The sequence below is a fragment of the Balaenoptera acutorostrata genome, chromosome 5, assembly GCF_949987535.1.
Source record: "Balaenoptera acutorostrata chromosome 5, mBalAcu1.1, whole genome shotgun sequence".
In the NCBI taxonomy this organism is placed as follows: Eukaryota; Metazoa; Chordata; class Mammalia; order Artiodactyla; family Balaenopteridae; genus Balaenoptera; species Balaenoptera acutorostrata.
The window spans coordinates 116,262,979-116,407,157 of NC_080068.1; the positions used below are offsets into that span (position 1 = coordinate 116,262,979).

The 144,179-nt window shown below is 37.1% G+C and overlaps 2 protein-coding genes across 11 annotated transcripts; one reads left to right on the forward strand and one right to left on the reverse strand.

Moving 5' to 3' along the window:
* Positions 1–511: 511 nt before the first annotated feature.
* Positions 512–79,603, reverse strand: ZGRF1 (zinc finger GRF-type containing 1). 9 transcript variants are annotated; one of them, XM_057546997.1, is made up of 30 exons: positions 79,543–79,603; positions 75,827–75,916; positions 74,602–74,682; positions 67,967–68,026; positions 66,159–66,344; positions 63,641–65,849; positions 50,028–50,101; positions 48,100–48,150; positions 46,456–46,539; positions 44,151–44,336; positions 31,268–31,370; positions 31,076–31,173; positions 27,289–27,412; positions 24,819–25,474; positions 23,955–24,093; positions 23,276–23,460; positions 21,804–22,000; positions 20,139–20,278; positions 17,494–17,637; positions 16,103–16,217; positions 14,389–14,651; positions 12,526–12,685; positions 8,671–8,748; positions 8,317–8,464; positions 6,557–6,684; positions 4,923–5,046; positions 2,311–2,487; positions 2,038–2,172; positions 1,055–1,316; positions 512–879 (listed from the first exon to the last, which is right to left on the reverse strand). In XM_057546997.1, exons 2-30 carry the CDS (start codon positions 75,845–75,847, stop codon positions 722–724), a joined length of 6,486 nt encoding a protein of 2,161 aa, XP_057402980.1. In that variant the 5' UTR covers positions 75,848–75,916; positions 79,543–79,603; the 3' UTR covers positions 512–721. The 9 variants fall into 9 exon arrangements, 8 of the variants coding, with proteins under 8 accessions (XP_057402980.1, XP_057402981.1, XP_057402985.1 ...); XM_057546998.1 differs by having other exon boundaries at positions 79,421–79,587; XM_057547002.1 differs by having other exon boundaries at positions 25,422–25,474; positions 79,369–79,587.
* Positions 79,604–79,783: 180 nt separating this feature from the next.
* On the forward strand, positions 79,784–99,751 carry LARP7 (La ribonucleoprotein 7, transcriptional regulator). Of its 2 annotated transcripts, none has more exons than XM_007191050.3 (13): positions 79,784–79,938; positions 86,468–86,671; positions 87,164–87,264; positions 87,347–87,430; positions 87,560–87,724; positions 87,803–87,896; positions 87,973–88,323; positions 88,411–88,555; positions 90,446–90,597; positions 91,396–91,514; positions 94,886–95,045; positions 95,296–95,387; positions 99,383–99,751. In XM_007191050.3, exons 2-13 carry the CDS (start codon positions 86,470–86,472, stop codon positions 99,461–99,463), a joined length of 1,746 nt encoding a protein of 581 aa, XP_007191112.1. In that variant the 5' UTR covers positions 79,784–79,938; positions 86,468–86,469; the 3' UTR covers positions 99,464–99,751. The 2 variants fall into 2 exon arrangements, with proteins under 2 accessions (XP_007191112.1, XP_007191113.1); XM_007191051.3 differs by having other exon boundaries at positions 87,976–88,323.
* Positions 99,752–144,179: the final 44,428 nt, after the last annotated feature.

The following is a 144,179-nucleotide window of genomic DNA, read 5'->3' on the forward strand; positions in this document are numbered from 1 at the left end:
ATGTATTCTTTTTATAATATTTTAAAATCCATTATATACTATATATACCAATAACTACTATGCAAATAAATGCACAGGAAAGAGACTATAGAATGAAATGAGCCAAAGGGAGTGTTTCATCCATCCATTCATTCATTCATTCATTCATCCAACAGATGATACTTACTGAGCACCTACTATACCAGGGTCATGGCCAGTTTTGAGCAGTGCTGTCTTCAGGAATGAACTTTTAGTTCATTTTTCGTCTTTCTTTTGTACTGCTTAAAAGTTTTATTGTGAATATGTTTTTACTTACTTATGAAATGACAGGGCATTATATTTATTTTTAAAAGATTCAGCTAGAGCTGTAGTTCAGAAAGGAGCGTGTTGGTATAACTGTGTAGACATGTTTTAACAGATGAGCTTTTGAGATATTCACTTATTTTTGAAGTAACATTGGTATTCCCCATAAAGGCTTTTTCCTGCTCCTTGTAAAATTCATTTCTTTAGCAAACAGAAGCCATAATTTTTAGAAAAAATTATTTTTATTAGTGAGAGTTTATATTACTTTCAACATCTGCCTATCTATCTTAATATAAGTAACTATACTTTTTCTGAAGAGCAAAATTTTACATATGTTTATTTACTTTTGTTTAAATATCTTATTTCAATAATGGGTTTGGGGTAATAAAAATATACAAGTGTATAGTGTAAAATGAATTTGAAATTATATAAATACAAACTATATCATGTCTTTTTGCGAATAAGATTTATCTTTAGATTTATCTTTTTCACTCTTTTTCTTCTGTTTTTCTTCTGCTTGTTTTTCAAAATAATCTTTAAGGAGATGGTTCAGCTGTGGTTCATACTGGCTTGCGTGTTGCAATCCATCTTCCCTCCCTTAGAAAGATACAAAACATGAGACAACTATATTTTACAGTAGTTTCCATATTATCATTTCACTCATCTCCCATAGTGGCAAATTCAGAGCTGTTCCTACCTGAACCACCCCAAGCACTAACCCAAAAGTCAGTTTTAGTTCAAAATGCTTGAATTAAATACATTTTTATTTTACCTTCACAGTGTTGGATCACACGCCCCCATAGTCGATTTTTCCTCAGACAGGCTAAATTTCCTACAATCAACAAATGCCTCCTTCCTCTGGTCAATGCAACATTCATTCTTTTCTCTGAATCAATAAATCCTACTTGTCTGGTCCTTACGCAGGACAGAATAATGATCTCCTTTTCAGCTCCCTGAAAAGCATCTACTGTGGACACCTGCACAGCTTTCATATCAGGATGGTCAAAGTCCACGGCACTGAGTAAATGACAGAGCTGTGGAGGAAAGAAGACAAGGCTCATGTGGTGCAGACGTCATGAAGAACCTACGCCTCTCAACCTACCCACAGCAGCTGTCATCATTTAACTAATAGTGGGTAATTTTCTTTTTCTTTTTTATTACTCACAGAGATTTGGCTAATTTCTGAAATGATAAATAACTAATGATAATGTAAGTTATGAAACAAAATCAAAGTGATGATTTATCTTTTGCTAGGAAACTTATTTAGATATGCTAATTTAGAGCTGATTAAACTAAATGAAACAGATGAAAAATACTAAAAATAAATAAATATAAATGAAGACTAGTTAGAAGTAACTGGCTTGTGTGTAGATTAATATCTGGTATCTATCTTTGATTTACTGATAAAATGTAATAATAATGAAAGAACATTTTGGAAAACAGATTCAATCCCATCTGTCCCAAAACACAAAGCATATACCATATTTCCTTCTAATTTGTTTATTTGCATTTTTGCCCCAACAGCTGTAAACTGAATTTAATTAAACCTTGTTAGGTTTACATTTAATTACACAGAAAAAAAGCCAGACTAGACAAAAGTCTGAATGCTGCTTTTTTAATATATTAACTACAGTCCCCAAAGTTTTTCTAGCACCAAACCAACACAAACCAAACTACTACAAATGTGGTATCAAATATTATAATATGAAATTATAATATTTAATAACGATAAATATCATAATAGGTAATACAAACCTTGTACATTTGGGATTTGTATAATGTTATCACCCCAATCATAGAGCCCGCTATTCCACTTGCAATCAGTGATTGGATCAGCTTGAGTGTAAAAGCAGCTTCTGCCACATTATGAAAGCTGTTATCTCTTTCAATCTGGAATAAGAAACAGAACCTAAATTACATTTCCCAGAAACACTACAGAAAGACCAAGAAAAGCATGCAAACAAGAACAATAAAATTAAAACAGGAAACTAAACTGTGTAGACTCTTATGAACACTAATGTCATTTACCTGTTCCAGTCCTTTAACGTTATAGAAACACAGGGTTGGGAGCCATTCCAGTAAAGGGCTCCTCTCTGTTTCTGAAACACCATTCATGAGGTTTCCTTCATAAAACAGATCATTAGCAATAGCACTGATTGTAGGGTGACAACGGTACTGGGTTCTCAATAGAACTGGTTTGTGACCCTAAGAAATTTAAGTGCAGAAAAATAAGGAATTAAAACAGTGGGAAAAAAATCCACAATAATATTTTAAAGTTTAAAAATACTGCCATATTGTGCTCTTAGTAAATTAATTACAACCATGATAAAATGAATAAAAAGGATTTTTTTGAATTTACTAAAAACATTTTTATAGTAAACTTTTTATACCAGAAAATTGTAAAATATAAACAAATCTTAGAGTATCTAATAAGTATGGTACCTAACATCATGCTTTCATAATCTATATGGAATTGGCCTAACACTAAATTGAAAATAAATCTTTTAAAAAATTAGAAACTGTTGTTGATAACTTATTAACTATCCTCCTTAGGTACAAGCCATTTTTCATTCTGAATCTTCAAAGAAGTTTCCGATTTTCTTAATACATCATAAACCAACTCCCATCTACTTCAGGGCTTTCCTTGAGTATGTTCTTTATTTGCAAAATGTTCTGTAATATTGTTTGAACATTTTGAATAGTTACAAGGCACTCTAATAATATGTAATAAAATGCAGGATTAGTGATCACATGGACAAAGGATCTTCTATGGGGGAGAAATATGTGAGGAAAAAAATCAATTCCGAATACTCTTTTAGGGCATAAATATGTGAAAAGACAACCCACCAAATGGAAGAAAATATTTGCAAATCATATATCTGATAAGGGATTACTATCCAAAATATATAAAGAACTCCTACAACTCAACAACACAACAAACAACCCAATTCAAAAATAGGCAAAGGGCTTGATTAGGCATTTTTCCAAAGATAAGTGCATGAAAAGATGCTCAACATGATTAGACGTTAGGGAAACCACAATGAGATACCACTTTATACCCATTAAGATAGCTGTTATTTTTAAAGATGAAAAATAACAAGTGTTGGTGAAGATGTGGAGAAATTAGAACCCTTGTACATTGCTGCTGGGAATGTAAAGTGGAGCAGCTGCTATGGAAAAGAGTTTGGCAGTTTCTCAAAAGTTAAACACAGAATTACCATCAGATCCAGCAGTTGCACTTCTGGGTGTATACTCAAAAAAACTGAAAGCAGAGACTTGAACAGATAATTGATACCAATTTTCCTAACAGCATTATTCACAATAGCTGAAGGGCGGAAACAACCCCAATGTCCATCAACAGATGAGTGGATAAATAAAATGTGGTGTACACATAAAACGATGGACTATTATTTAGCCTTAACAAGGAATAAAATTGTGACACATACTAAAACATGGACAAACTGTGAAAACGTTATGCTCAATAAATAAAGCCAGACACAGAAGGGAAAATATTGTATGATTCTACTTATATGAAGCACCTGTAATAGGCAAATATAGAGACCAAAAGTAGAATAGGGGTCACCAGGGGCTCAGGGGAGAAGGGAATGAGGAATTATTGTTTAATAGGTACAAAGTTTCTGTTGGGTTGATGAAAAAGTTCTGGAAAAGGATAGGGTAATGGTTGCACTACATGGTAAATGTACTTAAAAAAAAGTAAAAGTACTGTTATATGCCGCCAGTGTGGATAAACCTCAAAACTGTCATGCTAAGTGAAAGAAGCCAGACACAAAAGGTCACATATTGTATGATTTCAAGCTGTATGATACGAAAATTGTAAGACTGTATGATATGAAATACAGAAAAGATAAATCCATACAGACTGAAAGCAGACTGGTGCTTGCCAGGGGCTGGAGGGAGGGAATAGAGAGTAACTGCTAAATGGGTACAGTTTTATTTTGGGGGGATGAAAATGTTTTGGAACTAGACAGAGGTAGTGGTTGCACAGCACTGTGGATGTACTAAAATGCCACTGAATTATTCATTTAAAATGGTTAATTTTGGGGGGGGGATGATTTGACAGATTCATAAAATTTATTGTTGGTTATGATTGCTTTCCACATTTAAATAAATATTCACTTTTGAATTTTAATTTTTGCATCATTGAAAGTGAACTCCCAAAATGCATAAACCCAGGCCCCCAAATCTGCATCCATCCCAGTGAAAAAAAATGGAAGAATGAGCCTCCAAATGACAGTAATTATAAAATGGTTAATTTTACATTACGTGAATGTCACCTCAACTTAAGACTATATTAATAATTTTTAAATTAAAAAAAAAGTGAAGTAGAGCTCTACAACAGCTCTGCAATAGGGGACATGGATAACAGAGGCATTATAGATTTTTTTACTTTACAGCAAAATCAATATACTTACTACCCACTATGAAAGTACACAGGGAAAAGATTCATTTCATTCTTAAATTATGAGGGCCAACTTATCTTTAAGATGAGTACTTTCTAAACAACTCCAATTAAAATAATTTTAGGGCAAGGACTTGGTCTTCTAATATTTTCACTTTCTATCAACCTGCACAGTGTATAATCAATAAATGATAGTTCTGTATGAATTTAGCAGTAGTACCATTAAGCAAAGTCGATCAAAAAGAGTTTGTTCCAATCCATTTTCATGAGCTGCCTCAGAACCCTGAATAGTAGGAGGGAGCTGTTTGGGATCTCCAACAAGAATCAGCTTTTCACACTCAAACCTAAAAGCAGAATTCTAAAAATTAATCTAAGCAATGAGAGAAACATGCATTAACATCATTTACTGCACTATTTTCTAAAATGTATTTCAAAGAATTTGAATACCATGACACATTCTCAGAACTACCAAGGCTTAACAGTGCTAATGAGTGTATTAAAAGGCTTTAAAAAGTTGTGCAGTAAAGAATCCTTTACATAACTTTACTTTTTTCCACATAAAACCTACTAAGTGTCCCCTTCCTCTGCAAGGACTTAGTATTTCACAGAACTTTGAGAAACAATGATTTTTAGAATCTGTAAACTTAGAAACTTTCTTAGAAGTCATCTGGCTTAAACTCTTGTTTTAGAGATGAAGCATATTAGGCTTTCAGGGGTAAAATGTCTTTCTAAATAGGAATAGAATATAGTGGGAAAAAGTCCAAGTTTTGAAGAAAAACCTATATCCAAATTTTAGCTCTGTTATACTGTGTGGACACAGCAAGTTATTTAATCTCTACAGCTTCACTATTCTTACCAGTAACCTTGATATAATAATACCGTGCATGGCTGTTGTAAGGACTTAATAAAGTATGTAATGTGTTTAGTAGACAGTAGATGCTCCACAGTATTAACCCTCCACCATCCCATGCAGGGCCTTACTTTCTCCATCTCTGGCTCCTGAGTAGGGTGACCAACTCATTCTGGTTTGCCCAGGACTGTCCCAGTTTAAACACTGAAGACCCCACGATGCCGGTTATGACGTGTGGAGATTTATTGCCATATATATTGAATCAACATATATTAACATAAAAGTATTTGTGAAGTAAAATCTTTCTTGTGCATTTTCAACACTTACAAACTGGAAATCAGAAGATTAAATATTTACTATAAACAAGAAAGAAAATGAAACAACAAGGGGGACAGAACAAGGCCTAGGACTGAAGCCTACTGAGTCTGGTCTAGTACTCCTTCCACTACCTTTAGGATTCCTCAATAAGAGATGCTTTGAAAGCACAGTGTTTCAATTGGCTGAGACAGCTTAGAAGATTTAATAGTTTCCTAAATTTCAGTAGACAAATTTTCATTTTCAACTTATTTTTCTTTATATACTTTATCTACTTTCATAATCTAAAAAATATTTTCAGAACCTAAACACTGGAATTATATCAAGGTAAGGAACTAAAGAACATTCTTCAGTAGAGTTAGGTTCTTAAACTATGACTAAAGAGGCACCTTTAGTCTGGCTGAGAAGTCTGCAACGTTCTAGTAGAATCCTAGCACTAGAACTTTCAAGGCTTTAAGAATGTCTAAACTGTGATCCAAGTACGTGATCCAATTGCCTCAACTGTGATCTAACAAAATTTTGATACATTAACCCCTCCCTCAAATTTCCCTCTGGATTCTTTCAAAAAATCATTTAGTACTTGGCGTTGCTAGCAATTTTCACAAAGGTTTGGGAAGAGTTTGAACTGAGGAAATGTTTGAAATAATTGTAACATCTGAGCATCTTTGGAAAAGAACCTTTTAGGTTACCTTGCAATGGGAAGGAGGGAAGCCGGTTCTGTGATTTGACTACACTCATCCAGGACAGCCACAGGAAATTTAAGATCATTCATGCACGGGAATGGGCAGGCTGCACAGGTAACTCCAACTACTCGGACCTTTATTACAGTAAGAATGTTATTCATTAACAACTATTAAACAAATTAAGAGAATATATTTACCAAAGAACTTACAGGCTAAAATCAGAAATGAGCATGTCCTAATTTAATCACTGGCAATCAGAAATCATAGGCCACTTTACCTCTGTATTTTCATTATTCCCACATAAGAAATGGAAATTCCTCTAAGAGTTTTATTTATGAACAGGTGATACCAATGAGCAATAGTTTATAGTAACCAGGCTTTCACTTAGAAAGGCATCAAAGAAACCATTAACAATTATTCTTACATATCAATATGCTGGATAAGGATATAAAATGGTAAGTAGTTTACATAAATGACTAATTTGCATTAATTGAATGTAGTCAAACTAAGCCCCTCTGGATTTGGTTGGGGAGAAGGGAGGAAAGGTAAGTCTATAACTCAGATAATAAAAAGCTGGTCTGAAGGCTTCCGAGGACTTCTAGAACCCAAACTTGTTGTAGATTGATTATTATTTCCAATTCTCCCTCCTTCCGCGTGACAGTATTACTCATCCACACCCTTTGCTGTGTGCCTCTGCAGTGCCTCCCACCAGAGAAGTAGGTGGAGTATACCTCCCTGCCCGCTGATGTCGGGCTTGGCCATATGACCTGTTATAGCAATGGAATGTTAGCTGACATGCTGTGAACAGAAGCTTTACACGTATCTGTATGATCTTGCCTGCCCTCTTGCACTTCTGCTGTCTGTCAGGAGAGGGGCATCATGCCACAGACAACTGTTCTCAGAATGAGAAGCTTGACCCACACCAACTGACCTGTAGAGTCGTTAAGTTTGTTGTCTTAAATTACTGAGATTTTGTTTGTTAAGCAAAATTATTTCAGCAATAGCCGACCAAAACAGGGTCCCAAACAGGTTGACTGTCCCAAATCTCTCGCAGAAAAAGTGGACCCATGTCCACATTGTCCAACAAGCCAACAACCCTCTTTTTCTCCACTCCCTTTTCCTTCCCCCAGGCTCTCCTTTCACAGGAGAAAGCTACTAAATGACTTCTTCCTCTCCTCGCAGCTGGCGCCCAGACTGGCCTGGATCAGAACCTGATGAAGGAGATGCTGCTACTTGTTGCAGCCGGAGACCCTGTGTGTCCAGTGCTGGTTCCCAATACCTGGGATCAAGTGCCTGAGCCTCCTAGATTCTTAGGACAGATTTCAGACAGACCCTGAAAGGATTGGTTTTCTAGGAAAGCACGAAAGATAAAAATGAACTTGGATATTTTGCCCAGTGTCAGACCTTCTCTTCCTCTGTTTCTCCTAGAAAAAAGCCAAGTTTCGTTTAACTTCCCAGGAATCTATTCCCACCTCTTCACTTTCCCCTTAAGCCTATAAAAAGATATACATATAGGGAGAAAGAGAAAAGATGACTCTGTCATGGAGAGTTGGATGTGTTCACAAATTTGAAGAACGTTTTGCAATAAAATAAAACATGCACTGGATAGACAGGCACACTTCAGTTGAATCTGAGCTATCACAGTCATTTGTTTTATTTAAGGGAAATAATAGGAATAATATTCCTATCAACAGGAATAAAAGGGATCTGAATCGTATATATAAATTAAATGAATAAACAGACAAACTGAAGCTGTTTCCCCTCACCTGCTTCAGCAGGGTTTTATTGGTCCCCAGTTTATGCTGCTCAATACTTTTCCTCACATAGACTTTTTCTACAGGAGTCAGGTCTTCCTTCATGAGTGCATGTAGTTCTTTTAATTGTTCATTTTCATTTTCTGAGCCAGCATGCAAACTTAAAAAAGAATTACATAAAAGAATACCCTTTGATTCCATTTTCACAGCATCACAAAAAAGTAAAATACAGATTTCCTAAATTAACACCAAGAAAAAGATAAAGCTTTCTCTAGTCTTCTTCAGAAACCAGATTTAAGGTAAGATTTACTTATATAAAATTATACTTCTGAACATTCTGTGACTTTTGGAATTTAGCATTCTTACCTGTAAGGTAAAACTGGCTTGGCAATCTTCCTGACACTCCCAACCCTGACAAACTTTTCAAATCCAAGACTAAGAAGCCTTTAAAGAAAACAGGGTAAAATAGATTCTGATTATTTAGAAAATGGAATCTAAAAGTTTCACATAATATTTACATTATTAAAATTAACTTTGCATAACAGTATATTTTATATTATGTAGTTCAATGTGAAATGCCTAAACTCAAAGTAAATATAATGTAGTTGAAAGACTTTTTTATAAAATGTGTTTCAGAGAATTTAAAAAATATGTATTATCGGGCTTCCCTGGTGGCGCAGTGGTTGAGAATCTGCCTGCCAATGCAGGGGACATGGGACGAGCCCTGGTCTGGGAAGATCCCACATGCTGCGGAGCAACTAGGCCTGTGAGCCACAACTACTGAGCCTGCACGTCTGGAGCCTGTGCTCCACAACAAGAGAGGCCGTGACAGTGAGAGGCCTGCGCACCGCGATGAAGAGTGGCCCCCGCTTGCCGCAACTAGAGAAAGCCCTCGCACAGAAACAAAGACCCAACACAGCCAAAAAATAAATAATAAATAATTTTAAAAAATAAAAAAAATAAAAATAAAGAAAAGAAATATGTATTATCTTTTTTTTTAAAGCATGCCTTCATTTTCTTTTATTTTAACTTTATTTATTTATTTATTTTTGGCTGCACTGGGTCTTCGTTGCTGCGCACGGGCCCTCCCCAGCTGCGGCTAGCAGGGGCCACTCCTCGCCGCAGTGTGCGGGCCTCTCACTGTGGTGGCCTCGCCCGTAGCGGAACACGGGCTCTAGGCGTGCGGGCTTCAGCAGTTGTGGCACGTGGGCTCAGTAGTTGTGGCTCATGGGATCTAGAGCACCAGCTCAGTAGTTGTGGCCCATGGGCCCATTTGCTCCGCAGCATGTAGGATCTTCCCGGACCAGGGCTCAAACCTGTATCCCCTGTATTGGCAGGTGGATTCCTAACCACTGCACCACCAGGGAAGCCCAAAAATATGTATTATCTTATGTTGAGGGCTCATGAAACGTTCATAAAATATTTATGTTAGAATTTATCACAAGTAAAATTGCCCTGGGAATTCCCTGGTGGTCCTGTGATTAGGACTTGGCTCACCGCCGTGGCCCAGGTTCAATCCCTGGTCAGGGAACTAAGATCCCAAAAGCCGCGCGGCCAAAAAAAAGAAAAACAAAAACTACAGAAAAACAAAGTTGCCCCTAAAGACATAATAATATGGAAAGCAATAGCTACCATATATTTAGCATCAAGATTTGGTAGGAAGAGTGTTAGCCTCTTAACATACCTTATCTTGTTTAATACTCATTACAGCTCTGCACAATATCTCATCTTAGAGATGAGGAACTGAAACTCAAGTCAGGTATTTTGCTGAGGCCACATAGCTAATAAGTAGAGTCAACCATGATTCAAACCTAGGCAAGTCTGTCTACCTCCAAAGGCTATCAATGACTGTTCTTCTACATACACTACCCCTCAGTGAGGGCTTTGTGAGGAAGCGGCCCTCACCTACCCTTCCCACTCATATATCTTATAGCTCTAGCTCTATGCTAGGAACAGAGCAGGAGCTCACTGAACATCCAGACTGCTAAAACATCTACCACCTCAAATGGGAAATAAAGAGCTGGAAAACTAAAGAAACTATAGCTCTCCAAACACAGTTTTCCTAAATAATTTTGAAGCAGTTTATTTAATGTCAGTACATGAATAGACTTCAATTTTTGCATTTTTTCATAGTTTTCATCTTGGAGAATAGTCAGCTATTTTTCAGCCTGAAAAACTAGTTTACATTTTTTTTTCAATGTAAGTTTGCATTAATTCTATAATAGAGAGTATAGTATCCTCATACCATGGGGCAAAAATATTTTATTTCTTCTTAAGAAACTCTTTGTCCTATTCTGTCCATTGCCATTGAAATGCATTATCCAAGTGCACAGCTAACTGTCAGTTCAGTGTAAAGAAATGTATGGGTCCAGCTTACATGCAGTTGAGGTATAGATCCTAAATGCAGATTCACATTCCTCAGGTCCTCATCAGAGGCTTAAGCACTAAAGAATCTCTTCTACGTGTTTTCTGTTACTTTTCAGTAGTTAGTACTTACTCTTCTAGCTTCTTGATTTTTCTTTTCTAACAGTCTACAGTTAAATTTTAATCTTAGGCTAAGCAATCTAAAGTTCTTTGCTGTTTAGTCTCCAGGTAACTTGTCATTATCTTGAATCAGAAAATGTCCTCAGCCACTGTTTTAGATTACTCAGAAGAAAGAGTACACACAGGTAGAACCTTCCTGGAGGGCAATCTTGCAAAGTATATTAAGAAGCTTAAAAATGTTCATATCTTTTATTCTAGGCCTAGGACTTTTTCTTCAGGAAAGAATCAGAAATGGAGACCAAGATTTATGTTTAAGGAACTTGGCTGCAATATTATTTATAATGGCAAAAATCTGGTAAGAACTTACTGATCAAAAATTGCTTATTGTATAAGAAAATCATTGCATTTAATAGAGCTATGAAAAATTTTGGTTTCTAAGCTTTAATACCATAGAGAAATAATCACTGAGTAAAAAAAAGCAGGACACAAAACAATATATACTGTTGAATACTAAGTTTGGAAAACAAAATGAGTGTGTGTATATGTATTAAAAGTCTGTAAAGAAATATAATAAAATATCTGTATTGTCTGCATATTTTCTGCCATAAGCATTAACTTATGTAATTATAAAAGTTAATTTTAAAAAGTCTACACTTATAAATAACGGATTATTTCTCCTAATCAAACTTTATCATTTATGTGATATTCAAATCATTAAACATTGGAATATTGGTAAAACATTACGTAATACTTTCTTTGCTTTTTTTTTTGGCCGCGCTGCGGCATGAAGAATCTTAGTTCCCCAACCAGGGATCGAACCCGTGCCCCATGCAGTGGAAGCGCCGAGTCTTAACCACTGGACTGCCAGGGAAGTCCCAATTTTTAATAAAATTTACACAAAAATTTTACACCTGTAAAACAGACTGTGCTATTGCTTTCCATGAAACAGCAACAGGCTAACTTATTAGTCTGTAAGTAGGATAAAATCAAATACAAAACCGGACAATTTTGGTACAGGGATGGGATAAAGGTAAAACTAAAGGTAGATCCCTCTTCTTGAAACCAAAAACATAATCTAATCAAACTGTTCAGCTATTTTACTATTATTTGTTCATATAGGCAGGTGGATAAGAGGATAACCCACGACTTGGTTTTGCGGTTTTAGCCTACTTCCAAGGTAACCACCCGAAGCTCCTGGGTCAGAGACAAAGGACTTTTACTTATGGCACAGAAGCAGCATAGGCACCAACACATCTACTGTGGCTCCCCTTGGTCCCCATGTCCTGTGAGGAGACACAGAGAATCCAGATGGGTGCCTGCACTGCAGTGGACTGAGCTGTAGGAAAGGAACACTGAGCTTGGGAATCCACTACTTTTATAACAAGCAGTAAGTAACCCTGCTCTTTGTCCTGGAGGGAGATACTACCTCATCAGTCAAGGTTGCTCACTGCAAACACAACCCTAAGAAATGTGCTGAGTAAGAGTGGTCAGGGCCTTGCACGGTAGATTCCTCCCCCAACAATACACGTTCTGGGCTGGACTCAAATTTTTCCACGAGCAACTGATAAGTTAGCCTGTTACTGTTTCATGGATGCTGGTTCTTGAGTCAGAGATAAAGGCCTTGCATGTCTGGCATACCCAGCAAAAATGCGCATGGACACTCAGGGCCTATGGTGATCTACCTCTCTCAACAATAACCTAAAACATTAGGTACTGAAATACACCTGTGATACCTACCCAAGAAGTACTCTGTCAACAGCTACATTAGTAGAAGAAGAAATCAAAAGTTTCCATGGTCTTGCATTTCCAACTGTAAGAGCGTCACTCTTTTCAAATAGCTGCACAAAAAACAAAATCACCACTGCCAGCAAATAACTCTTTCCTGCTCCGAAAACACCTAATTATTTTGAAAGGGAAAAAAATAAAGGCAATGTCATAAATAAATTTCTGAAAAGCACAAGAAATATTTCATCCATTTCCCTCTCTCCTTCATTTAAGTAATTTATTAAAAAATATTAACTGAGTGCTCACTATGTGCTTAATTAGGACAAGGGATAAATACATAGATAACTATTCAGAAGACCTCCATATTTAATGAGACCATAGTCTACTTAGGAAGATAGACAAGCAAAGAACAATGATAAAACAATATGGTAAGTAACATTGTTGGTATCAGAGAAAGAAATATCTCTCTTTGCTTTGGTGGAGATGGGAATGCTTCCTAAAAATAAAAAGAGTAGCACAACTAAATCTTCCAGGATAAGATATCCTGTTAAAGAGAGGGTCATTCTAGGCAGAGGCATGACAAAGCACATAGCTGACAAGTATTTCCACACAGCCTACAGCAAACAGGCAAGACATGAGGCTGTCTGACAAGGTAGGCAAGGGGATAAATCACAAGAGTTCTGCTTGCTATGGCTAAAAGTTTGAATTTTATCTTAAAGACCAGGGGAAATCAACGAAGGACTTTAAGTAATGGAACTAAATCATATTTTTTTTTAGAAAAACTACTTGAGTGAAAATATGAAGAAAGGTAAAACTAAAGGTAGATCAATTAGAAAGCTGTGTGAGATGATCATAACAATAATACGTGCTAACTTTACTAAGTGCCTCCCATGTGCCAGACACCACTCTAAGCCCTTTATTTATGTTAACTCATTTAATCCTCCAAACCTATGAGACAGATGCTATTATCAAATCCCATTTTACAGAGTAGTCTCACCAACTAGGCTATATGGAGGCATGATGAAGGTTTGGATTGAGGAGGTGCTAATGAGTTGGCGAGGAGAGAATCAATATGAAAAGTAGGTACAAACTAGAAGGGACATCTCAGTGACTGATCTGATGAGGGGAGAGAAACAGTAAGAGAGATGGAGGAGGATTAAGAGAAAGTCACTTAATCTAGGGAGAAAAATAATCTAGGATGACTTCCAAGTGTCTAACTTGGTCAACAGAGTGGATGTGAAGCAAATCCTCAAAATAGGACGAAAAGTAGGATCAGCTTCAGGGAAAAGGTCTGTGAGAGGAAATGAGTTAAAGAGGGAACAGATTCCAGATAAAAGTAGTAGCTCTGAAGAGGAGAAAGTAAAGCTCCTTCTCTGAGACAGAACTAGAAGAGTAAGAATAGGTCCATACTTAGGTAAGTTGGAAAAGGAAGGCAGGACATTGAAAGGAGTTTCTGTTATGACCTCCATTTCCTATTTTAGAAGCAAAATCAATTTCAGAGAGAAAGAGTGGGGCAGGGACAAGGATGGGATTATGAGAAGGATGAAGGTTTGGAATAGCTACTATGAAGGATGAAGGGTGAGCTGACTAGGAATTAATTAATAGAGAACAACACGTAGATGTCTAGATCAAATCTGGATACTTTGATAACGAGAGTATAATGCTACCCATTCATCACATATGCTGCCTATTCTCCCTTTTAGGGTGGTCAGTTCTGCTCTCATCTAATAGTTTACTAAAATGGGTCCAGATTTGAAAAATGTAGAGTTATTCTGGAATCTTGTCTGACTAGGAAATTACAAGTGAGCAGACTGAGTTACAAAAGCTTATATGACAATGTAGTTACTAGAACCGTTTTCTTTTCTTGCTTCTTACCATGTATGATCGTGATAGGGAGGGTATGAATTCCCAGTTCCTTCACTTCTTCAACACTTTCACGTGATGCCATCATTTGAGCTATCTGAATTAGAGCTGTACCTTGATCCTTGTTTAACTTGTGTGCCTGAATTAACTCACTAGCTAGCTGCAATGTTGCTCCTGTACTGAGTAGTTCAAATTTTGTGTTGATATTCGAGAAGGCTGGTGGGATAAATTTTCTCTTATTGACTCTCTTGTTGCTCACTGTAGTTGATGAAGACCTAAGCAAATGAAAATGTTTTTAAATGAGGGGCTTTTGAAATAGGTGAGCAGACCTAGTCATAACTTAGCCTTCACTTTATAAGCATCACAGCGGACATTTTTTTGGAGACACAAATGAACATATACCCCAATTTGGAGGAGGGTGGAAGAGAACTAACATTTGTTGAAAACCTACTATGTGCTGGCATTATACTAAGCATTTTACATGTTACTTGATGCAATCTTCACAACAATACTAAGTAGTTAATTATCCCAAATAGAGGTACAGAAATATTAACATTTTTCCCCCAAAGCACATAGCTAATAAGTTGTATACTGACTTAAAGCCCATGTTCTATTAAACAAAACTGACTTAGGTAATTAATATAGCCTCCATTTAAGGTAAAACTGCAATAAACTGGTTTAATTTCTATTTCTATTAAGACTGAATTCCTGGGCTTCGCTGGTGGCGCGGTGGTTAAGAATCCACCTGCCAATGCAGGGGACAAGGGTTCGAGCCCTGGTATGGGAAGATCCCACATGCCGCGGAGCAACTAAGCCCGTGCACCACAACTACTGAGCCTGCGCTCTAGAGCCCGTGAGCCACAACCACTGAGCCCGTAAGCCACAACCACTGAAGCCCGCGTGCCTAGAGCCTATGCTCTGCAAAAAGAGAAGCCACCACAATGAGAAGCCTGCACACCGCAACAAAGAGTAGCCCCCACTCACACAACTAGAGAAAGCCCGCGCACAGCAATAAAGACCCAAAGCAGCCAAAAATAAAATAAATAAAACAAATAAATTAAAAAAAAAAAAAGACTGCATTCCTTTCAAAGGAGATAAATGACATAATGGATAAGGATATTTATTTTTCTTACCTAGGACTTTATTATGGTGAAAAAAATGAAAATACCACAAGTTAGATCATAATATTACAAATTACAAACTAGACTTTTTCTATCATTTTAGTGAATTCAATATAATGTCGCTCCCAATTTTTAAAAAAGGGGCATGGTGCTTGAGAAATTAAAAATGAGATATAGGTTATGTCAAGAATAAAATTAGTATCAATATATATACTGGATTCAAGCTGTAAAATGTTACATAATTTTAAATGTTTTAAATGTTAAATAATTTGTAGCATAAAAGTACAGATAAATAAATAAATAAAAACACTCAAAAGATCCTTAGGAAATTATTCCTTGACAAAGGAAAAAAATTTGCAGTAACCCTTACTAGACTCTACCACAATAAATAAATAAACAGATAGATGAATGGGTGGATTGTTGGGAAATGATGTGTATTCCCCTTTCTCTTTTGAACCACTGACAAACAGTAACCTCATAATCCCTGAAAGAAAATTAACACTTTGTTGGCAAAAATTTATGTAATGTACTTTTACTACATTTTCATATTTACAATTAGTCATCATTTTTTAATACCAATGACCCAAAGGTAAATAAGGACTTACATTGTTAACAGGTACTGTGTTAGAGGTAGAGTAGCTGGATTAAAGTTGTCCTGAATATTTTTCAAAGTGGTCAGCTCTGTGCTAGCATTACAAACCAATAATGCATGGACCACTGCTGTAGACAGAATGCAGAAAATTAACATTAATGTAAGTGAAATGAACCATTAAAAAAATCTATTAAATGTACACATAACTCAGAGTTCAGCTACTGAATTAATCACACAACATAAAATAAATGCTTAAGTACATGAAGAGGTCCTTTTATCCATTAAACTACTATACTACCTGCTCATTCATACTTTATAAATTGCATAACTTACACCAAATTTGGACTTCCATATGTCAGTTAATGAATAAGAATAACTGTTCTGAGTTAGGGTGTGGTGACACTGCTTAACAGCCAGTTCGATTTAGTCAGCATACATTGTATAGTAGTGTTTGTGGAATTTTTTAACATTTTCTTGCATTTCTTCCTCAATTACTTTATAGGAATATATGGAAAGCAGAAAATTAGAATGCTGTTATTGGTGAGGAAACAACTGCAACAAATATGAAACTATGCATTCAAAAAATGACAAATGTTCACTTAATTAGGCTCTTATTGAACTCAAGCTGGTTGACTAGGTTTATTCAGTTCTAAAAGAAAAAAAATCAAGTTAAAAATGTCTATGAAATATTTGAAATGGGTCGTTAAATGCTGTGTCTTAATTAGATATGGACCGAATTCGACCATCAGAAATTACTCCAGAGATCAAAATGTATAGAGAAGTATACAGATTCATAGAACTGGATAGGGTTCAGCTTACTAAAGCTTCCTTTATTAAAAGAAAAGTAAGGCTCATAGCCTACTGTCTTATTAAGAATTTCTCAAGGCAGATGATAAAATAGCCTCAAATGAAACTCATACCCTCCTGCTCAACTGCTCACGAAATCTCTTGCAAAATCTACAAGACTTCTCAATGTAAAAATAAATGATCTGTTTACTAAATGTACACTACTAGAATAATAAACCAAGAGGATTAAATAAATCAAGAACTGGAACTTGATGTAAGAAATTATTTAAGAAAATTCTTATTTATATGTTTAATATTTATATTTTTAGAAATCGGGTATGTAACATGTAAAATTCAACTTTAACAAAATACTTAAGTGAGGGGTCAAGATTTTATGATATTGTTAGCCCTCTAGGACTTGAGCTGCAGAAATATTTAGATGTTCAACTTTCATACACATTTCAAGAATACTGTACACAATAATAGGAAGTAGAGGTGGATGCTTTTTGTTGGCTTTAATCAAACAATTCCACACAAAGTTAGCATTCCAGCTCACAGTGCATCACATGTCTTTCATTCTTTTTTAATACAAATTAATATGGGCATAATAATACTTACTGTTAGTGGGCCAATTCGAAGGGAAATAACCTTTCAAAGGTAGTAGCTCTACCTCATTGATAGATGATGGACCAAAGAAAGTACTACATGCAATAAAAGTATCCAATTCAAAGTCTAGGGTTTTTGAAACCACCCAAAGATCATCTGAAAAGACAAACACTTTTAAAGGATTCAGAACTATGCTCCATCCAAAGCTACCTTGGATTTCTTTGATGCTTAGTCCTATATTATTTCTCAAAAAACCAAACTTGGTTATTATCACCAACAAGATTCCACCCAGACACCCAAACACATAACATTTCATTTCCATGTTTTTAACTCAATTAGTTTAATGTTTTTAAAGTTACTTTATAATTTTTTTTTAAAAAAACACTGTAAATGGTTTCTGGTAACTGACTGTACTGCTGAACTGAATGAATAAGCATTTTCAGAACTCTAGTGAAAAACTGATGAACTCATAAAAGTGCTAACAAAAGATCAAGATGAAAAAAAAAATTAATTACATGGGACTGAGTGAACTGATGAGGATGAGTATAATTTTTGTGACTTTCTGTCAGAATTAAAAAAAAAAAAATCCCACAAGGACTCAGAGGCAAAGAATATACAAATCAATTTTCACTGCAAAGTAAAGCAGCTGTTACAGTGGAGGATTACTGGACTGAATGTCAATATTATGACATAGTATGAGTGTGTTTCATGTTTGGTAATTGCAATCATTGTTGCTTTTGTTGTGGTCATCCATGTACAATGCTTGGTGTCAGTCTACTTATCTCCTGTAAAAATAAAATACAGTGTGTGTGTGTGAAAAAAAAAAAACAAAAACAAACAAACAAAAAAAAAACCCTAAGTCAATGTATCTTGCTACCATTTTTGTTCTTGTGGTAATGGTGTCTTTTCAATTATTAGATGTGTGTAAAATGAGAATTCATACTCTTGGGAAACCACTGATGTTTGTGAAATTAAAATACAAAAAAATAGTTGATATTTTCTTTTAAGAGGTAAATGATTAATTCTGGGTTTTTAAGGTGGAAGATATTAGTAAAAAAAAAAAAACACTGTAAATAAAGCAAAGACAACATCTAACTCACTTTTATCTTATAGCTACATTTGATTTTCCCAAGGTAGAATATTAGTCTTAAAAAGATGCTCCACCATGTAAAGGTTTCTATGCTCAAATAAAGTTGGCAATCCGTGGATAGAATAAAGTTCTCTTAACTGACTTCTACTTAACATATGTTCCAGATTAATTAACGTTCTCCTTTCTTCTCCATAGTACACTGAGCACTCATAGCTAGTAGGCTGCTTTCCAGAATATCTATGCACTACTTCTACCATCAGTGGAGTTTACACTTACAAAGAGTCAACTGCATTTGTTCTAAAACTTATTTATACTAGTTGTATTTGCTATTATAATTATATAACTTAATCACATATTATTTGACCCATTATGAGTATGAAGGAAAAAACTTGTTGTTTAAAGAAAACTACATTCCGGGCTTCCCTGGTGGCACAGTGGCTAAGAATCCACCTGCCAATGCAGGGGACACAGGTTCGAGTCCTGGTCCAGGAAGATCCCATATGCTGCAGAGCAACTAAGCCCGTTTGCCACAACTACTGAGCCCATGAGCCTAGAGCCCGTGCTCCGCAACAAGAGAAGCCACCACAGTGAGAAGCCCGCGCACTGCAACTAAGACCCAACGCAGCCAAAAATAAATAAATAAATAAATGTATTAAAAAAAAAAATGTAGGTAGCTATAAGGTACTAGATTTAGCTTTGCTTTGTTGATTCAAAGTTTCTTATATCATTTAAAATAACTAATCAAATAACAAAAGCAAGTTAGGTTAGGATCAATGACAAGAGTAGGTCATGAAAGCAAAGATAAAAATTAACCCAACTTAGGGACTTCTCTGGTGGCATGGTGGTTAAGAATCCGCCTGCCAGTGCAGGGGACAAGGGTTCGAGCCCCAGTCCGGGAAGATCCCACATGCCGCGGAGCAACTAAGCCCGAGCGCCACAACTACTGAGCCTGCGCTCTAGAGACCGTGAGCCACAACTACTGAGCCCGCGCACCTAGAGCCCATGCTCTGCAACAAGAGAAGCCACCGCAATGAGAAGCCTGCACACTGCAATGAAGAGTAGCCCCCACTCGCTGCAACTACAGAAAGCCCGTGCGCAGCAACAAAGACCCAACGCAGCCAAAAAAAGAAAAAAATTTTTAAGGATTTTATTTCCAAATATACAAAATTTGGGGTCCAATGTTGTCATATTGTGCAGCAATGACAGAAGTATCACTAAACTCATTACATTTTCAGCTTATTTTTTATATTAGGTTCAGGGTACAGTTCATTCAGTATACTTATGATGCCAAGAACTTGGTGTGACTCTTTAACCAAAATTAAACAGTTTTTGGTAGCCTATAATAAAGCTTTTAAAAAAACTAAAATTTAAAATATGCTTTTTAGGGGTGGGGGGAATAAAATAAAATATGCTTTTTAGAAATGGTCTAATTTATTATACAATAATTCACAATATGTACTATGAAACTGTACTCTTAAAAATCTCTTTAATATAAAGAATTTACAGGGCTGTTATGTAACTGAGATACAAGGCTAGACTCAGCCACAACATAATCAGATCAACTTACCTTTGCTGTAAGTCGAAGAACTTTCCTTCCGACTCAGCTTAAGATAAAGTTTGCTCTTAGGTTCATTATAAAATTCAGGATCTACAGTAGTAAACTTCTTTAGTTTACCATACTTTTTTCTTTGAAAATCAAACCCTTTTCTGCAAAATGAGTAAAAGACAAAAGTGAATTTGAATATTAAGGTATGATTTCTTTTTTAATTGAGATATAACTGACATATAGCATTATATTAGTTTCAGGTGTACAACATAATGATTTGATATATGTATATACTGTGAAATTATCAGCATAAGTCTGGTTAACATCCATTGCCACACAAAGTTTTTTCTTGTGAAGAAAATGGGTGAACTGTTTTTATTTTTAAATAAATTGAATTTTTTAAAAAAGCACTGAAGGGGCTTCCCTCGTGGCGTAGTGGTTGAGAGTCTGCCTGCCAATGCAGGGGACACGGGTTCGAGACCTGGTCTGGGAGGATCCCATATGCCACGGAGCAACTAGGCCCGTGAGCCACAATTGCTGAGCCTGCGCGTCTGGAGCCTGTGCTCCGCAACAAGAGAGGCCGCTATAGTGAGAGGCCCGCGCACTGCGATGAAGGGTGGCCCCTGCTTGCTGCAACTGGAGGGGGCCCTCGCACAGAAACGAAGACACAACACAGCCATAAATAAATAAATAAATAAATAAATAAAATTTAAAAAAAAAAAAAAGCACTGAAGAACTCATTGCGTGTATAAAATTTTTTTCAAATAAAAATTTTTTCTTGTAATGAGCTCTTACTCTCTCACCAATTTTCAAATATACAGTAAAGTAATATTAACTATAGTCACCATGCTATACATTACATCTGCAGGACTTATTAATTTTAAACTGGAAGTTTGAAGGTACAAATTTTTTTTTTAAATCTTTAAAATACAGTATGAAGAGGAAAGAACCAGGGAATGTGTATGTTTATATACTTTCATACATATATACACAATAAAAATACACTGTATCAAAGGAAGAAAATAGCAAGCCTCACAGAAACATCATTAGTTTTAAAAGAGATTGAGATAGGAATAGTATCTAAAAGACAGGGTACTTCAGTTTCTATAACTGTAAAAATAGAATAATAAATTATCATATTACCATTTCTTATAAATTATGATGATTAAATGAAATAATACATGCAAAGTGCTTAGAAGAGTGCCTGGCATGTACAAGCTCCCAATAAATGCTGTTATTATTAAATTACCATGCAAATGCTCATTATATTTACTTTTCGGGTAATCCAACTTTTGTAAGACATGTTTCGAAAAAGTAGCATTCTATCATCCTATAAACTATGTAGTTCAGGCTTGTGAATGACCAATATGTATTATCCTGTGCTGATAAAAATTATTCTTGTGATTTGTTTGATAGGGTTTCCCTTAGAATTATGATTATATGTAAAAATGGTTAGAAAAATGGCATTCCCGCCAGTAATCCTGATATTGCTGGCACTGCTCAATGTTTAGAGGGGGCCAAAAATAGCTTTAGGGAATTATTCCCATTTTATAGTCACAAAAAATGAGGTACTCTATCTTTTAGATATTCTTCCTATCTCAATCTCTTTGAAAACTGATCATAATTCTGTGAGGTTACTATTTTCTGATATAATTAGAGGCAATTACTTGGCACCATAAAACATACCTCACCAAAAGCTGGCATTCCTCATAGAGGGGTATCTTTTGACTTCTTAAGTACAAGCCAATACTTTTTATATCATTTAAAACCATGCTAGGTAGAGATTTTTCCTGTGTTAAATATCCTGGGGTCACTTCTTCAAGCCACTTGAAAAATTTACATCGGTCAGCTCTGGGTCCATCGCAGGTATAAAAGAGACGACCCTAAGGGGAAAAAGATATTGAAACTTTAGTGAGAAAAATAATGTTTTTATTTATTTATTTTTTTACTGTTTTTGTACTATGTTTGTCAAGACTTTTATAAAGGCTGCTTGGCATTAATGTACTCTAATAAATTAGCCGCTATACAACTTAATCTTTTTATTAATTTAAACAATAAATTAAAACTTAAAACCACCTACTTTTCATTTTTTACTTTTTATCAAAAATTACACTATTCTGAAAATTCAATCTTATTTGAAAAATAATATTTATTGATCTCTGACTTAACATGTTCACTATAGAAAACCTGAAAGCTGCCCCAAAACAACTATAGGGGACATCTCGTGCATTTCTTTCCAGACTTTTTTCTCACTCACGTAAGTGCAAGCATGCACACACACACACAAGGATACACACATGTATACTGTTTTAATAAAACTCAGATAACAATACATTTTCTAGTCTATAACCTAACCCTTACACCCAACAACATACTATGAGCATGACAACCATGTCATCAAATAATCTTAAAAAGAAAAAAAAAAGACTTTTAGTGGCTCTATAATATTTTATTCTATGGTTATAATATTTTTATGAATTCTTGCTTTTGAAAACTAAATTTAAAACCAAATTTACATACTCAACTAATGATGAAGTGGAATATGCAAGCAATGGGGGAAAGTTGTATTATTATGAGTGAAAGCACAGTCTTATGAGTACAAACCATCGGTCAATATTACAAACATTTTACTAACTTAACTTCTTCCATAATAATGTTATCAGCAGTATAAATTAAATCAATATGCTTTTCTATTCCCCTGGCCTTATCAGTTACGTTACTTGTACTAGGGATCACATAGTAGACCAGTTTTAACCTTTACTTCCTTCAGGCTCATCTCTGCATTCTCTAAGCCCTCAGGTTAGGACATATTCCCTTCTCAGTGCTCTCACTGTAATTTGGGCATATCCCTCCTACTTTATCAATTACAGTATTATATAAAATTTCCTTTTATATATCTCATCTCTCTCCATCCACTACTGTGCAACAAGTTCCTAAGCAACTCGAAGGTTGATTTTAACTCATATTTTTGTAGCGTCGAATGCAAATCATCTTTCAGGAAAAATGTATTGAGAGTTTACTATATGTTAGTTACTAATGTCTCAAGCAGAAGGCTCCCAGTCAAGACTTACTCCTTAAACTTGTTGTAAAGCAATAGGTACCTAAGCCTTTTATGACACTTACTTGTCTCGTAAAAGGAGGGGAAGAGGGAACAATACCTTATTTGGACCTTCCTTTTTAACCATGACAAGTTTTGCAGGCTGACGATGATGGCAGGATGGCACGTTATTTTCTACATTTTTCAGTTTGTCTCTGTTTGATGATGTGTAAAATGATATGTCAACTTTTGAAAGAGCTCTGTGCAACCTTTGTGCCAACCCAAACAGCAATATATTTAAATGTTCTACAAAAAAATTTTTAAAGATAATTTTTAAAAATATATAGGTACAGATGAAAATTAAATACAAAATAATTTCACGTTTGTATCAGATATGTATTAGCTAAATTTGAAAATAGCCTTTTGACAAACTATAACCTAATACTAACATCCATTTTTTAAAAGTCTAGTTTTACTCTTGAACAAAACAAACTATGCACCATACTTAAAATTTCCTACTTAATTTAACAAAACCATCTGTAACACTTCCAGTTTAAAAAAATTTTTTTAACTACATCTTGAAAAAGATAATGCTGTCATTTCCCACTCAAAACTCAATTTCGATCTGAAATTAAAATACAACTTGCTGTCAATAACTGGATTAAATATATAGAAAATAACAAATCTCAAGTAGACAATTTAATGAAAAAATTCATAAAAGATACTACACTTTCTTACAGCTAAACTATTTACATTAAGCAGCAATCAATCATAATAAAATAAAAAGATAACAGTCATACCTATGAGACAAGATGTAAAAATCTGCTTATAATGAGCAGGAGACTGAAAAACAGCTGGTATGTAAATTTGCCTTTGGGGAAGATATGCAGATTTTATTTTCTGCCCACTTGGGAAGCATAGCTCGGAGTCATTTATCTCCTGAAATGGAATAATTCAAGTTATTATAACAACTCCAGAAAAATACTGTTTACTAATAAGCAAATTCCATAGATATGTTAAAGGAAATAAACAAATTTTTCTTTTGATTTCCAGAATCCATGAAAACCATTTTCTAATTTTAAATGAGAAACTAAGTACAGCAAGAAAGGCTATGACATGGCACTTTTAATGATAAATAAGACTAACTTTTCTTGTCTGCCCCTTAATAAGTTTTTTAATATTTTTGCTAGGAAAAACTTAACTGATGTGAGTGAATCATTATGTATCTCTATTTCTGGTTACAACTATAGTAAGAATTGTTCGTAACCAATGTATAATAAGATGTATCTTTACCCTAATAATGATCTGATCAGCAAAACTGAGCTGACAGTGAAAAATGAAAACAATCATAGTAACAGTAGTAGTGGAAGTGATGGTAGAAACAGAGCTATAATTTATTAAGTACCTATTATGTGCCAGATACTGCACCAGACACTTTCAAATATATAATTTCATTTAATGTTCACAAACTCTAGGAAAGATCTTAAGTCAAAGAAAATGTGAGTGTAGCAAGAGTTTTAGAAAACTCTTAAAAAAAAACAAAAACAAAGCCATTGGCTCTGAGACTAAAATCATTGCACCTATATGATTTTGGTAATTCTTTTGTTGAAATTCAGATAATAACTACTGGAAAAAAGATGCAAAACACTGGTACATTTCCTCACCTGAAAATCTCCTGTTACACTGCAGTTGTAGCAGGCATACTCTCTTAACACATTTTGAATTTCCTCAGTCTTAGAAGTCTGCTTTAAATTCAAAGAAAATGCCTTCTTTCTGGAAACCAAATCTTGACTGCTAAAATCCTGCTGCTGTTGCTGAAGCATGTGTTTCATCATTTGCAAATGCACAGAGTCTACAGAACTTTCATTCACAGCACCACTCTGTCTTTCACCCGTGTCACTAAAATGCATCCCAGAAATAGCCTCAGCAAAGAAGCCATCTGTTACTTTCTGATCAACTCTGTTTGGAGTAGTCAAGTTGCACTGGAGTATGTTTTGATATTTCAGCCACTTGCTTTGAGTAGATATATTATCAAAAAGTGAAACGTCCCTTGGAGTCACTTCCTTAGATTCTTTAGAGAAAGAAGTTTCGCTCTGGTCCTCTGACCCAAAGCTAAAAGAAGGAACTGCTGACTCTTCACAAAAGTTGAATATGGGAGAACCAGAAGACTCTTGCCTGTCAGAGTCGATCACATATGAACAAGAATCTACATCAGGTGGCCCACTGGCAGGTGGCAAAGTAATAAGTGGAACTCGGGTTCTACTTACTAATGAAAGCCTTTGAAGGTTCTTATCCTCCAGAGAACTCGATTTTTTCATTACTAAAAAGAAAAGCTAGTTAAATAAAAATGTATTACGGACATCACCCAATCTCTAGAAAACAGTGGGTATCCATACAAAAAAGCAAAAAGTACCAACATGCCTTGTACCAAAACAAACAAAAAAATCATATTTCCTTTTAAAAACTTTAATGGTTTTAGGCTCCAAAAAATAAAGAAACTTTTTCAAGGTTGATAGACTTGAAATCCTTCTTTTTCTTTTGCCTCTTAGCTAAGGATTTCCACTCACCACCGCCCCACCAATTACTACATTATATTTACATAACACTGAAGTTTTCAAAGTATTTTACAGCTGAGAAGGGATTCATCATTCTCATCTTATAGATAAGATTGCCAACAAGGCCTAGAGGTAACATGACTACCGATTGGCAGAGCTAAGACAAGAACCCAGAACTAGTTTTTTGTTCTCAGCTTTATATTCTCCAGAGACTGAAGTTCAAGGTTTACTTATCGATGTGTTGTAACTTCCTTTATATATTTATTACATTCACAGACTAATATGTTGACCTTCACGGTAAAGAAGACTTTTAGCTTTATTTTGATATATTGTTATGTGATAAGAGTTCAACTCTGGTAAACTCATGGCAGATTTTGGCTGAGTTTTATAATTCCTTCTGTCAGCATTGTTAGTAATTGATATATTCCAGAAAATGTAAAAAGCAGTAATATTTGTTGAATAAATAAAGAATGAATAATACTGCATGGGAACTATATAAGCTTAAAGTTTTTCTCTGAAATGCTATGGTTTCCTATTTTATAATAATGTACCTTCTTGATAGAGTTTCTATTTTGTTGGGAATAAACTCTGGAGGTCACTTGGGAAGGTAGTAGAACAGCAGGTAAGTCAATGATATTCTTTTATAAACTGTTACCTTGTAATTCTAACAAGCTGATCAAGCAACACTGACAGAAAAGTTAAAACCTCATTAAATAGTAAAAGATTCATGGTATAACTGTGTAAATCATCTATATGCCATTGTCACCTCACTTGTTTTAGATACTCACAGCTCCCATACTGACTCTTTCCTACCTTGTTTCGTCTATCAACCACACCTACTAAACCTTCTTCAACCCAGCTACCCAGACACATTAGTTTTTATTTTTATATCATCCACCCATGACCAAAACATTATCTACAACTTCACCCCTCACCCAACATAACTTCAGAATCAAGGGAAGATACATTGGTGAGATTACAAGAAAAGAGCGAGAAAAAGAAAAGTTAGCGAAAGGGATCCTACAGAATGTATTATACTTATCAAGAAGCAGGAAATTACTCACATGGAAGAGTCAAAATGTATGAAAACACAGAGGCCTGAGAATGCAATTGAGGTAGCAGCAACTGAAGAGTTCCCTGATATTGCCAGGATCCCAAAGCAAAAGAGGGGAACTAAGAGGTTATGCTAAGGTCAACCATGACCAGACATTCACAATGAATCCTTTCCCTGGGAGGGGAAGGGACTATAGCGGGGCCGGGCTCTGGACTTACAGCTGTGAGAAGTGTTGGCAATGGTAGAAGACACTTTTAGAGGTCTGTGATGAGAAGATGAGAGAAGAAATAAGAAGGAACTAGAAAGCTGGAAGGGATTGTATTTGGAAATAAGAGCCATCTCCAATAGAAAAAGTCAAAAGGGAGAGAGGGTGTGGGAAGGCTTGAGGGCATAATACATTGAATCTGGTTTCAAGATTATTTTTAGTTTAGTAACAATCTCTCAAATAAAAAACTTCACTTTACATGGACAGACAGATTAGAGCCATATGGTAGCAACTGTCTAAGTTGAGAAAGTGAAAATCACCAGGTAAAGTTCTTGCTTTCAGGGACTCCTCAGAGAATTCCAGTATGAAGTCTTCATCTCTTGAGTTCAAAGATAAAGTAGAAACAGGGTTTAATGTTGAGATCTTTTGTTCTGGTGACATCACCTATCCAGAAAAAAGAGACAAAACTACAGATCAAAATCTTTTTCCCTATAGTTTGAATGAATTCTAGTAACTATTGTAAAAATAATGCTTTCAAGCACACTGTGTAGAGCTATAGTGGGGCAAAGCTTCTTCCAAAAGGGGCAGGATAGAATAAACTCACGAAAATAAACAAGAATAATAGAAAGTGAAATAGAGAACATAAAACCTGTTGGATTTATTTGAAATGGGTCAGATTCTGATTTGGATTGATCTGGGTTACGGGGATTTGGTTGTGAAGATCAGTTTCCAGTCTAAGAGGCTCAGGCTTAATCAGATCTTATGTTTGGAGCTGTGAAGGTAAAACTTCCTGAAAACCCAAGGACAGCTTTCTCTTAGGTCCTCAGGTCTAGGATACACCTACAGTTGATCTAAACTTCAAAATATTGCTCCTTTTAAAATAAACTTTTTTGATATATTCCGCATTTGAACAGTCATATTATTCTCTATGTTATTCTCCTTAGAACAGTATTTTTTTTTTTTTAGAGCAGGTCTCTCTCTCTTTTTTTTTAATTAATTAATTAATTTATTTATTTATTTTTGGCTGTGTTGGGTCTTTGCTGCTGCACGCAGGCTTTCTTTTTTTTTTTTTTTAATTAATTAATTTATCTATTTATTTATTTATTTTTGGCTGTGTTGGGTCTTAGTTTCCGTGCGAGGGCCTTCCCTAGCCGTGGCAAGCGGGGGCCACTCTTCATCGCGGTGCGCGGGCCTCTCACTATCGCGGCCTCTCTTGTTGCGGAGCACAGGCTCCAGACGCGCAGGCTCAGTAGTTGTGGCTCACGGGCCCAATTGCTCCGCGGCATGTGGGATCCTCCCAGACCAGGGCTCGAACCCGTGTCCCCTGCATTAGCAGGCAGACTCCCAACCACTGCACCACCAGGGAAGCCCACGTAGGCTTTCTTTAGTTGCGGTGAGCGGGGGCTACTCTTTGTTGTGGTGTGCAGGCTTCTCATTGTTGTGGCTTCTCTTGTTGTGCAGCACGGGCTCTAGGCATGCAGGCTTCAGTAGTTGTGGCACGTGGGCTCAGTAGTTGTGCCTTGTGGGCTCTAGAGCTCAGGCTCAGTAGTTGTGGCACACGGGCTTAGTTGCTCTGCGGCATGTGGGATCTTCCCAGGCCAGGGCTCGAACCCGTGTCCCTTGCATTGGCAGGCGGATTCTTAACCACTGCGCCACCAGGGAAGCCCAGAACAGTATTTAATTTTGTTGCTGCTTCCAGAAATTAATCACCCTAAAAATCTAATACTAACTGAACAGACAAAACTGGGGCTTGGGCCTCAAAACCAGCTGGAATCAGGGCTTCCACTGCTGTCACTAACTCCGTCTCTTTCTCTGAAAGTCTGCTTCTCTCTCTTTCCCTGTAGACCAGATTCCTCCACATGGCAGGAAGCACAGCCCACTGAAAACTTCCTAAACTTTCCACCATTAACCACTGTAGCAGACGCTGTTGCTGTCCTGGCTGTGTCTCCTCAGCCCATCTATGAGGTCATCTACAGTTGGGGAATTGCTCCCCTACCTGTTGCAGGCTTCCTACCTCTAGCATCTGCATCATTCTGCCTGAGGACAGCGGCTGGGGGAGCGGGCTGGGACAGCAGGTAGGGCAGGCCAGAAGTGCCAGTTGGTTAATATGCCCAGGAGTAATCTTCAGCCAAAGAGGGGTGGGAATTGGTGCACAAATACCTTACTTTCCTCATTCTTTGGGAGGACAATTCTGAGTTTTGTTTTATAGGTCTCTTAGAGGGTTCCCAGCAGGACTCAACACCTTTTATTATTGCTTTCTTCCTTTCCCTGTCCCCCAGTGTGACTGTATTTGGAGACAGGGCCTTTAAGAGGTAATAAAGGCTAAATGAGGTCATAAGAGTGGTGCCCTGATTTGACAGAATTAGCGTCCTTATAACAAGAGAGTTCTCACTCGCTGTGCTCTCTCTTGCTCTCTCTCTCTCCATGTGCACATACCAAGGAAGGACATGTGAGGACATAGTGAGAAGTAGCCATCTGTAAGTCAGGAATAGAGTTCTTAGCAGAAATTTGATCTTGAACTTCTACCTTTCAGAACTGTTACAAAATAAATTTCTGCTGTTTAAGCCACTTATCCTGTGGTATTTTGTTACAGCAACCCTAGCCAACTAATAGAGTCCTGCATCTTACTCCACTCAGTAAAGCCCACCTCAGTCCACGTTGTTAAATCAAAAAGCCAGGAGTCTTTCTCCTCCCCTTCCTTCACCCTACTCTCTACGTCCAATCCAGCAACATCCATGCTTCTAACTCCAAAATTTATCTTAAATCTATTTATCAACTGCTCTATACTTTCACTGCCACAATCTCTACTTCAAGTCACTATCATCTACGGCTCCTCTTGACTGGTTTCCTGGCTTCCACCACAGTGCCCATCAAATGCATCTTCCACACGGCAGCCAGCAAAATCTCTTAAAAATGTAAATGTAAATGTAACGGGTGTTCTGCTGAAAACCCTTCAGTGATTTCCCCGGGGAACACAGAGCAATATCAAAGTTCTTAACCTGACCTGCAAGGCTTTGTATGTCTGGTCCTGCTCCCTGTCCCAATTTCATTTAACTACCACTTTCCCTGTCACTTTCCACAATCCAGCTACTTTGGTCTCCTTTCACATTCTTGAACCCACCCAACTCTTTTCAATCGCAGGGTATTTACACTTGCTGTTTCTGTACATGGTATGTTCTTCCCCCTACTGCTGCCACAGCTGGAGAAGCCTTCCTAATCATCCATAAAGTAGATTCCCCCTATAATTTCAGAGTATCTTCACAACTTTTCTGTATAGCAATTATCTCAGTTTGTTTGTTCTCTTGAGTAACATCTCTCTCCCCTGCTGGCCTTTAAAATCAGAGATCATTCCTGTTTTGTCCAACACTCTATATCCAAGTCTTACAAGTTCCTGACCTACAGAAGGCATTCAGTAAACACTGCTGAATTCCTATTTATTCATAAATTTTATATTTCACAGTAAAATTTCATTGCTCATTTCACACATTTCCAATTAAGATCATGCCTAGGCACTTCATTGTATATCATTTGTTACTACTCTTGGGACTCTTTTTCTGCTATATTTTCTACTTAGTTTAAGAAAGCTATTAACTTTTCAAGTTTATCTTATCTTCAGCTCCTTTACAAAATTCTTCTTAAACATCTCATTTTTAATTGATTCATCTAATTCTATTTCTTCCTTTCTAATTATGTATGCCTCTCATTTCATGTCACATTGCAAAAAATAAAACATCTGAATAACAAAGAAGATAGCAGTCACCCACATTTTGTTATTTATTCTAACAGAAATTATTCTGTGCTGTTTCATTACTAAAATAATCATGGTTGGTTGTTCATAAACTTTCTTGATCATGTTAAAAAAATCATCTAGTCTTAAGATTTTTATCTTTTTAGTTTTTAGTAGAGTCATTTCTTATAAGACTACCAAAATTTTTTACTCACAACTGTTAAAATTTTGTTTAGGGAATTCCCTGGTGGGCCAATGGTTAGGACTCGGCACTTTCACTGCTGGGGTCTGGGCTCAATCCCTGGTCAGGGAACGAAGATACCATGAGCCGCAGGGTGCGGGCAAAAAAACCAACATAAAAAACTTTGTTTACATTATACCTTATTTGCTTCCCACGAAGTCCTCTCTGTTGATTTAAAATTATAATCCAAATAATTATATAACTGTTCTGAATCTTTAGGAGGGAAATCTAAAATTGCTGTGGGGGGAAAAAAAAGCATGGATCTTTACATAATAGTTTGTTCAATGTCAAATAACTTCTTAATGTTACATTTTATTTATAATTTACTTACAATCATTTTCAACTGAGTCCTTATTAGACTCAGCTGTCACTTGAAAATCCTCTTCAATATTAAAGCTAGTACCTCCTTTTGGAAAATTTTCTTCATCTGGGAACTAGAAAACAGAGATCCATTTATCAGTTTAGAAAAAATGTGTGCGCATATCCATATCTTTACCTATCTCTATCTACACATATAGTTTATAGTTATAACTTGAGACACAGACAAACAGAAAGAAATATGTTATAAAGCCAATTCCATTCGGGGAAAGCAGGGTACATTATATTTCATCAATTCTTATGACTCACGTTTCTTACATCTTAACATCTTTGAAATAGGGATGCACCCCAAAAATGACATTTTTACATCTCTATAGCACAGGCAACATCTGTGACATAGTTGTCTTCACCTGTGCAAGTGCAACTATATGCAAAGTAGTCATACTATTCAAATAATGATCACTTAAATATGACTTTGTGCACTGTTAACATTAGACATATTAAGCAATTCTGCTGTTTAAATGTCTTCAAAAAGATCACACTAGGATTTAGCATTGAAAAAAAAGTACTGTGGGGACTTCCCTGGTGGTGCAGTGGTTAGGAATCCACCTGCCAACACAGGGGACATGGGTTTGAGCCCTGGTCTGGGAAGATCACACATGCCGTGGAGCAACTAAGCCCGTGCGCCACAACTACTGAGCCTGCGCTCTAGAGCCCACGAGCCACAACTGTTGAAGCCCACGAGCCACAACTATGGAGCCTGTGTGCACAACTACTGAAGCCTGGCACCTAGAGCCCGTGCTCTGCAACAAGAGAAGCCACCACAATGAGAAGCCTGCGCACCACAATGAAGAGTAGCCCCCACTCACCGCAACTAGAGAAAACCCACGTGCACCAAGGAAGACCCAATAAAGCCAAAAATAAAGATTAATAAAGAGCAGAAACTAACACAACATTGTAAAGCAACTATACTCCAATTAAAAAAAACAAAGGTATTCATTGATAGCTTCTATTTGTCAGGCACAGAGCGAGGAACTGGAAATACAACAAACAAACAGCCACTGACGGTGCCTTCACAAAGCAGATACTTTTGGTGGGAGAAAATTAAGGAAGAAGCGAAATTTGTGGCCCTGAACCAAGATGGCGGAGTAGAAGGAGGCGCTCTCACTCCCTCTTGCGAGAACACCAGAATCACAACTAGTTGCCGGACAATCATCGACAGGAAGACACTGGAACTCACCAAAAAAGATACCCCACATCCAAAGACAAAGGAGATGCCACAATGAGACGGTAGGAGGGGCACAATCACAGTAAAATCAAATCCCATAACTGATGGGTGGGTGACTCACAAACTGGAGAACACTTATACCACAGAAGTTCACCCACTGGAGTGAAGGTTGTGAGGCCCACGTCAGGCTTCCCAACCTGGGGGTCCGGCAATGGGAGGAGGAATTCCTAGAGAATCAGACTTTGAAGGCTAGTGGGATTTGATTGAAGGACTTCGACAGGACTGGGGGAAATGGAGACTCCACTCTTGGAGGGCACACACAAAGTAGTGTGCACATCAGGACCCCGGGGAAGGAGCAGTGATCCCAGGGGAGACTGAAACAGACCTACCAGCTAGTGTTGGAGGGTCTCCTGCAGAGGCAGGGGGTGGCTGTGGCTCACCGTGGAGACAAGGACACTGGCAGCAGAAGTTCTGGGAAGTACTCCTTGGCGTGAGCCCTCCCAGAGTCTGCCATTAGCCCCACCAAAGAGCCCGGGTAGGCTCCAGTGTTGGGTTGCCTCAGGCCAAACAACCAACAGGGAGGGAACCCAGCCCCACCCATCAGCAGTCAAGCGGAATAAAGTTTTACTGAGCTCTGCCCACCAGGGAAACAGTCAGCTCTACCCACCACCAGTCCCTCCCATCAGGAAACTTGCACAAGTCTCTTAGTTAGCCTCATCCACCAGAGGGCAGACAGCAGAAGAAAGAACTACAATCCTGCAGCCTGTGCAATGAAAACCACATTCACAGAAAGACAGACAAGATGAAAACGCAGAGGGTTATGTACCACATGAAGGAACAAGATAAAACCCCAGAAAAACAAATAAATGAAGTAGAGATAGGCAACCTTCCAGGAAAAAGAATTAAGAATAATGATAGTGAAGATGATGCAGGACCTCGGAAAAAGAACAGAGGCAAATATCGAGAAGATGAAAGAAATGTTTAACAAAGACCTAGAAGAATTAAAGAACAAACAAACAGAGATGAACAATACAATAACTGAAATGAAAACTACACTAGAAGGAATCAATAGCAGAATAACTGAGGCAGAAGAACGGATAAGTGACCTGGAAGACAGAATAGTGGAATTCACTGCTGCAGAACACAATAAAAAAGGAATGAAAAGAAATGAAGACAGCCTAAGACACCTCTGGGACAACATTAAACGCAACAACATTCGCATTGTAGGGGTCCCAGAAGGAGAAGAGAGAGAGAAAGAACCAGAGAAAATATTTGAAGAGATTATGTAGTCGAAAACTTCCCTAACATGGGAAAGGAAATAGCCACCCAAGTCTAGGAAGCGCAGCGAGTCCAATACAGGATAAACCCAAGGAGAAACACGCGGAAACACATAGTAATCAAATTGGCAAAAATTAAAGACAAAGAAAAATTCTTGAAAGCAGCAAGGGAAAAACGACAGATAACATACAAGGGAACTCCCATAAGGTTAACAGCTGATTTCTCAGCAGAAACTCTACAAGCCAGAAGGGAGTGGCATAATATACTTAAAGTGATGAAAGGGAAGAACCTACAACCAAGATTACTCTACCCGGCAAGGATCTCATTCAGATTCCACGGAGAAATCAAAAGCTTTACAGATAAGCAAAAGCTAAGAGAATTCAGCACCACCAAACCAGGTGTACAACAAATGCTAAAGGAAGTTCTCTAAGTAGGAAACACAAGAGAACAAAAGGACCTACAAAAACAAATCCAAGGGCTTCCCTGGTGGCTCAGTGGTTGAGAATCTGCCTGCCAATGCAGGGGACACAGGTTTGAGCCCTGGTCTGGGAAGATCCCACATGCCGCGGAGCAACTAAGCCCATGAGCCACAATTACTGAGCCTGCGCGTCTGAGCCTGTGCTTCGCAACAAGAGAGACCGCAATAGTGAGAGGCGCAATAGTGAGAGGCCGCAATAGTGAGAGGCCCGCGCATCGCAATGAAGAGTGGCCCCCGCTTGCCGCAACTAGAGAAAGCCCTCGCACAGAAACGAAGACCCAACACAGCCATAAATAAATAAATAAATAAAATTAAAAAAAAAAAAAAAAAAAACAAATCCAAAACAATTAAGAAAATTGTAATAGGAACATACATATCGATAATTACCTTAAACGTGAATGGATTAAGTGCTCCAACCAAAAGACACAGGCTTGCTGAATGGATACAAAAACAAGACCCATATATATGCTGTTTACAAGAGACCCACATCAGACCTAGGGACACATACAGACTGAACGTGAGGGGATAGAAAAAGATATTCCATGCAAATGGAAATCAAAAGAAAGCTGGAGTAGCAATACTCATATCAGATAAAATAGACTTTAAAATAAAGAGTGTTACAAGAGACAAGGAAGGACACTACACAGTGATCAAGGGATCAATCCAAGAAGAAGATATAACAGTTATAAATACATATGTACCCAACATAGGAGCACCTCAATACATAAGGCAACTGCTAACAGCGCTAAAAGAGGAAATTGACAGTAACACAATAATAGTGGGGGACTTTAACACCTCACTTACACCAATGGACGGGTCATCCAAACAGAAAATTAATAAGGAAACACAAGCTTTAAATGACACAATCGACCAGAGAGACTTTATTGATATTTATAGGACATTCCATCCAAAAACAGCAGATTACACTTTCTTCTCAAGTGTGCACGGAACATTCTCCAGGATAGATCACATCTTGGGTCATAAATCAAGCCTCAGTAAAATTAAGAAAACTGAAATCATATCAAGCATCTTTTCTGACCACAACACTGTGAGATTAGAAATGAATTACAGGGAAAAAAACGTAACAGACACAAACACATGGAGGCTAAACAATACGTGACTAAATAACCAAGAGATCACTGAAGAAATCAAAGAGGAAATCAAAAAATACCTAGAGACAAATGACAATGAAAACACGACGATCCAAAACCTATGGGATGCACCAAAAGCAGTTCTAAGAGGGAAGTTTAAAGCTATACAAGCCTACCTCAAGAAACAAGAAAAATCCCAAATAAACAATCTAACCTTACACCTAAAGGAACTAGAGAAATAAGAACAAACAAAACCCAAAGTTAGCAGAAGGAAAGAAATCATAAAGATCAGAGCATAAATAAATGAAATAGAAACAAAGAAAACAATAGCAAAGATCAATAAAACTAAAAGCTGGTTCTTTGAGAAGAGAAACAAAATTGATAAACCATTAGCCAGACTCATCAAGAAAAAGAGGGAGAGGACTCAAATCAATAAAATTAGAAATGAAAAAGGAGAAGTTACAACAGACACCACAGAAATACAAAGCATCCTAAGAGACTACTACAAGCAACTCTATGCCAGTAAAATGGACAACCTGGAAGAAATGGACAAATTCTTAGAAAGGTATAACCTTCCAAGACTGAACCAGGAAGAAATAGAAAATATGAAAAGACCAATCACAAGGAATGAAGTTGAAACTGTGATTAAAAATCTTTCAACAAACAAAAGTCCAGGACCAGATGGCTTCACAGGTGAATTCTATCAAACATTTAGAGAAGAATTAACACCTATCCTTCTCAAACTCTTTCAAAAAATTGCAGAGGAAGGAACACTCCCAAACTCATTCTACGAGGCCACCATCACCCTGATACCAAAACCAGACAAAGATACTACAAAAAAAGAAAATTACACACCAATATCACTGATGAATATAGATGCAAAAATCCTCAACAAAATAATAGCAAACAGAATCCAACAGCACATTAAAAGGATCATACACCATGATCAAGTGGGATTTATCTCAGGGATGCGAGGATTCTTCAATATATGTAAATCAATCAATGTGATACACTATATTAACAAATTGAAGAATAAAAACCAGATGACCAACTCAATAGATGCAGAAAAAGCTTTTGACAAAATTCAACACCCATTTATGATAAAAACTCTCCAGAAAATGGGCATAGAGGGAACCTACCTCAACATAATAAAGGCCATATATGACAAACCCACAGCAAACATCATTCTCAATGGTGAAAAACTGAAAGCATTTCCTCTAAGATCAGGAACAAGACAAGGATGTCCACTCTCACCACTGTTATTCAACATAGTTTTGGAAGTCCTAGCCACGGCAATCAGAGAAGAAAAAGAAATAAAAGGAATACAAATTGGAAAAGAAGAAGTAAAACTGTCACTCTTTGCAGATGACATGATACTCTACATAGAGAATCCTAAAGATGCCATCAGAAAATGACTAGAGCTAATCAATGAATTTGGTAAAGTTGCAAGACACAAAATTAATGCACAGAAATCTCTTGCATTGCTATACACTAATCATGAAAAATCTGAAAGAGAAATGAAGGAAACACTCCCATTTACCATTGCAACAAAAAGAATAAAGTACCTAGGAATAAACCTACCTAGGGAGACAAAAGACCTGTATGCAGAAAACTGTAAGACACTGATGAAAGAAATTAAAGGTGATACCAACAGATAGAGAGATATACCATGTTCTTGGATTGGAAGAATCAATATTGTGAAAATGACTATACTACTCAAAGCAATCTACAGATTCAATGCAATCCCTATCAAATTACCAATGGTATTTTTTATGGAACTAGAACAAAAAATCTTAAAATTTGTATGGAGACACAAAAGACTCCAAAGTGCCAAAGCAGTCTTGAGGGAAAAAAACGGAGCTGGAGGAATCAGACTCCCTGACTTCAGACTATACTACAAAGCTACAGTAATCAAGACAATATGGTACTGGCACAAAAACAGAAACATAGATCAATGGAACAAGATAGAAAGCCCAGAGATCAACCCACGCACCTATGGTCAACTAATCTATGACAAAGGAGGCAAGGATATACAATGGAGAAAAGACAGTCTCTTCAATAAGTGGTACTGAGAAAACTGGACAGCTACATGTAAAAGAATGAAATTAGAACACTCCCTAACACCATACACAAAAATAAACTCAAAATGGATTCGAGACCTAAATGTAAGACCAGGCACTATAAAACTCTTAGAGGAAAACATAGGAAGAACACTCTTTGACATAAATCACAGCAAGATCTTTTTTGATCCACCTCCTAGAGTAATGGAAATAAAAACAAAAATAAACAAATGGGACCTAATGAAACTTCAAAGCTTTTGCACAGCAAAGAAAACCATAAACAAGATGAAAAGACAACCTTTAGAATGGGAGAAAATATTTGAAAACTAATCAACAGACAAAGGATTAATCTCCAAAATATATAAACAGTTCATGCAGCTCATTAAAAAAACAACCCGGGCTTCCCTGGTGGCGCAGTGGTTGAGAATCTGCCTGCTAATGCAGGGGACACGGGTTCGAGCCCTGGTCTGGGAAGATCCCACATGCCGCGGAGCAGCTGGGCCCGTGAGCCACAATTGCTGAGCCTGCGCGTCTGGAGCCTGTGCCCCACGACGGGAGGGGCCGCGATAGAGAAAGGCCCGCGCACCGCGATGAAGAGCGAAGAGCGGTCCCCGCACCGCGATGAAGAGTGGCCCCCGCTTGCCGCAACTGGAGAAAGCCCTCGCACGAACCGAAGACCCAACACAGCCAAAAATAAATAAATAAATAAATAAGAAAATCCTTTAAAAAAAAAAAAAAAAAAAAACAACCCAATCAAAAAATGGGCAGAAGACCTAAATAGACATTTCTCCAAAGAAGACATACAGATGGCCAAGAAGCACATGAAAAGCTGCTCAACATCACTAATTATTAGAGAAATACAAATCAAAACTACAATGAGGTATCACCTCACACCAGTTAGAATGGGCAACATCAGAACATCTACAAACAACAAATGCTGGAGAGGGTGTGGAGAAAAGGGAACGCTCTTGCACTGTTGGTGGGAATGTAAATTGATACAGCCACTATGGAGAACAGTATGGAAGTTCCTTAAAAATCTAAAAATAGAATTACCATATGATCCAGCAATCCCACTACTGGGCATATATCCAGAGAAAACCATAGTTTAAAAAGACACATGCACCCCAATGTTCATTGCAGAACTATTTACAATAGCCAGGACACGGAAGCAACCTAAATGCCCATCGACCGATGAATGGATAAAGAAGATGTGGTACATATATACAATGGAATATTACTGAGCCATAAAAAGGAACAAAATTGGGTCATTTGTTGAGATGTGGATGGATTTAGAGACTGTCATACAGAGTGAAGTAAGTCAGAAAGAGAAAAACAAATATCGTGTATTAACGCATATATGTGGAACCTAGAAAAATGGTACAGATGAACCGGTTTGCAGGGCAGAAGTTGAGACACAGATGTAGAGAACAAACGTATGGACACCAAGGGGGGAAAGTCGTGGGTGGGTGGTGGTGGGATGAATTGGGTGATTGGGATTGACATGTATACACTGATGTGTATAAAATTGATGACTAATAAGAACCTGCTGTATAAAAAATAAAATTAAATTAAAAAATTAAAAAAAGATTAATAAAAAGTATTGTGTTCACAGAAAGACAAGAAAACAAAGCAGTGTGATATACAATAAAACACTGTGCTCAAATAAATCTAAAAGAATCTTCCACTAAATATAACATTAAAAATCCAAGTGAAGGTGAAAAGGTTCTGGAGATCTGTTTCATAACACTGTAAATATACTTCCCATTACCAAAGTGTACACATAAAAATGGTTAAGACTGTAAATCTTATGATATAAGTACATATGATACATGTTTTTTACCACGTTAAAAAAAAAGACTTTTTTAAATAAAAAAGGCAGTGAAAAACATTGTGTAGTGCTAATTGACCGGTCTTTCTTAGTGGTATATATTACAATGGTGCTTCTTACAATCAGATAGTATCTTAGGATTTGATGAAATACAAGATTGTTTTAAAGTTCAGAGACCACTGTGTGCAAGCAATCTGTCACACTTATTTCAAAAAGCTCTTATCTGTGTTGGTAAGTCTAGGCATTTTGCCTTAGAACATTTTTTATAAACTCAGGATATAAAACATGACCATACTGATGTATGTGAAAATAACTAAAAATAAAACAAATGGATATAAATTTCTTTTTCAGTATGAAGTACTCTAATTTATTCTCCTCTCAAAAAGAAAAACAGGAAATGTGAAACAAAAACACCTCTTACCTTTAATGAAACTAAGAAATAATGGTAACCCTGAATTACAATATATTAAGAGGATGGGGAAAGAGTATAGGCTTAGCAATATAGAAGAAAGTCAAACCAAAGTTTGACTACAAGACAGACCAATAAGAAATAAACTGATTAACCCCAATAACCATGGAAACACTTAGAAACTGGAGTCCACAGGGACTGCTGAAAAATGATACAATGGGCTGAAAACGTTTAACAGAAGTTCTAAAAGAGAAAACTAAGAAAACAGTGGGAAGAAAATTACCAAAGAAATGAATTTTTTTTTTTAATTTTTTATGTGACTGGTAAACTTGTACCTGCAGGATGAAAAGACTCACTGAATACAGTATATGGTATTAATAACCTGAAAGAAGGCATATCACAGTGAAATTTCATAACACCAGGAATAAAGAAAAGATGTTAAAAACTTCTAGAAGGAGAAAGCACAATTAAATTTAAATTTAGAAAGAAAAAAGCAGATTATATCCAAATTCTATACTCAGCCGAACTATCAATCAAGTAATGAGAACAGAATAAAAACATTTTCAACATGCCAAGTCCCCCAAACCTCCCATGCTCTCTTCAAGGTGTGCTCTAGAAAAACAAGAAAAAAAGACAATGTGTTCAAGATATTGACAAACCAAGCTAGCAAAGAGGCAAAGGGCTTTTGTAAGATGGTGCAGATTATAGTGGACAGATGGAAGACCTAGAAAATAAATGCAACTAACACAGATTATCTGATGAATTTGTGTGGATTCCTGTATTGAAGAGCATTTTGTAAAATTCTGAGGGATGTGGGAAAATCTTTATCCCAATATTTGAAGAACACTAAGCAAATTTTTTTAAAATTATAAACTAAGAAAAAAACTCAAAAATTATAAAAGAAAGAAAATGTATACAAATTGGCTCAGCAGTGAAAATATTAAAACATTTATAATAATGAAAATGTTGACTATCTATTTATCTAAAAATTATGATATAGCTATACTAGGAGTCTGGAAGAATATAGAGGGGGAATTCAGAAATAACTTATTTTACTTAACATAGCCACTCTATAATTAGCTCTTGCTAAAGATAGTGTAAAACCACAACAAGAGCTAATAAAAGTGTCAAGATTTATTTTTAAAAAAGCATTAAATGAAGACTGAGTTCTGGGCTTGGGCTTCCCTGGTGGCACAGTAGTTAAGAATCCGCCTGCCAATGCAGGGGACATGGGTTCGAGCCCTGATCCAAGAAGATCCCACATGCTGCGGAGCAACTAAGCCCGCGAGCCACAACTACTGAGCCCATGCACCACAACTACTGAAGCCCACGTGTCTAGAGCCCATGCCCTGCAACAAGAGAAGCCACGGCAATGAGACGCCTGTACACCACAACAAAGAGTAGCCCCACTCACTGCAACTAGAGAAAGCCTGCCCAGCAATGAAGACCCAACACAGCCAAAAATAAATTAATTAAATAAATTAAAAAAAAAAAAAGAGTTCTGGGCTCCAGGGACTTCCCTGGCGGTCCAGTGGTTAGGACTCCGTTGTTCCACTGCAGGGGGTACGGGTTTGATCCCTGGTCAGGGAACTAAGATCCCGCATGCCACAAAGCACGGCCTAAAAGAAAAAAAAGTTCTGGGCTCCAGAAACCATAAAAGAAAACACTGAAAGATCTGATTATATAAATATTAAAAATGAATTTCTGGAAAAAATCATAAATACAGTCAAAACACTAATAAATTAGGAAAAATGACAAAGGGTTAATTTTCTTAACATAGAAAGAGTTCCTGCAAATCAAACATACAAATAACATATAGAGAACCTCTATACCAAAAGTGTAAAAGATTATTTGGAGAAATTAAAGATTGAAATAGAGAGATACATTATTACAATATTGAAAATAAATCAATTTTTGCAAAATCAATTATTGCAAAAATATTGATTCTCCTCAGGATCTGTGTACACAATGAAATTCCAATCAAATTCCTAACATGTTTATGCGTACATATGGAAACCATTAAGCTAATTCTAAAATGTTATATGAAAATGCAAAAAGCTAAGAAGAACAAGAAGATTTAAAATGCATGAAAACACATACTTAGTAAGACATAAAGACCTCTAAAACTCCAGACCAATGAATCAGAATAGCAACCAAAAACAGACCCAAAACATATGGACATCTGATTTATGGCACAGGGAGAAGTGTGAAGGAATGGAGAAAAGACAGTCTTTTCAATAAATGGTGCTGGAGCAACTGGATGTCCATATGGAAAAAAATATGAAACTTTATCTGTACCTCAATACATAAAAATCAATTATAGGTGAATTACAGATCAAAATGTGAAAAGCAAAACAATAAAGCTTCTACAAGGTAACATGAGAGAATATCTTTATGACCTTAAGCTAGAGAAAGACTTCTAAAATAAGACAAAAAAGCAATAATCAGAAAGGAAACAACAGATAAATTGTATTGTATTGAAAATTATAAACTTCCATTCATCAAAGGCATCATTAAGAATGAAAGATAAGTCAGAGTCAGGGAAGATAAGCACACCAATTAAAAACTGAGGAAGAAAGCTTAACAAACACTTCATGAGAGAGGATAGAAAGAAGGCTAATAATATACAAAAAGATCCTAACCTCATTATTAGGCAGGAAAATGCAAATTAAAACCACAATGAAATAGCACTACATACCCACCAGAATAGCTAAAATTCAAAACAAGAAACTGTCAGGACCAAGTGTTAATGAAGATGTAGACTGATGGGGACTCTCATACATTCCTGATAGAAAATATAAACTCTAATAACCATTTTGGAAAGCAGTTTGGCATTATCTACTCAAAGTAAAGACATCCATAACTAGTGACTCAATAATCACACTTCTAGGTAGTGTAACTAACAGAAGCATGTCATGTGAGCAGGATTATCTGTAATAACCTCCAAATGCAAACAACCCAAACAACTGAAGAATGTATTGGGGTGTATTTACACAATGGAATACTACACCAGCAATGAAAATGAATAAACTACAGCCACAAGCAACAACATGGATGAATTTCAAAACTGCAATGTTGAACAAAAGAAGGCAGACACAAAAAAAACACTGTGTATTACTCTATTTAAAGTTTTAAAAGCAAAACTAATATATGGTATTATAAGTCAAAATGGTAATTATCTTTGGGGAGAATGGAAGGGGTAGTGACTGAAAGGGGGCAGAAGGGGTACTTCTGAGATGCTGGTAATGCTCTATTTCGTAAGGGTGGAGGTTACACGGGTGTGTTCACTTTGTGGTAATTACTGGGCTGAGCACTTACGGTCTGTGCACTTATTTTGTATGTGCATTATGCTTTAATAAAAAGGGGAAAAGTTTTAAAAAAGTCTCTTTAACAGATACTGTTTCAAATACATGCATACATCCTTTCTCCATAACCTTTTCTATTTGGGTAGCAATGAGAGGTATTTGGTGTCATATTTAGTGGGGAGAGGGGTGGATATTAGAAGGAAAAAAAAAAATCTGCTAGCTGTTAAATATATTTTCTATATGTAATCTGCCTAACTGCTCGTGTCATAAATTTCTACTATTCTCTGAAGTGAAAAGTAATCCTTTAAATTCCTGATCCTAAAACGGCAGTAAATCTTTCAAATATTTTTGTCTTATTTAGTTTGATTTAAGATATGATAGGGCTTCCCTGATGGCGCAGTGGTTGAGAATCTGCCTGCTAATGCAGGAGACACGGGTTCGAGCCCTGGTCTCGGAGGATCCCACATGCCGCGGAGCGGCTGGGCCCGTGAGCCAAAATTACTGAGCCTGCGCGTCTGGAGCCTGTGCCCCGCAACGGGAGGGGCCGCGATAGTGAAAGGCCCGCACACCGCGATGAAGAGCGGTCCCCGCACCGCGATGAAGAGTGGCCCCCACTTGCCGCAACTGGAGAAAGCCCTCGCACGAACCGAAGACCCAGCACATCCAAAAATAAAAATAAATAAATAAGATATGATATTTCTTGTCAATTTACTAAACTTTTTTTTAACTTACAACTGTACAAAGATTTAAATATACTCTCTTTACAAAATTTAGTATTGACATAAAGAAAATGATTTGGCAAGATGCAGCTATAAAAATATTTTTAAGGGCTTCCCTGGTGGTGCAGTGGTTGAGAATCCACCTGCCAATGCAGGGGACACAGGTTCGAGCCCTGGTCCGGGAAGATCCCACATGCCATGGAGCAACTAAGCCCGTGCGCCACAACTACTGAGCCTGCGCTCTAGAGCCCGCGAGTCACAGCTACTGAGCCGACGTGCCACAACTACTGAAGCCCGCTCGCCTAGAGCTCATGCTCCGCCACAAGGGAAGCCACCACAATGAGAAGCCCGCACACCGCAACGAACAGTAGCCCCCGCTCGCTGCAACTAGAGAAAGCCCATGCGTAGCAACTGAAGACCCAATGCAGCCAAAAATAAATAAATTAATTAATTAAAAAAAAATATATATATATATATTTTTTTTTTTTTTTTTTTTTTACCTGAAAGAAGTCAATCTGCATACAAGTGCTAGGCAACGCTGGTGTCAAAAAACAACTGTTTGTCGTGCAGTTTTCATACACAATGCTATCTGGAAACTGACTGCATTCAAGCTGTGAGCTGTGTCCTCTCACCATCACAGCACTAGCAGCTGATCCTTTCACTTGATGCCCTTGAAATTCAACAGGCTATAGTAAATTATTAAAAATGAGTATTACATAAGTATACATATTTACAGTATACATATACAAAGAAAATAATGCATAATTTGGCTTTCTATTGAATGTTAGTTAATGTAAATAATTACTAAGAGACTAATACTGAAAACCAGGAAATATTCCTATTATCTTAAAATATGTTAAGGGTACACTAATTTAAAGTGCAGTGATTGGGGCTTCTCTGGTGGCACAGTGGTTAAGAATCCACCTGCCAATGCAGAGGACATGGGTTTGAGTCCTGGTCCGGGAAAATCCCACATGCCATGGAGCAACTAAGCCCGTGTGCCACAACTACTGAGCCTGCACTCTAAAGACCACGAGCCACAACTACTGAGCCCGTATGCCACAACTACAGAAGCCCACGCGCCTAGAGCCCATGCTCTGCAACAAGAGAAGCCACCGCAATGAGAAGCCAGAGCACCGCAGCGAAAAGCAACCCCTGTGGCAACTAGAAGAAAGCCCGCACACAGCAACACAGCCAAAGATAAATAAATAAAAATAAATAAAACATTAAAAAATAAATAAAGTGCAGTGATTTAACTGCATTCAAGGTCAACATTAATAAGTATGATTTTTTTTTTTTTTTTTTTTTTTACAAACACAAGGAGTATAATGATAATGGGTTGATTAAGCCAGAAAGACACAGGTGCTCCTTCCTCTATGCTTCCACTATACATTACACAACTTTTTTGGTTTTTTATTTTTGTTTTGGCCACACTGCATGGCTTGTGGGGTCTTAGTTCCCTGACCAGGGATCAAACGCGGGCCCTTCGCAGTGAAAGCGTGGAGTCCTAACCACTGGACTGCCAGGGAATTCCCCACAACTTTCCATTATAGACATCACATTACACTACAATGAAGTTTCTTCTTATCTGTATACTAACTGTACTGCAAGCTCCTTGAGGGCAAAGACTCTTCTGCTTCATCAGGATATCACTTGCATTTAATACCATGCTTGGAATACAGGAGGCAATCAATAAACACATGATAATAGGAGGGGAAGAGAGAAGGAACAGAAGAAGCATTTTCCTTTAAGGGTTTTGTAAACTATCAGGCTATTAGCAAGAGGGTTGCTGGGTTCCCAGCTTCCCAGAGGATCTGATCCTATAGCTCTGAGAACAAAGGCCTAAGAGTACCAACACAGACATGTACCTCAGAGGGGTGCTTTCACCCCCTCAGAGACTTGGTCTGCTTTCAGACTTCAGATGGCTTTCTCTGCTGCCCCTTTGAGGGTTCTAGGATTTTTACTCTGCACAGGGTGACAAAGCCTACCCAGAACGTGGAAAAATAAGAGTGCATAGAGACAAAGGAATGTACATAAAGAATGAATTTATTTCTAACTGATAAATTAACAGAATGACAAAAATACATAATCTGAATATTCTCTTATTTAAAAATGAAGATTCTAAATCACACATTTGAAAGGAACTAAATTGCCTCTGAAACAAGAGTTTTGTTGAAAACATTATTCTGAATTTTAAAACATAACATATATCAATAAAAAAAAGTCTAAACCTTTAAAGACTGTGTATTTCTGCTTTGTTTGATGTGGAATACAAATTCTCTACAAGCAAACAGATGCCTTGCTTTCTTTGATGCTATGTAGATCTTTTCCAGAGATCTGTTGAGTTTTAAGAATAGAATCACTATTTACAAAACCCAACCATTTATATGCTGTTGTCTCTATCAATTTTTGCTGTGGAGTGGGTAGCATTACTTAGAGCTTGGGCTATATATACTTCTATCCCTTCAGCCTGAAGTAAAAGTGGTGGAGTAAACTATAATGAATTAAAAGTTATAAACATCTTCACTTTGTTCTACACAGAACATTCATTAACTGTACTTTACATATCTTTGTGCCCAATCCCTAGGATATCCTATGCATACATAATGCATTATTAGTTCATTAGTAACAGAGAGAGGGCTCAAGACCAAAAAAAGGGGTAGGAGTCATTAGTGTCTCTTGTTCTTAAAACCAGGTTAATTCATTTTGCTCACTAACCTTCTGACTATGAAAACTCTGATAGTTGTGTAAAAAGACAGCAGGAAAACATTGTGGCTTAGAAAATCAATTCTTCACAAATTTTACCTTGGGGTCACAGGTTTCTCTGTCCATTTGTTTAGGAATAACATCTAGAAAAGCAGTCTCTTCTTCACTGCCCAAGGAAAAGAACTAGGATAAAATATCAATAAGTACGTTAGCTATAATAGTTTTGTAGGTGTTTATGAGTTTGATGGGAAAATATTCCTCAAACTTAAAGTTAAGTCTGTCCTTTGAAAATGATGATACTTGTCATCTCCATACTGCTTCTCTATATACATACATACAATAAGCTACCCCCGGCAAAGGCGTGCTCTAGCAGAAAAAGTATTATACTAGTTAATTTAAAAACTCAGCATATTAGAAAATTGGAATTCTAAACTTTTAATTGAATTCTTTTTTAACATTGCTGGGTATGTTATAAATCCCATACTAATATTTATGTTAATGCAGATTATTTAATTCAAAAATTAGTGTAAAATTAAAGAAGTGTAATAGTTTATTTAAAGAGTGAATCATCTTCTAGCAACCATAAAACACAAGATACAGACAACAGCAACTAGTCATTTTTAGTTCATCAAGTAACTATATAAAATAGCCATAATTTCTAATATGAACTACAGACTCAGAAAATGAGCTCAACTGTACAAGTAATTTCTTTATGTTTAATAAAAATGGAGAAAATATTTGTCACTAAAAGAGGTAAAATAGTGTATTTATTCAAATAATAGTCACTTTCCTTTTATAACAATATACATAAGCACAACTGCCAATCAGGTAGCTCTTAAAAACATTCAACTCATATTTTAGAACTAGCATTTTTGAATATAGTGAGTTTAAAAAATTAGTTAGCATATAGTATCTTCTAGCTCCTTTGCTTTGTGTGACTAATCACACTTACAGAAATAAGGTGAAGGTGGCATTAAGTATTAAGAGCACCCTAACTTTAAGTTTTGAAAGTTCCTTCTATCACTAGTGTGCATGAAGAGTTTGATTCAGAGAGTTGTAGCAAGAAAGCTATTATAAAAACACAAATGTACTTTGATATTAATGCTAAAAAGATTTAAATTATTTTTTTTTGCAAAAGATTCTAAGACCTTTTTCATTATTGTGAGATTATAAAATATTTTGCTTTAAAAATATACGACATTTATTTAAATGGCAACTCATCCTGGAGGGAAAAACAGTGATAGTGTTAATTTGCAATTTATACTTTGTGATAATTATCCTTGAAAAAGTTTAAACTGTATTTTTTTCAAGTGAAAAAAACCCAGTAAGAATGTGATCATTTGTAAGCAGCTGCTGACTGTTCATTATTTTATACACTTGATCTTGTAATATAAGGGTGAAAAATGATTGAGTCACCACAATGGATTTTGTTTTATTTTGTACTGTTCTAGGCAACAGAGCCTGCAGATGTAGTTGTAATTGTCAATGACAATTCTTGGATTAGGTAATGCTTGCAAGTTTGAAAAATTAGCTTTATGATAAAAGATTTGTTATTTACCCAAATTCTACTGACTACGCAGGACACTTATACAAGACAGTAGGCTCATCTAAATGAGTATAAAAGGGTAACTAATTACAAATAAATTTGAAAACTGGCAATATAGAATACAAACATAATTACATGCCATACCTATATATACGAATACAATTTCTGGCTATGTTACATTTTAAAAGTTAACTCACCTGCAAAGACTGAAGTGATTCACTTGGTTCAACTTCATTTTCTTTTATCATCTTAGGAATAGAACATTAATATAAGATAAGCCAAAAGGTAATAGTAAGTTAGAAAATAAAATATAGATTTTTTTAGACATAAGAAACATAAGGACACCATTACTAATAATCAAAGAAATAAAAACTAAGTGTTGATTAAATACTATTTCACTTAGGAAGAATTTTAAAAGATCTCAGTACTGGTAAATATGAAATGAAACAAATATTCATATTGTAAAACATTAAGATATTTTGATTTCACTTATATCAACAATCTAAGAAAGTTGTTCTTGGCCTTTCAAATTATCAGTTCCACTTCTAAGAATCAAATCTAAGGAAATAACTAAACGTAAACAATAATTTATGTGCAAAAACATCTACTAAAGTTTTATTTACAAAAGCAAAATGCTGGAAATAATCTAAATGTCCAAAATAGGGAACTGTTTGTCCAAAGCATAGGATATCCACGAGATGGAATGATAAGTAACCTTTAAAAGGTATGTGTAAGAGTTCTTAATAATGTGAGAAAATATAATATGATATTAAGGAGAAAGGATATAAAACTATTTGTACCCATCAATCTAACTATATTTTTAAAATTAGGCCAAAAATGGTGGAAATGTTAATAGTAATTATCTCCAGGTGGTATGGTAAGTTTTATTTTTTCTTTACCTTTTTCCGCATTTAAAAAAAAGGAGGAAAAAATTGATATTATTAAAAAAACAGTAACATGGAAAATAGAATATGATACAAACTGGGGGTAAATGAAACAAGGAAAGAACTGTCTCTTCAAAAGTACTAAAAGCATCTTCACTGAGAAACACTAATCTAGATAACTTATTCTAGAATTTCATTTCATCCTATTTAGTACTATTATTTTTTATATTATTTCCATGGTTCCCAAACTGGTGTAACAAGGTACTTTGGGGTGCCACAGTGAACTCAACAGAGGCTCCAAAGATATTTTAAATTTGAGGGAAACACAGTGTCATTAGACATCTGTCAGAAACTGAACAAACTGCAAACTCAAGGTAGCTCAGTTTCAACATCAGATTTCACGTCATTTCTGTCATTGACATCATATCTTTGTGAAGCTGGGTTTTAGGAAATTGCTATGATAAAAGTCAATTGCCGGGGCTTCCCTGGTGGTGCAGTGGTTGAGAATCTGCCTGCCAATGCAGGGGACACGGGTTCGAGCCCTGGCCTGGGAAGATCCCACATGCCGCAGAGCAACTCGGCCCGTGAGCCACAATTACTGAGCCTGCGCGTCTGGAGCCTGTGCTCCGCAACAAGAGAGGCCGCGATAGTGAGAGGCCCGCGCACCGCGATGAAGAGTGGCCCCCGCTTGCCACAACTGGAGAAAGCCCTCGCACAGAAACGAAGACCCAACACAGCCATAAATAAATAAATAAATAAAATTAAAAAAAAAAAAAAAAAAAAAGTCAATTGCCATACAAAAATCAATGTGGACCTAGAAACTGAATCTATTCCAAGCTTTGAGAAGTTGGACAGTGCCCAACAAGTGCATGCATTCCATTAGTAACTGTGTTTATTTAAAAATAAAATGCTTATCGTAACCATTTCACAATATATGCATATATCAAATCATTATGTTGTACATCTTAAACTAATACAATGTTATATTGTCAATTATATCTCAATAACACTGGAAAAAAAAGACAAAATGCTTACCAAATTACTAAGTTTTTAATACTACTAACTAAATAAATGGAACTGCTAGGTTTCTTTTGGCCAAGCGATGCAATAAAAAAATCACTAAGATACAGGAGAGGTCGTGAACCAACATAGCTTCAGACCCCTGTATTTCTACAGTATCATTACAAATTATAGAACATTCTATATCAAAATAATAAATATACTGACAGAAATAAATGTACCTGTTGAGGATCCTGGTTCAGATGAGGAGACTTTGGTATAGCTTGTGAAACTACTGCAGTCAATGGTTTCCTAGCTAGAATGCACAAAATCCAATGATCTTATTCATCATAAATATAGTAGTGCTCTAAAATTTTTAAAAACTTATTTCTAAAACTGAGTGAAACAAGGAATGTAACAATTGTTTCCAAACTACAGTATGCCAGGCACTGGGGAAACAGCAGTGAACAAAACAAACAAGATCCCTTGAAAAGAAAGGGACACAGAAGTTAAATAAATTCAGATTGTGATACAAAAGGGTCTCATAACACAGGGTGATATGAGAGAGAGTAACGTTAGCAGGATGATCTGAAGAGATCTCTCACAGGAAGTAACATTTATATTGAAACCTGAAGACAAGAAAAAACCAGCTATGCAGGCGTAAAGGTGTTCAGGCGAAAGGCAGAACAAGTGTAAAGACTCTGAGACAGAAAAAGCTGGCAAGCCTGCAGAATGGAAAGGAGGATGGGGGGAACTCAGCCAGCTTGAGAACCAAGAAGAGAGTTCTGAGAAAGGCCTGAGAAAATACTTGGAGATTAGTCAAAAACTTCCCTAACATGGGAAAGGAAATAGTCAATCAAGTTCGGGAAGCAGAGTACCACCCACAGGATACACCCAAAGAGAAACACACCGAGACACATATTAATGAAACTATCAAAAATTAACGACAAAGAAAAAATATTAAAAGCAGCAAGGGAAAAGCAACAAATAACATACAAGGGAATCCCCATAAGGTTAACAGCTGATTTTTCAGCAGAAACTCTACAAGCCAGAAGGGAGTGGCAGGACATATTTAAAGTGATGAAAGGAAAAAACCTAAAACCAAGATTACTCTACCAGCCAGGGTCTCATTCAGATTCGATGGAGAAATTAAAACCTTTACACATAAGCAAAAGTTAAGAGGGTTCAGCACCACCAAACCAGCTTTACAACAAATGCTAAAGGAACTTCTCTAGGCAGGAAATACAAGAGAAGGAAAAGATCTACAAAAACAAACCCAAAACAATTAAGAAAATGGTAATAGGAACATACATATCAATAATTACCTTAAATGTAAATGGATTAAATGCTCCAACCAAAAGACACAGACTGGCTGAATGGATACAAAAACAAGACCTGTATATATGCTGTCTACAAGAGACCCACTTCAGACCTAGGGACACATACAGACTGAAAGTGAGGGGATGGAAAAAGATATTCCATGTAAATGGAAATCAAAAGAAAGCTGGAGTAGCAATACTCATATCAGACAAAATGGACTTTAAAATAAAGACTCTTACAAGAGACAAAGAAGGGCACTACATAACGATCAAGGGATCAATCCAAGAAGAAGATATAACAATTGTAAATATTTATGCACCCAACATAGGAGCATCTCAATAGATAAGGCAAATGCTAACAGCCATAAAAGGGGAAATTGACTGTGACACAATAATAGTAGGGGACTTTAACACCTCACTTTCACCAATGGACAGATCATCCAAAATGAAAATAAATAAGGAAACACAAGCTTTAAATAACACATTAAACAAGATGGACGTAATTGATATTTATAGGACATTCCACCCAAAAACAACAGAATACACTTTCTTCTCAAGTGCTCATGGAACATTCTCCAGGATAGACCATATTCTGGGTCACAAATCAAGCCTCAGTAAATTTAAGAAAATTGAAATCATATCAAGTATCTTTTCCGACCACAACACTATGAGACTAGATATCAATTACAGGAAAAAAAACTGTAAAAAATACAAACACATAGAGGCTAAACAATACACTACTAAATAACCAAGAGATCACTGAATAAATCAAAGAGGAAATCAAAAAATACCTAGAAACAAATGACAATGAAAACACAACAACCCAAAACCTATGATATGCAGCAAAAGCAGTTCTAAGACGGAAGTTTATAGCAATACAATCCTACCTCAAGAAACAAGAAAAATCTCAAATAAACAACCTAACCTTATACCTAACGCAATTACAGAAAGAACAAAAAAACCCCAAAGTTAGCGGAAGGAAAGAAATCATAAAGATCAGATCAGAAACAGATGAAAAAGTAATGAAGGAAACAACAGCAAAGATCAATACAACTAAAAGCTTGTTCTTTGAGAAGATAAACAAAATTGATAAACCCTTAGCCAGACTCATCAAGAAAAAAAGGGAGAAGACTCAAATCAATAGTATTAAAAATGAAAAAGGAGAAGTAACAACTGACACTGCAGAAATACAAAGGATCGTGAGAGATTACACAAGCAACTATATGCCAATAAAATGGACAACCTGGAAGAAATGGACAAATTCTTAGAAAAGCACAACCTTCCAAGACTGAACCAGGAAGAAACAGAATATATGAACAGACCAATCACAAGCACTGAAATTGAAACTGTGATTAAAAATCTTCCAACAAACAAAAGTCCAGGACCAAATGGCTTCACAGGTGAATTCTATCAAACATTTAGAGAAGAGCTAACACCTATCCTTCTCAAACTCTTCCAAAAAATTGCAGAGGAAGGATCACTCCCAAACTCATTCTATGAGGCCACCATCACCATGATACCAAAACCAGACAAAGACACTACAAAAAAAGAAAATTACAGACCAATATCACTGATGAATATAGATGCAAAAATCCTCAACAAAATACTAGCAAACAGAATCCAACAACACATTAAAAGGATCATACACCACGATCAAGTGGGATTTATCCCAGGGATGCAAGGATTCTTCAATATACGCAAATCAAACAATGTGATACACCATATTAACAAATTGAAAAAAAAAAACCATATGATCATCTCAATAGATGCAGAAAAAGCTTTTGACAAAATTCAACACCCATTTATGATAAAAACTCTCCAGAAAGTGGGCATAGAGGGAACCTACCTCAACATAATAAAGGCCATATATGAGAAACCCACAGGAAACATCATTCTCAATGGTGAAAAACTGAAAGCATTTCCTCTAAGATCAGGAACGAGACAAGGATGTCCACTCTCACCACTATTATTCAACATAGTTCTGGAAGTCCTAGCCACGGCAATCAGAGAAGAAAAAGAAATAAAAGGAATACAAATTGGAAAAGAAGAAGTAAAACTGTCACTGTTTGCGGATGACATGATACTATACATAGAGAATCCTAAAACTGCCACCAGAAAACTGCTAGAGCTAATTAATGAATATGGTAAAGTTGCAGGATACAAAATTAATGCACAGAAATCTCTTGCATTCCTATACACTAATGATGAAAAATCTGAAAGAGAAATTATGGAAGCACTCCCATTTACCATTGCAACAAAAAGAGTAAAATACCTAGGAATAAACCTACCTAGGGAGACAAAAGACCTGTATGCAGAAAACTATAAGACACTGATGAAAGAAATTAAAGATGATACCAACAGATGGAGAGATATACCATGTTCTTGGATTGGAAGAATCAACATTGTGAAAATGAGTATACTACCCAAAGCAATCTACAGATTCAATGCAATCCCTATCAAATTACCAATGGCATTTTTTACGGAGCTAGAACAAATCATCTTAAAATTTGTATGGAGACACAAAAGACCCCGAATAGCCAAAGCAGTCTTGAGGCAAAATAATGGAGCTGGAGGAATCAGACTCCCTGACTTCAGACTCTACTACAAAGCTACAGTAATCAAGACAATATGGTACTGGCACAAAAACAGAAACATAGATCAATGGAACAAGATAGAAAGCCCAGAGATTAACCCACGCACCTATGGTCAACTAATCTATGACAAAGGAGGCAAAGATATACAATGGAGAAAAGACAGTCTCTTCAATAAGTGGTGCTGGGAAAACTGGACAGCTACATGTAAAAGAATGAAATTAGAATACTCCCTAACACCATACACAAAAATAAACTCAAAATGGATTAGAGACCTAAATATAAGACTGGACACTATAAAACTCTTAGAGGCAAACATAGGAAGAACACTCTTTGACATAAATCACAGCAAGATCTTTTTTGATCCACCTCCTAGAGCAATGGAAATAAAAACAAAAATAAACAAATGGCACCTAATGAAACTTCAAAGCTTTTGCACAGCAAAGGAAACCATAAACAAGACGAAAAGACAACCCTCAGAATGGGAGAAAATATTTGCAAACGAATCAACGGACAAAGGATTAATCTCCAAAATATATAAACAGCTCATTCAGCTCAATATTAAAGAAACAAACACCCCAATCCAAAAATGGGCAGAAGACCTAAATAGACATTTCTCCAAAGAAGACATACAGGCGGCTACGAAGCACATGAAAAGATGCTCAACATCACTAATTATTAGAGAAATGCAAATCAAAACTACAATGAGGTATCACCTCACTCCTGTTAGAATGGGCATCATCAGAAAATCAACAAACAACAAATGCTGGAGAGGGTGTGGAGAAAAGGGAACCCTCTTGCACTGTTGGTGGGAATGTAAATTGATACAGCCACTATGGAGAACAATATGGAGGTTCCTTAAAAAACTAAAAATAGAATTACCATATGACCCAGCAATCCCACTACTGGGCATATACCCAGAGAAAACCGTAATTCAAAAAGACACATGCGGGCTTCCCTGGTGGCGCAGTGGTTGAGAGTCTGCCTGCCAATGCAGGGGACGCGGGTTCGGGCCCTGGTCTGGGAGGATCCCACATGCCGCGGAGCAACTAGGCCCGTGAGCCACAATTACTGAGCCTGCGCATCTGGAGCCTGTGCTCTGCAACAAGAGAGGCCACGATAGCGAGAGGCCTGCGCACCGCGATGAAGAGTGGCCCCCACTTGCCGCAACTAGAGAAAGCCCTAGCACAGAAACAAAGACCCACCACAGCCATAAATAAATAAATTAATTAATTAATTAAAAAAAAAAAAAAAGACACATGCACCCAAATGTTCATTGCAGCACTATTTACAATAGCCAGGTCATGGAAGCAACCTAAATGCCCATCAACAGACGAATGGATAAAGAAGTTGTGGTACATATATACAATGGAATATTACTCAGCCATAAAAAGGAACGAAATTGAGTCATTTGTTGAGAAGTGGATGGATCTAGAGACTGTCATACAGAGTGAAGTAAGTCAGAAAGAGAAAAACAAATATCGTATATTAATGCATGTATGTGGAACCTAGAAAAATGGTACAGATGAGCCAGTTTGCAGGGCAGAAGTTGAGACACAGATGTAGAGAATGGACATATGGACACCAAGGGGGGAAAACTGCGGTGAGGTGGGGATGGTGGTGTGCTGAATTGGGCGATTGGGATTGACATGTATACACTGATGTGTATAAAATTGATGCCTAATAAGAACCTGCAGTATAAAACAACAAACAAACCAACTAATACTAAACTTTCATTGGGTTATTTGTATGGAAATATGTTAATATAAAGGTTTCAGACATTACATGAAATTTCTAAAAATCTTATATTTGTATTTGTATGGAAATATGTATGGAAATATGTTAATATAAAGGTTTCAGACATTATATGAAATTTCTAAAAATCTTATATTTGTATTTGTATGGAAATATGTATGGAAATATGTTAATATAAATGTTTCAGACATTACATGAAATTTCTAAAAATCTTATATGTTCTGGTATACTGTTATAAGTAATAATCCTAGTTATTACTTTAAAATGTATATCTCAGAAATAACTAATTTTCTTGTCAACTGCATTATTATGAACTTTCATCAAATCTTTAACAGTGGTCATTTTTAAGTCTTTTGTCATTTACAGACAGTTCTGGGTGTACTCTGATGCTTTTGCAAATATGTTCCTATAAAAGGCTTTCATCTTCAAGAAATTCATGGAAAAGACTCTGACAAGTACAGGTTTCTGGTAACTGACTGTACTGCTGAACTGAATGAATAAGCATTTTCAGAACTCTAATGAAAAACTGATGAACTCATAAAAGTGCTAACAAAAGATCAAGATGAAAAAAAAAATTAATTACATGGGACTGAGTGAACTGATGAGGATGAGTATAATTTTTGTGACTTTCTGTCTGAATTAAAAAAAAAAATCCCACAAGGACTCAGAGGCAAAGAATATACAAATCAATTTTCACTGCAAAGTAAAGGAGCTGTTACAGTGGAGGATTACTGGACTGAATGTCAATATTATGACATAGTATGAGTGTGTTTCATGTTTGGTAATTGCAATCATTGTTGCTTTTGTTGTGGTCATCCATGTACAATGCTTGGTGTCAGTCTACTTATCTCTTGTAAAAATAAAATACAGTGTGTGTGTGTGAAAAAAATATGCAATGTACAGTACAGGGTATATAGTCAGTATATTGTAGCACCTTTTTTTGGAGTCTAGTCTATAAAAATATCTAATCACTATGTTGTATACCTGAAACTAATATAATATAGTAAGTCAACTGTATGTCATTAAAAAAGCCAAAAAATTAAATTTATATACAAATTCAAAGGAAAAAAAAATAGTATTAAAAATGAAAAAGGAGAAGTAACAACTGACACTGCAGAAATACAAAGGATCGTGAGAGATTACACAAGCAACTATATGCCAATAAAATGGACAACCTGGAAGAAACGGACAAATTCTTAGAAAAGCACAACCTTCCAAGACTGAACCAGGAAGAAATTCAAAATATAAATAGACCAATCACAAGCACTGAAATTGAAACTGTGATTAAAAATCTTCCAACAAACAAAAGCCCAGGACCAGATGGCTTCACAGGCGAATTCTATCAAACATTTAGAGAAGAGCTAATCCTTCTCAAACTCTTCCAAAATATGGCAGAGGGAGGAACACTCTCAAACTCATTCTACTAGGCCACCATCACCCTGATAGCAAAACCAGACAAAAATGTCACAAAAAAAGAAAACTACAGGCCAATATCTCTGATGAACATAGATGCAAAAATCCTCAACAAAATATTAGCAAACAGACTCCAACAGCACATTAAAAGGATCGTACACCATGATCAAATGGGGTTTATCCCAGGAATGCAAGGATTCTTCAATATATGCAAATCAATCAATGTGATATACTATATTTACAAAATAAAGGATAAAAACCATATGATCATCTCAATAGATGCAGAAAAAGCTTTTGACAAAATTCAACACCCATTTATGATAAAAACTCTCCAGAAACTAGGCACAGAGGGAACCTACCTCAACATAATAAAGGCCATATATGACAAACCCACAGCCAACATCGTTCTCAATGGTGAATAACTGAAACCATTTCCTCTAAGATCAGGAACAAGACAAGGTTGCCCACTCTCACCATCATTATTCAACATAGTTTTGGAAGTTTTAGCCACAGCAATCAGTGAAGAAAAATAAAAGGAATCCAGTTCGGAAAAGAAGAAGTAAACTGTCACTGTTGCAGATGACATGATACTATACATAGAGAATCCTAAAGATGCTACCAGAAAAGTACTAGAGCTAATCAATGAATTTGGTAAAGTTGCAGGATACAAAATTAGTGTACAGAAATCTTTTGCATTCCTATACACTAATGATGAAAAATCTGAAAGAGAAATTAAGGAAGCACTTCCATTTACCATTGCAACAAAAAGAATAAAATACCTAGGAATAAACCTACCCAAGGATACAAAAGACCTGTATGCAGAAAACTATAAGATACTGATGTAAGAAATTAAAGATGATACAAACAGATGGAGAGATATACCATGTTCTTGGATTGGAAGAATCAACATTGTGAAAATGACTATACTACCCAAAGCAATCTATATATTCAATGCAATCCCTATCAAACTACCAATGGCATTTTTTACAGAACTAGAACAAAAAAATTTCACAATTTTTATGGAAACACAAAAGACCCCGAATAGCCAAAGCAATCTTAAGAAAAACGGAGCTGGAGGAATTAGGCTCCCAGACTTCAGACTATACTACAAAGCTACAGTAATCAAGGCAGTATGGTACTGACACAAAACAGAAATAGAGATCAATGGAACAGGATAGAAAGCCCAGAGATAAACCCACACACATATGGTCACCTTATCTTTGATAAAGGAGGCAAGAGTATACAATGGAGGAAAGACTGCCTCTTCAATAAGTTGTGCTGGGAAAACTGGACAGCTACATGTAAAAGAATGAAATTAGAACACTCCTTAACACCATACACAAAAATAAACTCAAAATGGATTAAAGACCTAAATGTAAGGCCAGACCCTATAAAACTCTTAGAGGAAAATGTAGGCAGAACACTCTATGACATAAAACATAACAGGATCCTTTTTGACCCACCTCCTAGAGAAATGGAAATAAAAACAAAAATAAACAAATGGGACCTAATGAAACTTAAAAGCTTTTGCTCAGAAAGTAAAACATAAAGAAGACGAAGACAACCCTCAGAATGGGAGAAAATATTTGCAAATGAAGCAACTGACAAAGGATTAATCTCCAAAATGTACAAGCACCTCATGCAGCTCAATATCAGAAACACAAACAACCCAATCCAAAAATGGGCAAAAGACCTAAATAGACATTTCTCCAAAGAAGATATAGATTGCCAACAAACACATGAAAGGATGCTCAACATCACTAATCACTAGAGAAATGCACATCAAAACTACAGTGAGGTAACACCTCACACCAGTCAGAATGGCAATCATCAAAAAATCTACAAACAATAAATGCTGGAGAGGGTGTGGAGAAAAGGGAACCCTCCTGCACTGTTGGTGGGAATGTAAATTGATGGAGCCACTAAGGAGAACAGTATGGAGGTTCCTTAAAAAACTAAAAACAGAACTACCATATGACCCAGCAATCCCACTACTGGGCATATATCCTAAGAAAACCATAATTCAAAAAGAGTCATGTACCAGAATATTCATTGCAGCACTATTTACAACAGCCTGGACATGGAAGCAACCTAAGTGTCCATCAACTGATGAATGGATAAAGAAGATGTGGCACATATATACAATGGAATGTTACTCAGCCATAATAAAAAGAAGCAAAATTGAGTTACTTGTAGTGAGGTGGATGGACCTAGAGTCGGTCAAACAGAGTGAAGTAAGTCAGAAAGGGAAAAACAAATATGGTATGTGAACGCATATATATGGAATCTAGAAAAAAAAAATGGTTCTGATGAACCTAGGGGCAGGACAGGAATAAAGATGCAGATGTAGAGAATGGACTTGAGGACACGGGGAGGGGGAAGGGTAAGCTGGGACGAAGTGAGAGAGTAACAATGACATATATACACTACCAAATGTAAAATAGATAGCTAGTGGGAAGCAGCCACATAGCACAGGGAGATCAGCTCGGTGCTGTGTGACCACCTAGAGGGATGGGATAGGGAGGGTGGGAGGGAGACGCAAGAGGGAAGGGATATGGGGATATATGTATGCATATAGCTGATTCACTCTGTTATATAGCAGAAGCTAACACAACATTGTAAAGCAATTATACTCCAATAAAGATGTTAAAGGAAAACAGGAAAAAAAAAGAAAGAAAGGAAAGTGCATAAAGGAACAAAAAAAGGAGGACAGGGTGGCTAGGCCAAACCACCTTATTAGCTATCTGTTTAAAATGGGATTTTTCCCTTAAAAGAAATTCAATAATCTCAGTTTCTGGGCTTCCCTGGTGGCGCAGTGGTTGGGAGTCTGCCTGCTAATGCAGGGGACACGGGTTCGAGCCCTGGTCTGGGAAGATCCCACATGCCACGGAGCAGCTGGGCCCGTGAGCCACAATTGCTGAGCCTGCGCGTCTGGAGCCTGTGCCCCGCGACGGGAGGGGCCGCGATAGAGAAAGGCCCGCGCACCGCGATGAAGAGCGGTCCCCGCACCGCGATGAAGAGTGGCCCCCGCTTGCCGCAACTGGAGAAAGCCCTCGCACGAACCGAAGACCCAACACAGCCAAAAATAAATAAATAAAAAAAAAAAAAAAAATAATAATAATAATCTCAGTTTCTTGCAAAGTCACCAATAAGACTATAATTTCAGTGATAACTACTGTTAAAAAAAATAGCCATATCCAGTGCAAACTTCACTTTTTGCCAATTGTTACTTTTGGTTTCATTATTTTCCTGTAAACATTCAGACTATACTAAATGAAACAAAAATAAGTGGATTTTGGAACTTGAGGTTATTTATAAAAGGAATTTTAAAAAGGCACTGGATGAAAATTATTTTTCCCTTTACTGCCTTCACTCAAGAATAAAATTCTAAATTAACATTTCTAAAATATATCCAGTCATCTCACAAAAACTTGAAGATACTGGAGAAAATGTTTTTTTAACACTCTCACACATTCTAAAATGGTGGTAAAACAGATTCTTCTCTAATTCTGTATTAAAATCCATGAAGTGATTTGCTATATTCCAATAAAAACAAATTCCAATTCTCAAATTGTCTCAAGAAAACCAACTTAATCATTTCTAGAGAAATATATTTATGTCAGAAAATACAGTCAATCCTCATTATTCACAGATTCCGCCTACTTGCTAAAATTTATTTGTAACCCCCAAATCAATACTGTGTTTCTGAGGTCATCTGCAGACATGCAGAGCTACAAAAAATGAGTTGCTTGACATGCACATTCCCAGCTGAGGTAGAACAAGGCGACATGCACATTCCCAGCTGAGGTAGAACAAGGGGACATTCTGCCTTCTAATTCCAGCCCTCACGCTACAAACAAGTGTCCTTTTTGTGATCTATTTAGTACATTTTTCATATTTGGGGGCTTTTTATTGGTGACCTTGCTATTTAAAATGTTCCCTAAGCGTAGTGCTGCGTAGTGTTCCTAAGTGCAAGAAGGCTGTGATGTCCCTCATGTAGAAAACATGTGGTAAGTTTCATTCAGGCATGAGTTAGTTACAGTGCTATTGGTCATAAGTTCAGTGTTAATCAATCACCAATATATATTAAATAAAGCATCTTTAAATGAAAACACACATAAAACAAGGTTTTGTACTGATCAGTTGATGAAAATGTTCTGACCAGAGGTTTGAGGGAACCTAACCCTGCATTTCTCCAAAAAGCAATGGCCTATTTTTCACTAATCCACTGTTTGGTAACTTTATAGAACATAACCACCACAAATAATGAGAATCAACTGTAATCCTCTTCTCCAACTTGCTAAGAAAAAAGAATAAATTCCCCAAAACTAAATTCTGTAATTTCTAAACCTTCGTATTAGGAATTTATGTCCTTATATGACATTGCATAACTACATCTACCCATATTTATTTTTCAGTAGGTTTCTTCTTATTTTTAATTTTTTAGAAAATAAACTGTAGGGACTTCCTGGTGGCACAGTGGTTAAGAATCCGCCTGCCAATGCAGGGGACACAGGTTCCAGCCCCAGTCCGGGAAAATCCCACATGCCGCAGAACAACTAAGCCCATGCGTCACAACTACTGAGCCTGTGCTCTAGAGCCCATGATTCACAACTACCAAGCCCGCATGCCACAACTACTGAAACCTGCATGCCTAGAACCCGTGCTCTGCAACAGAGGAAACCACCACAATGAGAAGCCCGCGCACCACAACGATGAGTAGCCCCCCGCTTGCCACAGCTAGAGAAAGCCCACAAGCAGCAACGAAGACCCAATGCAGCCAAAAATAAATAAATAAATTTATTTTTTAAAAAAAGAAAATAAACTGTAATAATAGTCATCATATTTAACTACATTTGAAAGAAACATTTTACTAGGTACAATAATTTACTCCTATTTTTCTCAGGGATTCCTTGAGATATTCAAAGAAGAGTTCAATTTTAACTTTTGAGTACACTGTTCATTCACATTCATGTGTATATAACATTTATGTCCTATAATATTATTTTTCTTAAAAAAAAATGCTATTGGCAACGTACCACAAGTCAAGTCAAAAGAACAATCAATGACATACTGAAAGAAAATATCTGCAACATAGATAAAGGGCTGCTATTTCTAATATATAAAGAGCTCTTCCAAGTAAAAGAGAATAAAAGACCAACAACCATTAAAAGACTGAACAAAAGAGTAGAGCAGACAATTCATGAAAAAAGACATACAAATGATGCTTAAACATATGAAAAGCTCAATTTCCCTTGTAGTGATAGAAATACAAATCTAAAATACACTCTCATTTCTCATCTATTAGATTGGTAAAAATTCAAAAGCGTCGCAAAATACTCTACTGGCAATGCTATGGAGAAACAGGCACTCTCATACATTATTGGTGGGAATGAGAAATGGTATGATTCCTTTGAGAGAATTTTGAAGTATCTAACAAAGACACACCTTTACCCAACAACCTTACTGCTAGGAATTTGCCCTGAAGACACACCTGCAGTAACATGCAAAAAGTCCATATAGTTATATAGATACAGATATATGAAGTTACTTATTGTCACATTATTTGCAATAGCAAAATACTGGAGACTGGTTGCAAAAATGATGGTTCATCCACACAGTAAAATATTATACAGCTATAAACAAATAAAATGAGGATGAGTCCTATGAAGTGATATATAGTGATTTCCAGGATATATTATTAAGTGAAAAGAAGCAAGGTGCTAAAAAATACAGAGCACAGTATCTTATGTTGAATAAGGGGAAACAAGAATTTATACAGGGAGGTGTTTATTTTTGCAAAAAGTAAAAAATAAAAACCAGACCACAAGTATGATATATTGGTTACCTACAGCAGGTAGGAATAGGATGGAAGGCATAAGGAAGGAATCTAGTATATGTTTATATACAGGTTTGATTTTTGTACTCAGTTAATATTTTACATAGTCAGAAAAAAAATTTTTTTAAAGAATAAATCAACTATATCCTCATATGAAATATAGACGATGAACTTAACTATATTTATATCAAATGATAACATAATCACGGTAAAGAAAAGAAAGCACCCAATAACTTTGGAACATAATACTCCAACTCTATACTCTCAGGATATTCTCTAAACACAAACAAAGAAACAAAACACAACCAGTTTAAAAAAAAAAAATGCAAACAAAGAAAAACTCCAAGGAATTTGTAAGCTTTACAAATTTACAAATTTTTTTGCCAGTAGTGATATTGGTTTAACAATTTGGAAACCATTTGGTGTGCACCATAGAATTGAGGAAGTAAATATACTGATGTTGCTGGGCACCAGGACCCTTTCCACTCTGAGAATAAAGAAACACAATTATGGAATGAAGGGAAGAAAGGAAGAACCCTGTGGTTTAGAACTGGAGTTAGAGATATCAATATGAGCTCATGACTTTTTTCTTAAAAAAGTATCTCCTAGCACATGACCAAAAATGTATAACGACAGGAATGGATTATAACACACACACATATTTGCTTATATGTGCCTATATATGCTTATATACGCATAACATATTTTTGAAAGGATACTCTGGAAGAAGATTGCTAATTCTGAGGAGTGGACTGAAGGGCTATGGTAGGAAGGAGACTTACTTTTCACTATATTATCTTCTATTAGAGTTGATTTTACCAAGTACATGTATTACCTATTTAAATACCATGTAATTCTTAATGTAGCCTCCAGAGCAAATATCTTCTCATCCTCAGAACTATAAAGAGAACAATCCAAAACAGACATGACATTCTAACCTTCAGGATTGCTATCTGGCTCATCTGTCTGACGAGTTCCTTGTTGTTTAAAAGCGGTATTCCTCTTTTTCAATACTTCCAAGCCTTCCAAAGCCGTAGTGTGTTCAGACAATGATTTTAATAGGGAAATGCTATTTACTAATCTGGAAAGTTCTGAAGAATGTCTAGGATTATTCCAGTATTGTTTGCTTTCTCCAGCAGTTTCTACATCAATATGGTCCTGGGGTAAACTTCTAGTCCTTCCCAAGTCTTCAGATTCAGGAATATGTGATTCTGTGTCTTTGGAAATAGGATGTTTTTTTCCCAAAGGGTAAAGCAAAGAATTGGAAACTTGGGTATGTGATTTATCAAGTGCAATACATTCTTCAGAGTGAATCTGACTGGCATGTAATAGCTGGATACTGTTGTCACTGCTAGAGGTTAATGGTAAAACCTGTTTGGTATTTTTGTCCAAGTCACTTCCCATAATAAAAGGCTGAGGCGGAGCGTGTTCTGTAAATGGGTTTTTTTCAGTATTCTGATGAGTGGCTATGTTTAAAAAATGAGGAACATGTAAATTTGTGTTTATAATTTCAGATTTATTTGGGAATGAAGCACTAATAGATTTATTACTGCCTTCATTATTTTCTGCATATACATCATCAGTCCACTCTAAAGATGAGTCAAAGTTGCTTAATGTGTCACTCCACTCCTCTATTTCTTTTCCAGTGTTTCCAGCTTTCCAACGTCCTCTGTCAAAACCTACACAAGTTTTATCACAAAACTGTGATGGCAGAATCTCCTTCATGGGAAATGTCTCTGATAGTTTGCCCCCAGTAGACGTTAAGATGGGCAAGTGTTCACTGCCAACTTCTTTACAGCTTATATTCTCACATCTTGAATTGATGTCATTGACCAAAGTTTCTTTCACCCAACCCTCTGAATCCTGGGAAATTCTGTTGCTTTCCTGTGATTCCTCCTCAGTGTCACTGGTTTCAAAATTCTTCAGATTAAATGTGACCTCCACAAGTGGCTGTGTTACATTACTCATAGGTTCATGAATATTATTAAGGAGTTCATTATTAGTACTACTTTTAGAAAATATGTCAGTATTATCATCAGAGATCCCAGAATTGTTACTTAGTGAAGATTCAATTTGCAGATGTTTATACTCCTTTTCTGGTGTTCCATGTATATCTATCTCCTGAGCTTTTTTTCTAATGAGAATTGATCCTTTTATGCCCATCTGGTCATTTTGATTAAGAGGTCTTTTATTATTTTCTTGAATGTCAGATTCTGATAACAAGCCATCATTTTCTGTGTTACTACATGTAACTGGTAAGCTGCTGCTTTCACAGAATGAAGGAATTTCTAATTTCCCTTCTTGATCCCAGGTTTGATCATTATCATCTACTGACTTGTCTTCGTTAGAGTTTTTTCCATTTTCAGCACCTGTTTCAAAGAACTGTATCCTTTTTTGCACCAAAAGGTCTTTCAAGTTTAAATTACCAACTCGGGCCTTGGGTTTTTTTTCTATATCATTTCCATCTACCGTAGAGGAATGTATAGGCGAACTCTGTGAGGATAAATACATGGCCCACCGGCTTTCATTTCTCATGGTATTTTCTGATTGATGCTGGTAGTGTAAACTTTCTGTGCTCTTCACCTCAGCATACTCTTCCTGTTCAATTAAGCACTTTGGTTTAGTAGGAATGTTTAAACTTCCTTGTGGTTGCATCTGAGGGAAATGTCCTGTAATCTCAGAATTCAGTTCCTTAGATGTACTAGTTGATTTGGACTTCAGAAGAGCTAATATTTGGGCTTTGCTTCTAATATTTTGTGAAACTCCTAAACAGTGAGATACCAAACTATCTCTTTTCATGGGCTCATTGGTCAGTAAAGAATCTGAATGCTTATTTACAAAACTGACAGGAGAGCAAAAATAATTTTCTTCACACAGCATTTCTGGGTTAACCTTGAAGGACGAAGTAGAGACAAGTGAAGAAAAAGGTATGCCATTTCTCTCTCTGTTCTTGTAAGTCACAATGTTCTCAGGGTCTGTTGGTATATTATTTATATCTTTCTTGCCAACTGTAGAAAACAAAGGAGGTGTGCTGTAGAATGGAGAAAGAAAAATAGGACCAGGCTTCTTAGCTTCAAATGAAGCAGCTGATTCATTATTTTCTGTAATAACCATTTTCTTTGGCACTTGACGCGGTCCTTGAAAACCCTAAAAATATTAAACAATTATTAGCTGTTCTATAACCTATGAAGAAAATGTAAAATGAACTGACTAAAAAAAAAAAGAAAAAGGAATGTGGATGTTTTACAAGGTAAAGTAATAATTAAGATATAAAGTTTGCTAAGCTAAAATGCAAACACTCATTTGTATTAAGATTAAGGTTTACTTCCTTTCTACCTAAGCATATACTATGAAGCACTGTTTTAATCATACAGTACAATAGCTTCACAATTCACTACTTCTTAAAACAATTTTATAAATATGTATTGATTCATTATTTTCAACAGAGAAACTTACAGCAAACTTCCTTTTTAAACCAGCAGGCTGACATCCAAGGGACCGGCCAGAAGATATAAACCTCTTTGAATTCAATGCTGGTGCTTCTTTAACAACATCCTGTTTGACAGCTGTGCTTCCAGTAACTTTAACCTCCTCAACTGTGATTAAGTATCGATCACTTTCTAAATCATCTCCAGGTTTCACCTAAATTTTAAAGAATTAACATCAAGATCATATACATCTAATTATTTGATTACCTATGTGTTCCAATAAGCTTCTAGCACAAGCAAAGACACAATGCATATTCGATAAATAGTTGTTGAATGAATGAATCGATAACTAAATTATTGATTACTATGCACTAGTTAACTATCAACAAGAACAAAAAAAATAAGTAATACAACAAAAAAAATTCACTAATTTGTTTATTCAACCGTATATATTAGGGGGACTTCCCTGGTGGTGCAGTGGTTAAGAATCTGCCTGGCAATGCAGGGAACACGGGTTTGAGCCCTGGTCTGGGAAGATCCCATATGCCGCAGAGCAAGTAAGCCCGTGCACCACAACTACTGAGCCTGCACTCTAGAGCCCGTGAGCCACAACTACTGAGCCCGCGCATCTGGAGCCCGTGCTTCGCAACAAGAGAAGCCACTGCAATGAGAAGCCCGCGCACCGCAAGGAAGAGTAGCCCCCGCTCGCCACAACTAGAGAAAGCCCGTGCGCAGCAACAAAGGCCCAATGCAGCTAAAAAAAATTAATTAAAAAAAAATTAGAGCTATTAAATTAAATCAGTTATATATATCTTTATAAATTAATGTGAATTAGATACATACTCATAATTATCACAAATTATTATAAGTTGTTAGTTACTTAATCATATTCCCAAGAAAGCATTTTTAATCACTTTAATAAACAAATACAGCACTTGCCACCACTTCTGGCTGCAGCATAAATAAGATTATCAACCTAGTTGATAATATACAAAATCTGTGTATTATCACAGATAATGTGCTCAATCTTTACTCATGAAATAATTTTAAATGAAATAATAACAACAGTCATTACCATCACTAAGTATCTACTAAAACAGTGCTTCTCCAAGACCCTCTTTTGGTAAGTATAAAAATTCCACAACCACTACTGTCATAAAATTTAAAAACAGATTAAGTACCATGGCCAAAATCAACACAGTGATAATAAGAATATGCACTTTGATAATCACTGTACTAAACTGCTAAGCACTTTGCCTAAGCTATTTCTAACTTTCCCACCAACCGAGTAGTCTGTCTCCAGTCTACATTTGACAGTAGAGAAGCTGAACACAGAGAGGTTAGGTTAGCTAGGAAGTATGTGAAAGTGGGAAATAAACCAAGAACAAACAAATTCTAATATCCTTATTCTTTACACTAAAATACTCCCTTCCATTTTCCAACAGAGGAAAACATGGAATAAATATTTGAGAAAATATTTTAAATAGGAATAATTTCACAAAGTATATCCCACTGTAGGTCTCTGCTTATCAAAACCACATAATAGATTTAGAGTCAATTTCTGGGTTCAAATCCCAGCCTTACCACTTTAACTCTATAAGCATGGGCAAGTTATTTAAACTTTCAGTACTATACTCCTAATCTATAAAAATCACAGGGTCGTATAAAGATTAAATGAAACAATATCTAAAAGCTTTTAGCAGTCTGGCTAATAATAAATGTTCAATAGATACTAGCTATAATTATTAGTATTAGTACCATTACTATACTATTTAACAATATTCACAAAGGAACTAAGATTTAACAATAACTTAAAAATAAGATAAATTAAAATACCTCAAGGCACTTAAGAAATAAACTCTCCAAACATTCTCCTTTGTCATCGTATAGAATTGCCTATATTAAAACAAAAAAAGTGTTAAAAATGTTAAACAGGGACACAACACAGTTCCACTTTTCTTAAACATCTTCAAAGCAAATCAAAAATTGTTATATAAGTAAATCATGTAATGAAAGGATTACCCACTTTGTAAACTTGGATTAGAAAGTGCATCTTTCTCAAATGTTTACTAAGCATCCATTCAGTGTGTGCAAGAGAGCAAAGGCATACACATAAATTCAAGAACTTATTCCCTACCAGGAGAATCTTGGAATGGAATCAGGGAGAAGACAGAATTGGAATGAGTTACAGGAGGCAAAACAGGAAACACGATCAGTAAAGAGATTATTGTAATGGTGTGATATGAAGGATCAAGGAGATAATTTGAGCTTGAAATAAGTCATTAGCACTGGGATAAGACAATTGTATAAAAGGCATAAAGAGTAAAACTTATCAAACGTGCAGGATATGGGAGAAAAAGGAAACTAAGGTGATTATCATTTTCTGGCTTTCTCCTCATGTCTCTCTAGCTCTCTAGCCATTTTTCATAGCAGCTTCTCTACTAGCCCCTTAAACATTGCTGTTTCCATCACTTTGGATAATAGTTAGCAGTTCCTTAAAAGATTGAACACAGAGTTACCACATGATCCAGCAATTCCAGTCCTAAGTACGATATACGTACAGAGAAATGAAAACATGTCTTCAGAAAAACTTGCATACGAATGTTCAGAGCAGCATTGTTCATAATACCAAAAAGTAGAAACAACTCAAAAGTTCATCAACTGATGAATGGATAAACAAAGTGGGATATATCCATAAAGTAGAATATTATTCAGCAATAAAAAGGAATAAAGTATTGGTACATGCTTCAACATGGATGAACCTTGAAAACATGCTAAATGAAAGAAGTCATTCGCAAAAGACTACTTATTGTATCATTCCATTCATGTGAATAGTCCAGGATATGCAAATGTGTCGAGACAGTAAGTAGATTAGGACGGGGGGTTGGGTACTGAGTAGTGCCTTTATGGTATTTCTTTCTGGGGTGAAAAAAATATTCTAAAATTAGACTGCGGTAATAGTTGCAAAACTGTGAATATATCGAGTTGTATACTTCAAATGGGTGTAATGAAAATGTGTGAATTATATCTCAATAAAGCAGTTAAAAATTTTGGTATTTCTAAGGTCTCCTACCTTTTCTTCTCTACTCATTACATTCTATTCTCCATCCTTGAGCATATTATTCACAAAAATCATGTCACACTTCTGCTCAAATGTCTCCACAGCTCCCAAAGAATAAGACAACAGTCCCTACGTTAGCCAATAAGGCCTACATAGTCCCCTTTATCTTCATTCTTACCCTTGCTCACTCTACTTGTCGTTTGCCTAACTCACTGGATATACATCTTCATTTAGTTTATTGGTCTGTCTCCTCCATGTTATTTCCACAAAGCCAGGGATTTAACTGTTTTGTTACCTGCTGCCTCCACTAGAACAGTGTGTAACTCATAACAGGTGCTCAAAAAGTATTTGTTAAATAAATGAATCAACGAATCCACTCCAGGAGCTTCAAATATCATCTAAATGCCAAGTACTCCCAATCTACATCAGTAGCCCAAAACTGTTTCCTGAGTTCCAGGTCCCTATCGCCAATTACTTGAGTGTTTTGATGACACTGCAAATTCGGTATGTTCAAAATGAAACTGATAATCTTCATTGTTCCCCCTAAACTTGCTTTTCTTTTTCAGATATCCTATCTCACTCAATACCATAATCATAATACAGAAACCTGAAAGTCATTCTGGATTCTCTTCACCTTCCATATCCAAGACCTTAAGATTCTATAATATTTTCACAATTTCTCTCTAATCATCCTTTCTCTCCATTGTCAGTGCTAAGGCCTCCTTGGTCAGACCCCCATCACTTTTCATCTACATTATTCTATAGCCTCTTTATTATAACTGTCTTCCTAAATCCAATCTTTCATCCTACATAACATAAAAGGTATGTTAGACATTGCTGCCAGAGTGATCTTTCTAAAATAGAGACATGATTATGTCATTCTTCTGCTCCTAATTCTTCACTGGCTCCTCAAGCTGAGCACACAAAGTCCTTCATGATATGGCTCCTGCCTACCTCTTTAGCTGTGTATTCTACAGTTTCCCCACATGGGACCTTCATTCCAGCCAGAGTCAATTGTTTATAGTTCCCCAGAAATATTTCACACTGTTCCACACCTCCACACCGTTACAGCAATGACACCATCTTCAGCTCCCCTCCTTCCGACCTATCAATTTTGTTTACAAAACAAAACAAATACTCCAAAAAATACTCTTCATCTGGAAAGACTTCTCTGAACCAGAGTCAAATTTTGATGTCTCTCATTTGTAATCTCATAGACCCTTAAGCATATCTCTGTATATACTCTAATCCTTAGGCGCTTAGATAAAATTCCCTTGAAGACAAAAACTATAACAGTTACTATTTATTGCATACTTAAAATGTGCCAGGTACTTCGTTAAGAGGTTTATTTGTTTTCTTATTTAATCCTCAAGAAAACTTTATGAAGTATCATTTTCCCCATTTTACAAAGAAGAGACTATACGCCTTGAGGGACTAAATAACTTGCCAAGATTACACATCTAGTAAGTGAAGAGCAGGATTCAGGCTAATGTCTATTTGACATTAACTGCCCTTCTACACTGCTTCCATACGTCTTATTTGAATTTTCCCACTGCCCAGCAGCAATATATGTTTACTGAATTATGACTCAGTTAATGGAAGATGAATAACCCTGACAGTAAGAAACTGAATACACAGAGAAAAGGCATTACTAGCAAGAAAAATACTGTAAGCAATAGCTTGGATTTGGGAACAAGGGTTAGGATATGAGATTATTATTTTTCCTGGATCATAGAAAAACTCTCTGGGACTAACTTGTATTTATCTTGCTTTCCTGTAACCTACCAGTGTGAGGTATATAATGGACACTCAATAAATATAAGCTATAGTTGAAGATAAAGTTGGATAATACCACTACCGTAATCTTAATACTTATGATTTTGTACCAAAAGAAGACATGAAAGATAGGCAGAATCCAATCATATGTCTTTTTAAAATAACACAAACTCTATAAGATTTTAAAGACTTGGCCCTAACTGAATAGGAAGAACACCCAAAAAAAAACCCCAGAGTTTTACAGAACAGCATTGGACAGTGAATGGATTAATTAGTTTAAAAGTATCTAGCCTGTTTGATTTAAGTTGACTAAATATTAAGCTAGGACTCAACTAAAAGTTAAACTAAACTAGGTTTATAAACTGAATAGGATCTGTAAGCTGAAATTGAAGGCTTAAGGCAAAACTAGTTTTTCTTTTAGTTTTCTGGTTTTTTGTTGTTGTTTCTTTTGTTTTTGTTTTTAAAGAATAGTGCTCATTTCCTTCCCTACCATCTTTTTATTTTATTTTCTTTGGCCACGCCACACAGCTTGTGGGATCTTAGTTCCCCAACCAGGGATTGAACCTGGGCCCTTGGCAGTGAAAGTGCAGAGTCCTAACCACTAGACCACCAGGGAATTCCTACTTTTCTGTTTTAATAAATCAAATGTTAATTTAAAAATGAGGGGCTTCCCTGGTGGCGCAGTGGTTGAGAATCTGCCTGCTAATGCAGGGGACACGGGTTCGAGCCCTGGTCTGGGAAGATCCCACATGCCGCGGAGCAGCTGGGCCCGTGAGCCACAATTGCTGAGCCTGCGCGTCTGGAGCCTGTGCCCCGCAACGGGAGGGGCCGCGATGGAGAAAGGCCCGCGCACCGCGATGAAGAGCGGTCCCCGCACCGCGATGAAGAGTGGCCCCCGCTTGCCGCAACTGGAGAAAGCCCTCGCACGAACCGAAGACCCAATACAGACAAAAATAAATTAATTAATTAATTAAAAAGAAAATCCTTAAAAAAAAAAAAAAAATGAGGGGCTTCCCTAGTGGCGCAGTGGTTGAGAATCTGCCTGCTAATGCAGGGGACACGGGTTCGAGCCCTGGTCTGGGAGGATCCCACATGCCGCGGAGCAACTAAGCCCGTGAGTCACAACTACTGAGCCTGCGCGTCTGGAGCCTGTGCTCCGCAACAAGAGAGGCCGCGATAGTGAGAGGCCCGCGCACCGCGATGAAGAGTGGCCCCGGCTCGCCGCAACTAGAGAAAGCCCTTGCACAGAAATGAAGACCCAACACAGCCATAAATAAATAAATTAATTTAAAAAATAATAATAATAACATGTTCAAGTAAAAAAATAATAATAAAATAAAATAAAATTAAATTAAAATGATAAGTAGTCTTTCTACATTAAAAATTTTCTCTTAGTGATAATTTCAGAGTGATAGATATGTAGAATAAGGACAGAATATGGAGATCTTTAACTGCTGGCTTCATTCAGGAGGCCACAATCTTGTCAATGTGTCCTATATGTTATCAACTCATCTATAATAAAGTTCTTCTTTTAAATTAGTAATATTAAAAGAAACAATAGAATGGTTAGGGCATGGGCTCTGGAGCCAAAAAATCTAAGTTAATAAACGACTCCCCCACTTTCTAGCTGTGAGATCTATGGGCTTCATCTCTCTGAGCCTCAGCTTCATCATCAATAAAATAAAGATAAAAATAGTACCTAACTAATAGGGGAGTTATAAAGACTAAGTAAGTTGATACATTTAAAGCATTATGCCTGGTACATAGTAAGCACTTGATAAGTTTTTTTTAAAGAAATCAAAACAGGGTGATGGGCCAAATGGGTGAAGGGGGTCAAAAGATACAAATATCCACTTACAAAATAAATAAGTCATGGGGATATAATGTACAGTATGGTGGCTATAGTTAATAACACTGTATTGTATATTTGAAAGTTGCTGAGAGTAAATCTTAAAAGCCCTCATCACAAGGAAAAGAAAAGAAAAAGAATTTTTCTAACTATGGATGGTGATGGATGGTAACTAGACTTATTATGATCATTCTGCAATGTATATAAATACCAAATCATTAAGTTGTACACCTGAAACTTAAATAATGTTACATGTCAAAAATATACCTCAATAAAATAAATGACTACAGCAGATTGCTCTGTGGATGGGCCTCATCCCATCAGTGGAGGGCCTATATAGAACACAACGGCCAAGTAAGAGAAAACTCCTCCTGCCTGACTGTCTTTGAGCTGAGACATCAGTTTTTTCCTACCTTCTGACTCATACTGAAATACTGGCTCTTCCTGGGTCTCAAGCCTGTTGGCATAAACACTAAAACCACATTATTAGTTCTCCTGGGTCTCCAGCTTGCCAACTACAGATGGTGGGACTCGTCAGCCTCCATGATCACATAAGCCAATTCCTTACAATAAATCTCTTTTTTCTCCACAGAGTGACAAAGAGAGAGAGACAGAGATAATTTATATATCTTTATATATAAGAACATGTAGGCCTGAGTCCTGAGTAAAAATTTTAAGTATGGGAAGAGAATGAGCCCACAGAAAATACTCAGAAGTGGGCAGTAAGCAACATCAGGAGAGCATGGTGTCACAGAAGTCAAATGAAGAAGAGGTGTTGTGAAGAATGGAAGAGACAAGGGTGTTAAATAAGGTCACGAGAACTGACAAGAGGAGAACATGAAAATTTTACAGATGGAGATAATCAGTGTGGGAAAAGAAACCCAAGGAAGGATCACCATATCTAATAGGGTCAAAGATTATCCTAGTAAATAATTTTCTCAAGACTGATAGGATCATATCATAAAATAACAGATTCAAAGAAAATCCAAAAATAGAAGAATTCTATACATAATTTCAGAAATTGGCAGCTTTTCTAAAATGGTATGTCAACTCTGTATGTACCATTACACTGTGAGCATTACTGTGTTAGATATATATTTTAATAGTAGTTTTTTCTGTATAGTTAAACTCTTATTACCTGCAAAGAAAAAAGTGTGCTGGGACTTCCCTGGTGGCACAGTGGTTAAGAATCCGCCTGCCAATGCAGGGGACAAGGGTTCGATCCCTGGTCCAGGAAGATCCCACATGGAGCAGGGCAACTAAGACTGTGCACCACAACTACTGAGCCTGCACTCTAGAGCCCACGAGCCACAACTACTGAGCCCACGTGCCACAACTACTGAAGCCCGTGCACCTAGAGCCCATGCTCCACAACAAGAGAAGCCACTGCAATAAGAAGCCTGTGCATTGCAGTGAAGAGTAGCCCCCTCCCCGCTCATCGCAATTAGAGAAAGCCCGCACGCAGCAACAAAGACCCAACGCAGCCATAAATAAATAAATAAAATTTTTTTTAAAAAAAAGAAAGAAAAATGTGTGCCAAAATTCCTGAAAAGTTTCATAGAAAATCTAATTTTAAAAAAATCAGAAGAAATTAAATAGTATTAACTGAACTTTTATAATGCACAAATGAATCACTGTGGTATGGGAATCATTTGACAACTGTTTTCATATCATATCAGCTTATGGACATATCTAAGATTTTATCATCTACAGAGTTTTCTTAATATTCAATCAAAAGGCAAGAACCCAACTCTTAGACTCCGTAGTCAACTGCTTTGCACTTACTTTGTTTCCTAAGTGAGTGATCTTCAGAATTCCATCTCGCCACACTTTTGACTTCTTCATCTTTTGATGAGTATATAGTACCTTATTTCCAAAAGTACAAAGGAAAGAAATGGTTTCTATTTACAAGTATTAAATGTTATATATTTTTATACCCTTCCTACCTACAAAAAATATTTAAGACATCTTTTATCAAAATAAAAGCACAGATATCATAACAATAACAACAAACACCACCAACAAAAAAAAACCTGGTAGCAAAAGGCAAGGAAGGGGAGAAAGGAGAGGTAAAATCTAAGGAAGAAACTGAAAAGTTAACTGAGCAACAAAAACTATTTTGAGCTTCCTAGTCATTTGTGGGATGGAAAAAATTGTACAGTTCTCGAAGTCCAGGAGTACAGAGACTCCTGGAGGTGTCCCCCTCAAGACTTTTTCAGGGGTCTGTGAAGTCAAAACTATTTTCATGATGTTGTTTGCATTTCAGTCTCATTCCTTTGGTCATGTACTTAGCTGAAGCTCCCAAGGTTATACATATGCAATATTGCAAGATTCAATTTCCGAATGAATGCAGAAGCAGATCTGAGAATCTAGTGGTCTTCTATTAAGTCATTATTAAAGGGATTTGCAAAAAATGCATAGCATTGCTACTCCTTACAACATGTTTCTGTTGTTATTGTTTTTGGACCATAAACTTTTCATTAAAAATGTAATCTATGTTAAATGTAATGGGCTTATTATTTTTAATGAATTAATAAACATTTAAAAAATTTCCATTATAATTTCTAATATGAAAGACAGCAATAGATATAAGCCCCATACTCAAAAATTCTTTGGGGTCCTCAATAATTTTTAAGAGTATAAAAGGGTCCTGAGACCAAACAGGTTAAGAACCACTAATCTAGAAGAGGCATGCCAGTCCTTCAAGAGAAAGAAATTATTTCCTGGTCCCAAACTTCCAAAGAATTTGTTCCAAAGGACTTTGTATAACCAACGTGTAGGGTTGCCAGACACAATATAGGGCAATATTTGGGACATACATACTTATACTAAAAAATTATTCACAGTTTATCTGAAATTCAAATTTAACTGAGTGTCCTTCTTTTAAGTTTGGGTTTGTTTTTTGTTTTTTTTAATTTATTTTAGGTTTTTTTGCTAAATCTGGCAAGACATTTGTGAAACATGGAAAGAAGGAAGAAAAAAGGAAATAGTGAAAACTGATAAGACTTACAATAAATTCTTGGCTTTCCATTGTTTCTTCTGCAATTATATATAGTCAGGTCCAGAAAATAATCAGTGGTCATTCAACAATTTATATCACCTAAAATGAAAATGACAAAGAATATTCAACCCTGATGAACAGAGTAAGTATCAAATACAATTTTTCCCCCACAGTCTCTTGACCAGAGAGATGCATCTAAGCGTCCTGAGACTATGTAACTATCAAGGCAAACACAGGTATAGGGAATTCCCTGACGCTCCAGTGGTTAGGACTCCACGCTTTCACTGACGAGGGCCCGGGTTCAATCCCTGGTCAGGGAACTAAGATCCCACAAGCCATGTTGCACGGCCAAAAAAAAAAACAAAACCTACAGGCGTAATCAAATTATCTGCCACTGAGGACACGATAGAATAGTGACACTACACTGTGGAAAAAGAATTTGCCAAGGGCTTCCCTGGTGGCGCAGTGGTTAGGAATCCGCCTGCCAATGCAGGGGACACGGGTTCGAGCCCCGGTCCGGGAAGATCCCACATGCCGCGGAGCGGCTAGGCCCATGAGCCACAACTACTGAGCGTGCGCGTCTGGAGCCTGTGCTCTGCAACGGGAGAGGCCGCGACAGTGAGAGGCCCGCGCACCGCGATGAAGAGTGGCCCCCGCTTGCCACAACTAGAGAAAGCCCTCGCACAGAAACGAAGACCCAACACAGCCATAAATAAATAAATTAATTAATTAATTAAAAAAAAATTAAAAAAAAAAAAAAGAATTTGCCAAGTAAAGAGAAAACCAAGTAAAATATATAAAATAATTAGTAGGCTGCAAACATTTTCCCAGCTGCCATAATATGTATCAGAAAATATGATTTTCCCTTCCCCCCAGGCTTGATTCTTTATAGAAAAAGCTTCAATTTTTAAAATTTTCTGAACTGCTACGATCACCACAAGATGGCCCTCTTGCATTTCAAATTTTTCATTTTACATTTTAAAGTCAATATAACACAGTATCTAAGACCAAATATACATTATAATACCTCTCCAAGGAAAAACCTTTCCAATATCATTGCAGTGAGTACTGTAGTTATCCTACGCTATTGGATAAAATTGTTACTGTGGACAAATTTGGAAATCTAAAATCAGAGGGTGAATTGAAGAAGTAAATAGAGATGCCAAAGAAAATTATTTTCAACCACTGCCTTAGGTCCCTGGGCCAACAGCATTAGCATCACCTGGGAACCAGTTAGAAATTCAAATTCTTGGGTCTTGACCTATCAAATTATAAAGTCTGGGGTTGGGGCTGGATAGCCTGTAATTTAACAAGCCCTGCAGGTGATACTGATACATGCTCAAGTTTGAAACCTAGACGGATTCAATAAAGCTATAATTTGCAATTCTGGATTAAGTTCATCCTATATACATATAAAATATATAAAAACAGGCCACCTACATATTATTTATAAATCACATATATTTGTACTTACTGCATGCCAGACATTGTGCTAGGCCGAGATACTAAATTGAACAAAATACTATTCCTAGTCTCAAGGAATTTTCAGTATAGCAGGGTAATAAATGGTAATTACAATAAAATGTGGCAGGAATAAGCACAGGAGGGGCACCCAACTCGGTCTAGGGCATCAAACAAGGTTTCCTGAAAGACATAATATCTAAGCTGTAAACTGAAATAATCATTAACCAAGGAAAAATGCCAGGGAAGGTATTTCCAAATAGGAATCAACATGTCCAAAAGCCTGTGGAAGACACAGCAAGGCATAATCAAGGAACTCTAGTACAATCAAGTTTAAGATAGTGAGTTGTGAGAGATAACACTGAAAAAGTGAACAATAACAGGATTCAAGGGGCCTTCTATTTTATGCTAAGTTGTCTGGACTTTCTATAAAGACAGTAGGAGGCCACAGCAGGATTTTAAGAATAAGATTACATAATGTGACTTGCGTTTTACAAAGATTGCTCTGGCTGCCAAATGGAGAAGGGGTGTGGCAAGGGGTACGCAAATGAGATGTGAATACTTGCCCCACGACACAGTGCACAGGACAGGACCCAGACCTACAGAGGCACTGCGTTTCAGAAATATAACTCCCATATCCGATATCCCTCCCCTGCAGCCCACGGGATTGCTAGACGCCCAATGAATGCCAAGAAGATAACACAGAGGTCCAGAGAAATACATCATTCACTGCTGCTTTTATGGCAACTTGCTTCTAGTCACTGAATGGGTTAGACATTCTATATATGTAGGTAAGACTACATGGTGTCAAAACAATGCTTGGCATGTGGCAGTTGTTAACATTAGGTCCCTTTAATAACAGCTATCATTTACTCAGTGCAATTATATGCTAGACACTGTTAAAATGCTTTAAATGTTCACACCTTATGGTATAGATACTATTTTTTATATACATTTTACAAAAAAGGAAACTGAAGTGCATAATAGGTATGTAATTTGCCTAAGATCATGAAGTAAATAAATGGCAGATTCAGAATTCAAAACTAAGTAGTCTAAATTCTGGTGCTCATATTCACAAAAACTACATTATGTAACTATTTGTTGAGCACCTACTGTATCAGGCAGGAATGGGACTAGATACTTCACATATAATATTTATCAGTCTCATAATCCTGAAAAGTAGTTACTACCATCACAATTTACATATTAGAAATCCAGTATTTACTAATTTAGGATTGCTTATATGCTATTTACAAATTGCAAAATAAAATTTCCCATTGTTTTCCTAAATTAGAAATATTACTTGTTTAAAATTTAAAAGGAACTGAGGAGGTCCAAACTCATATATGTGGTAAGTTAGTTTATAGGACTAGACATCGAAAAAAAAAAGAAAAAAGGCTAACTGGATCTTAAAATATTTAGAAGCCCTAATTCCCACATTCAAAGGTGAGTCAACACCCCTTTCTTACCATTAAACAGGAAAAACGTTTTTAGCGAAAAGCATCATATATTTCAGTGAGGTGCAAAGTTAAAAAGCTTTCTGAAAGTATTCATCTATCCGTATCTCTAAAACAATTCAAGTGTTGACCCACCTCTAAGTGGGTGAAAGCTTAATGTGCAAATAAGTTTTTAGCATGGAGACCCTAGTTCTGTGATACTTAAGTACAGAAATACATACATATCTTCACGCATACATTATTGTGCTGCTTTATAGAGTTATGTGTAAAATTCGGCGTTATCACTAAAATATGAGATGTTTTCTGTTAAGTACGACGAGATGTTTTTGGTCCTTTTGTTTTGGAACAAGCAGGATCTTGCGAATCCCTAAATGATTCATAGATTTAAAAGTTTAAGAGTCACGAACCCGATAGCTTTTTAAGAAAGCATCCAGTCCAGATAACCAAAAGAAGCTCACATTTCATTTGCCAAAGTTTAATTACCATGATCCTGTGTAACCAAATGACAGTGGAGAATTTCTCCTTCGTCAGTCCTAAAAACAAAGAGCAAGACCAGCTCTGGTTCTCACACGTATGTGGGAACTGCAAAGCAAGGGCTGGGAAAGGTGGTGAAGAGGAGACACCAATTCTTACAAGTTGTCCGAGAATCCCGTGATCCAATCCTGGTTCCACACGACTTCCTTACCGGTCCGCTTCTGGCGGAGCAAATTCCTTCGTCCAGTCGCGCCAAAATCAGTGACACCACCTCTCGCTCAAAACTCCAGCCTAACCCTCCTTACTCCCCGGAAACTCCGTGAAACAGCTCACCTCACCCTTCTTTGCACAAAATCCATTTTCGAATGTCTCCCGCGAAAGGCCGTGACGTCATCCACTCGCGACCACATCAGATCAAGCTCCTATATTTAGCCCGCCCACCACCGCCCCGGTGAGAACCGCCGTTTTCAAACCGCCAATCAAATTCTTCATCGTCTGCGAGCCTCCGTAGCGGCCGCCTTCTCCGATGCCCCGCCCCGCACGCTGAGGCAGCCCACGACTGTGACGTAAACAACGGACGCACAGTCGCTGGTCCTGGCTTTTCCGAGGCGTACGGAAGAACGCTGTCGCTCCTCCTATGACGCGAAAACAACTACGACTTTAAGGATCGGGAGACGTGAAGGACTGAAGGACGCAGTCTCTGGCCGTGTATTTTGGCAGTTGGACGGAGTAAGTTCTAAGTGGACTATAGGGTCGCCCAGGTTGGGTGAGGTCTGAATTCCTCTCAGTCCTTTTTTATGCAGCCCATTCTATCATCTGTCCTCACCCCGCCCCCTCCCATCAACCCATCAGTTCGCTTGTCCTAGTGCTCTGTGCGCACGCGCAAAAGTCCTCCGGCAGCCCTTGTAGTTCCCAATTTTCAGTGATTGGGGGCGCGTGTTGTCCGGTGTTGGAAGGTTCGGGGCCGTCCAGCGTTTGGCGGCTTCTGTGCGGAAGGACGGGTACCGAGAGGGGCAGTAGTCAAAAGCGAAATTGCTTTACTTCACAGGTTCGAGTTTTGCTGGCTAAAAGATAGCGAATGTGAGGACTTGTATTTTAAAATTAAGTCATTTTCTTTCTCAGAACTTTAGTCCTTGTCATTCAGAGAGCTGAAAATCCAGTTACGGAAGGAACAAATAATAAGCGTTAAATAGTGTACTGAGTACGTTAATAGACTTACTTAAGGGAAAACAGATGAGGAGGCAATTGATTACGGGAGAGGTGGTAGTGGAAGGCTAGAAAGAGTAAGATGACATTTAACCTGGGTCTTGAAAATTGTATAGGAGTTTATAAGGCAAGGAAGACGAGAAGACTCATTTAAAGCAAAGGCTCAGAGACAAGAAAGTGTTTGGGTACTGCTGAACAGTCAGCTGTGACTAGAACAATGGTTCTTAACCTTTTGGGCACACCATTTCCTTTTAAAACATGATTTAAAAGCTATGGATGAGCCTCCCAGGAAAATGCATGTACACGTCAAAACATTTTGCTACAACTTTTTCTAAGAAAAATTGTGGAAGACGTTGAAATGGCCCATATATATATATATATATATTCATACACACATATATGTGGTGTCTTGTCTAGCTCACTGTTCCAGGTTATCTCTGCCTTTCATCGTCATTGAGCTATTTTACAATTGTGTAAGTTGTAGAAAACAATAATGGAAATCAGTCTTGCAATTATTGCCTTGATTAGTATTGCAACCTATTTTAACAAATTCATTTCAACATTCCTGATTGCTTGTACTTGTGCGTGTCTAATTTTTTTTATAAACTTGTTTATTTTTATTTTATTTTTGGCTGTGTTGGGTCTTCGTTGCTGCGCGCGGGCTTTCTCTACTTGCCACGAGCGGGGCTACTCTTCCGTTGCCGTGCGCAAGCTTTTCGTCGCGGTGGCTTCTCTTGTTGCGGAGCACGGGCTGTAGGTGTGCGGGCTTTGGTAGTCGTGGCTCGAGGGCTCTAGAGCTCAGACTCGGCAGTTGTGGCGAACGGGCTCAGTCGCTCCGTGGCACGTGGGATCTTCCCGGACCAGGGCTCGAACCCGCGTCCCCTGCATTGGCAGGTGGATTCTTAACCACTGTGCCACCAGGGAGGCCCGTGCGTGTCTAATTTTTGAGTTCTCCTTTGAAAAGGAGTTTTTGAGTAACTCCTTTTAACCAGGAGTTTAAAATTCCTGGTTTTTAACACTTGGCTAGTTCCCTGGTTAATTGCTTTAATAAAATCTCTGATACGTGTTCATTTTATATATGTAGAAGAGTCATGATTTCACCTTTTCTTTAAAATTTATCTTTTGAAAATTTCATGGGATTCACAAGAATTCTTGAAAAATATAGCAAATTCCATGGACTTCAGATTACGGATTTCTGAGTCAGAACATAGAGCGCATGGTAACAGGTTGCAAGAAGGTCTACTAAACGGTAGGCAGTGTGGGAGTCAAGCATACCTGAGCTTACTTACCCAGCTAGTTTTAGCCAAGTCACTTAATCTTTGAACCTTTGTAAAAAGAAGTTAAAAGAACCTAGAGGGATTATGAGGATTTTTTTTTTTTTTTGGCTGTGTTGTGTCTTCGTTGCTGTGCGAGGGCTTTCTCTAGTTGTGGCAAGTGGGGGGCCACTCTTCATCACGGTGCGCGGGCCTCTCACTGTCGCGGCCTCTCTTGTTGCGGAGCACAGGCTCCAGACGCGCAGGCTCAGTAATTGTGGCTCACGGGCCTAGTTGCTCCGCGGCATGTGGGATCTTCCCAGACCAGGGCTTGAACCCGTGTCCCCTGCATTGGCAGGCAGCTTCCCAACCACTGCGCCACCAGGGAAGCCCCGATTATGAGGATTTAAAACAATGTATGTAAAGTAACTGGCATCGTTACACAGTAACTTTTATTTGTTTAAAGCCCATGAAACCAGTTTGTTCATTTAACAATTTTTTAAAACTACAGATTATGTTACTAGAAGGTGCTGAGGAGTTTCTAATGTTGAAAGTTTTAATGTCAGAGTCAGAAAATTAGATCTGTGTTTTAGACAAGTTACACAGCTTCTGTGAAGGATGGATGACTTCTAGAACAATTTATAAACTAGTTCCATATTGTTGTGACCGTAGTTGTGGAAAACACTGGATGGAGATAAGAACCATTCCAAAGGCTGAATTAATAGGACTTAATAACAGATTGGTAAATGATAAAATGATAATAAATAATAATGCTTACATATTATTGAGTGTGTGCTATATAGCAGCAATGGGAAGTGGTTTATTTATTTTGATTCTTACAACAACTCCATTATGCAGGTATAATTTTTATTCACATTTTATAGACCATAGAAAGATGAGGTAACTTGCTCAAAATCCATACAGCTAGTAAATAGCTTGATTGGTTAACTAAGTGGAATATATCATCCTTAAATAAAATGAGGATGGTGAGAAGAACAGTCATGGGTAGGAAAGATAATAAGTTTGATTTGGAATGTATGGAATGACAACACACATATTTGTTATCATAGGACATTGAGAAAGTAAACTATGAAGATCAAAATTGTAACAAAAGTACTGCCATGTAACTTCCTGATCTTCTGCAACCATTGTGTAGGGAAGCTAACTTGTACCATAGCTTATTATTTCCTGTTTAATTCATGTCTTCCCCTAAAGTGAAGGTATATTTGATTATCTATAGAATATATTTTTAAGATTGAAAATTGCAGGTGAGTGTTATTCACACTAGGCAAGATTTTCTGAACTTAATTCTCCAAGCCACAAAAAAATCTTTAGGAGCAGGAAAGAAGGAGAGTATCTGGGCTGAGATATGAGAATGATGGGAAAAGTCTGATTTCTGGGACAATTGTGACTTTCTGTGCTTATGCAGTTCTGTCCGCTATTTCCTTAGATGGTGGCTTTGATGATGCAAAGAAATGGAGAGCTGGTAGCCTGCCCTCTATAATTTGTAGTTTTTTCAGAAGGGAAAGTTAGCGTGGATCCTGCTGTAGTGACAGTCATACCCTACATTTGTATTTTGTTTATAATTCTACCCCCTAACAAAATAACTTGAAATACTTAACACTTTACAGTTTATTGGATCCTTTTAGATATATTATTTAACTATTCAACAAATGCTGAGGTTGTGATCAAACTGAAATCTCTACCTTCATAGTGTTTATATTCTAGTGAGGCAGACAGGCAATAGAATTGTAATTCCAGGTAGGGATAAGAGCATACAAGTGTAGAAAGTGGTGACTGAGGGGGCGGGTAGGGTTAAGGTTGGCGGGGAGGGGATATTTTAGATTGGGTGAAAGAGAAAGCCTCTTTGAGAGAGTGGCATTTGCAGAGACCTGAATGAACAAGGAAGTAACCCCTGCAGGTGTGGCAGGGAAGCTAGAGAGCCACAGGAGCAAAAGCCTTGAGATGGGAATGGCCTTAGCTTGTTGAAAAAGGAACAAAAAGATGGTGTGTTGTGGTTGGAATGAGCACCCTGGAAGAAGTTGCGAGTGATGAAGTTAGAGCGAGATCCCCGGGCCAGATGGAATAGGGCCTCTAGGCCACAGGAAGGATTTTGGATTCTATTCTGAGTGTGATAAGAAACCTGTGGAGGATTTTGTTCAAGAGATTGACATTTTATTTACATATTTAAATGATTATTCCAGCTGCTATCTGGAGAATTGATGATAATGGAAGAAGAGTAGAAGCAAGCAAATGTTAGGATGTGTTTGCAGAAGTTCAGGCAAGACACCATGACAGCTTGGAACAGGTGGTTGTGATGGAAGAAATGAGAAAGATTCATATTCAGTATGTGTTTCGAAAAGGTAGAGCTAACAGAAATGCTAATGAATTGGCTGTGGGGTGTGAGGAAAGAAGAATTAAGAAGGATTTCAGTGTTTTTGCCCTCTCAGCAATTTTGTCACTGGTGTTTTCTGGGGTGGGGAAAACTAGGCAAAAAATAGGTCTGTTAAAACTTGAGAGTTCAATTTCTGCCAACTTAAGCTTGAGATACACAAGAAATAAACAAGTGAAGAGGTCAAATGGACAGTTCCATGTTGGAATGGGGAGCTAATGGGAAAAGTCAGGGCTGGAGAAGATAGATTTGTGAAACATCAGCATAGAGCCAAGGAGCTTAAAGCCAGACGCCCTCTGAAAGGAGGTCTGTGTAGATAAGAAGGGGGCTCAGGACTGAATGCAATCCTAGGCAGCATGTAAAGGTAGAGCAGAGTAGGAGGGTCCAGAAAAGGAAATTGAGACGAATACTCCTGGAAGCTAAAGGAAGAAAATGTTTTCAGTGAGGGAGTTACCAACTGCAAATGCTGCTGAGAGGTCCGGTAGACAGCGGAGATAATTGTTTTCAGTTTCATTAGAAAGGTAGAAAGGAGAGCCTGGCAGGATGGGTTGGAGTGGGAGTGCGAGGTGAGGACTGTGGTTATGCAGCACTGAATGACACCTGATTGTCTTTCTAATGATTAATTCTGACATATTCCTCCATTTTATGAGTTATGCTAGCATCATCTAAATAAATACTTCACTACTTGTATATTTAAAAAATTGGTGCTTAGCCAATCAGCAGAAGCCTATTCTAAAAATACCAGAATACTCTTCTATTGACTTTGGTGAGAATGCACATTTAGTTGGAGATTGAAGTGAAATGCATTAATGGCTTTGTACCCTCTTACTGGATGTCACTTTGAAACACTATTTATGTTACTGTCTGCAGCATCACTGCTGCAGTGACAGATTCTAGCTGACAGTCAGACTCAGGAGACACAAATAGGCTTTAATCTAATACTGTGTTTACTGAGCTTTAAAAGATACAAGGCAGAAGATACAGTAGGGACAGAATCTTCATCTCATCTGGAGGCCTAGCCCCAGCATTTACCCAAATCCACTGCTTCCCCTGCCCCCAGCCCCCCCATCTACAGTAGACAAGTATGGCTTCCACAGATAAAGGCACCGGTGTTTTGGGTCACCTTGATATGTAAAAGCTTTAGCCCCTTTGCCCACCAATCTATTGTGTCATTCTGGTCACAGCCTTAAGGACTGCATACCAACTAATAGCAGCTCCCAACCCAGTGCGACAGAGGAGACAGATGAAACTCTCCCCATTTGTCTTAACGCTCCTGTTTCCAAAAAAAACCATGTTATGGGAGACCGAGGTTATTCTTAGGCAAGGCTGCATCACCCCAGGCCTCATGTTAAGTCTTTGCTCATCTACTCATTTTTGTGTGCATACCTTTAGTGATTCAACTAAGATGACACAATTCATTCAACAAATTTTTGAATGAGTAGTGTGTACCGGCGACTGGGGGTTCACCAGTAAGCAAAAGAGACAAAAATCTGATTTCATCAATCTTACATTCTAGGAAGGATAAAGAATAAACAAATGTATAGTACTGTTAGAAGGTTGTAAGTGCAATAGAAAAAAGACTGGAGAGATACAGTATCTGTCCAGAACTTTGCAGTTTTAAATAGGGTTATGGGAGATCTCACTGAGGTGACATTTGAACAAGACTTCAGCAAGTGAGGAAGCAAGCCATGTTTTCTAGGGGATAATTTTAGAGAGAATAGCAAGTTCGAAAATCCCTCAGTTGAGTTTGCCAGCTGAGTTGTAGCTACAGCTAGAAAAGCAGCATGGCTGGAGCGGAGGGAGCAAAGAGGCATGCACAGTCCCTTGAGGGATGAGGGGGTGGAAAGTTGCTGCCCAGGAAATAAACACTGGGACAGGAAGGTCACCTGAAGAAGAAATGGTGGATTCTGTGGCTTAGCAGTTGAATTCCGCTTCTAGTAAACAAATTAACATTTTTAAAAATCAAGAATCAATTTTTATTTCATTAGAAATTGTATTTTAAAATGAGAATAACTTTTTTGAGGTTTTTCGAAATGAAGACTGTTTCAGTCCCTAATGTTATACTTTGATATAAATGTAGACATAAATTATACTAGGATGATCTGGTTCTGCAGTTTAAGACATAAAATACTGAAGCTGTGCTCCATACCATAGGAGGTAAATTATTTTAAAAGTAAAATGAGAAGTGAACGAGAAAGAACTAAAAAAAAAAAATTAAACATGCAAGAAGGCCAATGAAAGTTTCCTCAGCTGATGGTGAAAATGTCTGAAAAGTGTTCCCCTGAAGTTTGTTCTCTGGCAGCCAAATTTGAGTCCATTTTCCTTCAGACAAAGGCTAAACTAAACATTTTTTCTGTATTACTAATTACTTGTACTGAGTTGATATTTACCTTTTCCCTGTTAACAGAAATGGAAACTGAAAGTGGAAATCAAGAAAAGGCACTGGAAGAGGAAAGCACTGAAAAGAAAAAAGAAGTAGAAAAAAAGAAAAGGTCTCGGGTAAAACAGGTGCTTGCAGATATTGCAAAGCAGGTGGACTTCTGGTTTGGAGATGCAAATCTTCACAAGGATAGATTTCTTCGAGAGCAGATAGAAAAATCTAGAGATGGATGTAAGTTTGCTTCAGTGTATAATTGAACTAGTTTTAAGAGGTGTATCTACTGCTAAGATAGTGTATGTAATTCTGTAATGTAGTGTATATAGCATCAAATACACTGTACGTTTTTGTAATGAGTATAATTTTACGAGAACTATTGTAGCTCACTTTTTATAGCCTTTATATTTTTACAGTTAAAGACCCACTAGGCCTCTAGCAACTTCAAAGCAGATTAACATTTACCACGTATGTTTGAGAATGCATAGAGGTATGTGCAGGATTCAGGCAGAAAGGCATTTTACCTAGTCCGCATTTCAAAACACCTTGACTAGTTTTGAAGGGAAATTGTATCAATTTTGTGTTATAAATGTAAAACCGTGACCAGTAGGGCTGTGCCTAACTTAAGGGGCAGATTAAATTCATCCCAGGTACCATTTATCCTGCTGGTTTATCTTTTTAATGTTTTATTTTTAATTATATTTATTCACTTTAACTTGTTTTCATTAGATGTTGATATATCACTTCTCGTGTCATTCAACAAAATGAAAAAATTGACCACTGATGGAAAGTTAATAGCCAGAGCACTGAAAAATTCAGCTGTTGTAGAGGTAAGAATTGTTACAACTTACTATGTCACGTAATATTGTATTAGTGTTTATACTAATTATAACCTTATGTACTGTTTTAAAGCTGGATTTAGAAGGCACCAGAATCAGGAGGAAAAAGCCTCTGGGTGAGAGACCAAAGGATGAGGATGAGCGGACTGTGTATGTGGTAAGCCATTTTTCTGGAAACGCTCAGAAGTGTCGTCCCCAAAAAACAGAAACATTTTAATACTCAGTAAAGTAAAAATTTATTCTAAGATTTAACATTTTATTTAATATTGCTTCTAATTTATCATAGGAATTACTTCCCAAAAATGTTAATCACAGCTGGATTGAAAGAGTATTTGGGAAATGTGGCAATGTTGTTTATATAAGTATACCACATTATAAGTCTACTGGAGATCCAAAGGGATTTGCCTTTGTGGAATTTGAAACAAAAGAACAAGCAGCAAAAGCTATTGAGGTAGGTCCAGAACCTAAAAGAAAGGAAAAGAAAATTAGCAAGTGTTTTAAATAGTAACAAAATTTTATTTCATTTCAGTTTCTTAATAACCCACCAGAGGAAGCACCAAGGAAACCTGGTATATTTCCCAAGACAGTGAAAAACAAGCCCATTCCTGCCCTTAGAGTAGCTGGTGAGTTATTAAATATTTTTAAAGTAGATGTAGTTGAAGTAAAATAATAAATAATAAAAAGATAAAATTGTTACAGAAGAAAAGAAAAAGAAAAAGAAGAAGAAAGGCCGAATGAAGAAAGAAGACAGTATCCAGACCAAAGAGTCAAATATGGACACAAGCAAGGAAAGTGTCTGTAAAAAAAGATCGAGGACCACATCTGAGGGCTCTGAAGTAGAGGTTACTGAACCCCAAAAGCCTCCCACAAAGAAGAAGAAAAAACGAGAAAGAACTGAAGTATCCAGCTTACCTTTAGGCAAAACAGGGAAGAGAAAGAGAAGTAGCTCTGAAGATGCAGATTACCTAACTCCCAAATCAAAACTTAAAAAAGTGGCTCAGAAAGACAACATTAAAAAAGAAGCTTCAGAAGTTTGTAAAGAAAACAAAGGTATTTCTAACTTTAAGCTTACGATTAGATAAATAACGTTTTCTTTTTTTCTTAACTCACGTCTTTATTTCTTGTTATTTAATTTAGAATTAGAAGTCTCTACTGAAGAGGAAAAAGACACTGGAGATATAAAAGATGGATCCCTCTTGAAAGCAAAAAGAAAGCATAAGAAAAAACATAAAGAGAGGCATAAAATGGGAGAAGAGGTTATACCATTACGAGTACTATCAAAGTAAGTCAGCGGTACAAATTATATTGTTGGCAGTTGGCACACTCCATCACCATTGCTAAAGTGCAATTCCAATTTGTATTGAACAGAGTTGCATATTAGCAACAGTAATGGCCTGAAGCCATGATCTGCAGACAAGTTGCTATAACACAATTGGGGTTTAAAAAGGAACCACCGCACTAAAACATGGAAGCACTTATTTTTTATCAAGTCACAGCAAGTGCCTCCATGTTAAAGTAGAGGGTGTTCCTTAATAGATTTAGAAGTACAGCTTTAGTGTACCATAGACCAGCCGTTCAATTAAGTACTCCTGAAGTTTTCTTTAAGTTAAAATGAAAAAGGAAGACTTACCATCACTAAAACATGGAAGCACTTACTTTTTTAGCTTCAAAGCAAGTACATCCACGTTTAAGTGGTGGGGAGCCCAGTCTTGGGAAGAAAAATAAAAATCATGAATGTCCTTTGACCTGTAAAGGAAATTTAGAAAATAATCTGGGATCAGAACAAACGCATCAGTTTGGACCTGTCCGACAAAGGTCTTTTAAGTTAAATTAAGTAAAATTTCACCGTAAGGATTATATATTTTTATCCTTTATTCAAAATTAAACAAGCAATGCTGTATTTTCATTATTTTATTTTCAGAGCTTCATTAGTAGCCAGTTTCAACAATTTATCCTATAAAAATAGATCTGAATCCTTGAAAAAGTGTCGGTTTGGGGACACCTCCACTGAAACATGGAAGCACTTACTTTTGTTTTACACAGCAGGTACCCCCATGTTAAAGCAAAGGGGATCCCCTTGGCTTCTGTAAATTAGAAAGGTTGCCATCTCGAATCCGGAGGCATAATTTGGATTCACTTCTACTAAAACATGGAAGCACTTACTATTTTAAAAGTCACAGAAAGTACTTCCATGTTAAAGTTAAAGGGAGTCCATCTACTCAAGGGGTGAGAGGTAAGTAGAAGAAAGCAAATGGCATACCTTTTAGAAGAGAGTTTTTCTTAACCTTCCTGGATTACTTTCCAAAGAATCCAGTTTTCCTCTTGGAGGGTTAAAAGGCAAGGACTTTGGGTACTTCTATTTATACTATTCTTAACTCCTGAATTCCTTTTGCCTTTTTATCTCAGAGAATCATTACAAGAGCCCTTTGTTATTCTAATGTATCAGCTCTCAGGGAATGTATGGTCCTGGGTGGGTCTGGATACTTTTTTTTTTTGAAGTATACAGATGTCAATGTTAACAGCTAAAACCATTACCACAGATATTCTCCTCTTTAAAAAAAAAAAAAAAAAAAATCCCCTATCTGCTTGTTTGATGGCATAGATTAGGGTAACAATGAGTGCTCCTGCAGAGCCAGGCGAGGCATTGTGTTTCTATCTGGAGGAGCTCTAGCTGTTTGAAGAAACATCTTACAGGTTAAATGTATGTAAATAAATAAATTGCTTCCATGGGGTGTTTTTTTCTTCTTAGAAATTCCTTTTGATTCAAGTAAATACTAAGGAATGTTGTCTCTCAAATTGGAAGCAGTTTAACAAATCTTTAAATTTTAATTTCTCATTTTTTCCCCAGAGTTGACTGACTTTTCTAGTAAATGTTACTAGTTAATTAATTCAATAGTTTTATTTTCATCAATTCAAATATTTGAAACATACTCAGGAATTGAATCAGCAAATATAAAACATTTAATCTGAATGTTGGGGCAAAGGGAACTCCCCTTTGCTTGTTTGCCAGATGGACTTAGAACTCAGGAAATAATTTGAGTGTAAGTGTTTAAAGAAAGAAAGGTTGGGAGGAGGAGTGATTGTAAGTTACTGAATGTCTGTATTAGATACTTACATTTTATTTAATGAGCTGTTGTCACTATTTTAAAAGTACAGTGTTTTTTCATTATAGGACCGAATGGCTGGATTTGAAAAAAGAGTATTTAGCACTGCAGAAAGCTAGCATGGCTTCTTTAAAAAAAACAATATCCCAAATAAAATCAGAGTCAGAAATGGAAACAAACCTTGGAATACCTACTAAGTCCGAAATGAAAAGTGAAAAAAGTAAGCATCACTATGATAGTTTTTGTAGCATTATATTGTACTTACACTAAATGTACTTTCTGAGTTATTATATGATAAACTTTAGTTTTAAAAACTTGATTATACAGTGGTTGTTATTAGAACAATTACTGATTTCTCAAGTTGTCCAGACATGTGATTTATTCTTAACATAAGAATATTTGAAGGGTTCATTTTAAACAGAATCTTTTTTAATCATATAAATTTTCTCTACAGTTTTCATTATTAATCAAATTTAGTAATGAGTGCCTAGTTTGAGTTGAGCAGGTTTGTAGAAACAAAGATGATAATTTCTCACCTGACGTGTTATTCCTTGGTATTAACCACAAGCAGTAACAAATTAAAACAAGATTTTCGTGAAATCTTCAATATTAGGATATATTTTAAATTCCTGTAAGTTGAAAATATAAATTTCACATTTGAATTGTAATTTATATGCAATATTCTTATATATTATCCTATGCCTGTTTATTTCTTCACTGAGTAAAGCACTTTGTTACTTGGTTCATTGAAAAGGAGCTTTTTTTTTTTTTTTAAGGTTTTACAAGTGCTCTTCTAATGGTAAAAATTTGCATTTACAGTAATAAAGGCTTTTGTATTTTACTTCATGGTAATCTGCAATAAATAGTATAACTTACAACATAATGACTTTATGAGTAAATTTAAATTAATTATTTAAATCAGGCTGAGAAATCATTATTGTTATTCTAAAGTGGGCCTCCTAAGGGTTAAATTATTAAGTGTAAGAGATTTATTTCTGGTCTTTTTGTTTTCAAACAGCAGACAGTGAAGAGGGTGGTCCCCAGGAGAAGGTTAATGCAGCAGGACCACAGTTTGTGAGTGGTGTGATTGTGAAGATCATTAGCACTGAGCCTTTACCTGGCAGGAAACAAGTCAGGGTAATGCTTTTGAATCCCCAGGATAGTTGTTTCTCTTTCCTCTAAAAAACTCCCCCATGTGAAGGTGTTTTGAATATGGAAAATGGAGCAAATGAAATTAGAATTTGTTCTCTTGTGGTAAATTGCTTATTGGTTTTGATTCCATAATAACCCTTAAGTTTGACTTGAAGCAAATTCTAAAGACCGAAATTCCTCACTGGATCAAATTTACAGCAAACATAGTTTAATCCATTTATATAGGAAAAGTGCAATTTGTGCTTATTTTTACTGGTGCCCTTAATGGTTGTTGTATAGTTGGATGAGGAAACCATACTATAGTTATTATAACTAATAAGGTAGATAAAGTAAAATGGTTCCCAGTATTCATTTTTAGGGGACTTCCTCTGTTTTCAGAAAAATCTAGAGAAACTAGATTTTAGGAAAATACTCAGTGCTAAAACTTTTTTAAAGATTTAATCAACATTAGAGTTGGTTTGAAATTATTTTTAAAATAAAATTGTAATTATCTGCCGTTGTCTGGTTTGGAGCAAACTAGAGAATTTGTAATTTGTTTTCATTAGAGCTTTTAGCTTTCAATAGATTCCTAAAAGATTTTGTGACTTAAAACAAGTCAGAACTATTTTGGAATAAAAGGGATAATATGCATATTTTTCACTTACCATGGGCTTAGTTTATTTTTGTCTGTTAATGAATCCTCTTGGGAATTGAAATTTTTTTCCTGAAAGAAAGGCAGGGTTTTTTTTTTGGAGAAAAGAGCCTTTTAAATTTTTATTTTAAAAAATTTTTGGTATTTTTAATCCATGCTGATTATTTTAAAAATTTGGAACAATTACATAAAAGTGTAAACTATTTTGCAAAGCTCCAAACATTTTATATGTATATGCAAATAAATCTTTATTTCTACACAATTTACACTTTAAATTGCTATTCATATGGTACTAGTCTTCTTTTTTCACTTTATAAAGTTATCTTCTGCAGCATTTTGTACCAGCACAGCAATATTTCTTTCTTATTCACATATTCCTTTGAGTGGGAGTACCCTATTTTATTTACTTTTAAACCTTGTCACCCATTTAGGTAAGACACTTTCTTTTTAAACTATGTAACCTGTTCTGTAACATAGCAAATATAAAATTCTTAGCATAGCAAATATAATATTCTAAAATATAGTATATTGTTCTGCTTTTGCATAGACTCTTAGCAGTCACATTTTTTAACTTGCGTAACCATTAAGGTTGTTCATTGTAACCATCTGTAAGCACTCTTTATCTGAAACCCTATCCCCTAAAATCCTGTAGCTGTCACTAACACATAAATTTAGATTCTCATTACAGTATTAATGAGGAACCTGGTCAATCCCAAATTGGTATTACCAGCTTGCATTTCAAAGTTTGTTCGCAGTATAGATTTTCAAATAAGAAGGATAAAAAATTGAGGATGTAAATGCTGCTGTGGTTAGTCAGATTGCAAAAGATTTAACAGAAAAATTACGCAAAGTTTGTTATTTGGAATGACTGACATAGGTTTAATTATATTTATCAAATAGCTTTTATTATCTAAATGGTAATTATGTCAATTATAGATTCTTCATTTATGATCACCAAAATTGTAAAATAACTGCATTAACCAAGTTAGTAATTACTTACATTTTGCTGGAACAAAAACTGAGCTACAATTGTTACTGCTGTCTGTGACTTGCCCATGTGATTACCAGGTTAATTTGTCATTCTAAGAAGGGTTTTAAATCCGGAGATTAGCCTGACATTATAATGGATATTTGGTAAATATCTTTTGAATTGTAGTAATCTAATCTGTCTGATATATCAATTATAAAACTCTCACTACTACCAATGAATACATTAAAATTTCATCACTTAATACCCTATTTTTCTTGCTTTGTGTCTAAATTTAATAATGATTAGATAGAGAAATGGGAAGAATTAGCAGGTATATTTCTCTCCAGTTCTCTTAATTTTTTTTTCATTGAATTAGCATACATTTATTAAGAGCCTATTTTGTGATAGGCAGTGTTTTAAGTGTTGGGATGAATTAAGATTTAGTCCCTGGCTTGTACATAAGCACAGGTTTTTACTACTTATTCTTTATTATTAACTGATAAACTTTTCTTATGAAAAAATATTTCCAGGTATTGCTCAGTTCTTTTTGTAATTCATACGTTAAAAATCCAGTGTCTAAAAGTAATCTAGGGAATTCTCTGGCGGTTCACTAGTTAGGACTCCGCGCTCTCACTGCCGAGGGCCCGGGTTCCATCCCTGGTCGGGGAACTAAGATCCCACAAGCTGCATGGCGGGACCAAAGAAAATAATAAATTTTTTAAAATAAATAAATAAAAGTAATCTAAATTAGTTGTGCCTTGAAATTTTGGGTTAAAACTAAAGGAGGTGAGATGGGTAAGACTTTTTTCCCCCAGTTGGGAACCTTCAGTTATTTCTTTAGCTTTATGAATGGAAGTTGATGAATTAAGAATTAGTGTAACATTCCTGCATAATTGCATTGCATACACTGTAGAACCTGCTGTGAAAAAAAAAAAGACTAGGAATGCAGGAATCTTGTTAATTTGCCCTCACAGCAGGCCCTATAGGTAAAACATTTCCTTGCTGTGTGACTCAACTTGTTTAGAAGAGGATGCTTCGGTATTTTATCAGAAAATAAAAGCTCTTGAGCTATCTGTATTCCCATAGACTACTTGGGAACTACTTTGTATGTTCCTTGAAACTTTTTTCACAAGTGGTTATAAAAAGTTTACATATATTTTAAATCATAAGTGATTTGGTACAGGTGAGTGGAAACACACCTTCTTCCTTAATCCCTTTTCAATTTTGCTTGTTTTTAATTTTACTCTTGGAAACCTTCTTCTGAATTTGGGGTTGTATTTGTACATTCCGCTCTACAAATCTCTTTTCCTTATGCAATATTCCCATTCCAGTTAAGATTTTAAGGATGCTGTTGAAGGAAGGAAAGTTATTATTGGAGTTGATGTTAAATTGGTTCTCAGCTTTGTCCAAGTCACTTTTTAAGAGCATTCGTTTTGGGGGGTTTTTTTCTTTCTCTTTTTTTTTTTTTGGTTTTTGGCCGCACCCTGTGGCTTATGGGATCTTAGTTCTCCGACCAGGGATTGAACCTGGGCCCTCAGCAGAGAGAGCACAGAGTCCTAACCATTAGGACTGCCAGGAAATTCCCCATTTGTATATATTTTAGAAGAAATGTTTGATATAAGATAGTTTCTCCTCATTTTAAATGACATATGGCCCAATTTTATAATAGATTCTAGTGCAACCATTGGAATAATTTTAGAATTATATTGAAACATTTTTATTATTTATTTTAAGCCTTTCTAAACTCTAACGCAGGATACTTTGGCAGCAATCTCAGAAGTTGTCTATGTTGATTTGCTGGAAGGAGATACAGAATGCCATGCTAGATTTAAAACTCCTGAGGATGCTCAAGCAGTAATAAATGCATATACGGAAATTAAAAAGAAACACTGCTGGAAACTAGAGATTCTTTCTGGTAAAACTTTATAGAACATTCTTTTTAACAATTCTTATTGTGGGGTGATTGTTTTATAATTTCTGAGTTTGGCTAATGAAACTACGTTGTTGGGTTTTTTTGGTACTATAATATGCATAAAGTAGCATTAAATAAAATCAGACAACTATTCCGGTTCTGTTGTTGACAGTATAAAGCCTTGAATGTGTTTCTTCATCTGTATCCTTATGATCAGCATTTTTGTGGGTTTTTTTGTTCTGTTTTTTTTAAGGTGACCATGAACAGAGATATTGGCAGAAGATTTTGGTAGATAGGCAAGCCAAACTTAATCAGCCTCGTGAAAAGAAAAGAGGCACTGAGAAGGTAATCAATTCATATTTGTTTTTTTTATTTCTCTAGATTTTGAAATATACGAAATTAGAATTATGTTCCACACAAGGGTACATAATTTTATCTTTTTTTAAAAAGAAAATAGTGCTGTAATTTAAATTTCTGGCTGCTTTCATTTATGGCTTTGTGGTGAATGATTATTTAAAGATTGTCTTAATGGTAAAAAACACAATGTATTTAGATTGTACTTTTTAAAAATATGAGCCTCCAAGATAAGATTGAGAGACTACGCATAACATTCCCTGTAGCAACGGTAAGCTTTATTCCTTTTTCTCTAGACTAGCTGACAAGTGAAGGAAACAAGGTTAAATAAGTACATTAAATAATTTAAAGCAAGCCTCTCTTTCAATACTTTTATTTTAAATGACACCAAATTTATCAGATATTTATTGTTGCTAGTAAGCTGTCTAGTTTATTCTTTTAAAACATTATTATACATGTAAAGGTTAGAACATCTTAAAGTGCTTAGAATAAAATAGGGCACATAATAACTGTGCCCTATTATGTGCACATAATAATAGTAATATTACTAGTATCAATTTTTTAATGTATATTGTAAAAATCGGTAAAATATGGAAAGATGTACATATATCCTTTTATGATTGATTAGCACTTGAAAGGTCATACTTCCTGTGTTCTAGGTTTGTTGCTTTAGGGTCCTATTTATAAAATTCTTTGTTTTTTTAATTGGAAAATCAAGTTTTTTTCATCAGCGTTACATAGCCTAGGATTCATTGGAATTTAAGATGATTTAGGAGGAGGTTTTCTGCTGGTCTTTGTTAATTCTGTTTCTGTGACTGTGGACTGAATTTGCTGAGATGGGAAGGCCTCCCTTCTTAAGGACTCTTTCAGGTCCATGAGGTGTTAATTTCAAAGCCTGCTTGAGAGTATTTAAATGTTAAAATCATTAATCCAGAACTGACAACTGAAATGAAATCATTTTGTTAAATAATACTTATCCTTCTAATTGGTGTGAAATTTCATTTAAATTGTATATATTTTTAAAACTAGAAATCAGAAAGTTCGTTTTTCAGAAAGATTCCATCTCCACAAATTAAATTTGAGACAAGAAAATAAACATTGACTTAGGGAATTTTATAAATTGGGTTGGAAAGCAGTGAGTAGTTCTGTCATTGACTGGGAGAGTTCTCATTTACCTGTTACACCATCAGGTTTATCATACACATGATTTGTGTGATAAACCTCTGAAAGTATAGAATCCTAGCTAAAGCTATGGATTTAACTAGAAATGAAAAAAAGGTACCACACAGAGAAGCTTCTCAGAGGAGAGGGGGTTAGACCATAATTTAGTTTACTTCTTTGTTAATTTATTTAATTAATATTTTTGGTGCCAGTTTGTGTTAGCCACTGTTCTAGGAACTGAGTATATAGCTGTGAGTAACAAAGTCCCCTTCTTTGTTGAGGCTTAGAGGTAATATATTAATAGGTCAGGTGATGACATGTGCTGTACAGAAAACTCAAAAGTATAATGGAATACATGAGATGAGATTGTCTGGAAAGTTCTCTCTGCAAAGGTGACAGTAGAGGAGACCTTAGGGAAGTGAGCAAGCAAGCCAGGAAAATTTAGATGCACAGCTTTCCAGTCCGAGGCAACAGAAAGTGCAGAGGCCTTGGGACTTCCCTGGTGGTCCAGTGGTAAAGAATCTGCCTTCCAATGCAGGGGACAAATGGTTTGATCCCTGGTCGGAGAACTAAGATCCCACATGCCGTGGGGCAACTAAGCTGGTGCGCCACAACTACTGAGCCCGCCGCCTCAACTAGAGGGCCCGAGTACCACAAACTACAGAGCCCATGTGCTCTGGAGCCTGCACGCCACAACTAGAGAGAAAAAACCCCGCATGCCACAACTAGAGAGAAGCCTGCGTGCCGCAACTAAGAACCGACGCAGCCAAAAATATAAATAAATAAATAAAAATATTAAAAAAAAAAAAAAAGAAAGTGCAGAGGCCTTGAAAGGAGATTGTGAGACTAGGAGGGCAGTGTAGCTGGAGTACTGGAAGGAAACATGTTAGTAATGGAAATTAAGTATTTAGAAAAAATTAGCAGCCAAAAGTATAGCATAAATACCTCACTGACATGCCAGCCTACCGTTTCCACAGTAACGTTATACTTGGTCCATAACTGAGTGAAAGAAAAGCACTAATAAAAAATCCTGGTTCTTATTTTCACATTGTGGAGGAGAAGGCTACTGGGGACACTTTCCTAAGCTCTGGTCAGTTTACACAGAATTAAAAGATGAAAGAATTGGTCGAAATATTTTATTTTCTATGTATGATATTTTTACCCATAAAAATCAAGTACAGTTAAGTTAAATTAAGACCTCTGACAAAAGATCAGTAAGATGAAGGAAAGATCTGCCAAAAGGGGTGTGATTCATTCTACCCAGACCAAATCTTTGTAGTGCACCCTATCACTCTGAGCACGCTGGTAAAAGTAGATAGCAGGTGCTGGAGACACAGTAAGGCTTTTCTCATTCCTCTTTAGCTTTTACAGCGTATTTGAATTTTGTGATGTTTTTATCAAAATGTTCTTTCCTTTACGAAGTACTGATAGGTCAGATATTAAGCTGGTATAGGTAGAATTCATAAAATTTGTGAAGAGCATATCGGTGCGACAGTTTTAAACACTTACATTTTGACTCACTTCACTGATGAAAAGGCTTTTAGTTTAATCTGAAAGTGATTTCCTGCCAGTGGCCACTCATCACCAGTTTAAATAAACTATTTTAATGAATACTCATTAGAATCTGTGTTTTTAAGAGAATAAAATTTTCATTTCCTCCAAAGCTAAATAAGATACCTTAAGTTTTTTTTATCAAGAAAGCTTCTGGAATATATAGATATTTTAAATGTTCTTCTGCATTCCACATAATTTCATTTGTCTTCTTTAAAATTTTCAAGTATTTATGTAAGGGTGTAATTACTGAGTACTCTTAATAGCAGTTTCTTATTTGGAATATTTTTTAAATTTGTAAGCAAACCTTTGTGTAGCACTCAGCCCAAAATATGCTGTCTCATTCAAATAATATATGAATTTTCAAGCACAATATAATTATTAAAGACCACACATCATTTAAGAAGTGTCTTGATAATTAATACTCAAGCCCAAAGGGCTTTGAAACAACAAATGTTGGTCCTTAAGCCTCCTAAAATGTCAAAAAAATTACCAGCATGGAATGTTTTTTTTTTTCCTAATTTTATGTTGGAGCATAATTGATTAACAATGTTGTGTTACTTTCACGTGTACAGCAAAGTGATTCAGTTATACATATACATGTATCTATTCTTTTTCAAATTCTTTTCCCATTTAGTTTATTACAGAATATTGAGGAGTGTTCCCTGTGCTGTGTAGTAGGTCCTTGTTGCTGGAATGGTTTTTTTTTTCTTTATTTTATTTTTTATTTTTGGCTGCATTGGGTCTTCGTTGCTGTGCAAGGGCTTTCTCTAGTTGTGGTGAGCAGGGGCTACTCTTGGCTGTGGTGTGCAGGCGTCTCATTGCGGTGACTTCTCTTATTGCGGAGCATGGCCTCTAGGGTGTGCAGGCTCAGTAGTTGTGGCGCACGGGCCTACCTGCTCCGCGGCATGTGGGATCCTCCCGGACCAGGGCTCGAACCCATGTCCCCTGCATTGGCAGGCAGATTCTTAACCACTGCGCCACCAGGGAAGCCCTGGAATGGTTATTTTTAATTGAAAATTTTTTTAGTAATCTGGAACTAAAATGAGAGGATCTTAGGTAACTCAAAGACTTAATATCTATTTAATAGGCCATAATCTAGACAGTTCTCTCTGTAACTGATTTGATCTAAGCTTAATTATCTCATTTGTTTTCTTCTTCCCCTTTGTAAGAAGTTTTATTCAAGCTAATAGTTATGAGATTTTTCTAGTCATAATTATCTTTCTCTTTTTAGGTATCCAGTACATTCTAATTTCTGATTTCTTTCTCTGTAGTTAATCACTAAAGCCGAAAAGATCAGACTCGAAAAGACTCAACAAGCAAGTAAACACATTAGATTTTCTGAATATGATTGAAAAAAACATTTTGGTTCACCTCTTAAGAAAGATTTCACTGGATGCTAGAGCTATTCTTAGGGAATTCTTTTTTTTTTTTTTATGGTAGTAATGTGTAATGAATGTTTTTCTAAAACCTACATTTAATTAAAAGAAATAGTTTTGTTCTTTAACTTGTAAAGAAGACTTTTGTCCAGAGACAATTACACTGTATACCACAGTTTTTTCATTAAACATTGTATTTGTTGAAATTATCTGATATAAATCAACCTCAAAGTGATTTAGAAAATAAATGTGTTTTGAACATTATCTTTTTTCCCAAACATTATCACTTAATTTTGCTGTTTTGTATTTACAAAAACAATAACTTTTGCAAAAATAATAATACTACATAAATAAATAGTTTAGGAAAAAATGTTTAACAGAGAACTCTCACTGTACTTATTATTTTGTAGCTTGCTTTTTCCATTTGAAACATCTTAAATACTTTTTCATGTTGATTTATGCAGAGACGTATGTGTGATATTTCATTCTGCTTATTGCACTTTGCCTATCTGAGCTTCCACTGAACAGACCATATGAACTGTTTCCAATTAAAATGTTAAGTGAGTTTGTTTTCATAAATGAAGCTAATAAACATTTTATTTTGGTTAGACAAAATAAAATGTACCAGATGCTGTGAACACAGGAAAAAAAAAAAAATCTAGGAATCAGCCTTAGGCATAACCGAAGTCTGTCATTTTATTTGGGAAAATCACAGAATGGTATGTTGAAGGCCTTCCCAGAACTGAACTTGCAGGGCATATACGTGACTGGCATCTTAATGTCTCACCAGGTATCAGGAAAGTACTCTGGACAGCCCTGGGGTTCATTTTCTTGGGCTACAAACCCATTTTTAGTTCCATCAGCGTAGTCCAGCAGTGAGGGACTAATTTGGCTGTCCCTTCTATGCATTGTGGGAAGCAAAGGATCAAGAATCTATTCACTCCTATGGGCCAGAAATTTGAGGAGATTGGCTACATCACTGGTTGGGATGGCAACAGCTTATCAGTACCAAAAATAGGTATGCTGGGGCTTCCCTGGTGGCGCAGTGGTTAAGAATCTGCCTGCCAATACAGGGGACACGGATTCAAGCCCTCGTCCGGGAAGATCTTACATGCCGTGGAGCAACTAAGCCCATGCGCCACAACTACTGAGCCTGTGCTCTAGAGCCCGCGAGCCACAACTACTGAGCCCACGTGCCACAACTGCTGAAGCCTGCATGCCTGGAGCCTGTGCTCTGCAACAAGAGAAGCCACCGCAATGAGAAGCCCGCGCACCACGATGAAGAGTAGCCCCCGCTCGCCGCAACTAGAGAAAGCCCACACACAGCAACAAAGACCCAACGCAGCCAAAAATAAAGACAAACAAATAAATAAATTTATTAAAAAAAAAAAAAAGGGTATGCTAACAGGTTGCCACTGACTCACTAGTTTTTCTCTCCCCATGAAGGAAAGCTAGCATACACACTCGTGAAGGAAAAGAATGATCAATTAATAGTTGCTAAACCCTCTTGTGAGGATTGTGACTAAATATGCTCCAGTTGATATAGAATAATCAAAAGTAGGTGTATGTCTCAAGAATTGAGTTATTCTCAAGGAGGACTGCCATAAGGTGACTTCGAAGAGGTTATCAAATAAAATTTCAAAAATTCTCCTCTTGGCAGTATTTAAAATGAGAAGCAATCATTCAACAAATATCTGTGTTTAGACACTCTTGCCCTCGTGGTGCTTATGTTTCAGCAGTAGTTAGAGAAAATAAACAAAAATAAGTAAAAATCACACAGTTGGTTAGGTAAGTCCTAGGGACAAACGGAAAAAGGTGGAGGAGGAGAAAACTCCATTCATTCTTTCATTTATTCTTTAATTCACTTAATTAAAGGAATACTTATTTAGCCCCTGCTATATATCAGACACTGGCACTATAGACATTAGAGATACAAAGAAGAGGTAAGGGAGGTCCCCTGCCCTTGAGGAATTTACAGCCTTGGGGAAGACAGGCAAGTCAACATAAAGTTGCAATACAATGTAAGTGACAGGACAAGTTACTCCAGATATGGGATGGGTTCCTGAAAGCAAAGTCATAATTCTGCATGACCTTTCAAGGTCTCTAACCTTTGATCCTTTGGGTAAGTGTATTACCTTCATTATCCAACACTTAGTACCTAGTAATTGCTTAGTAAGTATTTGTTTAATTGAGTTTAATTGAATGTGTGCTTCAGGATGTTCCCCAAGATCAGATGCTGATTTAGTTGCATAAAAGATGTTTTCTCTTTCAAGTTGCTGATTCTCAGTACTCATGTTCCTTTTTTTTTTTTTTTTTTTTTTAATGTCTGGGAGAACAATTTCTCTTGGCCATTGCTCTTTTTTTTTTTTTTTTTAAATAATTCTTTATTTATTTATTTTTAGCTGTGTTGGGTCTTCGTTTCTGTGCGAGGGCTTTCTCCAGTTGCTGGAAGCGGGGGCCACTCTTCATCGCGGTGCGCGGGCCTCTCACTATCGCAGCCTTTCTTGTTGCGGAGCACGTGCAGGCTCAGTAGTTGTGGCTCACGGGCCTAGTTGCTACGCGGCATGTGGGATCTTCAGGGCTCGAACCCGTGTCCCCTGCATTGGCAGGCAGATTCTCAACCACTGCGCCGCCAGGGAAGCCCCTCCTTTTTTTTTTTTTAAAGTGCCTACTACATACCTGTCTTTGTGCATGTCAGTGGGGTTTCCTTCCTTAACTGCGATGCTAATTTTATTTAAGCACCTTGCAGTAGCTCAGTACCACTGTCACAAAGAAAACCTCCATGGTCATTGTCTTTTTTAACCTGTTTACTGTGTTACCTCAGTGAAGTAGGTGCCACTATTATCACCACTTCAAAAATGAAACTGAAGCGCTTGCCCAAGGTCAAAATAGCTAACTGGTCTAGGATTTAAACTCAGTTTCTCCTACTCTAAAGACCACATATTTAAATGATTAGAACACCTCCCTTTCTCCCGATCTCTTCCCACTTTTCTTCCTTTCTTATTTCCTTCTTTTCAGCCAATGTTTTGCCTCTCATAGTAGAGATGTACTGTAATTTCTTGTAGTTGTCTACTTTATTTTACTACTAAAAGCAATGCTGTGTGTCCTCCACCTTTGTTGACATGTGTGTGTGTGTGTGCAGTATAGATTTCTGGAATAGGAATTGCAGGGCAGAAATATATTTTACATAGCATGACTGAAATAGTCCAAAAACGCTGTACAAAATTTCACTGCCAGCAACAGTTAACTACATTCTTGTAAATATTTTCTCCCATTCAGTCTCTTGCCTTTCAACTTGGTTTATGGAACATTTATTTTACAGATATTTTATATTTTTACAGAGTGATATCTTTTTTTTTTTTGTCTACACCACGTGGTTTGTGGGATCTTAGTTCCCCCACCAGGGAACCCAGGCCCGTGGCAGTGAAAGCACCGAGTCTTAACCACTGGACCTCCAGGGAATTCCCAGAGCTATATCTTTTAATCTGCTGTTAACAGAACATGATTTCCCAGTCTGAAACCTGTGAATCTTGTCTTTACCTCATTTTTTGATTTTGATATCCAGAAGATAGAGACATAAGCAGAGATCTTTCTTGAGTTAGCATGAGTGAGTCCATTCTTTGCAGCCAGTACAACCTTAATTAAAAGGAATATCATTCTTTAAAAAATAAATCACACTTTTTTTTTAGTCTAGGTTCATGAGTTTTTAGGCAGTAGTAATTTCTCAAGAACTCAGTAGACTTCCTTGATTCCAGAGAATTCCACATGCTAATAACCACATCCTTGGTCTTTTTTAAGACATATTTCTATGCTATCTTGCTTCCTTACCTCTCTCTGGATTTAAGAGAGCTGCTGTGACCAAGTTATACTATTCATCTAAAATTTTTTTCCCCAAATTTCCATAGTTTTTTTTTTTGACCATTTTTTTAAATTGAAGTATAGTTAATTTAAAATGTTGTGTTAGTTTCAGGTGTACAGCAAAGTGATTTATATGTACATACATATTTATATATTCTTTTTCACATTCTTTTCCATTATAGGTTATTACAAGATATTGAATATAGTTCCCTGTGCTATACAGTAGGTCCCTGTTGGTTTTTTTTTTTTTTTTCCCCTGTTGGTTTTAAATCACATGTTTTTGAAAATACCTTAGGAAGTTTATAATACAGAAAAGCAATTGGAATGAAAAACTAGAAAGGAGTCATGCTAGGAAAGAGTCAACGCTATCACTTGTACTTAGTCCCCACTTGTCTGTTGACCTTCTTAATGATACCACACAGACAAGGCTGCCTTTTTCATATTGAGGCACAAGTCATGCACTGATGGCAGCATTTGCATAGGTTACAATGTGAATGGTGTTCTTGGATTTGTGCAGTGCACAATCTGCCCACCATACATGGCAGCCCAGTGCATAAGGATGTTCAGCTTTTTGTATTTTGTATTTGAGAATATTCTTCCACTGCTGAAGGAAACAGAACAAAAAACTAACATTCTTACAAATCATCACAAGTAGTCCAGGTCTGGGGTGATCCAAACCTAGAGGTATGATTTGTAATACAGACCAAATCATCATCTAAGTAGAGACTTCAGGGGCAGGAATTAAAGTAGGGATCTCGAAAGGTAGTCCACCGCCCTGAGATTCTGAACTACTATAGGACAGTATTAGTTTTTCATTATTATTCTTTCTGTAGCCAATACTTAGAGCTATAATCATAACTATATTCCAAGGGTATGGAATATATGTTACTGGAAGGTTTTAGATTTGTTTTATCTTGACTAAACAAGGCTTGGTCTTAAGAAAAGTGTTGTGTTTTTGGTTTTAATCCTACAAACCAATGAGGAAAGATTAAACAACTTAATAGAAAAATGGATGAAGATTAGGAAGTATAAATGGCCAATAAACATAATGAACAGACCCATGAACTCATTAGTAATCAAGAAAATGAAAATGAAAATAAAATGAGGCACCCTACCCTTTTATGGGTCGATTAGATTGACAAAATAAAAAAGATTAGGGCTTCCCTGGTGGCGCAGTGGTTAAGAACCCGCCTGCCAATGCAGAGGACATGGGTTCGAGCCGTGGTCCAGGAAGATCCCACATGCTGCAGAGCAACTAAGCCAGGGAACCACAACTAGTGAGCCACGTGCCGCAACTACCAAAGCCCACGCGCCTAGAGCCCGTGCTCCGCAACAAGAGAAGCCACCGCATTGAGAAGCCCGTGCACTGCAACTAGAGAACGCCTGTGGGTAGCAACAAAGACCCAGTGCAACCAAAAAAGAAAAAAAAAAAATAGGGGTAAAGGGGTAATATTATATACTATATTGTGAATTGATAGAACTTTACCACCATGCAACTGGAATCCACGGTAGTATTTAGAATAATAGCTTATACCAATGAACAGTTATTTGAAAGAATCAACTGATAATATCAGCATCCTTATATCCCTACAATAGGCTTAGCTGATGCCAGGAAAAGAAAAGGCTTTTTTGTGCCTTGAGTCCATTTGATAAGCCTCTTGCTCTGTTATCTTTTAACTAGAAGAGATCTGAATTTGTATTTGCAAGAGTCTTTAGTGGCATGAGTAAATAAAAATTGTCGCGATTTAAGGAGTTTATTTTCTTGTCCTTAAAGAACATTTATTTCATGGAATTACTTATGAAGTAACCTTTCAAACAACCCCCTGCCAAATCCTTATTTTAATATAAAGTGAAGTGTACAAAAATAGGATGGCTATTTAAAAATTAATCTTCATATCTTGTGGGTTAACTAGTGAATTCATTATTCAATTGATAAATTACATTCTGAACCAATGAGTATGGAAAATGTACATCTTTACCTAAAATATTACAAAACCATTATTTCTGTTGCAATAGAAATCAGCCCACAAACGAAGGTGTGCAAGAAATATAACTTTATTTTCCCATAATACAACTCTATTTCAAGCCCCACAACCCACAAATATTCTTTTTTTTTTAAATAGATCTTTATTGGAGTATAATTGCTTCACAATACTGTGTTAGTTTCTGTTGTACACCAAAGTGAATCAGCCATATGCATACATATGTCCCCATATCCCCTCCCTCTTGAGCCTCCCTCCCGTCCTCCCTATCCCACCCCTCTAGGTCATCGCAAAGCACCGAGCTGATCTCCCTGTGCTATGCTGCTGCTTCCCACTAGCTAACTATTTTACATTCGGTAGTGTATATATGTCGATGCTACTCTCACTTCGCCCCAGCTTCCCTCTCCCACCCTGTGTCCTCAAGTCCATTCTCTATGTCTACATCTTTATTCCTGCCCTGTAACTAGGTTCATCAGTACCTTTTTTTTTTTTTTTGGATTCCATGTATGTGTGTTACAATACGGTATTTGTTTTTCTCTTTCTGACTTATTTGCAAATGAAACAACAGACAAAATATTAATCTCCAAAATATACAAACAGCTCATGGAGTTCAATATCAAAAAAACAACCAATCCAATTAAAAAATGGGTGGAAGATCTAAATAGACATTTCACCGAGGAAGACATACGGATGGTCAAGAGGCACATGAAAAGCTGCTCAACATCACTAATTATTAGAGAAATGCAAATCAAAACTACAATGAGGTATCATCTCACACCGATCAGAATGGCTATTATCAAAAAATCTAGAAACAATAAATGCTGGAAAGAGTGTAGTGAAAAGGGAACACTCCTGCACTGTTGGTGGGAATGTAAATTGATACACCCACAAATGTTCTTAATCTCAGTCAATTTAGGGTTCTCTCCCTTTCACTTAGTGTTGAGTCAAAATTCTCAAGGCTACGCAATATGAAGTTTGAGGGGACCATTTATCTCCAGAAATATATCTGAGAAGGCCACTGTTCCATTTATGAAGTTACAAGTCTTGAATTCACTCCAGCTGCAAAGGTATTCTTGTATACTTGGCTCAATAGTTCTCATGGTACTTCTGGGCCAAGCATAGGACACAAGAATAACTCCAGATCTTTTGTGCTGTGCTGGAACTTGCCCAGCTCATGAAATAAATACTCAGTGATTGTTGATTTTCTTCACCTGTCAATCAGAGTAAGAATAGGTCAATACGGGGCCCAGCAACATATTTACAGAATAAGTGTGCAAGAATGAGTGAGAAAGAAATTGTATTATTTACAGTTTTTTTGGTTGCAAGAAACAGAAAATAACTCCATTAAATTAAGCAAAGGAAAAAAATTATTGTCAGAATACAAGGGAGGCACATGAACTCTGTGGAAGAGATAGATGAATAATAAAGCCTCAAGAAGTGCAGGACCCCGGGCAGCTCTGGACCTCTTGACAATAGGAGTTTTTAGAGAGCCTACTTCAACTGTTCATTTGACTCAGTAGCAGTGCTCTCCAGGCTTGTAACTCTCACTTCCAAATTCCCAATTCCCAGATGACACACTCTGACAGACCAAGCCCGGGTCAGGTGCATTCTTAGATCAATCAGCTGTGGTCAGAGGAGTAGATTTTCTGAATAGTCACACTAGGATTGATTACAAGTTTGGAAGTATTTCTTAAAGAGGGCAAAGGTTGTTAGTTGAATATTTACCTAACTAATTCTATTATAGTAGTAAAGTTGAGAGAACAGCATATGTAAAAATAATAAATTTGGAACTTGTCTGGCATGTTTGGGACACAGCAAGGAATCTCAGCAGCTGAAAAGATTGATAAAAAGAAAGTAGGAAAAGATAAAGAATGGGATAAGTTGATAAGGATCAGTCTATCGAAATTTTTTGAATGTCAGACTCAGGGGTATGACCTGTAGGCAGCTGAAGATTCTAAACAAGGGAAAGATATCATGAAATATCAGTCTAATAAAACCAACATCAACTTGTAACTCTTTGAAGTGATGAAGGAAAAAACAGATATCAGTGAAACTAGATTAGAAAGCCACTACAGTATCTCTGTCATGAAGAAGTGGAGTTCAGTGAAAATGGAAAGGGTATTATTGAGGAAGAGCTGACAATCATTGGTGACTGATCAGATATAAATGTTGATGGAAGTGGAAGAGCCAAAGCCTGAGATTTTAGGCTGGATGGTGGAACACAGCAGTTGATTTAAAAAAAAAAAAAAAAAAGGTTAAGATGAGAGTTGATTTTTCAAGAGGTAGACCAGTGAGGTGGAGGTGTGATTGTTAGCTTTTTAATATGTGCTAATTTGGGGGTAGAATTCTAAGTGGAAATATCCTACAGTTTGTTGGACAAATAGGAACCACGATCAGATAATAGCAAGAGGCCAAATACAGGGACTTGGGTTTCTCCCACATAGCTGTGCTATTGAGGCTGTGATGCTAGAGCAGTATTTTGGAAAAGAGGGTATAAGGTCACATGTCAATAATTTATTTGTAATTATTATATATCTAGTCATTTAAATATGCAAAAGCACAGAGCTAAAACTTAAAAGTAACCTAAGTAATCGCTGTGCTGCAAAAAGCACCAGTGTTTAAGTCTTATAAATAGCAATTACAGTAACAACTCTCTTTTCAACTTCTTATTGAAGTATAACATGTATACTGAAAACTATATGTTAAAGCTTAGTAAAGATCAATGAAATTTTACAAAAGGACTACACTTGGGTAAGCAGAGCACCCAAATCGAGAAACAGATAAGCACCCTAGAAAAACCCCTGCTTCCAGTCACTCCCACTCCCTTCACCAAGGAAGGACTCAGCATAGATTAGTTTCACCTGATTTTGTGCTTTATACAAACAGAATCAAACATTTAGATGTTCTTTTTAGGTCACTGGTTTGCTCATTCCAGGATTGTTTCTAAAAGAAAAATCCTAAGTCATCAAAAAGAGACTAGTTGTTTACATTATGGTACAATTTATACAATTGAATGCTCTGTAGCAGTTAAGATTGAAGTGGAGACAAGATGTTACAAACCAGTAATATTATATGAGCCGATCTGGGTAAACGTATTAAAGAATATATCTCCTTTAGAAAAGCATATATCATATATGTACTATTATATACATTAAACACATTTTAGAATAATACACAGGAAATTTGATAATAGTGATACCTTTGGTGAAGAAGAACTGAAGTAATGACAAAGACTTTTTAATTTTTATGTCTTTCTTTCCTGTTTCCATATTTTAAGAAACATGCATTACTTGTATTTAATTTTAAAAATATGAATAGAAAGTTGAAGAATCCTCTGAATACAATCCTTACATTTAATATGAGAACACTTCTTGCCATCTGTGCAGTAAGACGTTGGCCCTTGAACTTAAACTGTAGTATTGGAAAGTGTCTGAAAATTCTAGGAGGAAATGGTGACCCACTTAAAATTGTTTATTTAAGCTGTTAACATTGTTGGTTTAAACTTTGAATCAGGCCATTTTCACAGTCATCATTTTCAAACCCCTAGAATAAAATCAGACTGATAATTAGTATGCATATCTTTTACTCAGGAAATCCAAACAGTTTTAAAAGAAAGTAATGGGAAAACAAAAAGAAAGAATGTTTGGAAGCTTTAGCTGCTATTACTAAGGAAACCAACTTTATTTGCCCTTTCTCTAGATTTAAAAAAAAAAAAAAAAGCAAAAATGTTTGATAAAGGGTAAGGAAGGAAGACTAAATATAGGAATGAAAATATATTTATTTTTAAATTATCTCAAGTACTGAAAATAACTCTAAATTTTTTATTAAAAAGTTCTTCCCCTGTTGTTATAATTCAAATACATAAATAACACAAATTCTGAGGAAAAATATTAGAAAATATATACGGAAAAAAGAAAAGGAAGTCATCAGAATTCTATACATATTATTACACTGTTTCATAACTTCCTATGTTTACTGAGTAGTATACTGTAAAGATTTTTCTGTCAATAAATATTACCTTCGGGGCTTCCCTGATGGCGCAGTGGTTAAGAATCCGCCTGCCAGTGCAGGGGACACGGGTTTTGAGCCCTGGTCCGGGAAGATCCCACATGCCGCGGAGTAACTAAGCCCGTCGCACCACAACTACTGAGCCTGCGCTCTAGAGCCCGTGAACCACAACTACTGAAGCCCACGCACCTAGACCCCGTGCTCAGCAACAAAGAGCCAACGCAGCCATAAATAAATAAATAAATAAATCTATTTTAAATAAATAAATAAACAAATATTACCTTCAAGTCAGGTTTTTAATCTGCAAAATAGAGATAGTAATATTATCTACCATCTAGCACATACATGGCATATGGTAAGCATTCATCAAATCTCTTAAAAATCGCATCCGTATTTTTAATAGCTATCTGGTGTGCCATTACGTCATCTGCCATAATTTGTTAATCAATCCATCATTACTTGACATTTAGTTTTCTATTTTTTGATTATTATAAGTATTTGTGTATGCTTAGGATAAATTCCTGGAAGTGTTGATGGCAGGTAGCAGGTGGAGTACAGAGGAGGTTGGGCCATGCAGTCCTAAGTAAGGGCCTGCTAAATATTTCTAAAAGCCTTTTTTGCCCCTCCTGCAAAGTTAATATGGTTTGTGCCATGCATGTCAAGAACCTACTTCGCTACTGTGACCATGACTGACTAGACCAGAGCTAAAGGCACACGTGTGTGCTGACCTGATGGAATCCAGTCCCTCCAGTTGGTGTACCACTGGACACAGCATCATCCTCTCTCTTGGGTGACAGGTCACTGAGGAGCAAGCTGAGCTCCTGGATGGTTCTCCAACAGGACTGCTTCCTTCACAGGCTTGACTGGAATGCCTGATCAGTTGACATATGTGTCATATTCTGAAGTAATCTGGGCATGTCTCTCTCCTACCACTTTAAAGAATCTAACTTTCCATCTTCAAAATGAAATAAGAGAAACTGGAAGAAAGGAACACCTAATTAGAAATTTCTAAGACACTATACATTTTTCTTAGCTCTGAGTATGCCTGTCCTGTTTCTGAGCACCAGCTGAACTGTTGCTCACTGTCGATGCCAGCATGAATACTCAGACATGCTCTTTCTTCCCAATTGTGTGTTCAGTGTTTTAGTAATCTGATTAAAAACACTGCTTTTCTAAGAATAAGTTGTCTGCAAGTTTCTGATCACATTATGCTATTCACGTGCATTCCCCACTGATCCTAAGATCAGCCCTCAGGACTGTTTTCTGCTTCTATGGACATATTTTGGTTTGGTTGTATCTAGCATTAGTCTCAGGTTTAATATATCATATATCAAGATTTCTTAGATTATTTTTAAAGAAGAAAGGCTGACCTCAATCAGTGTCAATGAATAAATAGATTTACCAGCTTACCAAAGGACCATATTCTCTATTACACATTTATCCTCTCTAACCAGAAACTATACAGCTTGGTTCAAGGCAGCCTCGAAGTCAGTACCCTGTCCAAATTTGATTATGAGTATGTATGGGAGGGGCTTAATTTAGGTATAGTGAATTTAATTCTACTATATATATACATACATACATATATATACATATTTCTTTCTGATTATAAAATAAATATATTTAAGTGAAAAAACAAGTTCAAGAGCAGAATAAGCCCACTCATGTAAGACAATTATGCACATACATTCAGATGTAAAATTTGTATATGTGTATAAAAATAGGACACATATAAACCAAACTGTTAACACTGGTTATGTGTGCAGTATGGGATGGGTATGGATTTTCACCTTTTACATTATATATTTCTGCATTAATTAACAATAAAAGAATACTCACAGCTGCTTTCTGTGCCAGGCACTGTTACAAGCACATGCATTTATTCACTCATAACAATCCTATGAGATAGATACATTTTACCTTTGAGGAAACTGAGGATCAGAGAAATTAAGAAACTTGTCCAAGGCTGCACAGCTAGTAAATGGCAGAGCTGGGATTTCAAACCAGATCTCTTCAGTGCCTAGATCTGTGCCTGCTGCATAGGAAGCATCAGAAAGATATGTTGGTCATCTCAATATATGCGAAAAAGAATTTACCAAAATTCAACATCCTTTCACTATAAAACTCTCAACAAATTAGGTATAGAAGAATGTATATCAACATAATAAAGTAGAAACACCACTAATAATCAAATTTATCCTACGGAAAAAAATCCCCCACGAATATGCCTCAGTGGAAAAACTTGTTCTTTAAGCTCAACAGGGAATTCCTTGGCTGGCCAGTGGTTAGGACTCAGCACTTTCCACTGCAGGGGGCACGGGTTCGACCCCTGGTTGGGGAACTAAGATCCCACGTGCAACGTGGTGTGACCAAAAGCAAACAAAACAAAATGAAACAAAACAAAACAAAAAAACTCAACAGAGCCAATTTTCTACCACTATTAGAAGCAGTCCCTGTTCCTTCAGGTGGACACCAGTGACCATGAGGGTCATGTCATATGACAAATGCATCTTTATTTATTTATTCAATTTTCGTAAATTTACCGAGGCTTGATTTGTGACCCAAGATGTGATATATCCTGGAGAATGTTCCATGCGCACTTGAGAAGAAAGTGTAATCTGCTGTTTTTGGATGGAATGTCCTATAAATATCAATTCAATCTATCTGGTCTATTGTGTCATTTAAAGCTTGTGTTTCCTTATTAATTTTCTGTTTGGATGATCTGTCCATTGATGTAAGTGAGGTGTTAAAGCCCCCCACTATTATTGTGTTACTGTCGATTTCCTCTTTTAGAGCTGTTAGCATTTGCCTTATGTATTGAGTTGCTCCTATGTTGGGTGCATATATATTTATAATTGTTATATCTTCTCCTTGGATTGATCCCTTGATCATTATGTAGTGTCCTTCCTTGTCTCTTGTAACATTCTTTATTTTAAAGTCTATTTTATCTGATATGAGTATTGCTACTCCAGATTTCTTTTGATTTCCATTTGCATGGAATATCTTTTTCCATCCCCTCTCTTTCAGTCTGTATGTGTCCCTACGTCTAAAGTGGGTCTCTTGTAGACAGCATATAGATGGGTCTTGTTTTTGTATCCATTCAGCAAGCCTGTGTCTTTTGGTTGGAGCATTTAATCCATTCACGTTTAAGGTAATTATCGATATGTATGTTCCTATGACCATTTTTTAAAATGTTTTGGGTTTGTTTTTGTAGGTCCTTGTCTTCTCTTTTGTTTCCCACTTAGAGAAGTTCCTTTAGCATTTGTTGTAGAGCTGGTTTGGTGATGCTGAATTCTCTTAGCTTTTGCTTGTCTGTAAAGCTTTTGATTTCTCCATGGAATCTGAATGAGATCCTTGCCAGGTAGAGTAATCTTGGCTGTAGGTTCTTCCCTTTCATCACTTTAAATATGTCATGTCACTCCCTTCTGGCTTGTAGAGTTTCTGCTGAGAAATCAGCTGTTAACCTTATGGGAGTTCCCTTGTATGTTATTTGTCATTTTTCCCTTGCTGCTTTCAATAATTTTTCTTTGTCTTTAATTTTTGCCAATTTGATTACTGTGTGTCTTGGCGTGTTTCTCCTTGGGTTTATTCTGCCTGGGACTCTCTGCGCTTCCTGCACTTGGGTGGCTATTTCCTTTCCCATGTTAGGGAAGTTTTCGACTATAATCTCTTCAAATATTTTCTCGGGTCCTTTCTCTCTCTCTTCTCCTTCTTGGACCCCTATAATGCGAATGTTGTTGCATTTAATATTGTCCCAGAGGTCTCTTAGGCTGTCTTCATTTCTTTACAGTCTTTTTTCTTTATTCTGTTCTGCGGCAGTGAATTCCACCATTCTGTCTTCCAGGTCACTTATCCATTCTTCTGCCTCAGTTATTCTGTTATTGATTCCTTCTAGTGTAGTTTTCATTTCAGTTATTGTATTGGTCATCTCTGTTTGTTTGTTCTTTAATTCTTCTAGGTCTTTGTTAAACATTTCTTGCATCTTCTTGATCTTTGCCTCCATTCTTTTTCCGAGGTCCTGGATCATCTTCACTATCATTATTCTTAATTCTTTTTCTGGAAGGTTGCCTATCTCCACTTCATTTAGTTGTTTTTCTGGGGTTTTATCTTGTTCCTTCATCTGGTACATAGCCCTCTGCCTTTTCATCTTGTCTATCTTTCTGTGAATGTGGTTTTTGTTCCACAGGCTGCAGGATTGTAGTTCTTCTGCCTTCTGCTGTCTGCCCTCTCGACAAATGAATCTTTAAATGCTAAGTGTAGCTTCATGCCCACACTCAGAGAAGAATGTGAGGAAAAAAGAGAGGAAAAAAAATGTCAGGGAACAGGATCCCCTGGTGGCACAGTGGTTAAGAATCCGCCTGCTGGGCTTCCCTGGTGGCGCAGTGGTTGAGAATCTGCCTGCCAACGCAGGGGACACGTGTTCGAGCCCTGGTCTGGGAAGATCCCACATGCCACGGAGCACCTAGGCCCGTGAGCCACAATTACTGAGCCTGCGCATCTGGAGCCTGTGCTCCGCAAAGAAAGGCCACGATAGTGAGAGGCCCGCGCACCGCGATGAAGAGTGGCCCCCGCTTGCCGCAACTAGAGAAAGCCCTCGCACAGAAACGAAGACCCAACACAGCCAAAACTAAATAAATAAATAAATAAATAAATAAAAATAAAAAAAGGAATTCCTTTAAAAAAAAGAAAAGTAAAATAAATACCTTTAAAAAAAAAAAAGTCTATTAAAAAAAAAAAAAGAATCCGCCTGCCAATGCAGGGGACACAGGTTCGAGCCCTGGTCCAGGAAGATCCGACATGCTGCAGAGCAACTAAGTCCATGTGCCACAACTACTGAGCCTGCACTCTAGACTCCATGAGCCACAACTACTGATCCCATGCACCACAACTACTGAAGCCCATGCACCTAGAGTCTGTGCTCCGTAACAAGGGAAACCACTGCAATGAGAAGCCCACGCACCACAATGCAGTAGCCCCCACTCCCCACAACTAGAGAAAGCCCACACGCAGCAACGAGCAACTAACGCAGCCAGAAATAAAATAAATAAATTTATTTTAAAAAAGTCAGGGGAGAGCATATTCCCATTTCCCAATTAAGGAGACTTTTCCGTACTAATTACATCGTTGTCACACTCTCAGTCCTCTCCCCCTCCTTCCTTTTCTTCACTCTCTCCCTCATTTTCTCCCTATCTTCTTTCTGAGTGTGTATGGTTTGCTATTTAAGGTCAATGTACATATTTTCTGACTCCACCATAGTTGATGGGCCCATAGGACCACAAGAGGAACTGAAATAGTGGGAACAGAGAAGAAGATACAAGAATGATGTGCATGTGCTGGTGAGGAAACTACCCAGTGATTTTCTTTGGTTTATGTCAAGTAGGAAATCCTTACAGTTTTTTTCTTGCCATCCCAATGACTTACTCTCCCAAAATGCAAGACTCATTTCTCTATACTTTTGGCCAAAAGTTAGTGTTGACCCTTAACACATGTTGAATGAAATCTACAGGTTCTGCTTTTCAATACTTTGCTCTCCCTAGCTCTTAGAGTCCTAGACAGGTTTGGAAAAGTTTCTCTTTGACGTCATCACTTCCAGGCTATAAAGTCTTGGCAAAATTCCTACACTGATTTGTTATTCATCAAATCTGCTCTTGATTTAAATTCTCCACAGTATCCTTGAGTTATGTGGACTCCAGAGTGAACAATTAGAGCTCAATTATAGATGACTTCTTATGCATGTAGAATACCAAAATTAAAAAGAACAGTAAAACTCAGGATTAGTACTAGACAGTATAGCATCACATTTTCCCTTTTATTTAATATCTTTGACATATTTAAAATATCAAGATTTTTTAAGAGCTATTTTCAGCCTTGCTACTGCTCCAGTTAAAGATGGTGAAATTCAAGTCTAGATGCAGTTGCCTTAAATGAAGCTGACATTGTACGCAAAGGATATAGCAAGCAGAGACTTCACTGGTTTGACCAAGGTTAAGTGGTACAGCCTTTACAGCTCAAGGCAAGTGGAGGTTCAGAAATGTAGTTCAGAAATACGGTGTTAGGATTGGTTCAAAAAAACCTGAACTCCTTTTGCATGATAGAAATCTGGTGTATTAGAGGTTATTTTTTTCCAGCACAAATTTACATTAGAATTACTTTACATTGTTTGATGCTTGGGTGGGGGGGAATAGGGCAGGGAATTGTTAAAGCAGATTAAGTATACAAACAGGAGAAAGACATAATAGTGCAAATAATTATTATGTGTCTTATTCACAACAATTCTTTTTTTTTTTTTTTTTTTAAATTAGAAGACTATCCTTTATTTATTTATTTATTTTTGCTGTGTTGGGTCTTCGGTTCGTGCGAGGGCTTTCTCCAGTTGCGGCAAGCGGGGACCACTCTTCATTGCGGTGTGGGGACCGCTCTTCATCGCAGTGCGCGGGCCTCTCTCCATCGCGGCCCCTCCCGTTGCGGGGCACAGGCTCCAGACGCGCAGGCTCAGCAATTGTGGCTCACGGGCCCAGCTGCTCCGTGGCATGTGGGATCTTCCCAGACCAGGGCTCGAACCCGTGTCCCCTGCATTAGCAGGCAGATTCTCAACCACTGCGCCACCAGGGAAGCCCCCACAACAATTCTTGCTTTAAATGGCTTATATTGCCAACAATATAAACCCCTGGATTTTACTTCTGTATCAGTATTCATTTTGGATGTGAACCTTTTTTTATTGTTTTTATCACATCACTACCTCATTGTAAATCTATCAAAATTCTCTGTTTACTGGTTACCATATCTCTCAGTTTAGCATTCTGGGCTCACTGTCAACTCTCCAACCTCAACTTCTGTTATTCCCTAACATGACCTTCTTCTTTTTTTTTTTTTTTTTTTTTCACAGTGACATGACCTTCTTCTTGAGCCAAGTTAATTGGCAGATAGCACCCAGCATATGACTTGCTAGTTCCTCTCTTTTGGCCCTTGGAAAGGCCATTCTTTAAACCTGGAATGGCTTTCCCACTCTCTGCCAATCATATCCATCACTTCCTCTCAGTGCTGATCCAAAACTTAACTTTCTTCTGGAAGCCTTCCCATTCTGATCACTTCTTTACTGCGTATTCTCTAATCACTTAAGTACTGTGGTGCTTCTCACTTATTTCCTTAAATTACTTCATGTGACTGTTGTCTCTACAGAACAGGGACTGATTCTTTGTTTCTCTGTTACTTGAGTTGAATTTAGCACATGGCAGCACTCAATGCTGTTTTCTGCAGGAGATTCAAGTGCTATTGCCACTGTTTGTCGTAAAAATCAGAGTTAGTTATTTTCTATTTTTAAGCCACTGAAAAGGAAACACACAGAAAGACTGTAAAGCATAACAATAAAAAGCATATTGGCTAAACTGATACATGGAAGTGTGTACATAAAACAAGCAAAAAAGAAGCGGTAGCCTCAAATCCTTAATAGATAAAGGTAAAGCAGAAATAAAAAAATTAAAATCATATTGCAAAAATAGTACATATACACTGATTTCAACTCAGGTAAAATATTGTGTGTACTTCATACAATGTAAATGGTGTTAGAGATTAATATTTTCTGTAAATTTGTTTTTTTAAAATTGAGGTATAGTTGACTTATAATATTTTATTAGTTTCAGATATACAACATAGTCAATATTTGTATAGACTATACTCCATTTAAAGTCACTGTAAACTAATGGCCATATTTCCCTGTGCTGTACAATATGTCCTTGTTACTTATTTATTATATGTAGTAGTTTGTATCTCTCTGTAAATTTGCTTGAGTATAACAAAAACCAAAACATGAGAGATGAGTGATGGAAGTTGATAAGTTCTGCTTCTTTGATATATATGAATATGTTCCTCCCTTCCCACCTTTCCTTTTGTCCACAAGCCCACAAGAATTGATGAAGAGCCTATTCTGGGCAGGGCATTAGAGGCTGTGATCTATCACCAGGTGATGATCCTAATGTTCATTAAGGTTGCAGAACTACTGCACCAGGGCTTGAGATTCACTAGTTCAATGGTTCTCAAACGTTACTGTGCAGCAGAATCCTTGGGGGGCTGGGTAAGCTTGCTGCACTCTACCCGCAGGGTTTCTGATTCAGCAAGTCTGGGGTGGGACTGACACTTTGCATCTTGAACAAGTTCCCAGGTGATGCTGATGCAGCTGGTCCAGGGACCACACTTTAGGACCACTGTTCTCGAGATTATCTCATGATTATACATGGAAGTGTATTACTATCCCATACAATACATTTTTGCATATCATTTGGCTTCTTCTACTTGCTTAAACCCCACATCGTATTCCCTTGTGAGGTAACCTATTGTCTGCTTCCAACATAACCCCTCTTCATTTATACTTAATTTTTCTTCCCCTAAGCCCTCTAAGTAAAAAAGACTACCATCTTCTAAATAGCATTTCTTTCCATCACTGCTTCCTAACTTACCTATGCCAAGAAAGAAAGAGCTATAGTTAAAAGTTTTCCAGAGCAAGTTTTGGATGACTCTGCTTTAGTTGACATCCAAAGCTGATGTTTAATCCTAGAGTTGTGAGACCCTGCACAGGGCCAAAGAAGTGTTTGGTTTCACTACACCCCTGGCCCCAAACTGTATATCATTGAAATGTAGTCTCTACTGATCTCATTCTTAATTTTGAAACGGTTTGAAAAAGTAGGAGGGGACTTAAGACCTTTCTTACGCTGTTCTAATCTTAAAGAGTTATTGAAAATTGACTTCACAAAGACTAGAAGAGGCCCTGGGTACTGGTTTGAGAGTGTGCGTGCTATCAGAAGTGAGAAGAATGCTGTCACCACATGACAAATGTTCTTGCAGCAGCTGGGAAGGCATACATGGCTTCCAATATGATACAGTGTATTTTTGTCTGGAGTCACGTAGCCCCTGCCTTTAAATATCCAGTTTGCGCTTGGAAAAGATGGCCCAAATACCAGATCATTTAAATTTCTAATTATTATATGAAAATAGAAAATTGCAAATCTTAGTTTCTTAAACTTTCCTATCTCAAGGTTGAAACCAGGAATAACATAATGTGTTCCTTGTTGATAGGATCTTATTTTGGCAGAACTTAGTCTTTATTTCTTACAGTATGATGTGGCTATATTTAGTTAAGTCATTCCCTTCCGGGCCCTTGAAGTAAATTTTTTTTTTTCCTCTACTGCTCTTAGAGGAAAAGTAGAGATCTATTAACATGAATGAGACATGGCCACAAAAGAGTTTTAATACACTGGAATTTCTGAGGTTTGGGTTTTCTTCAATTGCCTGGATTAATGCAGTATTGTTTCTGGCCCACCAAAAAGGCTTGGCTTTCTGCAAAATGATCAGGTAGACGAGCTTATTTTCAGACCTCCAAGACTGTCCCGTTCCATGCCCTTTACCTCCATGTGTGTCCCATCTGATTCTCATGCTTCCTCTCATGATTGTACTTTTAGTAAAATATTTTCTTAGATAATCCATTTCAAATGGCAAGGTATATGATTAATTCCCTTGTTCTTTCAGCAAATATTTATTGTGTAGCTATTAATAGCTAAGCATCAGCAATAAAATATATATCTGCCCTTGTTGAGCTTATGCTCTAGTGGACAGAGATAGCAATCAATATATAAATGCATATGTGCTATTTTGGATTATGACACATCTATGGAGAAAAATAAAGCCAGGAAGGGTTGGTCTGATTGAGAAGATGATATCTGAGCAAAGAACCTGAAGGATGTGAGATAGGGGGAGTCTAGGTTTTAAGTCCAGGAACATCAAATGCAAAGTCGCTGAGATGGGGGTGTGCCTTGGATATTGAGGTACAAAAAGAAGGCCAGCAGAGCAGCTGCAGAGTAGGTAAGAGTGGTAGAATATGAGGATAAGCATGGAGCTGGAGATCAGATGATGTAGGGCCTTGGGGGGGTGGTCACTGTAAAAATTTTTTATTTTGATTCTAAGGGAGATGAGAAGCCACTGGAGGGTTTTGAGGAGAATGATGTGATCTAAAACATCTTAGAGTACTGTCCCTTCCAAGACTACAAAACTGTAGAGATAAAGTAAAAATAGGGAATTCCCTGGTGGTTCAGTGGTTAGGAGTCTGTGCTTCCACTGAGGGGGCCCAGGTTGGATCCCTGGTCAGGGAACTAAGATTCCCACATGCCACGCAGCATGGCCAAAAAAAAAAAAAAAAAAAAAAGTAAAGATAATATGTAATATTATATATATTATATGGTAATAGAAATAGCCATCATATATTGAACAATTAATAAATATGTGCTGGCACTGTGATAGGCATTTTACGAGGAGATTCTGAAATAGAATTTCAGGTGTAGGGAGATATTTTTAGGCAGGGGATATCTTCTTTCTGAAATCACCTCATTTTCTCTCTTCCCCTATCTATAGACAGGACCAGCAAGGTAGTATCCTGAATTTTGCTAGCAATGAGAGAATGAGGGTCTTCTTTTAGTGACAAGAGGTAAAATAAGAAATAAAGAGAAAAGTTTCAAATTACATTGTTCCAGAAATATTATTCTTACTATAAACCCATCATTAGATGGGGACCCATCATTGCTACCTCATCATAAAAATATGCTGACCAACTCTTAGCATTTCATATTCTCTCTCCTGTTGGATCCTAAGTTCTTTCTAGGATGAGGCAGGACCATTATTTCTCTCCTCTTCCTTTTCTAAATTCTCTGCCTGAACCAGATTTATATTGAGAGTCCCTGAAGTTGATGGCTAATACAAAGTCCTGTGTGGCTCTGCTGTCAATTCAGTAGTGCAGGCTCTATGGCAACACAGCAGAAAATTCCTGGATCTGCGTCCTACTGGCCACTCTTAAATTCTCAACCCCTTTCTTTTCTTCGACATGGAGCCAAGTAGACTTCGTAACCTGGGGTATGTACATGTGAGTGGCAGTGCTGGGCACCATTTTGTGACATTGAAGGGCCAAGGAGATTTCTCTCTCGCAAAACTTCTCAGATGCCTGTGCTGGCAAAGAATTAAACTCATGTATATATGTGCTCATCTATTTAATTCAGTTGCAACGAATACACATGAGACACCATTCTAGCTGTGCTAAGAAGTAAAGGTTTAAAAAAACTATCTGCCTGGCACTCTATTAGTCTTTTTGAATATATTATTTCATTTAGCACTTAAATTTGCAGTTGGGTACCATTAGCTCCATTTTGTCTAAAGAAATTGAACTTTAGAGAATTAAAAATTGCTTAATGAAGTTCCCACAATTAATAAGTGGCAAAGTCAGGAGTAAGATTTCAAGTTTATCTGACATCAAAGCCCATGTTTTACTGGCACAAATGATAACATTTTGTAAAATAGAATATAAATATCAAGCATACAGTCCATATATAGTTTCATTATTTCGTGGAGCATTAAACATAAGTAAACTCTTTAAATTGTGTATCCCTATGGCAAGAGAGATCTCTTTGATCTTTTATTGAGGTGAGAATGTTGCCCAAACCCAAGCAAGCTGCCTAAAGCAATGCTGATCATTAGGAGCCCTAAGGGATCACTCAGTACCAGCCTAAATGTCATGGGCTTTTGCATTGTGCAGTTAGAACAGGAGAGTGGGAGTTTAGGCTTACCATGTCTTAATGTGTGTCTCCTCAAGGGCAGGATGGAGGAGGGGGGTTAAGGGCAGGCACTGGTGTCCGGCAGGAGGCCAGGTGCAAGATGAGAAGCAACAGCAGCTGAGGATCCAGGGCCTCTGAAACCCATCCTTCCTCTTTGACCTTGACTTATTTTTTCCACTTTCTTTTATATCCAGCATCAACCTTCTCTCACTTTGTGTTTTCTGTTCCCTGAAATGAATAGGTGAGGCTTCCTAAATCCCTCTGAGAAAAACATTACAACAATATGAAACTTCAGCTCAAGGAGGCAGCTTTTATTCCTCCAAGATGAAAAATCAGGTTATTCTCCATTGTTGATGATAAATAACACAGACAAGTGCAGGTGAAGTGCAAGGGGTATATATACATGCATTAAAAAAAAAAAGATGTAGTACGGTATATGCCAGGAATTAATGTTGTTGCTTGGAATATATCTCTTGGATTTCTTTTTCCTTTTTTTTCCTTGTATATTTTATGATGTTCTTTAGTAAACAGGTATTGCTTTCTTAATAAAGAAGATGAAGATTACATTTCATTTTAAAATATGCATATATGATGACTTACCAATATATTTAAAAGTGGAAAACAATATATAAATTGGAAAGGCTATATGAGGACAGATGTAGCACCAAGATAGAATTAAAGAAACTAAAAATAATAGGTGAAGAGTTAAGGAAAATCTGTAGAGGGTCTAGCATGGAGACATCTATAAGCCTACTTTTGGGAAAATTTGTTCAGTGGACCCTAATGGTGTACTAAGGAAGGGCTAAAACCACCACTTAGCTTGACGGGTCAACCTGATTAAACTCTGATGGATGGGTTAACAATAGTCAAAGATAGATCGTACTAATATCCAAGTAAATTCCATAGAACATTACAGTCATTAAAAAAGTATGTTGCGATGGGAATTCCCTGGTGGTCCAGTGGTTAGGACTCGGTGCTTTCACTGCTGGGGACCAGGTTCAATCCCTAGTCAGGAAGCAAAGATCCCACAAGCCGCATGGCCAAAATAAATAAATAAATAAACATTTTTTAAAAAAGTATATTTATGAAAACTGTTTAATTATGTGGAAAAATGTTAAATGAATAAGTTGGAATGTGAAATTGTATTTATAGTAGGAATACAAATAAGTTTTTTAAAAAATAAAAATAATCTAAGCATTAAAAAATGACTGGAAGGAAATCCACTAATAGTCTATCAGTGACTTTGAAGATGGGACATGAGTAAAGTGTTTTTCCTACTTCTATCTTTCAGCATTTCTAAAAATTTTTAAGTAAGTGTGTTACATTTGAAATAAACAGTAAAGCCATAGTAATAAAATTTTAAAAGTAACTCCTTTTCATATATTAATCAAACAATTTGAGAAAGATTGGGATTTTTCACTGAAAATTTAGAAGCTTTTTAAAATTTTTATGTTCACCAAGTTCAGTTTAATTTTGGTCTTATACAGATACTGAATAGAGAGATATATTTTAAATGAATTTTAATATATTAGACAAAATATTCATTATTTTTGACCCAGCAATCCAAATCTGAAAATTTGACCTAATATTATAATCCCAAAATAGGAATGTTCCTTCAGGGCTATTTATAATAAAGAAGAATTAGAAGAAGCGGTAAGTGAAATAGTGACTGAAATAGTAATATATATACTCTGCATTATACAACAATTATAAATGCTACTTTTGAATACCATGTAGACAAAAGGCAAAGTTGAATATGCAATATAGATGATAGGTTATTCCCAATAATGTCATTATGTAAAAATATGCATGCATTTTGCAAAGTACTAGGAAAAGAATATACAAAATATTAAAATTAGATTTAGAGAGATAAAATTAGGTTGATTTTCCCCCTATTTTCTTCGAAACAAAATTTTTTTTATAGATGTAGTTTGCTTTTAAAAGGGAAAGATTATCTAAAAAAAACCCTCAAAAAACAACCCAAGAGGGCTTCCCTGGTGGCACAGTGGTTAAGAATCCGCCTGCCAATACAGGGGACACGGGTTCGAGCCCTGGTCCGGGAAGATCCCACATGCCGCGGAGCAACTAAGCCTGTGCGCCACAACTACTGAGCCTTCGCTCTAGAGCCCACGAGCCACAACTACTGAAGCCCGTGCGCCTAGAGCCCGTGCTCCGCAACAAGAGAAGCCACTGCAATGAGAAGCCCGCACACCGCAAGGAAGAGTAGCCCCCGCTCGCCGCAACTAGAGAAAACCCGGGCGCAGCCACGAAGACCCAGCGCAGACAAAAATAATTAAATTAAAAAAAAAACAAAAACCCCCAAGAGCAAGAGGGGTTACTCTGTATGAGCACGAGTTTGGGTTTGGGCACAGGACAAGTGGCAGAGTTCAGAGCCTATGAAAGGATGAGTGAATGAATGAATGAAAGAAAACAAAGTCCTATGCATTCAGGCCAGTTTAACTGCTATCTTTTTCCCACATCTCATGTCCAACCAGATTTTGTTGGCCTTACCTCCATAAATAACCCAAATCTGACCTTTTTCATCACCTACACTGGTACCATCCTAGTCTAAGCTACCAAACTTGCACAACTGGGCAATTGCAATAGCCTCTTAACGGGCACCCCTACTTTCATTTTTGCTGCCTACAATCTATTCTCCATAAAGCAGTAAGAGTGTGACTCAGAATTTCTCACTCTTCTGCTCTAAAACCTCCAATGACTTTCAGTGTCAATCAAAATGAAGTCAAAAGTCCTTACAGAGGCCTGTCAGATTCTGCATCTGCCCCCACTCCACATCTCTCTAACCTCATGATCTACCCTTGTTCACTCAGTCTGGCCATACTAGCTTTTTGCTCCTTCCTTAGGTCCTTTGCCCCTGCCTTTCCCTCTGCCTGGAATTCTTTCCCCAAAATAACTGCAAAGCTTGCATCACTTCATTTAGGCCCCTGTGTAAATGTCAGCATATCAAAGAGGACTTCCCAGATTCTCCTACTAAAAACAGCACCATTTCCATCCATCACTCTCCTGTCATTCTCTGAGCCTTTACTCTGCTTTGTTTTTCTTCATAGCCCCTTTAACCGCCTGAAATAATACATATTCATTTGTAACATCTATCTCCCCTCCTATCCCCCCGGCTAGAATGTAAGCTCCATTGATGCAAGGGATTTTCTTGTTGTTTTTTTTACTGCTAGACACAAAATTAATTTTTTGAAAATTAAAACACAATTACTAACTGTTCAAAGATTATTGATATGTTCCCCTCTCTGAATTATCTCAGACTTGTAATAAGGGCACCTTAAATTCATTTCTTCTTTAACTTCAATTTTGAACCCTGAAAGGTTCCAAAATATCCTAGTGCTAAACGATAATGTGTTAGGCTGAACTCTACAATGAGAATTACTAGACATCTGGCATACAAGGTACTATAATATACCTTGTGTACCAAGTTAGAAATATTTTGATTGATTGTATTAAAAATTTTAATATATTGGTTAGCATTAATTCATATTGAAAATGATGTATAACTTATGACAGAAGAAATATGGCAGCAGTTATTGCTTGATACTTTTCTGAGGTTATGTCTCTATGAATATGACTACTGGGGACTTGAAACTTGATTTCAGCCTCCTGATAGTAGATTTGTCTTAACAATTACCTAGAAATACTGGTTCCACAGAGCATGCCCCATACAGTTGTCTCAGGCAATTTAGATGGACTGAATATTATGATCCTTGTTAATGTACATATTCCGAGATAGTTTAACTCCTCATTGGCTTTGTGATCTTGGCCAAGGGACTTAACCTCTCTAAACTGCAATATTCTTGTCTGTAAAATGGGGATAATGATAGCAGGCAATTAGTAGGCTTATTATAGAAATTAAATCATATACTATCTATTAAGTACTTCAGAAGGAAGCAGAGGTGCAGGAAAAGGGATATGTCATTAGCGAACATAGAAGGAAACTGCATTCACTGAATTTGTGCTACCAGTATATGCCCGGAAGCACTAAGTGCTTTATGCATATTTAGAGCCCAGCGATGAAGAGCTCTTGCTCTGGGACCAGACCACCTGGTTCTAACCCTGCCTCTGACACCACCAGGGTGACCTGGAGCAACTTGCTTAAACCAGAGTTGTCCCATAGAAGCATAATAGGAGACACATAAGCAATGTAAAATTTTCTAGTAGCCATGTTAAAGAAAGTAAAAGAAACAAATGAAATCAACTTTAATAATGTATTTCACTTATGCCAATATACACGAAATGTTACTTCAACATGCAATCAATGTAAACTTTTACATTTATTTATTTATTTACTTATTGGCCACACCGTGTGGCTTGCAGGATCTTAGTTCCCTGACCAGGGATCGAACCTATGCCGCCTGCAGTGGAAGCGAAGATTCCTAATCACTGGACCTCCAGGGAATTCCCCAATGTAAACTAATATTAATGAAATAGTTTACAATCTTTTAATTTGTGCTAAGTCTTTGAAATCTTATATGTGCTTCACCCCTACATCTCAATTCACACAAGCTACATTTCAAGTGCTCAAATGTTACATGGGCTAGTGGCTACTGTGTTGAACAACTCAGGCTTAAACTTCTGCCTCAGTTTTCCTATCTGTAAAGTGTGTGTAAGAATGGTAAGGTCTGGAGGGTGGGGAGGTGGGTGAAATGGGTAAAGGGAGGTCAAAAGGTACAAACTTTCAGTTATAAAATAAATAAGTCCTGGGGATGTAACGGATAGCATGGTGACTATAGTTAATAATACTGTATTGCATATTTGGAAGTTGCTAAGAGAGTAAGATCTTAAAAGTTCTGACAAGAAAAAGAAATTTTGTAACTATGTATGGTGGTGGATGTTAACTAGACTTGTGATCATTTTGCAGTAATACAAATATTGAAATCATGTTGTATACCTCAAATTAATACAATGTTGTCAATTATACCTCACTACAAAAAATAAAGGTAACATTAAGAAAAAACCTGTCTCGTGTGATTAAATGTTATTAGTTATGAAGTGCTTAGCACAGTTTCAGAGTTTATAAAACAAAATCCTCTCCAAGAATGGCCTGGTGGTCTGTAGGGGAAGAGGAGCTTGCTGCCACTCAGAGTAGAGGAGGGGAGATCTCCCGACAGGAGGCTGAGTAAGGCTGTAATCATGAGTCGGCAAAGGTCACAAGGTTGCTTGAAAGAGGCACTGAGAGCATACATTTGCAAGGATTTACAAGATTTGCCCAGTAAAACATTAATGATCTATCATTTTGCTGAGACTTTAGCTTTCTTTTTCTAATTACTGATGTTACCACTATCTTTTTTTGCAGGTGCTCATTTTTGCAAGAGGAAATGCCAAATAGGCAACTGCTCTTAAATATTATCTTTTAAAACCTTTTTTATTTCACTGTTAAGTCCACTTAACATGAGAGCTACTCTCTCAACAAATTTTTAGATGTACATTACTGTTGACTATTTAAATTATTATCTTAATCTATTTGCTAACAACTCAGTAGGAAGAGTGTTTTTATCTCCATTTTCTAGCCTAGGGATCTTACAGATGAAATCAAGGGAGAATAGCTAAGTCATCCAAAGAATGAACAAAGATTTGGGCCTGAATTTATCTGTTTCCAAAGCCCATGCTCTTTTCATTTCACCATATACTGAAGAGAACATAGACTGTGTCAGATATTTAAATCAAAATGATTTTGTGATATGTCTTTTTAAAATACCATATCTTACCACTATTTCCTAATTTGGTATATGTTCAAATATTTATTTCTATTTGGTAGATTTTTGTTTCTTTTCTTTTCTTTTAATTTTTGGCTGCACCCTGCGGCATGTGGGACCTTAGTTCGCCAACCAGGGATCAAACCAGTGCCCCCTGCATTGGAAAGAAGAGTCTTAACCACTGGACTGCTGGGGAAGTCCCAGATTTTAGTTTCTGAAATGGTACTAAATCTTATACATTAATACCATTCCTATCCAGAGCCCAAAGGATCATGAAGTAAGGAAAATATTCTGTTAGGCAAATATAATTGTCATTAAGACTACTGCCCTAGAGTTCATGACCATTCTCATAAGAGAGTGTCCAGGACCTCATTCTGAATCTACTTGTGTTTTGCATACAGTTACAGCAATTTTCATGATGTGTCTTCCAAACTTGTAACAGATCAGAATGGTATTAGAGGAAGAACAGCTGACTCAGGTGGCATATCGACAACAGTAATAAGTGACAAGTGATTTCATGTCAGCAAGGAAGCTAACAGAAAAATATAGAAAAGAATAGTAATAAGGAGTCATTTAGAAGAGTCAAACAGTCAGTAATATTTTAGAAGGCAGGGAGGTTATAATACGTCTTAGAAATTTTTCTACGTAAAATGATTAATATAAAAATATTTTTGTTGCTTATAAGGAATACTGTCAGCCATCCTTAGATATCTCCATTCATCCATCCATCCATCCATCCACCCATCCACCCACTAGACACTGTATTCAAATTGAACCCAGTATCCAAGGAGTTTACATTCAAGTGGGGAGGAGAGACATAAATCATCACCACATTGTGACAATATAATATAATGCCTGGCACATGGTAGGCACTCAAATATTTGTTGAATGAATGAAGGAGTAACACAGGTAAAATGAGAGCATAAGACAGAGGAATTTATTTATCTTTTAAAAAAATATTTATTTATTTATTTATCTGGCTGTGCCAGGTCTTAGCTGTGGCATTCAGGCTCTAGTTCCCCAACCAGGGATTGAACCCGGGCCCCCTGCATTGGGAGCACTGAGTCCTAACCGCTGGACCACCAGGGAAGTCCCCAAGACAGAGGAATTTAAATTAAACTGATGGGGGGGTAGGGGTAGCAGAACCCAAAAAAGGACCTTATGTTGTGTTTTCAAGAGGGGAAGAGCATTTGAGTTACAGGGGGCAGGATGTCTGAAGGCAAGATGGTGAAAAATGTGTGCAGTGTGCAGTGTGTAGTGTGTAGGAATGGTAGATGATGATGCAAGAGCCACAGGCAGGGACCAGATTGTGAAGAGCTTCGTGCATTGAACTAAGGAGTTTAGAGTTTATCCTGAATACTATGCAGAACCTTTGAAGAAGTGGAAGCAGATGTGCCCCCTGATTAAACATTGGTTTTAGAGAGATCATTCCAGGATAGATCACAGGATTGAAGTGGGAGAGACCAGTCAAGAAATCCTTGCAGTAAAACAGAAGAAAAAAAAAAGCAGTGAGAGCCTGAATTGAGATTATGGCAACTGTGAAGAAAGAGAAGGGAACTGATACAAAATAAATTGGTATAAAGGGAATTTAATGTCTGATGTGGGGATGATTAGACAAAAAGAGGAAGGAGAATGGGATAATCCTTGAATCTCTGGGATTTCACTATGAGGACACAGAGAAGCAGCCAAGGTGGTTGTGGACATGCTGAGTTAGAGATGCTTACTGGGCCTGAATAGTTGACCTATAAAGGATGTTTTATCCTCATTCTAGTCTTTCATTATTATTCTCCATATCCCCTTTTGCACTGTTTAAAAAAAAAAAAAAAAAAAAGGATGTAGGGAATTCCCTGGCGGTTCAGTGGTTAGGACTCCTTGCTTTCACTGCCAAGGGCCCAGGTTCAATCCCTGGCAGGGAAACTAAGATCCCACAAGCCACAAGGCCTAGCAAAAAAAAAAAAAAAAAAAAAAGATGCATATAAGTGAAGAAAGTATTTCAAGACACAAACTGAAATTTGCTTGCGTGTCAAATTGAAAAAATAGAGATATTTATCTTAAAAGCTAACATATAAGCATTTTTGCAGAAATAGGAAAATAATTGTTTAGTTTGGAGATCCAGACATTATTTTCTTTGTCACTGAAATAAACTACTCTCCATTTCTCTCCCGTTCTTTCTGATCTATTTTTACAAAGTCACATTTATGTGCCATCTGCAAACCAATGAAATTTGCTATTCAAATTTTCCTAGTTGCCTATGAATATTGTAAATACTTCTATTTACAGATCCTTAGATCACATTTTAATTGATAAAAAGAAAATAAAAGGTCAAATGTACATTGTCCCATCTATAAACCTATGTCTAACTTGATTTCCTGTGCTTGTATTTCCTCCTAAGAACTAACATCGCTAAGGAAAAAAATTCTATTATATGGAAAAATTCTTTAAAAAAAAAATAAATTTATTTTATTTCATTTATTTATTGTTTTTGGCTGTGTTGGGTCTTTGTTGCTGTGCACGGGCTTTTCTCTGGTTGAGGCGAGCGGGAGCTACTCCTCTCTGCGGTGCACGGGCTTCTCGTTGCACTGGCTTCTCTTGTTGAGAAGCACGGGCTCTAGGCGCGCGGGCTTCCATAGCTGTGGTGCACGGCCTCAGTAGTTGTGGCTCGCGGGCTCTAAAGCGCAGGCTTAGTAGTTGTGGTGCACGGGCTTAGTTGCTCCACAGCATGTGGGATCTTCCTGGACCAGGGCTCAAACCCGTGTCCCCTGCATTGACAGGCAGATTCCCTGTGCCACCAGGGAAGCCCCGATATGGAAGAATTCTTATATATTTGTAAAATTTTTTTCTAGTCTAGTTTCCTCTTTTAGAACAGTGCTTTTTGACAGCATATTATTTCACATTTTCTGAAACACTTTATATAGCTGTTTCAGCAATTGTGAGGTTAAATGTGTCCTAAATTTGTAGTTTTCCTCAGTCTTCCTTTTCCTTCACAGTTTGCTAACTGCTCCGAAGGGGCAATATTATCTTAGTACACTAAGATACTCCCTATCCTTAAACAGGAAGTTGTTTCAAACACTAGAGCAAGTCCATAAATGGGTGCTTACCCGTTTGACCTACTCAGATAGCTGGTTTTCACATTGGCTCTTCATGTACCAGGCATTCTGCCCTGGGTGAACTGGAGGATATCCCAGTAGAGAAGAAGGTCAGAAGTCTTCTGGGTTTCCTTCAAGCCAAGGTTGCTGTTTTTGTCTCTTAAGTTCAAATTAAATCATGTTACCAAATGATAAAACGCGTACAAATGCAACGGTATTTTTGAACTTTATACATTTTCTACTGGAAAGACTGTCCTGGGCCTCACCCAGGACCATATTCATAAAGTTCCCATTACACTCCTGAAAACAAGCTGGGCCTATATTAATTTCATAACACAATCCTTGACTTTTAGAGTCACTTAGATTTGATGTCTTGAAACGTGCTGTGATAGAAGATGCTGTGGCATCTGATAATACCATGCTGCTTATAGTATTAAGATTCTAACTTAGACCACTCTGCAATCAAAAGGAATGAACCATTGATGCATGCAACAACTTAACTGGGAATTTAACAAAAAGGTTAATCTCAAAAGGTAACATACTATATGATTCCCTTTATATAACACTGGGGAAATCTGAATTGGTAGATTGTATCAAAGTCAATATCCTGGTTGTGATATTTTGCTAAAACTGTAAAATGTTACCATGGAGGTTGACTGGGCAATGTGTACAGGGGATCTTGCTGTATTATTTCTTACAACTACAAGTGAATCTACAATTATCTCAATAAAAATTATAGTTTAATAAATAATAGGCTCATATTTTGTTTAAATTATTATATATTTGTTACATAAATTGTTTGTAGGTATCAAGTATTATATTAAAGTTAAAGAAACAAAGTAGATTTATATGTACTGATATGGAAACACACTATATTGTAAAGTGAAGAAAAAGTAGACTGTATAACATGATCCCTAAATTATACTTATATCTTTGCAGATATGTGTGCTAAGAATTCTGGAAGGACAAATAAGAAACAGTTTATGGTAGTTTACTGCTGGGTCATGGGATTAGAATAATGGGGAATGGAGGACTCTTATTTTTCACTTTATATAGTTTTGTAATGTTTGTATATTGTTTATCATGAGCATTTATTACCTTTATAATCAACATTTTACAAAAAAGATTACAGCTTCATAAGTATCTTAAATCTTAATGAAAGTTTGTGAAGTACTGAGATACTTGTAAATATGAGAGTCAAAAACATCTGGAATAACTTTAAGTAATATGGTATCAATAAGTTGTCAACTAAAAACCAATGTGTTCTTCACAACTTGCTTCTCTATGCTCCCTATTATTTTGATGAAGCCAAAAATGACTTGAAAATGAGAAAAATAATCCTTTTTAAAAAAAGTTCCTGTGTAAGAAAAAGCCCATTTCTAACATTTTTTTCCTATTTCTGGCAACTTCTTCAAATCATCAACAATCATCATTCTTATTTCATGCCTACTATTTGTAGTACATGTGCTAGGTTCTGAGAAAAAAAGCAAGCATATGACATAGCCTCTGACTTCAAGATGTTGATGATATAGCTACTGAGAAATAGAGTATATAAATAAAATATAGATAACTGTATAGTAAGTGTTATACATAAATATTATATATATGTAAGAGTTATATACTTGCTACAGACAGTAAGTGCTGATAAATTATCAGAGGATGAGGTAGTTACAGAAGTTTAGGAAAATCCAATAATACTTTTGATAGCAGGCCAAAATAAATGTGGGGACTTATTTAAGAAAGAGTAGACTGGTTCAGCTCTACAAAGATTTACGTAGAGAAAAGATAGGAAATAAAATTGAAAAGAAGCAGATCAGTCCTAATGTGAAGTCTTCATGTCAACTTCCTAACATTCAGTCTATATTTAATATGAAAATAGAACTTGGATCAAGATCTATATAAGATAGAATATCTGAATTTCAGCCTATTGATTTGTTTTGTGTAACTGAAACTCCTGTCCTTTTAGTTGATCAGCTTTAAGACTGTTTTGGACCTCTGCATATTGGTTTAGTATGTTTATTTGGAAAAGGGCCCAATTCTCTTTAGAGATTTATTACCCTCTCAATTTTGTCTGGAAGCTGGAGAGAGAATTTTTAAACCTTTGCTAGGGTATAGTGTGGAAAGCAAGGTCTAGGGTTTTATTTTTATTTTTTATATTTATTTTTTTATAAATTTATTTTTGTCTGTGTTGGGTCTTTGCTGCTGCGTGCATCTTTCTCTAGTTGTGGCGAGTGGGGGCTGCTCTTCTTGCGGTGCGTGGGCTTCTCACTGCAGCGGCTTGTCTGTGTTGCAGAGCATGGGCTCTAGGTGGACGGGTTTCAGTAGTTGTGGCACACGGACTCAGTAGTTGTGGCCCACGGGTTTAGTTGCTCCACGGCATGTGGGATCTTCCCGGACCAGGGCTCGAACCCGTGACCCCTGCATTGGCAGGCGGATTCTTAACCACTGTGCCACCAGGGAAGTTCCAAGGTCTAGGGTTTTAGATTACAAATCCCAGCTAAAGTATCAATTATACTGTATTAAAACTATCTTCTCTTATGAGTAAGATGGGTCCTTAGCTTCTTTCCCAGTTATATATGGAGGTAGAGGAGGAGGAAATACCTGTAAGCTAATTACAAATGCTGTGGTCAGGTGGTGTGCAGCAGGTAATGATCCTTGACATTTGTATGCCATGGCCACTTATCACTTACAGTGTGCTATCACATATATTTGATCCTCGGGAATGCAGCCCATGATAAACATCAGAAGGGGAAGAGTAATGGCACGTTAGTGGCAGACCCATAACTTCCTAGGAATTTAATTCAGCATTTCACATGATCTAGTCTGGTTACACATTGAAGCATTTATTTCATGTTATTCATGGTCTTCAGTTCATCTAAGCAAACGAGTAAAAGCAGGTGGAGGGAAATCAAGCTCCGGAGTTAGAAGAGAAAAGGAAAGAAAAGAGTGCTTTTTAGTCAGAATTAGAAAACGCCTGGGAATTTTAATAAAGTTCCACAGTAGTATAATTCAGCAGAAAGTGCTTGACAAGGGCTCTGAAAACATTGATTACTAGCCACGTGACTAGGGTCATAGAACTAAACTTCTCCGGGTCTTATTTTCCATAACTATAACATAAGTGTAACGGGGTCCTGCTGCTCCACGTTGTAGCTGTGAAGATCAAACGTGTGACAGGTATAAAAGCCTGCAAATGAAAAAGTAATCCTAATGGGAACTTCAGATTAAGGAAAAAATAATACCCAATATTGTTTCTCACTCACTGAGTTCCCAGACCCAGTAATGAGTGTTTTATACTGCATTTAGAGCCTCTACCCCACGAGACACGTACATACACACACAAAACAACCCATGAGGTTTGGAGAGGTAACTTGCCTAATGTCACAGAGTATAAGAGACAGAATCCAAACTCAGAGCCAAGTTTGTCACACCAAAATACATACCTTTACTTTTTTGGACCTGCACAAATATCTATGTGTTCTGGCAATGAGGGTAATGAGTCTCTGTTATGAAATAGAGATCAGGAGCTAATTGGAAACATTTGAGAGGCTGGGGGGCCCTGTGTTTTTTAAAGCTTGATTGAAGTGCTTATTAATACATATTTAAAATATATTATTAACATATATATTATATTATGCATATAATACTATTTGGGGAGTTTTGTGAATCTAAGAAAATACAAGATCATAAATTTATTTTGATTTTTTTTCGATTTTTTTAAATTTTATATGTACATTTCTATTACTGTGTAAGAAGTTACAATCTCTTAGAGGAAACAAAGCATCGATCTTTGAGAAGATTTCTGAGAACTGTAAGTTAAGAATTATGTGGTTATGTTTCTTTTCTTCATATTTGATACAATGGTCTCTCCAAATTATTTATACAAACACAGACACACACTCACACTTTCTTTCACACACACAGTTTGGTGGAACCTCAGTGCAATCAGCTATCTCTAGTTATAGGTTATGATTCAATATTGTTTCAAGTTGTGCTTCTTTAAATCACAAGCTTTACTGAGTATTTATTAAATGTGAAGAACTATGCTAGGCACTGGGAATTCAGAAAAAAATAAAACCCAGTCTTAACCCTTGGGAGCTCATAGTCTGGTTGGGGAGATAACTGCGTAGACAGACAATTTACAGATGTCAAGTATTAAAACAGAACTAGGAGAAATTGTTTGTGGGACACAGAGAACAAAACTCTAATCGGTCTGAGGGAGTCAGGATGGCTTTCTCTTGATCTAGGTGTTGCAAGGTACACAGATGTTAGTCAGATGAAGAAGAGAGGTGAGGGCATTCTGGGCAGAGAGAACCCAACATGTGTGAGGCCCCAGTCACAGGCAAGGCTGGCTTTTAAGAACTGAGGAGTGGCAGGAAAAGAACATGAATGAGAAACAGAAGGAGACAGGCTCAAACGCCAGCTGTGGAAAGATTGGGAAGGGCAGGCACTAAAGGGAAAAAACCCCAACCAACTAATAACTTGAAACAATTTTATTATGACAACAACTATACCTGAAATAGTTGCCTAAAGTATTATGTGAATGGCCTGAATAGCATTCCATTATACATCCTAATTTGTGGAATTTATATAATATATGCACTCAATTTTTCCTTTAGAATATTTAAGTGATTTCCAGGTTGTTATTGTTTGTTTGTTTTACTATTATAAAGACTGCTGCAGTAGAAAAAATCTTTGCTCTTGTTCATGATTATTTTCGAAGTCAAAAGTTATGTATATTTTTAAGGCTTTTTTGGTACAGAGTGACAAAGTACCCTTCAAAGAGTTTGTACCAATTTATAGCTCTATCAACAATGCCTGAATATTCTTTCTGAAGCTCTGGGGGAATTTTCGTTACTAGAAATCTCTTCTCTGACAGCTTATAAGTGAAAATAGTATTTTGTCATTTGAATTTGCATTTCTTTAATTTTAATAAGTCTAAACATTTTTTTTTCATCTGCTCATTGGAAATCACTATTCTTTTGTGAGTTTTCCTAAAACCCCTCCTCCCTTTTTATAAAGTGGTTGTCTTTTCCACATATTAAGGATATTAACTCCATCTGTCCATAAAAACTGTGTAAATACTTTTTCTTGGGGTCATTTAACTTTTAATTTTTTTCTTTTCATACACACAAATACATACACACATTTATGTGTATTATACATTTTCATACCCAAATTATAATAAAATGAGTTTTAACATAAAGAAATTTTATAATTTTATGTAGAAAAAAAATCCAGCAATCTTTTCCTTATTTATTATTTTATAGCTATCATTCTTGAAAAATCTCCCTCAACACAAAAAGTATATTAATATTAAGAAGGACTTTTACGTCAAAGCAAAGGGATGTAGATTTTATCCTGAGGGCAATGGAAAGCCATCAGGGCTTTTGAAATGAGAGAATATTTTTTTAAGGAAGGTAACAAGATGTTCCAGGATAGAAAAAGCTCTGCAGGGTCATTATTAAGAAACTACAATACACTAGGTGTAGCTGAAAGCCTGGAATAAAGCCATGGATATGGAGAAAAAGAAGCAGGACATTACCATATGAGAATTCCCGGGGTTTGGTGAGAGATTATTATAGAGTGTGAGAGATGTAGAGAGGCCTAGAGTGACAGTGCAGTTTCTTGTTTGAGTCACTCAGTTGATGCTGAGAATCTTCATCCAGATTAGGAATGGAGGATGGAGCAGATTTTGAGTATTTGTGTATATGGATGGATAGAGGAGATGGATAAGAAAAAAGGGATGTGTTTTACTTCGTCTCATATTCTAGGGACTGAATAATGCCATTACTTAATGCACTGGAGCAAACACTTTCCTGGAGTACTCTTCACTGCTGTGGCAGGTGCAAGTGATACCAAGATGTATGAAAGTAAAAATGAGACTCTTTTCCCACTCACAAGATTACATTATAAATCTATTTATCCATATCTATCAATCTCAATATCTACCTCTATTTATGTACCTATTACTTACCTATATGTCTACTTTAAACCTTAACATTATTTATTGATATATTCCTTTCTTGTTAATTTTGAATTAAGCACCCCAGGCCACTAGAGACTGAAGAACCTGATTTGGATTTCTATGTGCTCAGTCATGATACAGACGAGCAGGAAGTCATAGCCAAATTACTGTCACTTAACTTGCCTCACTAAGTTTCCCCTGATTCTCTGAAATAAAGAGTTTCTTTTTAACCACCTTTATCCTCAGCCTCCTATTATTTTTTCTTTTTCTTTTTTTTTAAATTGAAGTATAGCTGATTTACAATATTGTGTTAGTTTCAGGGGTACAGCAAAGTGATTCAGTTATATATATATTTTCAGATTATTTTCCATTATAGGTTATTACAAGATGTTGAACATAGTTCCCTGTGCTATATAGTAAATCCTTGTTGCTTATCTATTTTACATATACTAGTGTGTATCTATTAATCCCATACTCCCAATTTATCCCTCCCCTGACTCAGCCTCCTATTTTTTAGGTAGCTATCATTACATAAATAAATAGTAATAACTATATTATTGAGTGTTTACATTATGTGTTTATAATGTTTATGTACATTATCTCATTTAATAGTCACAATAACCCTGTAAAGTTAGTACTATTATTATTTCCATTTCACAGATAAGGAAACTAAAGTATAGAAATGTTAATTAACTAGAATTTCAAGGTAGTAAACTGAAAAGGAAGTTCACCATCTTAAAGCATACTACACTGCCACCATAAAAATTTTCACATTGATTGGCTTGAGGAAATGCTTGTAAAGGAAAAAAGAAAACAGTTTTTATGATGTAGCTTCATAACGAGTTTTTCATATTTGAATATGAATGTAATTCTTATCCACACATTTGAGAAACTGTAGTATAGTGTTTGAATTATAGTATAGAGTTTGGGTTTTAAGATTTGAACTAGAGTTCAAATCATGACTCTCCAGTCTTCTAAATAAACTTGACAGAAATATTTAATTCATTCAACAAATACGTATTGAACATCAATGTGTCAGGCACTGTTCAAGGTACTGGAGGTTCTACGTGTTAATTGCTTGGGTTTTTTTTTGTTTGTTTTTCTCTTTTTTTTTTTTTTGGCTACGTGGCTTGCAGGATCTCAGTTCCCCAACCAGGGATTGAACCCGGGTCACGGCAGTGAAAGCCAGAATCCTAACCACTAGGCCACCAAGGAACTCCCCTAGGTGTTTAAAACAGTGAACAAAATCACTTCCCTGATTTCATGGAGCTTACCTTCCAGTGACAGGCGAGTGTCAATAAATCAACAAGTAAATATATAAACTGTCAGACAGCGGTAAGCGCACAGGAGGGTTGTACTGCAAGGTAAGAGATACAAAAAGGGTGGAGTGTTATTATCTTATAGGATATATTAGTTTTCTAGGGGTGCTATAGAAGTACCACAAAGTGGGGCTTAAACAACAGAAATCTATTGTCTCACAGCGCTGGAGGCTAGAAGTCTGAGATCAGTATCTACAGGGTTGGTTCCTGATGAGGGCTTCGAGGGAGAATCTGCTGCATGCTACTTTCCTAGAGTCTGGTAGTTTGCTGGCAAACTTTGGCATTCCTCCATTTGTAGGTGCATGATCCCAATTTCTGCCTTAATGTTCACAGTGTTCTCCCTGTGTGTGTGTCTATGGACAAATTTTCCCTTTTTATAATGACACCGGTCATATTGGACTGGGGACACATCCTTCTCCAATATGACCTCACCTTAACTAATTACATCTGCAATAACTCTATTTCCAAAAACGGTCACATTCTCAGGCACTAGGGATTAGGATTTCAACATCTGCATTTGGGGGTACACAATTTACCCCATAATACAGGGTAATCAGGAAGTCCTCACTGATAAGGTGATATTGGCACAGGGGCTTGAAGGAAGTAAGGAAATGATCCATGCAGATATCTGAGAGAGGAGTGGTCCAGATACAAAGGACCTGAGACCAGGTCCTAGAATGTTCAAGAAGTGGAAACAAGGCCAGTGTGGCCATGGTGAGTGAGTGAGGGGATGGCTGGAAATAAGGTTAGAGAGGGGTGGGCAGGAATGGAGGATGGATTACATAGATCTTATCTTACATCAAAAGATGGAAAAGCCTTGGTTCTTACTCTGAGTGAGAAGGGAAGACACAGGAGGGCTTTGAGCACTGCTAGCTGCTCTCTGGTAAGCCACGTGTGAGGAGCAAGGGTGGAAGAATACAGACTGGTTAGAGACTTTTGCTATCAGGCAGGTGAAAGATTAATGGCGGCTTGGACTAGACAGATTGTACTGGAAATACAGAAGTGGTTGGATTCTGTATGAATTGCTCTTAGAGCAAATGTGGATTGTGAGAGCAAGTAAGGAATTAAGACTATCTCTGAGGTTTTTGTCCTGAGCATCTTAAAGGTGGGAAAAGCTATATTGGAACAGTTAATTTGGCAGGGGAAGATAAAAAGGAGCTCAGTTTTGCCCGTGATAAGTTTGAAACTCCTAGATATCAGGTAGAGGCGAAGGCAGTTGGCAATAGGAGTTTGAACTTAAGGGGGAAGACTGGGGATGGAGACATACATTTGGAAATGCATATCAGAATATAGATTCTATTTAAAGTGATGCAGGACTTCCCTGGTGGCCCAGTGGGTAAGACTCCACACTCCCAAAGCAGGGGGCCTGGGTTGGATCCCTGGTCAGCGAACTAGATCCTGCATGCTGCAACTAAGAGTCCTCATTCCGCAACTAAGAAGTCCACATGCCACAAGGAAGATCCTGTGTGCCACAACTAAGACCCGGCACAGCCAAAGTAAATAAATAAATAAATAAATGCTTAAAAATAAACAAATAAATAAATAAATAAAGCCATGGAACTGTGAGATCAACAACAGAGTGAGCACAGAGATAGAGATGATATACATGAAGAGGAAAAGGAGGACCAGACCTGAACTCTTTGACATTTCAAAGTTTAGAAGTTCAGAAGTTGAGCCAAATGAGGACTGAAAATTGATCATTAGATGCAGTAACATGGGGGTCACTTGGAACCTTGTCAAGAGAAAGTTTGGTGGAGTAAAAAGCCTGAATGAAGTGGGTTCAACGAAGAATGTGAAGAGAGGAACTGGAGGTATTAAAACTTTGTGGAAGGTCTTGCTGAGAAGCAGTGTTGAGACTGGAACACTAGCTGCAGGGGAGAGGAAGGAGGGAGAGGACGGTGTCTGCGGTAAAGGAAAACATTTTTCAAAGGTGGGAGTATGTTTATATGGAGATCCATAAGAGAGGGAACAAATTAATCTCTTGAGGGTCATCTTATCTGTAAAAAGCCATAACTCCCACCTCCATGGGGCAGCTGAGCTAATGAAGGGAGATAAGGATCAGGTCTTGGAAAGTGGTTTGCCCTCAGTCAAAATGACAGCTCCAACTGCATCCCTGAGAAACAGTGATGTACGCAAGGCTGGCCCCCTGTGGGGGTTCACCCCTCCTGCCACCAGGCCTGGCACAGATGGAGGTCTGCAAAACCTGGTCCTGCCGTTTAAGTTCTTCACAGGGCTGCAGAAGACGTGTTCTCCGCCTTAGTGAGGACGGGGGCCGTCACTACCCTGTACAGTAGCTGAAAGACGCTTTCTCATAGTGAAGAAGGTGGGAAGGGAGAAGCTCGATCTTGGGGAAGGCGGAAACGCCCAAAGCGTGGAAGACACACGGCTGAAGTCACTTCACTCACCAGCCCACATCTGACTTGGTGTTGAAGTCGCAGTTCGCATTTCACACCGCATTCACTCCAGAAATTAATTCCTCTTAATCAAGAGGGAGTGGTTGGCGGAACAAAGAATGTGTGTCTGCGGAGGCTAGGGGTGGCTGGGTGGGTGCCTATCACAATGCGAAAGGGGAGAATGCGTGGGACTAGGCAATGTGTGCCCGGTATGAATGGGAAGAGCCGAGTGAGTGTGGAGCTGGGCAGGGAAGAGCTGCACGCGCCCCAGCGGCCGGGGGCCTCCCGAGGGAACGTCTGCCTGTGATGCGGGAGCGCCCGCCGACGAGCCTCCTTCTCCCCACCCACCTCCCAAACTCCGGCAGTCAGTGGTGCATATAGACATATTTCTGGGAGCTGTCCATGAGCTCATCGCTCTCCCGGCGATAGCGGCGGCAGCGAGGGAAGCAGCCTCATTTCCCCCCGGCGCCGCTAGAATAAGCTCCGCCGCTCGCACATTCACACGCGCGGCGCGCAGCGCCGGGAAGGAGCAGCCGCCGGCCCCACCCCGAGGCCAAGGTCGCCCCCGACCCTGGCCCGCCATGGCCCGGAGTCTCCCGGCCGGGAGGTAGGTGGGCGCAGGAAGGGGCGAGGGGCTCCGGCCAGGACTGCGGCCGGGCGAGCCAGGCGGGCAGCCGCCCCTCGCGCTCTGCGGCGGAGGAGCCGGGCGGGGCCGCGGGCGCGGCGGCTGCGGAACCTCCCGGCCCGTCTGGGGCCGCGGGCCGCAGGCCCCGCGCGGAGGAGCCGCAGGACACCCGAGGGACCCGGGCGTGACAGGAGGAAGAAACCGGAGCACCAGGAAGATGGCTTCTCCCACCTCCCCGGCCCCGGAAGGCGGGGCCTCCACGCCGCCGAACCCGCCGCGGATTCGTCAGGTGGGTGCACAAAGTGCGGGGAGGGGCGCCCGCACCCCATTGTTCTCGCCTTCCCCAAGGACGGGGACGTCGCCCCGGTGCAGAGGCTGACGAGGAGTGGGACTGACACAGGCATACTCGGCCGCATCGCCTGGTCCAGGACCATTCTCTGAACGCCCTTTTCCCAGTCTCGCTTCGCACACGGACACAGAAACACGCACACACACACTCCTAGAAAACACGTTTTCCAAAACCAGATGTGTAACTTATGCATACGCACACGCTCATACACACCCCGCAAACTCACCCCCCAAACTCATCCCCCCACCGCGCACAGAGACACACGCCCAACTGTCACATGACCCACTGCGGAGCTACACCATTAAGGAGGAGCCCTTGGTGCCCTCAGGGGGGAAATCCACCCCAGACCCCAGACCCCCGAGGACCTTGAGAGGGACTGCTGGAAGCATTCACTTCCCACCCACAGGAGAGAAGGAACCGTGTCTAGAGGTTGCTTACTAGTTCTCAACTTTCAGATAGAGCTACACCCAACAATTGCAGCCTTGTATTAGACATTAGTACTGGAAAACATGTGTTCCTGCTCTCCCGACTGTCTCTGTCTGCAGAGACAGTTTTCCCCAACACTGCAAGGGAGGGCGTGGGGTGGGTGATGCACATTTCTTTGGCTGTCTGAATAAACCCTGTTTTCTGTTTGTATGGCAATATTAAAACATGGGAGTACTCCATCTGGTTTGATCTGTGATTTGGTATCTAAAAGAGCTTTCTTCTTTTTGTGCTACCATTGCCAGGAACTACAGCATTAGCCCTTTAGGTTATCGCGGTAGCAACGCAGGCGTCAGTTTGCCCTGTTCAGTGTAGTGTATGGGTGTGAGAATCTGATCCACTGACTACAGATAGGCAACCTCTTTACCAAGGAGAATCGAACTCCTGTTTAGAAATATGGTAAAACTGGTTAATGCAGCAGGAGGATAATACCCAACAGAATAGTTTTTCTTCAGGGCAATGTGGAAATTTTGAAGAACCCAGAAGCTTTAGAATTTATGAAAACATGACAGTAAAATTTGGTTGACACTTCACAAGGTCTTTGCTACATTTGAATTTTAATGTGTATAGATAATGTTATTTGGGGGATAACCTTTGTTTATGTGCATTTTTAATGCAATGACTAAAGATCAATGTGTACTTTTTTTTAATGGCCCTCTGTGTCTCAATGAAATTGTTAGGGTTTTAAATGCTTGTAGAATCCAAGACTAATTTTATGGCAATGCATTTTTAATTGCACTTGGAGTTATTTGTTTTTTTCCTGAAGCATTGTGGTAGCAGGCATCATTACATCTTTATTTGTGATATTTATGAGTCTAAGAATGGTGGTGAAATCACCGCTATTTGCAATGTAAGAAAAATCATGTCCTATGTGAAAAATCATTTTTATACCTATTTGGCTAAATATATATGTATTTTTGTGTATATAGTTATATGTACTCATAAGAATCTCTGTGAAGTCTCATTCTATATTTAGAATAATTCTACTGATCTAAGAAATAGTATGTGTGAAAATGGTCAGGAGAAAAAATTTGTATGAAAGGTCATTGCTATTTTGCAGAGTAGACACTCTACTTAGAGGACCTCGTAATTAGAAGCTGTGTAAATGACATTATGCTGCAACATTCAAGTAATTGACTGGTGTCCTCTGCTCAGCCTTTAATTTATATGACCTTACAGAAGCACTCTTTTAGTGATTGGTGCATTAATTTGCATAGGGTGTAGAAATAGGTTGCTGGAATTATTGGCCATTCCAGTCTACCTGATTCATCCAGGCAGGTGGAACGGAAGTCCTGACAACCTCTGACTACAGCGTCAACACTTTTCCTGCAAGTGATTTTGAGCAAATTAGAAATTTTAAAAAACAGAAGGGATAGCAGTGTTTTCCTGCAAAATGGTGAAATATTTTAGGTCCCAGTCCCAGTATATTTTAACTGTGTCACTGTTTCCCTGACATGTTTCTCCTTGTTCTTTAGTAATTCTTTTTCAAATCAATTCTGGATTGAATCAGAACTGAATTAACATCTGAATTGTTTTCCTCTTTTTAAACCATAGTTGACAGAAAAAGTATAATTGAAAGAACATAGAAGTCCAAAGGTTGAAAGATTTTAATTAAAGACATAGCATGGGTTTTAGCAACAGATAAATTTATTGGTCATCATTTTAATTATATAATAGAAATTTAGAAATAAAATATTTTAGAAAGGCTTTCAGTGAATATATATTTATATCCTGTAAATTAGTATATTTAACTGCTAATTTCAATGAAAATATTCTATGTGAAGATTCATTTATTCAACAAACACTTATTCAGCACGGAGTAATGTTTCATGCCCTAAAGATAAAGAAATGAAGAAGATAAAAATGTTATCCATTAGGAGGTGTAGGTGTTTTTAATGAAGACAAGCATTAAAGTATCTGAAATTTGAATTGCTTATAGGGGCTTTTCCACATTATTTAAAAATATATTTCTCAACTTTTTGTTTTGATCATTCCTCTAATAATGAGTCTAAATAATTCCTGGGTTTGCATATACCTAAAAAGTCACTGTATGACTGAATTAATGTTTGCATCCATTTGATATATGATATATTTCTGTTCTAATTATTTAATCTGTTATTAGAATGATATATCAGAAACTGTATATATTATTTTTACAACTTGATCTTTTGGACAAAGTTTTTTTTATTTTTATTTTTTAAGCTTTTGGAAATTGCTGATATACCATGAAATAGCTGAAGTAATCCAGTGCCTTTGCACAGTGCAGTTAAAATCTAGGTTTCCAAAAATGAGACGATCAAGGGAAAATGACCTTCAACTTCATTCTGTCATGTTAAGGGAGAGAAAAATTTATTAATATGCTCTGTCTTCTCAGGCTCCTAAGATACTAGATATTTAATTTTTTCCCTCTTTTAAGAAAAGGGTTATATTTTCTTTGTTTTCTATACAAGATAACTATGGTACAGAAGTTTCACTACTTTTTAAAACCGTTTAAGTCAAATTAGCTACCAAACTATAAAGACAAATCTCCTGGATTTCATTACGTGTTTATTCTTTATTCATTTTCTGACCATAAAAGATAAAGAAACGATAGTTTTGCCACTAAGTTTTTAAATAGTTTGTCTGCATATATTATGTGTATCAAGAGATCCATATGATTTCTATGGCCATTGCCAGAAAATTTAAATCAGTTAGTTAAATGAGTACTTACTGAGATCTTGAAGTTAAGATACTATGCTAGCATCTTTCTGGGCCTTATCTTTCTGATGAGCTATGATGGGAGTTTCCAAAGCATTGATTACTTTGAGAATTGGAGAGCTATAAGACATCCTTTATAATTGGTGCCAGTAAAATTTAGTGTCTTTTTCTTGTTTCATGATCAATCCTTCTCCACGATCTGTGGGTATTAGTGTTATTTCATTTATGGAAGCAAACCAGTGTTCTTTCTTTCTTTGTTGTGGAAACTCAGAAACCTCTCATATGGTAATGATAAAATGTTTACAAAGGGGCCAGGTGTGACGCTAAGCAAGGCACAGTTTTCCCAACAGTCCTACGAAGGAGATATTATTATTCCCATTTTCCGATGAGTAATGTGGGTTTAGCGAAACTAAGCTGCATCCTCAAGTTCATAGCTAGTAAGCTGCAACTATGCAACTCGGGGATTTAAAACGTGGTCACGATGCCTCGTTTCACACTCACTGTTATTTTATTGTCTTCCCCTTCTAATTTGTGGCTATTGGGGGAGATCTTCTTAGCACTCTTTATACTTTGAGCCCTCTGTAACCATTCTCAGGAATTCTCCTTTAGTTTGCCTTGA

Coding starts and splice junctions, on each gene's coding strand:
- LARP7 (XM_007191050.3), top strand. CDS start 86,470: ATGGAAACTGAAAGTGGAAATCAAGAAAAGGCACTGGAAGAGGAAAGC. Junction 87,431..87,559: donor ATGAGCGGACTGTGTATGTG/GTAAGCCATTTT, acceptor AATTTATCATAG/GAATTACTTCCCAAAAATGT. Junction 88,324..88,410: donor AGTTTGTAAAGAAAACAAAG/GTATTTCTAACT, acceptor TATTTAATTTAG/AATTAGAAGTCTCTACTGAA.
- ZGRF1 (XM_057546997.1), bottom strand. CDS start 75,847: ATGGAAAGCCAAGAATTTATT. Junction 46,540..48,099: donor AATCACTTCAGTCTTTGCAG/GTGAGTTAACTT, acceptor ATTTTATCCTAG/TTCTTTTCCTTGGGCAGTGA. Junction 31,371..44,150: donor TGCAGATTGACTTCTTTCAG/GTAAAAAAAAAA, acceptor TCTGTTTTCTAG/TTCCCAGATGAAGAAAATTT.